Genomic DNA, 113,675 nt, shown 5'->3' on the forward strand with positions numbered 1-113,675 from the left:
TTGTGGAGCAATGGGGTCTACCCTCAGCCTCCTCCAGTCTAAACAACCTCACTTCCCTCAGCTGCTCCTCATACATCTTATCATCTAGACCCTTTGTTGTTCATCTGAATGTGTTCCAGCACCTCAATGTCCTTCTTGTAGTGAGGGGCCCAATCTGAAAACAGCCCTTGAGCAGTGGTCTCACCAGTGTCATGTACAAAGGACAATCGCTTCTAGTCCTGCTGGCCCCAATAACCCTTAAGATTCATTCCAGAAACAGAAAGCACGGAACAACATCTTGTGGAACATATCATGGATCGGAAAAACCTAAGGGAATGGCACCGGTCATATTGTTTCAAACCCCAAATCAGAAATATTACTGAAGTGTAAAGGAGTTGTTTAATGTCAAACAAGCAAACCGTGTCCGAGCAGCAACTTTCCAGGGGAATTAATCCCTGCCAGCTAAGGAGAGGCAGACTGAGAGAAATGGATTGGGAAGGGTGTCTAAATAAAAGACTGGTTTCATAAATAGATAAATAAGAATGTTTTCCTCACAAAGTAAATGAAACTATGTTGTAACATCTGGAAGCAAACATCCTCCCAATTTTAAAGGGAACTCTAATGAAATCTAGATGTCATTTACTTTGATTTACAATATTAAAAATTAAATTTCACCCATGATAACAAGGGGAGTGTAAATTATACTTGTCCTCACCGATCTGCAGCACTATGAATTCGAGGAAGGAATGTACCTCAGGGGAGAGGCTGTGATGCAATCACGTACCAAAGTGTTTCTTTTGACAAAGCAGCTGAATTGCTGGTGGGAGAGAGGCTTTACACCAGGACCTGAGCCCACAGAACTCCTGACGGGGAAACTTTCACGGGATGTGTCCCATCAGCACATTTTCTTAGTTGCTGTGCTCAGAGCGCTTTGCAGCCCATGCCCGTAAATACAGACCGCGTTACGCCTCCCACCAGAGCGCCAGCGCTGAGATTTGGGTGTCTGAGCTGCAGCCGCTCGTTGCTCACAGCAGCCAGACGTCCCTCACGGCCATGAGCCACAACCGTCGGCCTTCGGGAAGGAGCTACAAGCCTGGAATCTGCATTCACACAGCTCTTGTAATCTGAGGAGACACAGCCATTCCCTATAACCGCCTTCACCTACTCCTCTCTCCAACGGAAAGCTGCAATTAACTCAATTAACGCAATTAACGTAACGCTGCCCCGTCGGGCTAGCGCGGGGCGAAGCCCCCAGACCCCACTCCCGCCTCCCCCTCCGGTGCGCGCCAGGCGCCTCAGCGGCGACCCCCTCCTCAGGCGGCGCGAGGCTCGCTGCGCGCATGCGCCGCCCCTGACCGCGCGCCCCCTCCCCTCCAGCCGAGGCTTGGCGCCGGAGGGGGGGGGGCAGCGGGCAGCGGGAGGGGGGGGGTTGGCGCCTGCGCAGTGCGGCGTCCCCGCCCGCGAGGGGAGGGGCGGGGCGGAGGGGTCGGTGCCGTGCCCGCGCGCCCCCTGCGCGCCCCCCTCCGCCTCCCGCCGGCGGCGCGCGCGGCCCGGCCCCCCCCCCCTCCCATCCCCCCTCCCCTCTCGCTCCCCTCAGCCCGGGCCCGCGGCGCGCAGCAGCGGGGAGGAGGCGGCGGCTCCCGGTAAGCGCCGGGCCCACACGGCCCCGAGCCCGGCCGGGGGGAGGGGGGCGCTCCTGTGGCGGACAGCGGCGGGGCTTGGGGGGCGGGCTCGGGCCGCGCAGCGCCTCAGCGCCTCAGGGAGCCCCTTCCCGCCCGGCCCGGGCTCCTCCTCCCCTTCCTCCTCCTCCTCCTCCCTCAGGGCTCGCCGTGCCGCCCCCGGGCCGTGCCAGCCCCGCCGCCCCCTCCCCGTCGCCCATTTTGTGCCCGGCCCCCGGGCGCCGTGAGGTGACGGCGGGCGGCGGGGGAGGGCCGGGCGCGGGGCGGCCTCAGCGAGCCGCGGGCTGCGCCTCACGGGCCGTGTCCGCGGGGGGATAACGGGGGGATAACGGGGGGATAACGGGGGGATAACGCCGCTCCGGGGGCTGCCCCCAGCATCTCGCCGCCCTGCCGGCTGGGTCGGGGACCGAAAAGCTGCAGGTTTGGGGCAGAAATGCGCGCTGCGTGCGGCTCCTGCGGGAGAGAAGCGTCGGGAAGAGCCGGAGGTTCCGCCGGGGGATGTAGCCAGAGCCAACCCTGCTCACCCCAAAAGCAAACACAGCCCCGGTGCTTCCTGCTCGCTTAGTGGTATGGACTTTGGCTGCTGCAAGGTAGGCGAGCGGAGCCCCGTGGCTGCTTTCAGCGCGCCGTGGGTCGTAACGGAGTGCGGTGGCTCAGAAGTACGGTTCCTCCTCCTCTGCCAGTTGATCGTAATTAGGTAGTAGGTAGTAAAAAGGGAAAGAGCACTTAATTTTAAACACTCCGAGATTAAACGTGAGAAACTGAGACTGGAGTATGCTTCTGTAACAGTGCTGCTTGGTTTTCAGTTAGTGGAAAAATCAGCTGCTGGGCTGGTGGGTGGTGTGAAGTAGGAGAAAGGAAGGCTTACGTTTTTCAGATGTCTTCACGTGTCTGAAAAAGCATGTCTCTTTTTTTTGTTTATTGAGTAGAAGACATGGTTGTGGAGAACAAAATATCCGAATTGTTTAGGCTTACCCATTTTCTGTCAAATAGGGTGCCATCTGGTTAAACCCTGCAGGCTGTGTTTCTCAATCCTGTCATCCACTCGCGCCGTGCAGCAATGTGCGGATGTGAATTTTGGTTTGGGCGTTGATAAAATGTCTGCGTTCTTACTTGAGAGGTAGGAAGGCTGTTTTGTTAGAACCTGGTGGTGGTGGAGCATCACAGTGGGCAAACCTCTGCAAGGATCTGCGGTTCTCATGGACTGCACTTCGTGCTGCACTTGGCAGCGTACAGTGCGGTGCTGTTCGCCTTTCCCTTCCCTGTTCAAAGGCAGGATGATCCCTGTGGCCTTCCAGGCACGCTGCCAAAGGCAGCTTCTGCATCAGGCCTGAGGAGAGGCTTGCATGGATGTTCTCCTTAATGGCTGGTATGCCCATGGCAGCCCATCAAAGACGACTTGGCTGTTAGGCTGAGGTCTGGCATGTGATCTTTACGCTGGTAAATTGTCAGCTTGGTTACTGGCACGGCCGTGCCAGGGCTGCCAGCATCTTCCTAAGTGATGCTTGGGTGTCATGCACAGGTGGAACACAACAGGACTTCTTCACGTGGGCGTGGGACACGGTCACCCTTTCCTGGACAGGGCAGAGGGAAGGGTTTTGGCTACACGTCACAGGTCAAGCAGTGCAAGTTTTTCTTTGGAGTGGAAAATGATCTCTGGCCTCTTTTAATTGCGAGCGTAGGCATAGCCAGTGAGTTTGAGAAGTTTCGGTTGAAGTTCATGTTGGAATTGTTATTTTTATGCTGCAAAAATGTCATTGTACATCACCTTATCTATTACTCAGTACAATTAATATTTTAGATATGAATAAATAAATACTGGCAAATAACATGATGAAGGGAAATGAACATGGGCCCTTTTTGCTCTAGTGGTACCATGAGAGAGAAAAAAATGCGTTCTGGAAATTTCTTCCCCTAATGTGCTTCAGAAGTTCTTTTTTTTTTTCCTTGATCTTGCAGCCATGGAGCCTGTCTTGCCAACTAGGATCCAGTTTTAGGAACGTATAATGCTATTAATATGACGGAATCCCTATTGCTCAGTAGGAAAAACAGCGTAAGAAATGTTATGCTTGTACTTCCCGACTTTAAAAATCACCCCATTTGATCTTATTTTTAGTCTTTATACTGAAAAAGGGAAAATAAGCGGGTGTAAGAGGTTGAGTTATATGCTTAATCGTAGCCTGAAGTGACTAGTCACAAGGAACATATTACTTGTTTCTTTTGAGCTTATTCCAACTGAAACGATCAGAGAAAGGCACCATTTAGAGCACTTACCAGTTTAATGCAGCCAGCAAGTAATCCTAGGATACTATCTCTTAGCAGATAAATAATTCATTGTTAGGGTTTTCACACACATGCATGATTTTCTTGGGGAAAGAAGACTCCTTTAATGTAAGGACACTGGAACTTTTGATCTTTGTTGTTGTAAATAAATGTCTCAGGATAACTTAATTTGGCAAAGAACAGACACAAAAGGCAGAACCAGCAGCTTCCAAAATGACAAAAAGGAAGAGTAGTCCACAAACAAATGGTGAAATTGGTTAAGAAGAGACTTTTGAAAGGGACTTTAAAAAGTCTACAAAATTTCAGTGCCTTAAAATAATAAAAACAAAAATCTGAACTTAGAGCTACTTTTTTTTTTTTTTTTTTAACTTATTAAAGGGTAGTAAACTCTCTTAATCAAAATTCAAAGAGAGAAAATACTCTTTAAACTTTTACATTAAGACTGGATTTGACACTTAGGAAAGATGAGGCTTACTTTATTCTGAGCTAATTTTATTTTTGCTAATGATCAAGCTAACTGGTATATATAGAGCCATTTTTATTGAGGAAAATATACTGAACATCTACCTTCCAGCATTCAGATAGTGCTAAAAGTGAATGTATTTGATGACATCAGCCTGCAAGTATTGGTATTTTTCTGATGCTGAAAATACTTTCTGGACTTTGGCCGTTTACCCAGTGTAGGATACGTGTTGTGCACGTACACACGCAATGAATAACGATTTCCGATGGGGATGCATTTTGGGGGGACGTACAGCTTGACCAAGAGGTTGATGTTCTTATAGCACTCCCTGCAAGTTTGTGTGTGCTCAATACAACTCGCTATACGATCTTAATTAAAAGCACACATGGTGGTTTTGGCAGAGGGAGCCTTCTTGAAAGTTCGTCTGCAGAATTTCTTTGCTGTGTGAGAGCTGGTGCTGGAGAGAGTCCTGCAGCGAGCTCCTCTGCGTTGCTGAAACACTGGCAGTGTTCGTATGGACAAGCCTTTAGCTGACACAGGCACGCTTCCGAGCGATGTATTGGAGCCTGGCTTCTTCCAGTTAGCCATAGGATTTCATTTATTTATTTTCACTGAGTTGCTAAGTTGTACTGAGCTCAAAGTTTATTTTAATTAGCAAGCTAAACGATAATGAGATTTGATGATGGCTATGGATTTAAAATAGTACCTGTGGTGCAGTTAAGTTTTCTTTTCTTTGCAGACATTGGTTTTCCTTTTTTTTTGGTTTGATTTTTCCCTAAAATGTACCCAGCATTGTGAATAGTTAACGGTCAATATTTCATTTAAGTCCCTGTAGAAATAAATGTGATTGCTACCACAAAGGAATCCTATCGCTGAGGAACTCTGCTCACTTGAGCTTCTCGTTTTGCTTGTTTTTGTTTTTGTTTTTTTTTTTTTTTTTCTCCAAAAAGAGATCTTTGTCATAGTAATGACGGAGTCACGCAGGGCTCATTTTATCTGCAGTCGCTGGGGTGAAATGGACAGTTACGTGTGGATGCATTAAATAGGTGCAGTTGCTGGAAGTTGTCATGAAATTTCTTGACTGATGGTTTGTAAATGTGATAAAAATAACGATAGAGATGCCAGTGTAGACTTTTTTATTAGAAAGACTGCATTGTGCAAGAGAGAGGCCTTCAGTTACCAATGAAGGCAGCAGCAGTGTCCTTATTCCAAATTGCTTAAATAGGGATTGTCACCTTTTAGGTGGAAGGGTCTCCACTTAAGATATCCCTAGCTGATCTTGCGGTATTTAAATGCTTCAAATTATTTTGGTTAACGGGAGGGAATGGGAGAACTCTTTTGAGGCCTTCAGCCAGACGTCAGAGGTTTGCCACAGAAAGTGGAGGTGTAGGAGCTTCTCTGAACTACCGTGGAAGTATTTCACCAAGCAGAGTGCTGAAGTGCCAGGCGCTTGCCATTTGGTGGTGTTTGGCTCGCCAGCAGTCACATCAGTAAGGGATGCCCTACTCAAGGTGGCCTTTCAGTGTTTTTGCTGGCTGCAGCTGCGGTCCCTGTGCAGAGTGCCTCGCTGCTCCGCCGAGCAAACTGTCCGGGGAAGCAAGACTCCGTGAGCTGCTCAGTGCTCACCCGCTTCCAGAAGGCTTGGAACAAAAACGTGGGAGAGAAACAATATCTGATCCTCTGGGTGTGGGGGAAAAGAGTGGCTGCAGACTGGGGACTCCAACCTGTCCCAAGGACTTTTCTCCTCTGTGACTCAAATGCATGTCCCCAGGCTTCCACTCAGAGGTAGGTAAATGTCCTAGTGGTACCAGGCTCTTTAGGAAGGATTTGCATGCAGTTCTGTCTCATCCCTGTGTGGCAAGCCTGAAGGTTTCAAAATGAAATGATGAGTGTGCTGCCGTCGGGTCTCAGAGACGAGGAGGACGTGGGTCGGAGCACAGAATTCACACCTACATGCAGCTGGTTGTCGCACCCTCTGGTGGTCTCTGTTTTTTGGTGCTTCTCTTTTCTCATCTAGCTTCTCGTGTGGCTCCACAGAACAGTGAGATGTGGGATGTGGTGGTTGGGCACCAGCAAGAGGCTCGCTTCCACCAGGACTGCTGCTCTGCCCAGCAGCCTGAGTTAAATTTCAGCCTGAGACTGCATTAAAACCGGTCTGGGGCTACTGTCCTCGAAGGGACGAGTCTTCCTTGTTCCCAGTTCCACGGTCCCGCTGCTTCCTTTGCATAATGCCTAGCAATTATAAGGTGAGTCAGATCAGTCCTGATCTGATGAAAAACGAGCTCATCCAAAATGAGTTATGATCTCTAGAAACCAGGGAGAGGACTGAGGAAGGGGTGGGACTGTCTCTTTTGGTGGCAGGGTGCAATTAAATTATTTTCACGACTGGCTTAAGCAATCCCCAGAAGACACTTCCCTCCCTCAGCCTCTGCTGGGCTGGCTCCTGGGTGGGCTGTTCCCATCGGGGCTGTTCCCATTGGAGCCATTCTCTTGATCCAGCTAAAACCAGGATGGTCCTGGGCTGGGAACCCAGCTGTGAGCCCCTGGGGGCTGTGAAGGCCTTCAGGTGATGCATCTCTGCATGCTTGTCCTGCTCTATTCTTCTTGGGGCAGTGCCTTCAGGAATGTTGCCAGACCAGGGCAGTGGTGAAGGGGACGTGGCGAGCACCCGGTCACCTCCCAGTTACAGAGACACAGGCAGCAGAAAACCACCGTGATGGGGCTGCGTTGGGCAGCAGCTGGTAGGAACAGATTTATAGCCATAACCGAGCTGGAAACTGTTTTTGCACGAACTCAACACTTGGTAGAGTATTTTGGATGAACGTGGGATCTGGTCAAATTCATTCACTTCTCTTACAGGTTTTTCCTGTAAGATACTTGTGCTGGGAGCCACCGATGTAGCTCCTCAGACAGCTCATTGCACATCCCTTAGTGTATTCTGTCCCCCTTTTTCTAGCAGGAGCCACAGCACTGCCTTTTGTCCTTCTCCCGACAGCCTTTGTGCTGCTGAAGGCTTTGCTGCAGCTGTTCATGCCAGAGCTCAGCCGGTTTGAGCAGAGAGAAGGGAAGAGGCCACCACTGGTCACCTCCTGTAGCCTGCATGGCTGGGTACAGCTGTGCCAGAGACAAACTGCACCGCAATGAATGCTGCCCACTGAGCTAGTCACTTCGAAGCAAAACGAAGCTGTTAGTCGTGCACCTTTTCTTGTGCCATTCTGCCAAATGCTGGGCTCTGAAGATAGCTTCTTGCTGGTTTTGAAACTACTTCCTTGGCAGAGCAGGAAAACTTCCACGTGTGCAGGGGAACGTGATTGTTGGTTAAAGAACGTGATTTATACCGAAGGTTACGTGGCCAGAAGTGCCCCTTTGTAACCAGAGCCTCATTGATTTCTGTAATAACAGTCAACTCCAGAGCATGCCGGGAACGATAGCAGATAACTGACCAAGTATCGCTTTTCAGACCAGCTGGTTTTGTAGTTAAAGGTGGCCAGTCCTTTGGCCAGGAAGTTTGTGTTTATTTCCCCATAAAACGTACAGTGCCCAAATAAGAGTTCTACTTTCACAGATACTAACCTGAGAGTTGTACAGAGAAGGTTGGTGTTTCTGCGAGGCCTGTTTATACCTTTAGCAGCTGACACAGGTGTAAGTGCTCTCCAGGAGGTAGGTGCCTATTGCATCATCAGTTCACGCACAGCTTAAAATTGGGTTGCGAGTGTGAATTTCACAAAAAGGTTTGAAAAATGACAACATAGCCAAAACTATTGTACTGATATTCTACCTGTTATATTCCCTCTTTCTGTCCTTTATCATGTTCTGTCCACTGAAGCCTACAGCTTGCGCTGTAAGGGGGGCACAGGCCACCACCTTCAAATACAGGAATATTTTTTACCACTGGGAAGAACCAGTTGTATTTAGCTGATGAACAGTTTTTTCCCCTCAGCAGTGGCTTGAAATAACGTCTGTTTAAAGTAGGAGCTTGAAAACAAGACTTCATTATTTAATTTTGTTATGAAAAGGCTGTTTTAGAGCACGCTTCAGAAACTGGGAGTCCTTCTGTAGCTGCTCCTGTCACTTGTCTGGAATGTGAAGCGTTGCAACGGTTACACATTGCTCACAGCAGTTAAAGTCCTACAGTTTTCTCCAAACAAGGAGCAGAGGGATTGAGGTATATCACAGCCAATTCTTCCCCAAAGCTCTCTTCTTTCCTCCCTTCTGTTTAAAAGCAAAATAGCAATAGTAAATGCAGCTTGGAAACAGTGAGGGATACGTATAATGCAGCTTAAAGGTAGAATTCTTTCTTGCAGTTCCATGACTTGTAATGGAAAATTCTAGACTCTTTTGAATTTTTAAGATAGAAAGTAATAGGAAAATGTTTCCTCTCTAAATAACTACTTACAGCAGTTACTCCAAAATTGTCGCACCCATAAATCACTGACATCTTTCTGTTTTCCTTGTGGCATAAGAATGTAGCAGGAACCGCCCCAGGAGCAGGGATCCATCCCACCTGGTGCTGTGGGTGGATGCAGAAAGGAAAAACCCAAAGCCCTCTGTCCTCCCTCCTGCCCTGGCTGCTTTCCCACCAAGGCGACGTGTGAATGCCCTCCGAGCCTTCTGGGTTCTGGCTGTGTAGCATCCATTAGGGGATTTCTCTTCTTTGTGTTGTCCAGTCTCCCCTTCCACTCATGCTTGCAGCCACAGCACCCCTTCATTCTGCATGAAAATACTGCTCGTTTCTCTTAGTTTGAGCCTAGCTCTTGCTTCAGTTGCTGTTCCTAAGCTTTAGGAGTGGAGGAGATGATCAGCAGCCAGCCCCAGTCCGCCTTCTCGGTGCCGTTTGTCATGTTCGCCATGAGAGGTGTCTCATGGGAGCTGTTACTTGCCTTTGATCTTGTTTTTGTCCCTTCAGGTATGTAAGAAATCCTTTTTTTGAGGTTAGGGGACCAGAACTGCACATACCAATGAAGTGTGGGCAGACAGGCAAGGGGTGGATTTGCTGAGTGCCACATTTGCTCTGTACTACGTCCCCAATAATTCTGGGAATTGCTTTACTCTTTTGGCTTACCCCAAACGCTGTGCTGATGCTTTCATAAAGCTGTGAATCGAAGCACCAAAGTCTTGCTGAGCAGTTTTGGTCAGTTCAGAGCATATTTTTATACGAAGCTGAGGTTGCTCTTCCCCAGGAGGCAGACACCATCATCTGACTTTACTTGCTGGTTTTATTTAGTCTCGTGTCTGATTCCACGCAGTGTCCTCTTAACCTTTAGTATCCTAAGTAACCCTAGCATCAGCAAACTTACATCTCCTTGGAAATGGAGCCTCAAATCCGGCTTGAGCAGTAAAAGACACGCACTGCTTGCTCTGGGCTGGTGGAATCCAGCGGTTAAAGGAGATTGGTTTTGGAAACGTTGAGCAAGAGGCATCGCTGCGGCGTGTGTGTGTGTGCAGCTTGCAGGCTGACTTGGAGCTGGGGACCTTATGAATGCAGCAAACTCTGCCTCGTGGTGCGTAGCTTATTTCATGGTCCAGGCATTGAATTGCTGGCGATTGTGCTTTCTTGCCTGAGGAGACTTGAAGAAATTCTGAATCTGTATTTTACAGGAGGCTGAAAGGTTTATATTGCATAATCTTTTCTTCACGTTTCTGCCTTTTGGGACTGTGGAAGTGGCCTAAAAATGTCATTCCCTAATTATCTGGGCAAAAGTTGTCAGCCTAAATATATCAAAACCAAAGAATTTGTACAAATAGAGAGTGAATATACTGAGCGCACTGCTCTTGGGTTTGCAGAGACGTATTTTCCTCTATGTTTTGGATATCTGTTTTCTTAATTTTTTCCAAAAAGGCTTGTTGTCCTCAAACCTTTGGATCACTTGTCCGTAGTTTTATGCAATTCTGGAAGGAGATTCTGAGAATATTTGACTTATTATTATTTCTCAGTAAACCAGATTTTTTTAATAGATAAAACTGCTTGATGCCTTTTGATGAAGCATTTTCAGTGAGTGGCAAGAGGCTGGTGCTGCTTAATGCTCTCTCACCTTACAGGCACAGGAAACTTATTTTTCTGTTGTAATTAAGCCTTATCTTTGTGACAGCGAGATTTGCATAAATAAGCTTATTAAATAATGGATGAGGTTGAAATGATCCCAAGGAAGAAATCACCCCTGCCACCACCTCCAGCACTGGGGTTGCTGAAAACCCCGGGCGTGCGTAAGAGTAACCCCGACAGCGCGTGGCGTCGCCGGGGAGGCTGCCTCAGATCAGCTTACAGGGAAGAGCAGAGCCGTGCCATTGGGCAAAACACTTTCAAATTATTATTTATGGAGCTGTGCTGCTGTGGGTATAAAACGTAGGGCTGCTTTCCCGTGCCTCACCAGAGCGATGGGAGCATGTTCCTGAGCCAGCCCGGCTGCCGTTCGCCCTGCGATGTGTGCTGTGGAGAGAGAGACCTCCGGGAAAGGATACAGGTTAGAGGCAACGGTTACACTGCAGCTCAGGAATGCAGTCTTTCTATCTGATAGTTCGGGCTTGTTTTGGCTCTTTTCCAGCCTGATTAATTCTGTAATCGGTATTGTAATGGCAGTGTTAATCAAATGTGTCACAGAAACGCCTCGTGTCTGCTGATGGATCGGCGTTTCGCTTAGCGGTGCGGTGAGGTGCGCTCCTCCAAGTCTCAGGACTCCCGTGGAGATGCAGGTCTTAATGCTACTGCAGCTTTCTAGTCTTAAACTTCTCCTGTGTTCTTGTTTTCTGGGTGGTGGTGGTTGTGTGTTTGTTTTTTAGGGGTGGGAGGGTGTGTGTGTAATGGCAAAGGAAGTCTCTCCTCTCTCCCTAGGGCATGTTACAAGCTACGGGTCTGTATACAGTACTGGCTCTTTAAAACAACAGCAAAATAATGTTTTAGCTCTGATCTGAATTATTAGCATTGTGTAGTAATCTTCAGAAAATTTGAGTTGGCTAGTGAGCGTTTTATTTCTTATTTTAAATGTAGCGTTGGGCAGAGACAACTGCTCTGTGCTGACAGCCAAATCTGCTGCTGGTTCTTAATGCTGTGCTTTCCAAAGAATGCTTTCTTCTTTGGGAGCGTGAAGGTAGTCTTCATCTGCAATGCTGCTTAAGGCTTTTGAGAAACGGGGTGAAGTAGGGCTTACCTTCCTTTACAATCCAACAATATTGGTGTCTTCTGCTTTCAGTTATGAAACCCTGACCTTTTTTTCCTTCCTGGAGAAGGAGGGATGGGAGAAGTTTGCACCAGGAGGTCACACGTTCACTTAGAAGCCTGAGTTAGCAAATGCTTTTAGAATCTGTCATGCTAATTGATGCCTTGTCCCTGTTTTAGGATGAGGGTCTGGACTCACTTCAGTCTTTGTAATTATAGTTCAATAACTGTAAAAAAGTCATCTTTCAGTAAGAAAGTAACTATAGGGGCTCAGTTCCCTGGCAGAAACACAGGGGCAGTGGTACAGACCCTCCTTGTCCTCTAGTGTCTTCCAAGTTTGAGTTTCAACGATCACAAGAAGTCTTTTCCAGCGTCAGAATTTGGGATATTTAATGGCTATGTTAATACTGTGGTGAAACATTAGGATTACGCTTAGTTACTTTGTTCAGTTTCACATATTTAAATCACTTTGCTCTGGGTGACACCACGAGGTGCTGGGAGTGAAACCACTGGATGCCACTGACCTAGTGGGTCGCAGCCCTGCCCGTGGCAGGTCCCTACCAGCCCAGGCTGCCCTGTGACCCATCTGAGTGCCCCCCCCGCTGCGGCACTGCTCAGCCAGCTCTCAGAGCTGCCTGAAAGCGAGGGCTCTGATTTCCTGCCTCTGTGCAGGTTTTTTTCTTTGAAGTAACTTTTTTTTTTTAAGTGCAGTCAGCTTTGCAACAAACTGTGCACTGACTTTTTTTCAGTTATTTCTCAAGTGTGCTATGGGCAACTTATTATTACTTTTTTAATGTAGTCTGTAGAGCATTAAAACTATCCCCCATTGTTAGTGATGGTGCCAGTTTTACTGAGCTCGCCACCCTCTTTGGTCTTTCCAGTTCTAATTCTCAGTTGAATAAGATCAAAAGCACATGTAAGTTTTTTACTCTTAAACGTGAAAAAGGCAAGAAATGTAAGTGCAACTTCCATTTGTAATGCAACTTACCTATAAATATTAGCTTCTGCAGAAATACTTGTGTATAGCGGTGCTTTTTTTTTTTGAGTGTCTAATTTCCATTAATCTGTGTTATTTAATCTTCTGCGAAGGCGTGCTGGTTACCAGTAGCAGGATGGCAGGACTGGTGCATTTTTGACATTCTGATGATGAAATTACAGCAGCAGACAAAGTCTTCTGTGTCGGTTCATGCCAGCTTTCAGAGCTAAAAGGAGTCTGGAAGCTATAAACAAATATTTTCAGTGCCTTAAAATGAGACTTCTTGTTGCGCTAGTGGCACGTAGGGGTCTGAAGATGCAAAGCTGGAGTTTTACTGACTTTGAGAAAAGTCAGGCTTTAAATATGCTTGTGTGCAGCTGAGGTGGTGCTGGGGAGGGAGGAGTGTGTGCGGTGTAATTATCTTAGCATAATGAATTAGTCCTGATCACCGTGTTTGTGGAGCACTTCTCCTGCACTCAGTCATCAGGCTGGTTTTCATGCCTTCGAAATGCTTCACTTTTTAAGAGATGGCAAGAGCTAGATGTGTTTTGTGTTTCTAATCAGCCACAGCATATGGGGCTCAGAGAAACTGGATCACTTGCTTCCATTCAGGGTCTGTCAGACTGCAAGGGGAGTGGAAGTTTCCTCTCTTAATCTTCCATCCTCTGCCTTCTGATTGTGGGGAGATGAAGGCAGGTGCCAGCTGTCCCACTCTTGCAAGAGGGAAGAAGAGCCCGATGTGGCCAGCCCTTTAGGTAGTTTGTGCTTCAAGCTATGGCTGCCAGCTCCTCTGCCCTTCTTTCGGCTGCCTTCTGGAGCTAGCAATTCTTGGGACAACGGCCCTGTTTGTGTCTGCTGCAGCTGCTCCAAGTTTGTGTAAAGTCAGCTTTGGTTTTGGTGCTTCAGTTTATTTCGTCATGGCTGGAATGCCGGCATTGACAGTTGTCTGCTGCTGCACAGCACTTGAAGGCAAGGGGGAAAGGCACGCAAGTGTCCTGACTGCAGACTATGCTGGGTTCCTTCTGGTTTCTTCTCGGAGATAGTCCTCATAATCGTCTGAATAGTCTTGATTTCAAAATTTAATACAGATGAACTCCCATGTGTTTATTAACATGAGTTCTCATAAGAACTGATTTCAGGGAATCTGAGTTTTTCATCTTCTAATTTTTATGTTAACACCTTACTCTGCAACTGCTGGTACTCTCTCAGTACTTCAGTTATCAAGCTGCTGGTAATCTTTTCTCAGATCCAGTGTTGATGGTAGTCAGTCTGTTGCCTGAATGCTCCCACGGTATTTTCTTTCCCACAGTCAGAAATAAGAAACATTGCAGCCCTAATAAGCCTTTCTTTTGCTAGCTAACGAGTGAACTTAGTAACATGGGTCACTTATAAAATATCCTTGGTTCAGTGCCATTTGTGGAAAGAGAACTGGAAAAAAATGAAATTTCAAAAAAGATCCTTTTTTAAAAAGGCAAAAAACCCCACAGCAACAATAAATAATAATTAAAAAAAAGTTGGTCAGTCACATATATATGCTGTTTGGCTCTAGTTTGTGGCCCTTGCTGCTATTCTGAACTTAGTGTTATAAAACTATGTTGCATTTTGTATGTGTTTTATATTTAACACTTCTTTCTGTTTGCAGATTTGTTTGTAAATGCATCATAAACAGACAGCCCAGAATGAAGAAAGCAAGCAGGAGTGTTGGCTCAGTGCCCAAAGTGCCTGGAGTAAATAAAACTCAAACAACTGAAAAAAACAAACCAGAGAACGGCTCCTCACTGTCTGCAGTAACAAAACTCTCCAAAACCGGGACATCAGCTTCCCTTTTGAAGGTAACAACTAATAGAACAATCTGATAATTTGTAGTTTTGATGATAAAAAGTTAAGAGTAGAATTTTAAGGCATGTCCTTAGTGCAACTTAGGCTAGAGATTTGTTACACAGATAACTGGAGGGAATTTGGCTAGCTACACAGCACTGGGCAGGGTGATAGGATCTTGTGTGGTGTTGGTGCTGTATTTTTCACATTGCAATGTGTGATACGATGATGGAAAGCAATGTACTTTGCAGAACTTAGTAGTTCTGCAAAAGGAGCAGCGTGGAAGTTGCATCCAGATGAGTGTTATTAGTGGTGTCATGCGTTATGCTTGAATAGTGTGTCAGCAACTAATGGGATTTGGTAAGAGCTATGTACTAATTCTGAAAAAAGAACTAATGAGGTATTTAAAATGAGAAACTTCTTGACTTCGGTGATCCGTGTCAGGTCAGCGCAGCTGCATTCTTCTAGCTGTTTTGGGCTTTCTTTGTGTGAAGTATTGCTTGGGCTCAATTTGCACAAGTTGGTTCTTGCTCCTAGAACAGGTTCAAAGGTAGGGGTTTTCTCTTGTATTACCAAAACAGGGCAGTGGATTTAGGAGCATATGGATTTCAACAACCAAATAAAATAAGACATACCAAGATGTGCTTTTTTATTTTTATTTATTTATTTTTATTATTTTTTTTTAATGGGAGCACACTCTGCTGGGTTGGATGATGTTATGAGCCTGCCTGGTAGGGAAACGTGGCTGAACTCACCTCCTCCTGATGTTCTGCAGCCCAGTGCACAGAGCTGTGGCAGTTCTGCTGCCCTGGAGCAAGAGAACAGGACGAGCAGAAGGGCTGCTGTCTGCAGCTGGGGTTGGAGCCTCCGTCAGCTACAGGAAGGCAGATAGGCCATTTAAATAACTGGCAAGACCTAGAATTAAAGAAGTGGTAATAGTTGAGGTCTCTCTGTAATAGCTATGCAGAGTTACCAAAGTCAAAAGGTGTGTCCCTTTCTTACAGTCTTGCTGCTGTGTTATGGTTAATGGTGGTTAATATTGCTTCTGATGAACTTGCAAGCCAGGTTTTGGCTAGATTTTTCTCCCTGAGTCCCCCTTCTGCCCCTGCCATCCAATTTAGCTTAACTTGAATACATCTTTTGATGGTTGTTGATGCTACTCGTTTTGCATTTCTAGAAACCTCCCAGAGAATACGGAAGCAAAGATACTTTGTAGTGTACTTATCGAGTTTTTTATGTGATACCTCTCGGTGAGGTAAAGGAGGAGGATGATCTAACACTACAGAAATTTGACCCAGTATGCTTTCACAATTTCACTTCTTATATTAGTAACACTTCTGGCAATGCTTGGATGTTGGATTAGAATTTATGACTATTGTATGTTTGAGGTACAATAAAACATTTTCCCGTAATTACTAAGACTTATCTCTGCTTTGTGTTACAGCCAGGCTTACTCATACAGTTGGATGTCTTTTACTTGTCAAGCTGCTGTTGTGCCAGCTGTGTGACTTAATGACGACTTTATCTCCTTTGAGTGTTCCGTACTTACACAACAAAGTTAATTGCTTATGTTTTGGGGCTTATAGATATTGTCAAATCACATGTATAATTCCTGGCTTGAAAGAAATGTCAATAACCAGTTGTATTATTTTTAAAATAATTTTTCGCATAGTTCAATATTTGACCTTGTCAATGAAGCTTTTGGCATACTGTTTTCCTTACAGAAGCTTTTAGGATCTTCTCTTAGACATGATGAGTTAGTGTGTGTTTTATAAATTCCATTTAATATCCTGGGGAGGGGGGAAAAGCATGGCTGGTAGTAGATAATTAGTAACTTAATTCAGTCCTCAGAGTAAGTGTGCATAGAGATGCACAAAAACTGGTTATTGAATGAAAGGCAGCTGTAGCTGTTAAGAAATAGAAATAGATGGGTACAATACTATCCCAACCTTCAATTCAGTCAGTAATAATGCTGTGCAATCAAAAATGACTTTCTAATTACAGCATGTTTTTTTTTCTGTCTCCTTCATGATTCATCCGTAGGCAGGTGTTTAGCTGTGGGGGGACCTTTTAGCTTTGAGTTGTTCCACAGATTTGTCCTTTTCTGGGGAGTTTCCAGAGTATTTGGACAGTGTGTCCAGGAAGAAAGTGTGAGACCTACCCTTCTGTACAGCTGAATGCTGTTCCAGGGGTTGGTCTGTCTGCTTTGCAATGCCTGTATATGTATTAATGCCTGGTTATATATCAAGGAACTATTTCAGAAGCTTGTTGCAGTCAGTCTTGGTTTGTCTAAGACTTTGGTAGATGTTCAGCACCTCCTCATCTCCCCACACGTGCCATTACAGCAGAAGGTTAACTGCCAGCCATTTCTAGTTTTTAATCTGTTAGAAAATATTTTGGGCAAATACCAGTGTATTTTTCCTTTTAAGATCAGTATTTTTAGGCTTTTTTAGCTAATGAGCTTGTGATCATGCTAATACAACTAATTAGACAGCCGCTGTACTTCATGCAAATGAACTGCAAAATCCAGTGTCCCTGAGGAGTCAGGGTTTGGACACTAACATTTGAATATTAAAAATTAGAATGTGTTTTCAGTATTCCTCTGTCTAGGCTTCAGTATTCTATTTGAAAAATGCAGTAACTTAATTACAGATTGTTGTGAAGTTTACTGTTTGAAGCCCTCAAATACAGCGACAGTGAGCATCAAAGAAAATCCCACGTAGGAGCATTTATATACATATACATGTATATATGGGATTTGAATGAGGTGCAGTAAATAGCATATACATGTTGAGAAACTAACATCAAATGAATTAATAGAGGTGACCATTCAAGTTTCATTGTATTAAAAGAATAAAGTTGTGGGGAAACATGGTATATAAATTTTATAATTATAAGGGATTTATTTTTACGTAGAAAATCAGCATAGGTCTAGATGAGCACTTCTAATTATAGCTTCTGATTTTTTAGATTTTTAAAGAAGGGTTTTTATTGCTAAGTAGGATTGCAACGTTTTTCGTAAATGGGAGAAGTTGTTCTTCATCAAGAATAAACTATTTGATAAACATGTGACATTGATTTCCGTTCCAATAAAAATACTATAAAAATACTTCGGTTTTTAAAGTCAAGCACAGTTGCTCTTATGAGCGTACAGAAGAGAGCTGCTGGTTTGTAAGTTTTCCAGAGCTTTGCTAAAGAGTTTTCTCTGCCAAGAGTGTAGTGTTACAGGTTTGAGAAACTGTTTACTAACTGGCTGCGGAGGAGGCTGTGCCTTCCAACCTAGACTAGAAATGGGGTATGTGTAAGGCAGAATAAGAAGGGTTGTCTTAAAGCCCTTTGCTCAGCAAGGACTGGAGGTGACTAATGTCACAAAGTGTGTGTTTTATGTACTGTTTTCTTTCTTCAAGCTGAGTCACATCTTGACCTATTTGGCTTGATAACATGTACTCTAAGTGTCTAAAGCCTTAATCTAATTTCCCCACTGTTTTAACAAGGTAAAAAGTCTGACAGCTCATCACCTGAACTCTCTTGTTTGCCAACTGATGTCAGAGTCAGTAGCAAATTAGAAAAGGCACCGATCTATGTCTTTCTGTAATGCGCTGTTCCAGGTGATAGTTGCATCAGAAAATGGTTTTCTTCCTGTCCCCACGCCCAGAAAATGAAGTTTAGATTAGATACGTCTGATTGGATTACAGGTTACGGGATTGCCAGCTGGTGAGTTTGTTTGCTCCCCCCTGTTGCCCGCAGAGCTTTCCGACCTGGTAGCCCTGCCGCAGCTCCATCCTCCTGACCTCAAGCTGCCAGTCTGCAGGCTGCAAGCTCGTGGATCAGGCAGCGATTGGGCTCCTGGGAGGAGGGAGCCCTTTGGAAAGGCTTTGGCTTACACAGCACCGTGTGGCAGTGCGAGGAGAAAAGCAGAATGGCACAACAGTGGCTCTTTTGTAGCAGAAAGGCATTTTAAATGCACATCAAAATACAGTTTTGGAGTGATAGGTTTTCCTCCAGCCTTTCATGATCCACTTCAGAGGGCTGTACCGCGTCCTACATGATTTAATAAAAACACCTTTGTCCTAGCAGATTTTACCCTTACTGATACCTGCTTCTGCCTGATGATTATCTGCATTTCTAATGACTGCATGCAGAACAAATACATTATCTTCCCCAGCTCCCTTTTGTTTTGCAGCTGCTCGTTGTAAAGGGCACAGATCCCATCCATGACCTTTGCACATCGCTGTTATCAATGTTGCTAACTGTTCTCAAATCCCCAGCTGTAACTCAGCTGTAAAAAGCTATAGAATGGTAAGAGAGGCAACATTGGTTTTATCCGTGTAACTTCTTTGTTAATGTATAAAATCATGTCTGGCATATAGTCTTTAACTTCTAGCTTACATACATATTTATATTACAAGCCTGCAGAATTTGTAAGCCATTATGTAAAGCAACTGGTTAGGTCCTGAGCACTACTTTTTAGTTGGGCTCTGAGACTTCAAATGTTTTATCCAGCTGAATAATGCAGTCACTCAGGGAATACTTCTAACACAGGTGCTTTCTTTTAACTTTTTTGTCCTTATAATGAGAAGAATGTTTAGCATATTTAGATTGTTTCTCCATTTAACAAATTGCATTTTAAAGAGTGGTACAGTCTGCCAATTCATACTTAGGAACTTAGAGTTTTTAGTTTGCTTTATGGTGAAAGATGTGTTTGCTGTTTGGGAATCTGGCTCTTGAGGTCCCTTTGCTTACTCTTGTCACATTCCAGGCAGCGTTTGTGGCTAACAGTAGTTTCAGGAATGATGTTGGGAGGTCAGACAAAAAGTTCATCAGCCAAACATCCTGTCTCTAAGAGTGCCTAGTAAGGAGCATGAAAACAAGGCAAAGGATATGTGGTGAGGGCGGCCCTTCCCGTCCCCTCCCCTCTCTGGTGGTTTGTAGGTTAGCATTTTGAGCTAAAAATGGTATTTTATTCATCTTGGATTGATTTCTGTTGTTTGGTTTGTTTTTTGTTGTGAACTTGTCCACCAGAAGATGCTTGATCATATTCTCTTGAAGGATATTATGGTTACTTCCTGGTATTTGCTGGTTTAATTGTGTAAAAATAGTGTTAATTTTTATAATTAAGGAACCTTTCAGTCGAAATTCAGAAGTGTTAGGCTGCGTTATTACTGTGATTTCATTATTGTTTTTTTCACCTTGGTATTAAAACATTAATCATTCCCTCTGTCTGGGAGAGGGGAGGCAGTTTCTATGGTCAATCACATGTAAGTAGCTGAAGTTAAATTTCAGCTCCCTTCCTGTGCACTGTGCAGTGCATCTACACTTCACCATACTTGACTAGACACAGGACTAGTCAAATATGTACTTTTTAAACTTACGGAATCTTTACCAGGAGAAATGTTGGCTATGCAGACTTCTCTGCCAGCTGTCTTAAAGCCACATCTTGCCTTTCTTTCAGACTAAGAGTAACGATGACCTCTTAGCAGGGATGGCTGGTGGCGGTGGAGTGACAATGACCAATGGTGTCAAGGCAAAGAAGAGCACTTGTGTATCAACAGTGTCTTCAGCTGCAGGGACAACCATGAACAGTCTGGAAAATAAGCCTAAAACAGTTGCAGGTAAATGGATATATTGATCCTTAAAGACAGTAGTTGGGGGCATTTTTATTTTCCTGCTGTGTAGTGTGGATCCAGATTGCCTTATGAAGTAGTTGGTAAGGCTGTGGTCAAATCAAATACCTTCTCTGCTTTGGCTTTGATCCTCTTTTTTCCTGTTTTGTAATATTGTAATTGCCTCTTTGGAGGCTGCTTCTTTTAATTTTTTTAGTGCTGATTATGTAACAACTATATAATACCAGGTAATGTAATTAATCTAAAGAATTATAGTTTAATTTGTGTAAAAAAAAAAAAATAATAATCCATGGCACAAGCATTAGAATTTGAAGATATGATTGCTTGTTACAGTCAATGTTTTGAACATTCTTTATTGTATTATAAAAATAGAGATCTTTGATAAACTGTTCAGAAATGTGCAGTTATTTAGTATGTTACCAGTTACCGATGGAAATATGTCTTGCTTTCTGTTGCTGTGTTTTGAATTCAATAATGCTTGCAAAGCTATAAATCATCTGGAAATAAAGTAACAGTAATTCATCCTTGTCTGTATGAAATGTGATGAACATAAAAAAAAAATAAGTCATTTAATTTGGGGAATCACAGTACACAATTCATCTCTTAAAAGCTTGCATTCAAATTTACTGAAAACAGAAAAAATTGAACTTTCAGGAATAGCACTGCTGTATTTTTTGTACAATTTGTCAGAAACTTTTGGAAACAAAAAGCCTAGCAACTCTTAACAGTTAAACTAAGATCTGACTCATTTTCAAAATACTGGTAAAATACAGCAACTGGAAAAGCATGCATCAATTAAAAGATAACTCCATTGATTCATAAGAAAGATTATTTAAATGTTAACTGTAAATTTATTTTATGGAGTGTGTTTGCCAGCATGATTTAAAAAAACAGCCACTGTAGAGCTGGTACAAAACACACAAGTCTTATGTTACAGTGCTGCATTTTAAATAAATGTTCCTAACTTTCAAAAAATACACAGGTACAAGTTCCACAACTAAGCGTAGCACTTCATCTGGAAATAAAGAATCAAGCTCTTCTAGAGAGAGGATACGTGATCGTTCCCGTTTAAGCCAGAGTAAAAAGCTACCTTTGACTGGACAGGGGACCAATGATACGGTACTGGCAAAACGTTCCCGTAGTCGCACCAATCCAGAATCGGATATTCGAATGAGTAAGTCCAAATCAGACAATCAAATCAGTGACAAAGCTGCATTGGAAGCAAAGGTGAATGATCTTCTGACGTTAGCAAAAACTAAAGATGTGGAAATCTTGCACCTGAGGAATGAACTAAGGGACATGCGTGCCCAGCTGGGACTTAATGAAGATCAAGTTGAAGGTGATGAAAAATCTGAAGAAAAAGAGGCCATTGTTGTCCATCAGCCAACTGATGTAGAGTCTACGTTGCTACAGTTACAGGAACAAAACACTGCCATCCGAGAAGAGCTCAACCAGCTGAAGAATGAGAATCGAATGTTAAAAGACAGACTGAATGCATTAGGCTTTTCTTTGGAACAAAGGCTGGACAACTCTGAGAAGCTCTTTGGCTATCAGTCTTTGAGTCCTGAGATTACAGCTGGCAACCACAGTGATGGCGGTGGCACTCTGACGTCTTCAGTGGAAGGTTCTGCCCCTGGATCAATGGAAGACCTGTTGAGTCAGGATGAAAACACTTTGATGGACAATCAACATAGTAACTCCATGGATAATTTAGACAGTGAGTGCAGTGAAGTTTATCAGCCACTGACATCAAGCGATGATGCCTTAGATGCTCCATCATCTTCGGAGTCAGAAGGTGTACCAAGCATAGAAAGATCTAGGAAAGGAAGCAGTGGCAATGCGAGTGAAGTGTCTGTAGCTTGTCTGACAGAACGGATACATCAGATGGAAGAGAACCAACACAGTACAGCTGAAGAGCTCCAAGCCACGCTTCAAGAGCTTGCAGATTTGCAACAAATAACACAGGAGCTAAACAGTGAGAATGAAAGACTGGGAGAGGAAAAAGTAATCCTCATGGAATCTTTGTGCCAGCAAAGCGACAAGTTAGAACACTTCAGCCGTCAGATTGAGTATTTTCGGTCTCTTTTAGATGAACACCATATTTCATATGTAATCGATGAAGATATGAAAAGCGGTCGCTACATGGAGTTAGAGCAGCGTTACATGGACCTCGCAGAGAACGCGCGCTTTGAGCGAGAGCAGCTGCTAGGTGTTCAGCAGCACTTGAGCAACACGTTGAAGATGGCAGAACAAGACAACAAGGAGGCCCAAGAAATGATAGGGGCATTAAAAGAACGAAATCACCACATGGAACGGATCATTGAGTCAGAGCAGAAAAGCAAAACTGCAATAGCATCTACCTTAGAGGAGTACAAAGCCACAGTAGCCAGTGACCAGATTGAGATGAACAGGCTGAAAGCTCAGTTAGAGCATGAAAAGCAGAAAGTGGCTGAGCTGTATTCTATACACAACTCTGGAGATAAATCAGATATACAAGATTTGCTGGAGAGTGTCAGGCTGGATAAAGAAAAAGCAGAGACATTGGCCAGCAGCCTGCAAGAAGAGCTGGCACACACTCGCAATGATGCCAACCGGTTGCAAGATGCCATTGCTAAGGTAGGATTTACATCCTGTGTTTTAACATCACCCGTATATCATGACTATTAGTGTTGAACATTGTAATTCCTTCAGAAGTAAAGGATTAGTCACAAGGTTAATCAGATTATGGTATGGTTAGGATTAGTGACTTTCTTAACTTTTATTATAAAAATGCTGTAGGCTTTTTTTAAAAAACAAAACAAAACAAAAACAGGTGCACTGGTGCATTCAGACGCAGCATAACTGCTTGGTTACTTTTTAAAATACCTGTATTTAAACACCAATACTTATGTCCAGGGTCAAACTTGTACGTTATCTTAAATACTGCTTGAATTTTGTGCTTACATGTAAATCGTATGCTTTTTGCAAGAGTTTCAAGGAGTTGGTGCCAAACTGGTGAATGTCACTGAGAGGGTGCCTGGAGTAAAGCTTTGAGGTGATAACCCAGCTATTGATGACTTGTAGAGCCTTTCACCGGTGTAGAGAGAATATTTTAATGTTTCAGCTTATTCAGGTTGGTTCAATTAACTTAGAATAAACTAAGGCAGAGAAGTGTTGTCTAATGGAGAAATGACTAATTGAGGGAGAAAATTACATTTGGTGAAATACCTTAATTTACTAAATAAAGGTTTTAGTTTTAATTGGAGAAAAAAAATACATACATTTTTAACTGATCCTTAAGTATGGCAAATATATAAAGGTTTTTGATAATCATCCGTCCAGGAACAGCTTGTGTGTTAATTGTGTTCTGGATGAAAATGTTTGAGTCCTAGAGCAGCTATTTGGATTTAAATGAAACTCATTTTATCTAGCAAATGTATTGCTTATGCATTTGAAGGTATATCTTCCTGATGAGAAAGTTTGTTTAATGTCTGAGCTTTGTGTTAGTTGCAGATCAACATGTTACTCAAGATGATCAACAGCTGGTTAGAATCAACCTTAATTTGAGATTTAAAAAAATAGAATAAAATTTTAATAATTAAACTTGGGTAGTGCTATTAAAATAAATACCCAAACAGGTGATTTAAAGTAGGGCATTTTGTGGATTAAAATTGCTGCCTGTGTTGACCTGCCCAAAGGCATGACCCTAATTTTTGCTGTTGGGCATGGGAGTGAATGTTAGAGACTCTGATCTCAGCTTGTTATTTAAGTTGTAGTTTCATGAGGCAGGGTAAAACGGTCTTGCTGCTTCTGAAAAGAGGTCTACTACCTTTCCCTGTGTGTTGTTTTTTTGGTTTTTAATTAAGCAGATCAGTGGCTTCTAACACTCCTCTTGGAAGTACTTCAACTCACACATACACACAAATGTGAAACTTGCTACTAGGTTAATAAAACAAATTCTCATATCCAACAAGCACTAAAACTGATGCACAAAAGAGTGGACTTTTTTTTTTTTCCAACCATAAGTATGCTCATTACAAAATTAAGTGCGTTTTAAAATGCAATCTATTTAGTTATGACATGTGGTATTTCTTTTTCAGGTCGAAGATGAATATAGAGTGTTCCAAGAAGAAGCCAAAAAACAAATTGAGGATCTTAATGTGACTCTAGAAAAACTTCGGACAGAACTAGATGAAAAAGAGACTGAGAGAAGTGACATGAAAGAAACTATCTTTGAGTTGGAGGATGAAGTAGAGCAGCATCGTGCTGTGAAGCTTCATGACAATCTCATCATATCTGATTTAGAGAGTAAGTGTTACGAGTTCTTCTCGTGAGAGAAATGAGAATTTAAGAACCAATGAAACAGAATGCTGAAATACTGAAAATATTCTCACTTGTGTTTTGTATGTCTGAATTCAAGTCAGACAGGGCTTTACAGAGCCCTTATAATGCTAGAAAAAAAAAATAAAGTTGGCTTTGCTTCTTCAGTCCTCATAGTAGATGGTGTGGGAACAAAAATCTGTGAAATGAGAAGAAACGTGTAATCTGACAATGCTGTTTTCAAGGTATTTTTCAAAGTAGGAGAACGTGTAATTACATGTTTAATAATATGTTTAATAATAGTGTACTAGTTGTGTGTTTTGGAGACTAGATGATTGATTTACTTTCTTTAAGAATGCTCTCTTTTTCACGTGCCCAAATATCAGGATTACCAGGTAGCTTGAGAATGTTTAAAACTGATTTCTCCCACCTGAAGAAAGACCTTTTTAGTTGAGAAATGGATAAATAGAAGTCCTGAAAGTTGGACTACTGTCAAGTCAAAGCTGACTTGACAGTAGGGATGTATTATGCATCTTTTCCTGCATAGGTTTGCTCAAGTCATGAAATTGATCTGTGAGCATAAAAATTAATCTAACAAACTTCAAGCAAGTCAAAGTAAGACATTATCTGTTGACTCACTGGAGAAGAAACTGTTGGAGCCTGTAATGAAATTCATGTTTACTGTATACTTGTCTATCTGTCTGTGCCTTAGTTCCCTCTCTGATCTGAGACCTGTTCAGACATTCCTACCACAGGCTGGAATTCTGCAATTAGTCTCCATCTAAACAAGAACTTGGGCAACTGTACCCTGTGGGAGCTGTATTTGCACAATACTACTTACAGGGTTCAAATATGTGCTATGCTAAATAAGACAGTGAAAAAAACAAAGCATTATTCATTTTCACAGTGAGTGAAATATTCATAGAAAGTATTTTAAATTTGTCTGCTATCAAAGAAAAGGTGGTGTTTAAAGCAAGCTAAACTGATTATTCATCTGAAGACCAATGTCTTCAGACATGTGGCTGTCAGCTTTGTTTCCCCAAGCAATACTTCCTTATCTTGAAAGACGATCACTGTTTCTCTTTACAAAATTGATGTAGGTTTTTATTCTGCTCTTTTTGCCTCCCTTTCTTTACCAACACGAAAGCGAGGTCCTTTTTGGGAGCCGGATCAGAGGCATATGGTCAACGGCTCTGACATTGGTCCTGAAGTCATTTTATAGCAAACACTTAAAGATGGAACACTTGTGTTTATTTTTCTACTTGCTTTTTTTTTTTTTTTTTTTTTTGTCTTAACTGAAATACATTCATACAGGAAACAGCACCACAGTCAAGTAAACATTTAGGTGTTTACTCAGTAATGCCTAATTACAAGGCAGCTCTAATTTTTAGATGCTTTTGCCTTGGGGATAGGACAAATGGTTTTGACAGATGTCTTGTAGGAATGTTTCTGCAGTCTCACAAAATAGCTGTCAGATATTTCCCTTAAAAGGGTAAAAAATCTGGTGGAAGAACTTCTATTTATGCTGAATTTTTTCAGCAAAAATTGTAATAATCTGTTACTCATCTCTCTAGAAATAGTTCAGAAAAAATCAGCTGGACTGATAGCCTGGTGTGGTTGGGTTAGGGGAGAAATCGGCATAGTTATAGGCAAGAAGGAGAGTGGCATCTAGTGGCCATAGGAAAGGATGGCACCCGAAAAATAGTATTAAAATAAACTTAAACAAAAAACAAAAATGAGGAAAAAAATAGAAAAAAAAATCCACAACTTTCTTGGACAGATTGAAAACACCGTTTATTATGGGTTCTTAGTTAAGGCTTAGGCTGGAATTTCTTGGTGGTAGTCTCTTAGGCAGTGAACTTGTAAAATATGACTAAATCTTGCATTTGCCTAGGGGCAAATACGGGAGAATTTGAGAGAGTTTGTCAAATGGCAAAATCACTGGGTGAATGAAAGTGGTGGTAAGACAACTGATAAGTGACAGGTATTAAATGATAGAAAATTACCACTGAAAGAATTCCCAGAAGACAGACTTTACAATGGGGGTAAGATGCTTCATAGGTGAGCTGGCATTCAGTTTAGTGGCTAATTAACGCTAAATGGTAACGCAGGAACATGGAATGAATGCCCCAACGCTGGGACTTAGGGCATGCTTCATCGCTGGCTTTCCAAATGCTAGGAAGAAGTCCAAGGGATGTGTAAGGAAATGTTTCACAGTGATCAGAATACAGAGTTACCACGTTTCAGCTCTTACTATATGTGTGCCTGCAAAAACTGTCATCTCTCCTGTAAGGACAGCAGAATTTTGGCTGTGCTGATTGAAAGCACACAGCGTACTCCTGCTGTCAGTCCACATGCGGCAGGACCTGCAGCCAGCGCAGCTGAACTTCTTACTGGTGGGGTGAGGAGTTGTAAGCAAATGTGATTCTGTGTTGTATCTAAAAATGAAACATTAACTTGGAAAAAAAAAAACAAAAAACAAACAACAAACATTTCTTAGATTTCTTTAAAATGTTAAATTTCTTAAATAAAAAAAAAAAGACACATTAACATTAAATACAAAATATAGTGAGTGCACTGTGAAGAAGCAGCCTTTGGTGGAGATGGGTCTGGAGGTATTTGGTGGTGGTGAGGGGCTGGGAGAGGGCAGGAGAGGGAGGACGGCAACAGGAGGGGGCCGGGCACTGCACTAGGTGGCGTGGTTGCTCAAGTTTTCATGTGTGGTTTGGAAAAGTTTCAGTAGTCAGGTAGCAGAGCTGTCAGTTCATCAGCTTTGATGACTAAGGGGGTGGAAAGGAAGCCTTTTATTCTTCCAAGAAGTTAACAAATTAATTTGTGGGGAAAATTTTGTATCCTGGTTTGCAGAAAATTGATGTTTGTGGGTTAACTTATAAGTTGTCAGATGGTTCTTCCGAAGCCTGAAAACACTGCTGGCATGTTCTCTTAGAACTGTGTTAAACATAGCAGTTCTCTTTATCCATAAGGATTTAAGTCCGAACATCTTTTGGACGAGGGTAGGTGAGTGAGAAGTTTGATATGTCCAATGGTCAGTGAATAAGCAGTTCTGTTGGAGGGCTGGCAGAATTAGTTTTTAATGCTTTATATCTCATTTGAAAAGGACAGTTATGAAACTAAATTCTTACAAATGGCGTTTTGTCCTTGCCTACCATAACGTTAGAAAAGTCAATTGAATGTTGGTTTTTAATTGTTTTTTTGGCTAACATTGGACACTTGATGTGCATTTGTCTTGCTGTATAGACCTCCTGGCTGACAGGGGTCAGCTCAAAAGCCCAGCAGATAAGCAAATTGCCTGAGCCTTGGTGTGTTTGTGCCCAGTGCCTCTTGCTTTGTAAGGAAGCTGCAGTTCCTAGTAACTGCTAGGCTGATAAAGCTCTGTACAGATGTCCTAATGCTGGGATAGCCTTTTCTGTGTTAGTACAAAGCAAAACAAAGTAGCTAGTACAGAAACTCTGAAAACCCTCTGTGGATCCATCTCTGTCAGGATGAATTCACAGAATCACAGAATCACAGAATTTTCTAGGTTGGAAGAGACCTCAAGATCATCGAGTCCAACCTCTGACCTAACGCTACCAGTCCCCACTAAACCATTTCCCTAAGCTCTACATCTAAACGTCTTTTGAAGACTTCCAGGGATGGTGACTCCACCACCTCCCTGGGCAGCCTGTTCCAGTGCCTCACAACCCTTTCAGTGAAGAAGTTCTTCCTAACATCTAACCTAAAACTCCCCTGGCTCAACTTAAGCCCATTCCCCCTCGTCCTGTCACCAGGCACGTGGGAGAACAGGCCAACCCCCACCTCGCTACAGCCTCCCTTGAGGTACCCATAGAGAGCGATAAGGTCACCCCTGAGCCTCCTCTTCTCCAGGCTGAACAAGCCCAGCTCCCTCAGCCGCTCCTCGTAGGACTTGTTCTCCAGACCCCTCACCAGCTTCGTTGCCCTTCTCTGCACATTTAGCATTGCCTGTCGAGAACCATAATGTCATTTTGTGAAACTGCTGCATATTGTGAACATTTAAAAAAAACACATAGGAAACATCTTCATATTGTAACTTTTCTTCTTTCTTTTTACAAAGATTATTGGAATTAAACAATGGAATGTTCATGCTCATCCTCACCTTGTAGGGAGGGATTCTAGCTTCTAACTGTAACTAGTAAGAGGTACAGTATGCAGCGATGCTTTATGGCATCCTTATAAAAGTAGGATGGCATCCTATTCCTTCCTCCTGCCTCCAGCCCTAGTTTGCAGTTTTTAACACTTGTAGTCTGCATTTCTTGGAAGTTATTTTGCTACCTTTTAAAAAGCAAGGACTTGTCAAACTGTGATTTAAAATGCAGACAGAATTGAATCCTGCAATAAAACATAAGTAGCTTGCTGATTTGTGTATTTGATATCTTTAGTTATCCTACTTGTTTATCACAACGGCTCCCTTGTTCTTTACTTACCTCCAGACAATAGTTATTTTTCCTTTTATCTCAGTCCTCTTTCTTGTCTCCTTAAAAGGAGGACGCTGGATAATGGTGGAAGGGAAGCACCTGCCCACTGTACTGAAAACTGCAGTGCATACAGGTGTTAGGGGGTTGTGCATATTAGAGAAGAACTAGGGAGGCTGTGAAGATGCACAAAGGATGGATACCATAAAGAAGGTGTGCAGAGGCTGCTGCCTCTCTGCCTGTTCTGACTGATGGAGTTCTCGGGCTGTGACTGGTGGCACAGTGCTAAGAACAGAGCTCAGACTGGATGGGGTGAAATCACCTATCTCAGTCTTAATTTCTCACTAGGTTTCAAATTCTTGCAGTTGCTAATTGGTAGTTCTGTCCAGTCCTATTTTTTTAATCTCTGATAGATTTGGGGTGGGGGGATGACTGTTTCCAACAACTGCTGTCAAATGCTCTGTATTGTTTATAGTAACTGCAGAATATTCTGGCCATTGTGTTTTACTTCAAAGCATAAATATACTAAAACCTAATGGTGCGTTTCATATCTCACAAAAGCTCAAAACAATGGTATTATATAAGCTTTAACTCTGAATGCAGTTATAGTTTCTGGTTTGTAGCTATTTTTAGGCGAGCTACGGCTTGTTAGCACAGATTTTATTTTTAAAAACATTGAACTACCTGTAAAAAAGAAAATGTTCATGCTCTAGATTTCATTTCAAAGTGCTACTGGAAGCTCTTTAGGTTGTGTTGACTTGCTGTCACTGTTGAAAATTACCTAATTTGCAGTGTGTGTGGTTTTTTTTTGTTTGTTTGTTTTTTAACATTTGTTTAAAGGAAAAAATGCTGTGGAGGGGGAGCAACTTTTGTAAGTTTGACCTAAAGCTGGTATCTAAATGCTGACTCTAGCTCAGCCAAGTTGTATATAAATAGAGAAGCTAAAAATTGGAAAGCTCTGCTTGAATATCATGGTAGCATGAGGTTTGGTTGGCCCGCTCTTGGGCTTGTCTTCAGAACTCAAAGATCAGTTGGATGCGTCTTAAAATGGGCAGCCTTGTAAGAAGGAGATATGTAAAGACATACGTCTAATTTTAGTGTTTCAGCTTTTGCAAGCCTGAGAGGTTATCGTGTTATCAGGCCAGCTGAGCTCTGTATCGTTCTTGTAAAGAAATCAACTGTGGCGTTTAAAGCCTCTGAAGTTGGGACCATTGAGGCAAAGTTCAATTAGTTCTTCTAATGAAGAAACCAGAAGGAATTCCATCACTGGAAAGTTTAAAATGTTCTTATGAACCTTGTTGAGGTTCTTGATTGTACACATCAGCATAAATCAGTTTGTTGCATTTGATTTGAACAATTGGAAATGCTTGCTGTCTTCCCGTTAGTCTGCAGCAGCTTCATCTTTATTGTTAGGAAAAGCTCTTTGACAGAAGACAAGGAGTACTGAAGTTATGGCTTACTTGGGAAGATACTGGTATTGATGGGTGTTGGCAGAACAATGACTTTGAATAAACCCTGGATTCAGTGCTTTTCCTGAGGCCTGAGAGCCAAGTACGAATACTGGAAAGTGGTTCATCTTGGAAAATCAGACACACACCCAACCTGTGTCAATTGGTCTGTATGTGTTGGGCACGCTTCAATCTTTCTGTGAAAAGATCATTGCTAATACACAATGAAAACATTTGTTCTAAGCAGATCACGAACCTGAACTGAAACCCCCAGTTAATCAGTTGGTCCATCGTTTTTACTTTATGAAAATAATTGAACGATGCTATGGAAATGAAACACCCTAGAATCCAAGGATCAGTGAAGTGACATGCTAATTAGAAATTTATGCTGTGTTCTTCTTCATTAATTACTTAGCTATAAGAATGGAGTAATCAATCACACTGTCCTTTCGTATTGAATCAAGTAACAAATGAATAATAATTGCAGTTGCCAGTCTGTCAGACGCTGCATTAGGGTTTGGTACTGATCAAGCTGCATTTGCTTCTGTATCGCTGCTGACAGATTTAAGGGCCCATCTCTTTCATAACATGATCTCATTGATTGTTTGTCCCTTTGCTGTAAATATAGCTTGTTTCAACTTCATATAATAGCTTGACAGACAGGAATGTAAGGATTTTATCCTTGTTGAAGGCATAGCAGTGGGTGTTATGTCAGCTGCTTTGTGGCAGAGGAGTAAATTGTGAATCAAAAGGCTTAATGTATCTGCAGCTTGTGGTTGAAGAGGAAAAGCCTCTAGATATCCATAGTTTTAGGATCCTTCCATGTTAACCTACCTACCTTGTATGTACTGGTTTTGTTTGCTGTTTGCTACTGTTTTATCATTTTAATGTTTTGACATGTAGTGAAGAGACTGAGATTTGTATAAAAATCGATGTGGTTTATGCTGTTCCCCTACCTGTCATAGAGCAGTATGTACTTATTGATGACTTCTGTCAAATTGCTTCTGATCATATTTTTCTCCAGATGGCTCTGGTTATAAAATATATATATATATATATATACATGTATATATATATATATATATATATATATATATATATATTACAGATTGTTTCAGTTACTATTTCTTAAGTAAATAGATCCCTAGATAAGATCTTACATGGAATTTTACTTTCTTTTCAGATACAGTTAAAAAACTTCAGGACCAAAAGCATGACATGGAAAGAGAGATAAAGAATCTTCACAGGAGACTCCGGGTAGGTTAATACCTAAAAACTTGGAATGTCGTAAGACCTGCATGTGAAATTGTCAAAAAGTGGTATGGCTGGATGTAATACCGATACAATTACTTCTGAGGAGAAAGGCATCATAGGGGAATATATTTACTAACCTACAGAGACTAAAAACTAATTTTGAAAAATTGTCTTTTAAGTACGGTATCGGGATTAGGAGAAAATATTTGTAGTGAAGAAAACAAATATGCATTAAACTATGCATGAGAAGACGAAGGAACATTATCTCTGTTTCTAGAAAAGAAATTCATGACCTTTTGAAGTTGTTTCCAGCAAAACTTGATCAATGAAAGTTGTAAGTTATGTTACGCATAATGCCAGAGACGAGTGCCTTTATTAGACCTCTAAGTTGCTTCCTGTAACGGCAGAGGGAAAATATGAGTAATATGGATAACTTCAACTTCGCAATTCTTGCTGCAGCTTTCAATGTAAAGTTTGATTTACTTCTAGGAGGAGTCTGCAGAATGGCGTCAGTTCCAAGCCGATCTACAGACTGCAGTGGTTATAGCAAATGATATCAAGTCTGAGGCCCAGGAAGAGATAGGGGACCTAAAGCGTCGATTACATGAAGCTCAGGAAAAAAATGAGAAGCTCACTAAAGAGTTGGAGGAAATAAAGTCACGCAAGTATGCACAAAACAACAGGGATATTGTCTGTTTTGTAGGGGCGTTACAGTTTTGGAAATCCAGTATCTTAACTGTTACTGGGGCTCTGGATGTTTGTAAATTCTGTCACTGTAAAGATGTGTATTTCAACAGGCTGCTTTATGCAGGCTTTCAGGGAGTCAAAATAAGTAAGCTTAGAAGAAAAGTATTTGTTTCTTTATTTTGTATACTATTTATTTAAGAATATTTAGTTTGGCACTTTTGTAAAATCAGGTTGTGATGGAGGATTTTTCCCAGTAACATTTAGACTTGATTTAATTTTCTTCAGCATGAAAAACAAGCAGAGTTAGCTTTTCTGTACCATCATTAATACTTCCCTTTAGTAGCCAGGGCTTTTGGTGTGATGGAAAATACGACTGTAGCTTTACCTGAGAAGAAACCTTCCTCTGCATGCATCTTGTACTGTTTTCTTTCCACTGGTAATTGTTTCTGGAAATAATTAGAGGTGTTTCATATAAAAATTAACTTTTAAAATAAAACATTTCAAATTATGATGCTCGAATTAGGTCATACAATTAGTTAAAAACTGAATCCTATGTCTTTCAGGAGTGTTAGTCATCAGTAACTCCATAGAATAGCAACATCTTGGGCAGCACCATTTTAATCCTGACTTCATTGTCTCTAAATATTGAATAGCTTACAAGTACAGTAATGATGTTTGCAATGTGTATGTGTTGTTTTTTTTTTTGTTTGAGCTATTTATAGGACACATTATACTTACCTCCAATCCTACTTCCAATGTAGGCTAGGAGAAAAGTGTGGGAAAAACATGATAGGGATAGGGAGAGCAAACTGGTTACACTGAAAGTGGAAAATTATCTGAATGGATGAGTGGTGGTTGTAAGCCTTCTTATCTGAAGTAGGATCATGAAAGTGAGAAGGGTGAACACTAATACATTTTGGCAAGAACTGTAATTATTCAATTACTCCTCGAAAATGAACCTTTGAGGTTACAGTTGCACTTCTGAAGGCTTGCTGACTATAGTCATATAAGTAAGGTATATTCCTTACTTGTCTACATACACACAGCATTTGACATTTGACTCACTGTAGGCAAAGAACAAGGAGACAATTGAAATAGAAATGGAAAATGATATAATTACTGTATTGGAGGGAAGGTGGTGAGAATGTATATTACAACATCTGAAGCAAAAATCAGACAATGTTTAATTAGTTCAGGCTATAGAAAATAGGTTGCTTCAAACCTATTTTTTTGTCTTGGGAGTGACAATGAATACCATAACCATGATAAGTATTCTGTTCTAAAATTCTAAAGTTTTTGCTTCAAAACAGATTTGGATGCTGCCTAGACATTAATGCTAGAAATATATTATTCTCATCTCCTTACTCTTGATTTAAATTGTTTTCTCTTTGTGCAGGTAGGAAAAAAAATATCTCCCCTCTGAGCTGATTATTTTCATGTGGTAAAATCTTTAAACCTCAGTTTTTCCTTGTATGCATCTATATGTATGTATTTGAGAGGGGAACAGAAATTTAGCCTTAAATAGACTATTGATTTGATAGATTTCTTTGCCTGGTGCTTAAGCTGTCTGGCTGACAAATAGTAAGAACTCTTACATTGGTAATTTAGGGCGATCATCTATTCCTCAATTACAGTGGAAAGAAAAATAGGTTAATGACTGATTTTTTTTGACCATAGATTTTAATTTGACTTCAAATTTGTGTTGATTTTGTAACACTTTGTGTGTTAAGATGTTTTTAAATGCCTTAAACAGGCTGCATATTGATTTCAGGCAGGAAGAGGAACGTGGCCGAGTATACAATTACATGAATGCCGTAGAGAGAGATTTGGCAGCTCTGAGACAGGGAATGGGCCTGAGTCGCAGATCATCCACCTCCTCAGAGCCAACTCCTACTGTAAAAACACTCATCAAGTCATTCGACAGTGCCTCCCAAGGTAATTGTCTTCAACCAATGTAGTGTCTGTACTACGTTATGTTTTTTGGGTATTTTGACTTGGGCATTTCTAATGGCTTAGCCAATTCAAAGGTAAGTTGTTTTATTATACCATCATGATTTATAAGTGGTGGCTGAAACAAATCAACCTAAACTTGATTGCACAACAGCTTGTTCACTGTGGTTAAGGGCAAGCATCCTTCTTTGTTTTCTGTTTTTTCTTCACTGCTGCAGTGCCAGTGTTTCACATGCTAGATGCTTTGATTGTGCTCCCATATATTAGAAATACATAAACACGCAGTACATAATTGTAGCTGGAATCACAGCTGACTGCAACCTTCCTATTAAGTTGTGTACATGGTGTGCCAAAGTAAGCATTCTAAAAGCAATGGAATGGCTAGAGCCAAGTTTGTTTCTTTTAATAACTTGTGTTTGCATAGACAAAGTGCTAATGAAAGTTAAAAATAAGGTCCAACCAATATCACTATTAGAAGATAGGGGGTATAATTTCTGAAATGAAAGGGATCTCACTGTTGAGACAGTGGAATTCACTGTAATTTTCTGATGGTGAAAAAAAAGATACTATTGTCCTTCTCTGTAGATGAGTAGAATAAGAAAACCAAGTAATTCTTCTGAAATGGGAAACAGGTTTTAGGTTTGATTGCATGTGAGATGTTGTATGGTTTAAAACATTTTCTTCACCAAGTCTTTTGTCCTTGAATTTCACTTATGATAATGTTGCTGTGAGCTTCTGAAGTAAAAAGACCTTGCTGGAAGTAGACTATATTACCAGAGAGATTTACAGTACCTGTATTGTGCATGGCAAATCGATTTTCACACCCTTAAAGACTGAAAATGTAGTATGCTATAGAAGTATCTCTATTATTTGGTGATTCTGTAAATGATTCTATTTCCTTGCATATTTTCTTATTTCATAGGTATTAAGTTTTTGATTTTCCTAGAGTTAACTTAGAAGGTTTTCCAATCTGTTTTGGAATAAGGTTCTATCTTGCCGGAGTTTGGTAAAAGAGTAAATTCCCTCTGCCTTCTTTTTCACCTTTTATTTTAAGCTGGTATCTGTTGTCTTCAGCATTCATACCTAATCATGATGTTAAGGAAGCATATGACTGACTCAGCCAGCTCAGTGTTTATCTGTTTTCATACTTTTCTAATCATAGTATTTGTTTAATTCAAAATTTGGATACTCTTACATAACAGTAGGCCTACATTAGCTATGGACTATGTAGTAGTGATGGCATTGGATTGAAAATGAGAAAGGAGAAGCAGGTGACAGTGGATATCTTTCCTGTCTTACTGTCCCAGGAGCCTGCTACCATCTCTTTAACTATCTGGAAATCAGAGAACTAGCAATGCTATCATTTACATCTGCCAGGGTAATAGTATCCTGCACCTTAGCCGTGTCCACCCTGCAGTAAACTTAAATGTTTTTACCATGGATAATATATTCAAGACAGAAAATGAATGTAATTACAGAGGATTGAACGTGTAGGCAAACTTCTGAATGATTTTGCAGGCAGTTACTAATTGAAATTTTAAAAGATGTGATCTGGTAAAACCAGTAATGTAAAATGCAAGGAGAGTGTTTGCTATATGCAGCCAGTCTCCTTGTTCATTGCAATATGGTGCAGTGCTCACAATGGTTTCCTTTCTGTGTGTCTGCTAGTTCCAAGCCCTGCTGCTGCCACAATTCCTCGCACTCCCCTGAGTCCAAGTCCCATGAAAACGCCCCCAGCTGCTGCTGTCTCCCCTATGCAGGTAGGTGTTTTATAACTGCATTTAATCCTTCTTTGTGAAGAAGAGCACATGAAACTACAGCCACTACTATTGTTTGGCTTTGTGGGGACATAATGATAAAATGCTTCTTCAAGTAAGTAGCTACTAAAATGTTCAGTCTAACAAAAGGGTGCTTCTCCAAGGAAACCTTAGAGAAAATGACACTTAGACAGCTGCATTCGAAATGTAAGAATTCCCTGGTTTTGATACAGATGGAGCCCATGTCTGTTCCTTCCTGATCACTGCACCTAAGGTCCACATAGAAATATCTCCTTAAACTCTTATTTTCTTGTAAGAGGTTATTATAACTTAGGTATGTTTTCTTACATGTCCTGTTTGTATAACATCTGTTTAAGCACTGCAACTGAAGGAAAAGTTACAAAACACACATATACTACATTAGTTCCTTTGGAGTCCTTCATGGAGAACCATATTGTAAATAGAAGATTTGGCATAATTTGGAAATTCTTGTTAAATATTCTCAACCCTTGCTATTCCTGCAGTACTGAGAAGGCTATGAGGAAAACTTTATCTACATTCCTTAGATTTAGACTTGCTGTTTGTCAGTTGTTAGTCCTGTGCCTGGAATGGAAACAGCAGTAATCCCCTTCAGGCAGTGGTCTCAGATCTGTGCAGAATCTGTCAGCAGTCATCAGTATAAATGTATCCCATGTTGCATGGGCTTTTGATATCAGACCTGACCAGAGAAGAATGAAATCATTGTAAATTGATTATCTTTGTTAATTTTGTGCAGACTGAGAGTTTTGTCCAGTTGCTGATTGTACTGTGTATTTTGTGCTGTCCCCTTTGAAGCTTTGTCCATTTATTCATCTGCTACAGGAGTCTAGGTACACTTAAGATTGCATCATCAGTAGTGCTCAGCTTTATAGATCATTGCTGTTTTTATGATCTCACTAGCTGCATGAAGAGAGACTTCAGCAAAAGCAAACAAGCTTAAGGACAAAGATGGGACCAGATTCTCAAAAAAAAAAAAAAAAAAAAAAAAAAATTTTACTCCTTTAACGTCAGTAATTCTCCCCTTGCCTTCATGATAATGCTGGAATGACTTTTTGAGAGCTTCTGCTATTTCCTGCAGTTCAGTCACTCCTGACAACAATTTTCTAAATTATTTAAATATGACATTCTCTGACATGCTTTGTTTCTGTTGATCTGTCTCTATATTTCTGTTTATTTCTGTGCTTTTGTAGGAAGAAGTACACTTAATGTCATGTTCTAAAAGGCTGGACTTTGGCAGTACTTCTGCTTTGGCAGTCAGAGGGCTTCTTGACCAAGCCCAAGGCTTATTTAACTTTATTTAACTGAAAATACTGTAAACTTGATCAGATGTACTGATCTTGTTTTGTTGTACTGTTTGCCAAAATTACTTGAATCTTGAATTCTGGTATAGAACCAAGTCATTAATAGCTGGACACTCATTAGTGGCAAGCATTGACTGAAAGACAAAGGGGAAGGCATGTAAATGAAAATAGCTTCTATTGTCTTCTTTGATGATAGGTGGTTTTCTTGTAAGTTTTTATAATTATGCTGAAAGCAACTGGGATTTATGATCTCTGTTACATAAACTTCATTTAAAGGATGTTTTCTGATAGAGAAGGGGTTCAGGTTCAAAAACAATTTTCATCTTTTCCTTTGCTTCATTTTCATATTACTACTTTGTTTTCTACTGTTGTCTTCTATATTATTTTTTACTTTTTTTCTCTCTTGTAGTTGAAAAGTAGTATTTTTATAAGTAGTTGCAATATGAGTTGATGTAGAGGCTCTCTCATCTTACGGAACACATCTGTGGTTTAAGATCTTGAGTAAAGGTGGAAGAGATGATCTTGGTATGAGTGTTGCCATGCTTATTATCGTTAATGTCAGGTGCTTTTGAATGCAGTCACACAGGAAATATGAAGAAATATGAATACTGAGAAACTCAATTCGTTTTGATATCACGATAAGACGGATTAGCTGTCAAAAAGATTCTCCAAGCACAGCTGCATTGATATGTGGTCTCTGAATAACCTGTATCATTTCATTTTTATATTGGACTGTGACATGAATTTCCTCAATCTACAGAGGTTTTGCTTGATTTGTTTATCTTCACAGTAATGCGTGCATGGATAAGGGGAGGTGTTCTTAAATATATTTTTGCAACTGAAAACAAGCAAAACCCCTTTCTGGCTTTATGTCCAAACCCATAGTGGAGCATAGTGGTTATTTACCATAGCTTAGCAATATTGCAAAACAGTTGGGAAACGTTGTATAAGGAGATTGCTTTTCAGAATTTAAAATAACCCTTCAGAGTTTGTCCAAATGCTTAGCGAGAAAGTTTGCGTCTGGTAGTCTGCTAAGAGCGGAGATGCAAAAAGGCATCAAAGCAGATGCCTAGAAAGGAGTGTAAGGACAAGGAGGTGTAACTGCCAACTTCGCCGAGTACTTTTTTTCAGTTTCGTAGTTGGAAGATTCTTGGAACCAGACATGGTTCTGGATTCCCTGCTCATCAGTGAACGTCCAGCTTTGCTTTGAGCATACAAACATTCAGGCTCCAAGCAATTCAGTCAGACTTTCACATTGTAACTACATAATATGCAGAGAGCTGTGTTTGTTTTGGAATTGCCACGTGTAGGTACATTGGCATAAATATCTTACTGAAGTAGGTAAGTACACAGTGAGGTGCAAAGTACCCGTCAGGAATAGGTACCTGGATAGTGGTTGAAGGTCATGTTTCTTTCCACAGCCAACAGCAGATGCAACAATTAAGAGTCAGAGTTAAAATATTTGGAGTTAAAGGGATTAATCCATCCTGTCATAGTTAAAGTGTCAGATGTTTGTTCTTCTCTTTTTTTCTGACCTGTGTCCCTGTTTCTCTTCTGGGGCTGTTACTCATCTTAAAAAAGGAAAAGAAAAAATCTAATGACTAATAGCTAGCTAGCAGGAGCTAAGAATGGCTGTGGGAAAATAACTGTTGATAATCTTAATGTCTTTAATTGTAATTACATTATACAGAGACTACAACGTAAAATCATTTAATTTAACTCCAAACAATTTTCTTTATTGCATCCCATCTAAAGTACTCCTTAAAGGTTCTAACATTTCCTTTTGCCTAGACCTCAGTGTAGGATGAATGGGAACACAGATGGCAAAGCATCATTAGTAATTTCTTTCCCATTGGTAATTTCCATGAGTAGCCTCAAAAGCATATGATTCCTTTAAACTTTTGATCCTCTTTTATGTAGTGTTGAGGAATCTGGACACTGGTGTAAGGGACAAATGGTGTTTAGCAACTGAACAAGTTCGAGTGTATTTCTAGTCAAAGGAAAAAAGCTATATATCAAGAGATTGGTAGCATCCATACTTGCTTCATTACACATCAGATGTGTTTTGTAAATGAAATGAATGGCAAATCTGCAAATTCGGCAGGTCACTCAAGCAGAAATATTCTTAACACTTGTTAAATGTTTCAGGAAAAATTACTGTCCAAGAGACACTTGTGCACTACTACTGTAAAGATACCGCCAAGTGGAACTTGATATGTGAACATACTGGTTGGATCATTTTCCTTGAATTTCCTGAGTCACTACATTATTATTGGTAGCTGTAACAGTAAGATATTTAATAAGGAACTAGTAACAACGAAGTTAAGCCCAGACTGCAGTGTCAACAGGAGCAAAAAGCAGAAAAACAAACAGCTTGTGTTGTAACAAGGAGACAATACTGATACATAGCAAGTTATCAGTTGAGTACCACAGTCGTTTTCTGACGATATCCGTAAAGGATGTTTGTTTTTAAGTGATACCCGGAAGCTGAGAAAGTGATAAAGATATACGGTGATCCAGCAGCGTGCCTGCTCTGTGTACCTTCCTTTCCTGGCAGAGGCTCTATACTGCTCTGCCTTTCTAACAGCAATCCCAGAGCCAGCCGAAATGACAAGTTTTTTTTTCTTTTAACCTCATTGATTATTGTATATGTTTCATTTACTTATATATTGGAAACAAAGGCTCTCATTTTGATATAATCCTTCTTTAATAACAATGAATAAAAATACTAAGAGGGTGAAATGAAATATAAAGGTAATGAAACTTTGGAATAGCAACCCTTATGGGAAGCTGTTGTGGGGAGCACTGTGCAAGGCTCATGGTTACTGTCACTTTTATTTACACGTTTAAGGGAATAATCTGTAGAATACCTCAGGATTTTGATATATAAAGCAATAAAATTCTTCACACTGTGTTTTGTAGTTGGTTCTTGGATGTTGGTAGCTGTTTTCTCCATTTGATTACTAGCACAAAAGCATAATCCTAGTTTGGCCCAAAATGACAAATAAGTAGTCCCGTAATCTTGCCTGTGCTACAGGATGCGACAAAGTATATACTGCAAATTTCTGTTTATCACAGTTTTGGATATGTCTGTCTTGCCTACATGATTTGGCATGAGAAACATCTGAGCTTTGTTATTTTATGAAGATAAGGCTCATTTAACCTTCTCATCTAATCTTGGGCCAGATGGAGAGCTGAAAGTTTTCAGGATAAACACATTACTGGACTTATTATGATTAAATATAGGAATCTAATGTAAAAGGGTGAATAAGGATTTAATGTAACTTGCAGTAGGCTCTTTGAAATCATTTTTTCAAAAGAAAGCAAAACCAAAAAGCATGAAAAATATCTGTTGACAGTCTTAAGTCTTCAGCACTTGGATATAAGTTTCAGGAAGTGTAGGGGTAATTATTGAATTGTGCAGTTTTTATTTGTGTGGCTTTTTGTTTGTGTGATGGAAAAAATGCTATTTTCAGTGTTATCCAGTGGTTATTAAATTATGTGCAAGATGCATCTGTGATCATACACTTGCACTTCAAGCTGCCAGAAGCTATGAATTGCTAAACATTTTACGTAAAATTTGAAAAGACAGTGTTAAGATGATGACTTTTGCAGCTTTCCTAGCAATAGGTAAAGCTGAGGGGAATGATACTTCTCATTCAGAATGAGAGGGAAAGCCTTCATTAAACGGTCCCCAGGGTGAACCATGTCATGAAAAAAATTGAACGAATTTCTAGCAATGGTGTGGACAAATGAAAAATTATATTTTATTTTTTTTCCTGTATGGAAAGAATATTTAGAAATTGTATTTTGTAGAGGTTTTGTTTTGTTCTGCTTGGTTTATATGTAGCAAATTGTCTGACACAAGGATTTTTCTGTTTCAGAGACATTCCATAAGTGGACCGATCTCCACTTCAAAACCCCTTGCTACACTGACAGACAAAAGACCGAGCTATGCTGAAATCCCTGTGCAAGGTATTTATTCAAGTTCATTTAAACTTTTCAGCAATGCTAGTATTTTTTCTGTTGTATGTCATATCCAGATCATTATCATATTAGATGCTTTTTAAGCAAAATATTTTGACTTCTAAATGCAAAGTAAGTGTTTTTATTACTTTTTTCATCACACATGGTGACATATCAAAAAGATGCTTTTTTGAGTTTTCAACAAAAACACAATTATATCCTAGTAAATGGGCATTAATCTGCTTTAATGTGTGTATATAAACTGAGATCACTTGCAAAATCAAGATCTTAGGGATATATCATGCTGCTGCTTTCCAGATTTAAAAAATGCACACCTCTGGGGCTACATTATGTATTGTGGTTTGTGTGTGTGTTTCAAACTTAAACCGGGAGGATAACTGTAATTGTATTGCATGTGAATAACAAAATACAAACTTATTAAGTATTGAATCTTCAGGAGCCAGGTGAAAAATGGAATGGAATTGAGTGTTGATTTATCTGTTTTCCAATATTTCCCTGTTGTGTGAACTTTGTTTTGTCTCCCAAAATGTTCACAATGTGCTCTTCCTGTGAGAGTGAATGGCTATCATATGTTGGGTGTAGCTCTCTGATTTATGCCTGTTTTAGTTTTTTTTTTTTCTGTAGATCTTTCTTAAGATAATACCCATATGACTCCAGACTGAATATTTCCTCTCAGTTTGGTATTCCTGAAGTCTGATGTTTTATAAAGGGTGCTTTTTTTGCTTTTGGTAGCATTTCATAATAGTCCGTACGTGCCAAATTTCCTTCTTGCTTTTGTTGAATGTATATTGAGGTTTTGTTCAGTGCAGCTGGAGTTTTAATTTTAGAAACGTTGATATTTTTAGGAATATTGAAATGCCTTTCCAAGAAGATAGTTTAGGATTCTTTAATTGTTACAGAGTTCATGGGTAGACATAAGCTTAAACACAAAATGATTGACATGCTTTCTGTAATTTCTGTGTTTTCATTACGATTAGTTAAATGCAGGAGCAGGAAAGTATTCTGGTAGAGAATGTCTGACAGAATTCCTGTTTACAAGTGTGTGTGTGTGTGTGCATATATATATATATATATATATATATATATAAAAGCAATGTATGTTCCTTATGTCATGTTTTCAACTAGTGAAGTGGGTTTACCATTTTATTTTGAATACTCGTTCACCTTTTTCATATTTTTGTATTAAAATTGCTGCCTTGTAATTATATCTACAGCAACATGAGTATGTAAACTTTATGCATAAAAGTTTAAAGGTTTTATTTGAAGGAATATTAATTTTAAATGGAAACTAACAAAAACTAGGTTTGGTTAAATGCTACATAAAATTAGTTTTGCTGAAGTTTGATTTCACTCATCGTCAGAAGGCTGAACCAATCTTTCCCTAGGAAAAATGAAGGCACCTTTTTGACCCCAATTCATGGGAAAGTTAGGAAAGCACGTTTGTATTTAAAAAATAAATAAATTACCAAACAGACCAAAAAAGGGAGGGAGGATGACACAGAACCAATCTGCTTTACCACTCCAAACTGTGAATGGCATATCAGACATTTTTTCCAGTGTGCTAAATGGGGATTCCTTGCTTGGACTTTTGGTTTTACAACTCATTTTTAATAGAACAGGGCAACTGTGAGAGAGGCCTTACTGAAAAAGGAATAAAAAGGCCATGATGTGTTCATAGTGAACTTTGTTAGTAATGAGCAAATTTTAGGCCTTCTTTTGTACAGATAAAATCTATTGCTCTCACTAAAGCAACCAAACTCAGGCATTGGTAGGCAGTATTTGTGATGCGTATCTAAATGTCTTACTTGAACTGGAATCTTTGCTAATGGTGTCCTGTCTTCATTTTCTTTGTCTAGAACATTTGTTGAGAACGTCGTCTACCAGCAGACCAGCATCTTTGCCAAGAGTACCCGCTATGGAAAGTGCCAAATCTATTTCAGGTAATATCACGTTTTCTAGATGACTAATAAAATTAGGAATTCTCATTTCAATGCTGTACTTATAGATCTATTTCTCTTTTTTGAGAGACACCTTTTGTTTTCAGACTATTGAGGTCTTTTCAAAAGATTGGATATTTAGAATAGCTTACTTTTCAGTGTTTGAGTTTTCTGTTGAAGTATATGAGGAAGAAGAGTTAAGTCCAATGGTTTAATAAATAAATGCAGTTTCATTGCATCAAATGGAACAGAACAGATTTTTTTAAATTGCTTTTCTAGTGTCCTTCTTGTTGCATATAGAGATTTGTACCAAGATAGTATACTGTATGGTTGTGTGTCAATCATGCACGTAACAGCTGACTAATATGTTCCAAGAAACTCTACCTGGCTGTTAACCTACATTCAAGCAGTAAAAGTTGTATTTTAAAAAGCGAGTGAGACAGAGAAACATTCTGTCCTTCTCTGGCTGAGCTATTCCTTTTTTGTTTGTGAGAAGAATTATTTTCAATGGCTGGAGAAGGTCTCTCCTTTAAAATTGGAGGATTGTTCTTTTTAGGTAACAAATGCATATTTGTATGTTACCTAATGCATGTAAATATTTTCCCATGTTACCTAGCAAAACTTCTACCCATTCTGTAGGACAACAGTTTTGCAGTAAATCATTTTACAGTAGTCTATTTGGTGACTGGCAGAACCTACAAATATTTCCAGTTTTTACTCTTGGTGGTTTCTGCATTTTGCTGTTAACTGTTTTCTTTTTCTTTTCTTTTCTTTTTTTTTTTTTTTTTTTAAGAATTGAAAAATATAAGTTTTAAAAGGCTTCTAGAGACAAATCTTTACGATTAGTAGCATAAATAGTGGGATAATGAAAAAATGGTACTTCCTGTTAAACTAGGCAGAACTGATTTGAGAGGCATATATATGTATATATTTTAAGATCCCTATATTTGAATAAATGGTTTCAGGGGAAAAAAAGGGGTTTAGCTCATTTTGATTTGTACTGAAAACATCCACCCAAAATAATTTTTCTCAACTTCTAGTGTCTGGAATTTATGAACTAATTTACTTGCCATAAGTCATTAGAAAATAAGTCTCTGAAGTCTGTGCAGAGTTGCTATTGTTTATGTTTGCAAATCAAATGTGTAACTGTGTAGATATAAAAGGCAAACCTCATACTGTTAACTGGGATCTCTTCCATGTAGAGAAAACATGACCATTCTACAGAATGTAATGCTTGCTCTTTTTTTTTTCTTGACAAAAACGTTTTGTCTGGTGGTCTCAGGTCAATCTTTAATTTGCCTGCTGATCTTTAATTCAAGTCCAGAGCATTGCTTGGGTGTCAATTCTTGACTAAAACTAAGTGGAAACAAAGCAGCTATTAACTAAATTATTTTTTTTTTTTTAGTGACATAATTTCATGGACTAGAGAAAAAGTGTATGGTTTGATGTTAAAATTTATTTTCATTCATGGAGTCTTCCAAATGGAAGTAATGAAGTATCATTATACCATTAGATGTGTTCATCACATTTTCTTAAGTTAGAGCCTGTATGTCAAAACAAAATGGTGGTCGTGCACTTGAAATACTTGATACCTCTTTAGTGGCAAGTACCAAGAAAAATGTCAAAGCCTAGGACTGTATATGGATTTCTTTTCATGGTTTCTGAACTAACGCTTGTTAGAGAGCAGGAATAAGTTCAAAAGGTTTTATTGTTGGCAAATGATCAATATATGGACGTTTTTCACTGTATAGTCTCTCGAAGAAGTAGTGAAGAAATCAAACGGGATATCAGTGCACCTGATGGAGCATCTCCAGCATCTCTCATGGCAATGGGTACCACCTCACCACAGCTATCACTCTCATCTTCCCCTACAGCATCAGTCACCCCTACAACCAGAAGTCGAATAAGGTAAAAGCCTTTTTCTGTTATACACCAAAAAGTGTTAATTTCATAACTATCTGTCTGTGTGTATCTAGGATATAATGTTGGCATCAAGACTGCAGATTTTACTGCTACCCATGCAACAACAATCTTTGGAAACAAAGTGCTTCCTCCAGTTCAGTATACTTTTTAGAGCTTATATGGTCAATGCCATGATTTTATGCTCCACTAGAAAAGAAAGCTAAATCATGTCACTAAATAATATCATCACATCAGTTCAATATACCATGAAACCAAATCCAAGAAGTGAGCTACAGCGTGACTTGGACTTGGAGAAAACGTGATAAACTTTAAATTTAGTAGTCACAGCTGAGGACAAAAAGCAGTATGACTGGGTCTTAATTCCAGACACTACTGAATAGCCAGGACTGAATTGGCCTGTGTTATTTGTACCACACTTGAAATCATAACGTAAGTCTAAGTAAGAATGGCCAGGCACCTCTCTCTTATTAGTATGATAAAAAGATAAACCTTTACAGATAGGAAAAGGTTTAAATTTATCAATGTTATCAGCTACAAGAACCTCAGAGTATTTACACCGTATGTTATGCAAGTGAAGTATGTACACAGTCTTGCCTGTTAGATTGGGAAACTGAGAGGCAAAGGTAAAATGACTTTTTTAAGCCTATTTGACACAGAACTTCTTGAGAGTTTTTGTACAGCAGAAACATTAAATCCTTAATGTTCTGAGACATTACAATATGTAATAATTACATTATAAAATTGTGAATATTTACAGCCGTGGAGGATATTGAAAATGCATTCCTGAAATCAGTTGCAACATGTATGTGTTGTTCTTTCCACTGTGCAGAAATTAAGCTGAGTTTGGATCTGTGGTTACTTTATCAGCAGCAATGTATATTGTGTATGTTAGCACTTAAGACCAAGTATATGCAGAAATAAAAAAGACTAAAAGACCTGTATATGAGCTTTGAACTCATAGCATAAAATTGCATGGGTGGCAGTCTGCAGACTGTAGCAGATATGTGGCATTTCATATAGTAATTGTACAGTTATGATCTTGATAATAAGCTGCCTAGGCACTGCTTGAAATTCCAAGCCCTACAACAGGAGGAGCAGTGCAGACTGCAGGAGTGGGTGCGTAGCGATGAATGGGCTCTCTGGAACACTGCTCACAGTGCCGCTGCTGGACTTGAGTATGTTTTTGTGATTGAGTTTCTCTTTTTCCCCTACCTTTTTCTGAAAGTCGTGGTAAAATAAACAGTTATTGCTATAGTTCACTAAAACAAATATTTGAAGTTTACTGTTCCTGTTCTAGTTGAATCTTTATTGGCTCAGTTGATTTTGAATTAAGTTAACCTAATACACTAACTTATAAGACTTGTATGTCAAACTATTTTTCATTGTCTGCATACAACTTATGTTATTTTATTTCCTTTAGCTGGGCTTTCATAACTGAGAGAACTTGATATAAACCATGTGCATTTACTGGAATTTGAGAACAGGCTGTACAGCTCCTCCATGGCTAAACAGTATGGTTTAGCATAGAGAGGGAACTTGAAATTTGAGTTTTCATAGGTTGTCCCAAAGCTCTATGCTGAAGTTCTCGTAGTGTTTCATAATCTTTGTTGTAGATTAAATATGCAGTCCCATCATTATTTGTTTTGATGACCTTCTTTGACCTCTTCTGAGCCTGGACTTCAGTAAGGCCTTTGACGTGTCCCCTGTAGATCCTCAGGGACAAGAGGTTGATGTTTGGGCTGGGTGTGCGAACAGCGAGGTGGGTTGCCAGCTGGCTGAATGGCTGGGCCCAGATAGTGGTGGTCAGCAGCCTAGGGTGTACTTGGAGACCAGTTACTAGTGGAGTACCCTGGAGGTCAGTACTGGGTCCAGATCTGTTTGTCATCTTCATTAATGGTCTGGATGATGGAGCAGAGTACACCCTCAGCAAGTCTGACAATGACACAAAAACAGAAGTGGCTGATGTGCCAGAGGGTTGTGGTGCAATCCAGAGGACTTGGACAGGCTGGAGGAATGGGCTGAAATAATATATATTTATTTATTTTAATCTAAGTGCTCATTTCTGAAGCCTGGTTAAGAGAGGGTTGTAATATATGACTCAAGTGGAAGAAAGTGGTCTACCTGGATAAGATCGTTCTTCCCTTCCTCAGTCTTGCCTTCAAGAAGAAATGACTTGAGATAATTTGACACTGGAGGTGAAATTAATTGATAACCAATGCTTAGTTCCCAATAACAGCTTTCAAAAAAAGTGAATCATTATTGTGCCGATGTATCAAATAGCAGATCAACCTAGCAGATCTGCCCCTGCCTTTTTGAGAACTCCAGTTCTCAGGCAAATGTTCTGTTAATAACAACGTGCAGCTAATATGCAAACCTGTTGTTTCAAGGTGACATTTCTAATCAGCCATGAAATGCAGAAGAGATAGCATCAGTTTATTCTCTTTCTAAATACAAAATAAAGTCATTTGAGTTAGCTTAATGGTTCAAGCTGGAACTTGACATGTTGTGAATTGAATTTTCTAAACTCTTAAGAAAATATCATTGAGAATGGAATACCTAGAAAAAAGTTTAGTGTGTGTGTGTGTGGGGGGGAATATTTGATAATGAAAGAATTCCTCAAAAATAATTTTCAAGTCTACAGGTATTTCTGTGTATTCCGTTTTTCACTCAGTAATGCTGCACCTTGCTACTTTCACTATGACAATAATTTGTGTTTTTTTTTGAACTTCGCAGTATGTATTTCTGTTGTCTAAGATATATTACTAGCTATAAATTGTGCTTCTCCCTCATTACTAGGGAAGAAAGGAAAGATCCCTTGTCTGCCCTAGCAAGAGAATATGGAGGATCCAAGAGAAATGCCTTGCTGAAGTGGTGCCAGAAAAAAACAGAAGGCTATCAGGTAACTGCAGGGTTGTTTAACATAGCATACTTGAGGCTGCAACAAATTAGAAGCTGCCAATAGCATAAGCCAGCTTGTTCCACAGTTGACTGCATAGATTGCAATGGCACTGGTATGTACTGTACTCTTCTTGGAACACATGCTACAAGTCCTAACCTAACATTAATAGCTCCTTAGTCACTTTGCTCCACGTTGTTAATGATTTTTTTCTTAAGGGGGTAGCTTGCCTCTTATTGAGGCACTTCACAGCAGCCTTTTACAGATTGCACTTTGGAAACTAACTTTCAGCTACAGTTGGAACTTCAGCAATTTAAATGTTAATAGTCTCCCAAATGCAGGTATAGTAATGTTTCTTGGATTTTGGAGAGATTTTTTGATAGGTGGTTAGTCTGGTTGTATTTGGATCTGTCAGTGTGCTCCCATTTAGTCTCTATTTAGGGACAGTTTGTTTTGCAAAGGTTGCATTGTCTTGCGTTTTGTACTTGGCTTTCTAGTGCAGTTCCAGATTTTTTTCAATTGGTCCAAATGTTATCAGAACCCGAAAGAAGTAACAAGATAACTATCCAGAGTTCTCCTGATTACATTATTTTTTCAAAAGAATAGTGGCTTCAGCAAACTAAACCAGGATGTTAACAGTCTGACCGTGATGTATTTGTTTGGTTAACTTGTATTGAAAGTGGTTGGAATTCCCAACACAATCCTCAGTTTAAGAACTTTACTCTTTCCATGACTTGAGACTCACAATGCAGGAGGAAGTTCAGAGCCGCATAACAGGATGATCGCCCATCCATAGGAAAAGTCGTCTTTCAGTACAATGGAGACGCTTGTGGTATAATCCCTCCCCCCTCTTCCTCTGGCACGTCTAGTGCTAAACTGTGCTATTTCTGAGGATAAGCTTCTTTGTGGAAAGAGCCTTTCTCCTTCCCCGCATTTCAAAAAAGGCAGGATGTTATATTTCTGTATAAATCCTGTAAAACAGAATGCAAAAATATTTTCCCATAGTGTCTTGAAATGAAATAATAATTTGACAGCTTCCTTACCTGATTAGGAAAAGTAATAGGAAAAAAAAAATCCAATTTTTTCATTCTATAGCTGTGTGCACGTACAAGAGGTTTTTTTTGTGTAGATTGCTGTTTAAAACTACTCTTCTTGAACTTTATAGATGCTAGTAGAAGAATAGCTTTTGACACTTATTGTACTTGCTTCAACAACTGTAATATTGTTCACTGATTGTCGCTACTGGAAACCATAGCATGTAACATCTGTAGAACTAATGTATGCCTTCTTTTGAAGGAGCAGGATAATACAAGGAGGTTACATGACGTTAGTTTTTGGAGAAGAATGTCTTCCACTTTAAGCATACTCATTTTTCGTCTTTGTTGTAAAGAATTTAGCTTTTTTTCAGCATCACCTGAATTTCAGTTCTGATTGAAATCATGTAAGTGGTGTTCTAATGTTAAAAATACATCTAACATTGTATTCTTTCTGAATAGTGATTATCTAGCTTTTTGACATCTCAGAAACATTATCAATACCAGATCTATTTTTGGAAATAGAAGCTTTGCTGGGTTTTAATTTTGTGTTAAAAGTGTGGATTCAAAAGGGACAGGCAGTAAACAGGCATCAGAATAATGACCATGTCTCTTCCTCCTTCCCTCTCCCCCAGATATCACCAGGGCACCTTTTCACACCTCCAGCTCCTCCTAGTGTCCTATACTCTGTGACAATCCCTTTTACACCCAGCATTTCCCATCGGTACCACCTCTGCCTTCCTCCTATGTCACCGGTTGCTTGTGTTTGGATTGCCGTCTGGGCAGGAGCCAGCACGTGCTTGTCAGGGCTACCTGCACGCTGGCTACCAGCCGGCACCTGGCTCTGAGCTGCCACGTGAGCCAGAGGGCACAGAGAAGTCCTCAATGTCCCTGCTTCTGTTCTCTAGGAATGGCTGTAGGTCCAGATTCCAGCTAGCTATAAAAACGTTAGACTCAGCTTGCACCTATTTTTCATTTAACAAGTTCTAAAATGAACTGGAAGAGTTTAACCCTGATTTTGAGGGGGAGGATGGAGATGCGGAAGGTGGGAGTAAAAGGGAGTTCTGAAAGGCTTTTGTTTCTGCATGCTATTAGTGGGACAAAATTGACAACAGAATTATTTCAATGGGTTTAATACATATTAGTAGTCTTACTAGATTGATAAGCAAAACTCAGCTTTGTAAGCCAATATTTGAGTATGTCTTTGCACCTGTGGAAAGATGTGTTTGTGTTTTCAGTAGTTACCAACTACAAACACTTCAGTTTTGTTTTCTCAGTCTCATCTGGAGACTGTCTCACGGGTGTAATTTTCTATGCATACATTTATTTAAAATTGTATTACGCATCGTATTGTGCACTGGATATTGGAAATCAGTTGAATAGGCTAACAAATAGTAATCAAATAGCCAGATATAAATATTAATTAAAATTAAAAAACAAACAAACAAAAAAGCTTAAAGTATACAGAGTTATGGGTGCGCTGCCAGTTGCTTAAAATTTTAAAAACAAGATGTGGTGTTGTTGGCTTACCCTTATTAATGAGCAGCAGCATATGATTAAGCGTTATTCTCTTTGAAGACGAGCTGTAGTTTTTGAGCTGCTTTTTATTCCATTTGTTGAAAATCCTAACGGGGGGGGGGAGGGGGGAGGGGGGGGGGGGAAACATCCCAGGTCTGTACTGTTTCACAGACAGAAGGTTTCCTGTATCCATAAGGTACTTTTGGAGAATACAGTATTTGGAGTTGCTTGCAGCAACCAGTATTTTTTTGTCTGCTCAAATAAAAAGAAAGAATTACTTCTGCTCTCCTATCCCTCCAGAAAATTATTTTAAGCATTTAATCAGAAGTCTTAAGTATCTCTGTTTTAGAAGCCTGAAATTTTGTGAACGCTAAATAATTCAAAGACAATAGCATTGTGGAGCTCTTATTTCAGCCCATTATAGTGGGAGGATTTTTTTTAAACTCTTCATACACGTTCACAGACTTTTATGCCAAACTTTACTTTGCAATTCTGACAAATACATAGTTCCACATAAGATTTTTTTAAAGCAATTGTAATGCGTTCACGGAGGTGAGAAACTTAAGATTTTAAAAAAGAAAAAAAAAAAAACAACACAAAACTAGTTCTTAACTCTGTTTAAAAATGATAATAAATTACTAAATTGTGCAGTTTTCTTGATATACTCAAGGAAATTTGGAAGGAAATTGATATTAATAGAAAGTCTGTAGTCATGAAACAATATTTAACTGTATTTCCAAACGTAGCATTCTTTTGAGGAGTACCTCAATAAAATAAAAAAAAGGTTAAAACAGCCAATGAGAATAAGAAATTCTTCCTGATGAAAGAAACTGTATGACTTTCTCTGGTATTGTTGTTTTTAATACCCATGCAGTCTGAATGCTGGTTGCAAGCAAGAATGCTCCTTGATGCTTTGCTTTGAGACTGGCAGTCTGCAGAAGGTCACTGCAGAGCTAACAGCAGGCAGGTTCCCTATCAACTTTTATCTAGAGGCTGTTCAGTCCAGGCAGCATTGCACTCACTAAGATAGTGTGAGTTTAATTCAGGACTCAACAGATCCCCAAGCCATGAAAGAGCGGAGTTGGTCTCTTAAGATAAGGTGTGTGTGTGTGTGTTGTGTTTTTTTTAGCACATAGATAAAGGAGCACCGAATCTCCCATTAGTTTTCAGACAAAGAGGGCACAGGATACTTGAAATGTGATCGTGTGTTAGCTTTACTCAGGGCCTGACATACTGATTCAGAGTTCAGTGCCAAGTGCTGCATTTTCCAGAGAGAAGAGAATCCTCCTGGCTCCTCTAAAATATGTGCAGTGTCATAAAACTGTCATAAATTCCAGATATCTTTAAAGCACAACACAATCCCATCCAGCTGTTACAGAGCATTTACCCTAGCTGAAACACAGCTACTTTCATTTTGGGTACATAACTAATAAAAATCCAAAAAAGGATGTGAGCATGCATGTTTCATGTTAAGAATGGGGCCAATAAACAGGATACACACATCCTTTACCCATTCTTATCTACAGCAATATTTCAATTTATTTTCCATTTTTGTCAGCATTCTGAGAGAGGATTCACTTCCAGAAGTCTAACACAAAAGAACAATTGTCACAAGGTTGCTGCAAGAATAGAAAAAATTGCTTTCTTTAAGTTTTCCGTGCCTTCTAATGACAGATGCACTGAAAGATATCCATAAGGTAGCCTTGAATTACCTGACCTTTAATTATTGGAACGATGCCTTTTCTGGGAAGACCTCCTAGCTTTTGGTACCTTTACAGATCAAATCATGTCTTTAAAAAAAAAAAAAAAAAAAGCCACACTTTTTATCCACATGGCAGCAATAAAAAAAAAAAAAAAGCTGTTTTGTATTTTAAATACTCTGGTGACATACAGAATTCGGTGACAATACTGTACTTGGTCACAGTAGGATAATTACCTGTTGAAATGATTGTGTGCACTGAGTACATCTGATTTGAGCCCTTATTAAAAAATGGTTGTTTGATCTGGAGGGTATCAAATTATTTATAGACTAACAGTATTAAAGACTCCATTATGTTTAGTCAACATGTTAGGATTCGTGCATTTCTTGGTCACTTTTAAAATGAATCTGGCTGTGTAGGAGGGTATGAGTTTGACTTTCCAGAGGCAGTTGCTGTGGGACCAAATTAAGGTAGTTTGGGTCAATTATGTTAGAAATGGGGCTTTAACTCAGTTAACTCAGTGTTCTTGGGCTTTATTGCTGTAGCAGACTATGTAACATGAAATTGCTGATATGTATCTGTAGTTGTAAATTATTTTATTTTATTTTTTGAAATGGAAACTTCATTTTTAAAATCAAGTTTCTTCCCTGCCCATGGGGGGGGGCGGGGGGGGGGGGGTTGGAACTATATAATCTTTAAGGTCCCCTCTAACACAAACCATTCTCTGATTCTATGAAAATAAGTCCAATATTTGCTTTGGAAAGAGCAATGTCTCTGTAAACCTGGAGAAGTATCTGATATGGGGGGTGGAAGATTTCTTGACAACTGAATGGTACCTGGGAAAGAAAAAGGTGATGAGTATATCAAGAGATCATCTATTCAGTGTGCATCAATCAAAATAATTATTTTCTTATATGCACATGCCTTGTTTTCTTTTTCTTCACCTCAGTTTCACAGAAGAAAGCAAAAGTTTAGGATTCTACCAAAGGCTAAGATTTGGCAGGTTATTTTTGGAGTTAGTGTTTTGCTTCCATTGAGGATAGGTTGCAAATGGGCTGGTCAGAACAAGCATGCAGGCGATCTTCAGGTGGCTGTGTGGCTTGTTGTTCAGTTACAGTACCAGCTATTCTTGCTGATGAATATCCCAAAGAGGCCAGAACAAAACAAAAATGGATTATCGTAGGATGTACTTAGGATTTCATCCACGTAAAAATACTAGAGTTCAATAAGTAATCCAGAACAGGAGTTAATTTTGTCATTCAAACATGATAATAATGCAAACATCATATTCTGTGTATTTTGAATATTTGTAGTGACTGAATGGACCTTTCAGTTAAGAAACGCTTTAATTTCTTTTCAAATTGTAAATGTAAAGTAACAAAGTTAAAGGTAGAAGTTGTTTCAGGTTGCCTTTTTAAAAATCAAAAATTTTTCTTTTATACGCGTCTTTGTAAACACTGGTATTATATTCTACTTAAACTATTCTGTTGACTTTAAAGAAGCACAGAAAGTAGACAAGATGCTGTGCACATGAAAGCCTGTGCTGAAATAATGATTCCAGGGTGTGCATGCATTCCCTGGTGCTGTCTGGTTGATTCATCAAAGCAGTCAGGCTGCCAAAACACTTCTCTCCTTGGTTTAAGCTGTGATGCTTTAGCCAAAAATTATTGAATTAAGGAAGTATATACTTCCTTTTTCTGTTTGGTTTGGATTCTGATACAAGAGAAATGTCAGCTTGTTAGACTTAATTATGACAAAATTTAGAGCAAATTATGGAGCTGTCTTTATCTCTGTTAATGCTTCAAATGTTAATGTCTGAAGCTATTATTGGTTTTTTTTTTGAGGACGACTGCTCCTTTTATGGTCTTTGTGCCAAAATTGAAAAATAACATGTCTTGGTTGAAGCATTGGAAGCATGGAAAGAAGCATTAACAGTTGATATTTAAGGCTCTTGATAGCTTATTTTTGCCGTTTACTGCCTTCTCAGAACTGGAAATGAAGAGTCAGTGGTTGGGACTGCTCTTGAGTCTATTCCAGAAATACTTTCACAATGTCACCTACTGCCAGAAGTACTGACAGCCTCAGCTCTAATCCAGGGTTTGGGAATCAGTACAGCAATCAGTTTCACTGATTGCAAGACAGTCAAATTTGTCTAACGTGGTGCGGGGTCCAGCAAGCAAAACCAGGCAGTTAGCACTAGTTTGCACATCTTGGGTCTTTTCCTCGGCACTTGCAATCAGACTTTTGCTGTTTGTAACCTCAAGCCTGGTGACAGTCTGAATCCAGTGCTAGTATCAGAAACAGTCCCTGCTTTGAGTAACACCAAGTAAGAAGGGAAGGGGAAGTCTTCAAGACTTGGTTTCCAGAGGGTGGATTCTGTGGTGTGCCGTGCTGTACGGTCTGCAGAAGGTACAGCTGAAGGACAGTAGGAGTGGGATGCACTGCTGGTCACGCTGCCACGTGGCACCAAAGTTACCTTTCCTCCAACGTGAGCTGATCTCCCTGCTTTAGAGGAAGCCATCTGGTAGGGATGGATCCAGCTGTTCCCAGCATAAGAGCCCTGCCTGCATAACCCCAGTGCTGACTATGGGCTGAGCCTCCTACCGAGAGACAGGCTGATCTCTGCTCAGGGGAGAAGTCTGGTTGCAGCCCTCGCTTTCCATTGGCACGTGCAGTCACAAAGACTTTTCCAAGGTGAGCTTTGGCATGGATTGGGTGGGAATAGACACGCCTGTCCTCAGTGGGAAAGCCAACCCTACCTGAGAGGAAGATGGATAAAACTCAGAGAGTGAGCACAGCTCAGACGATTCTGTCACGGCTTCCCTACAGTCTGCAGAGTGCCTGGCATGAGGTGCAGGGCGCTGCTGCAAACCTGTAAGCACAGGTGTGTGGTGCTGTGGTGTTGGGAAGGGTCAGCAACTGGTAGGAGATGGATTGTGGACATTTCCAGTAGCGAGTTTTGTAACTTGGAGGCATTACCAGATGCTGTTCCACTGCACCTGCTAAAGGAAGGGTGATGCTGACTGATACCACGAAAAGGCTGCAGGGAAAATACACTCTAGGAAGTCTTCTGAAAGCTTAACGGGAAGACTTATTTAGTAGTTTACCTCTATTTTTTTTATGGATGCTCTTTTCTTTTTTTGTATGTCTTTAAAAGCTTTTAAAAGCTTTTTAATAGTAATTTTCTGCCACAGTAAAAAGCCTGCCAAGGTCTGTAAAATTAAACCTCAAATCTCGTTTTAATGGTTTAATATGTTATAGTACAGAATCATATTAATGCTTTTGCTTTCTCAGCCCACTTATTTCATTAACTAATACAACAGAGACATAGACACATGGTTTTATTTTCTTTATGTCCTAACTCATTTGTGAGCCAGCCTGAGTTAGGATGTGGGAACATCCTTTACTGTGTGGAGCAGGGGCTGGTGAAATAGTTGCTATGTGGTATGCTTCTCTGCCTAAATTGTAATATTTGTAGTTCAGGGAGATTGAAGACAGATGTGGGTATGTCCGCTGAAGAGATAATTAAGGAAACTTTGTCCTTAGTTTGTAACTGTAAGTTAGAAACCATGGTTTCTGTAGCTTTTTTAGCAGCATTGTTTTCTGGGGGTGAAAAAAAGTTGCATCAGAATTATAGATGATATTTGTATCTTGCATTAAAAAAATACTTTCTCTGATTGTAAAAGAGCCTGTATTCTTAATTTAGGGGAAAAAATGAAACAATAACACAATTTTAAAATTACTATTACACTGGTTAAAAAACATTCTAGAAAAGTCATAGGTTGGAAGAGCCCTTCGACTGATGTACAGAACCCTGTTGAGCAGTCCTGAATGTTTCTAGGGAGGGAGATTTCTCCATTCTCTGGACACCCTATTCTGAAACTTAATTGTTTTATGGTGAACACCTTTTTCTTACAGCCAGAGAGAATTTCGTTGGAAGCAAACTGTGCCTATCACCTCTTGTCCTGTCACCGTGCAGCCATGGGAAGATGGTAGCTCCATCTTCTCTGTAATACCTTGGAAGACTGATCACTTCTCTTCTTCATGCTGAATAAACCTGCTTCTTTCAGCCTTTCTTCATTGGTCAAGTTCCTCAACCTTGTAATCATCTTGGTAACCCTCTGCTGGACATTCTTTAATTTCTTAATGACTGTTTTGAGCTGAGGGGACAAAACTCTGTCCAGCACTCCAGGTATACCCTGACAAGGGCCCAGTAGAGTGTAATAATCACATCCCTCAGCCTTAATGATGCAAAAACAAAGTTTGCCTTCATTGCTGCGCACTGCTGACTCATCTTCAAATTCAGTTCATTTACAGTTAAACCGCTATCATATTTCAGCCTAAGTTGATGGACCACATTGTTCCTATTACATTTTCAACCTTATTTCAGGAAGAAATTTCTTACCGTTTTTTTTTTTGTTCTTTGTGAGCACAAGGGAATTTTATTTCATTTATTTCATTTATGTTGACTTCTGTTACTGTGCTCTTTGCGTCTTAACAGGATCTTGAGTCATGCTTGAAATGTTTTTGGTTGTGGGTCCACCAGCGTGTTCCTTTGCCATTGATTGTTCTCCCACTTGGTCAGAGCTGTAGGGTGGGCTATAGCATTTGGTCTGTTTGATTACTTGAAATGTTATATTCTTGCTTATACTTTGTCTCTAGAAAAAAAATCAGTCTTCTAACTCAATTTGCAATTCCTGGTTGGCACGTCTTCCACGGATCTTATCACAACAGGTTGTTGCTTAACTCTATTAGAAATGCTTTTTGTGAAAAATCTCTCCATAATACTAGAAGTGATTTCACTCCCACGCTAAGTGTTAAAAGTTAATGGACAAGGACTGATAACTCCTCCTGGTTCGCCTCTCTCCAGCAAGGCTTATTCCTCATTTGACAATTTATCTGAAAGTATGTCCTTCGATTGCTTTAATATTTTGTGGTCTGAAATGGCTTGAAGAAAAAATCCGGACTAGATTCCAGCAGAATTCTCTTAATAGGGCCAATTACTTAATAAAAGCAGTAACAAAGAAGAAATTATGTCAGAGATCTTAGGCTGATGTTCTGTTTACCGTCAAGTCTTTGAGAAATAAGAGCTTAATGCAAGATTGATTTCATTATACTGACCAAGCTTTTTCAAAAAACCACAAGTAGTTAAAAGCATTTGGGAAATAAAATTATGCTGTATTTAAAAGTGCCATTTATGTGCTTAAAGCCCTATGTAAAAGATTAAACTTTAAGTTTGTCCAGTTTCTAGATTTGTGCCTGACCAATATAACAATTTTTCAGTCTAAGAGGTAATAATCATTCCTAATGCTTGGAGCAATTGGAAACAGAAACCAGTCCCTTTTAATTGTTTCCTTCCGTTGTATTTAATTCAGCTTCTCTGGATACATTAAGATTCTTGGATGATGGATTTGTTTTCTGCTTGTTGTCTTAATAATAAAAGCTGGACCCTTCAGGAAGATTTAGGAAAACGGGGTTTTCCAAGTTCCTCTTGAGTATCAACCAAACTTTAATGTGAACTTTTTAAAATAGTCTCTTTTTTTTTCCATTGTTTATTTTCAGAATTTCACATTCTGTGGATGTTAATAGTATTTGAAGTGATATTTTGCTTATACAGCTATAATGTTTAAGGAAAAATGAATTTCTTAGTTTCATTTGCTATTTTCAGCACTTTGTCCCGTTTTCACTCGTGGGGGTGAGTGAGTAAACTTACAGAGCTCTTTAAAAAAAAAAAAAAAAAAAAAGTCTTGAGTTTGGAGCTCAGCTCTCCTCCTGTTTGTTTTATTTTTAATTGTGTGAGGAATTCTGTCTTCAGCACCATTGTTCTATAGTTCTATTCTGTACTGTCTGCAGACTATTTTGATACCTGGCAATTTCTTTCTTTCTTATAGTCTGAGCACTAATCTTTCTTCTTCATCCACAGGGTTAAACCTCAGGTGTAGGTTCTGTTCTCATACACATCACGGAGGCATCATATTTTCTGGTTTTGACGAATGCATTCCTGCTTTTTGATGCCCATCCTGAATCTTGCTGCAGAGATCGCTGTTCTAGCTCGCTGCTTTAACAGCACTGTATTTTTTGCTTTTTCGTTCTCTGTACTCCTGAATTTCCAATCTTAGTGATTATTTTCGCTTTGAAGGCTGTGTATTCTTCCATCTCTCAGTACTGGGATCTCCTCTGCTTCCGTGACGCTGGTGTTCCAGCTCAAACTCTTGCATTTTCAAATAAATATTGCTGTGCCTCTGAAATGTGTGGAGTAGCCTGGGAGAGTTTCTCCCTGTAGCCAGCCACAAAACCTTCTTCAGAATCTTCATTGCAATGCTCCTTTGCTGTGCTGTATAAGCTGTAAACAACATCAGGTGATGAGCTGTAGCTACTATTTATCATGCTAGTAGTTGCTCAGTTATCTTTGTGCATAGCCAATCAATCTAAAATAAACAAACAAAGTAATAGTAAGCTTTGAGAGGCAAGGTACTATCAAACTTTATTTTGATTATACAGTGACAGGCTTTATGAATTCCCAATCTACAGTACATATAGTGTGTTCTTCCGTAGTAGCAATTCATTAGGTACTCATTGAAACTAAGCAGCATTAAGTCACAAGACTGGAAACTGGTATATTGGAAACTGAAAATCAGATTCAGCAATGCTTCAGCATCCCTCCTTTCTTATATTTTTCCCTTTTCCCCCAGTCTCGTGCCGTGCCTTGCATTTGTTTGCCTAATTTAAGTAACATCAAAAAAAGTTTTAAACATGCATTGATTTAAATCCAATTTCCTGTCTCTTGAGGAGAAAGGAGGGAGAGCTTCTTTTTTTTTTTTTTCTCCTTTATTATTATTATTATTTTCCCATCCCTGTGGCTTCAGGAAGCTGTGTGAAGAACACGTTCCCACAGACTGGGGGTCTCCAACAATGACATTTCCGTTCGCAAGCAGGCGGCTGGGCGGCAGGCAGGGCTCAGACCACTGCCCTGGGCATTGTGAGTGCGAGCACGTACGTGTACGTCACCGTCATCTGAACCTGCCTTTTGCAGACTTTGTATTAAAAGTGCTAAAGCTGAGCAGGAAATGGAGATTTCCCTCACATTCTTCTAGAAATTGCATTTAGTTTTGTTTTTTCCCTCAGTTGCGGGGGGGGATTGCAGTTGTCTTCCATTTGTAATCCAGATCATCGGTTTCACAAGAAATGTGACTGCCTTAGTTGTCAGCATGTTTGGTGCCTCTAAAATGGATCCCATGTGGGTCCTTCTGCTAGAGGGACGGAAAGTTTGGTGTCCTGTCAAAGGCTGCGATGCCTGCTAAGTTTGTGTCAGCTGAAAAGGTGACTTGTGCAATCATTTCTGTGATTCTGTGATGGAAGGTTATAAATAATTCCTGTTGTATTAAAGCTTTAAAAACTAGGTAGGGGAGCTGGTTAGCTTCTGCTAAAACCCAGATAAGAGAGTTAGGTATTAAAGCATAGTCACTTTTCTTCAAAGAGGTCTTTAAAAAAAAAAAAAAAAAAAAAAAAGGGGGGGGGGCAAAAGACTGAGTTGTTGTCACTGGTTGTTTGTTAATTAAAGTTTAAACTGACTGCTACCCACTTAGCCTCTGTAGCATTGTTTGACTGCCAACAGCCAAGTGTACAGTAATTTAAAAGGTCACTGAGGCATCTTGTTCATAACTCGTTTGGACAAGGCTGCCTCTTTTTACAGTAACCTTGTATGCAGTCTCAGGAGGCTGATTTACCAGTACCACTGAGTTTCCTACTGGAACCAAAGGATCAGGAGTGCAAGACTGCATATTTCATTTTTGGTTTCAATCCCCCAAACTTGATTCCTTACTGCTGTTGCTGTTAAATCTGTTGAAGATCTTTATTTGCAATGACAACTTATTTTCTGTTTGCAATGTTGTCCACATAAGTTTCTGTATAGAAATGGTTTGTTTAGAAAAAAAGATACTTTTCCACAAATTTTACCTGGTTATTAATGCAGCTGAAGCACAGAAGTAAAACCTTGTCCTAACAGAAATACTAGCATGTGATTCATTTCAGGGATTTTAGAAAGAGTCCTGGCACGTGTCTGTTACACGTTTGCTTTTATATCTTGCAGCGTATGATTATACCAAATCTATTCTTTTAAAACTTTTTCTGGCATATCTTTGTACATCTTTTAACAGTGTTTGCACATTTTTGATGTTTAATGTTACCTACTTTGTGTAAGTAATATATAAGTTAACTGACATTTTTACCATGACTTTTTTATTTGCCATAGTAGTGTGTTTTGGGTTATTACCACAGAACTTTGATGTTAGGCTGCTTGCTTTGTGTGCTGACTTCTTCAAAGGATTAATTAAAAAAAATAATAAGTGTTGGTAGAACTGACATTTGTTAGATTATGTTAATTTTATTTCGTTTGTATTTTTCTCTTCAAGAATATCGACATAACGAACTTCAGCAGCAGCTGGAATGATGGCTTGGCTTTCTGTGCCGTCCTCCACACATATCTCCCAGCCCATATTCCCTATCAAGAACTAAACAGCCAGGACAAGGTATGACATTAAAAAGTTCTATTCCTGGGACTGAGGCTAAATAATTAATATGGGCTAGTAAAAATGAAACAAGTTCAGTTTCTAAAAATAAATAAATAAATAAAAAATACAAAAGCAGTCTTACTAAGAATCATATTTGAAACACTTCAGACTACCTTACTGCTATCTGCTATTTTCCTTATGCCCTTTCAATATTACAAGATCTTTGAAAAAAGGAAGATTATAAATTTAAGTCTGAGTTTGTTGTTTTTTTTTGTTTGTTTGTTTGTTTTTTTTACCTTAACCCTTGGGAAATGTTTTCAGTTAAGGTTTTAGCAGCAAGGAGCACTTAAACTTAAAGTTTAGAAACCCATCAAACTTTTATCTTTCAATATTTCTTCTATCTCTTTCAATATCACAAGGATGTTCTTTTATCCGACTTTATCATACTGTTAAGTAACTGTGCTTTTAAGTTGTATGCAAACTGAAGATAAACTTGAAGATGTTAAGACTGTAGAGTACTCTGTGTGTATCCTAGCGTGCTGTTATGGATACCTACTGGTATGCGATCTGGAGATGTATTATTGGTAATTCCAAAAACATGCAACAGTACTTCATGAACGTTGCAGAGATTTTCATATTTATTATCTTTTCAAGAGTAAACCACTTAATTAGCATTTAAAAAGTCAGTATTCTTCATTATGTGTTTTTTTTTTTTTTCAGCATTATTTTATGAATAAGGAATAAATAAATTTAAAAGATCTCTTAAGATTTTAGATATTAGGACATGTTCATTCCTATGGCTCTTTTTAAACCAACAATGTCAAATTATAGACTCCATTTGAAGTAAAAGTAGCAGCTTTACTATAAACATTCTTAACAACACTTTATTATGTTTGAAGTAGTATTTCCTTAGATTCTAATATGTTTTTATATCTCATGCAGAGAAGAAATTTCACTTTGGCTTTTCAGGCAGCTGAAAGTGTTGGCATCAAATCTACTCTGGTAAGTTTTAAATACATACTGAATGAATTATGTCCCATTTGTAAAAATCAAATGATTCTATTTTGTGCTTTTGAAAGATTTTGATGCTTAATATTTAAAAATAATAGCAGATGAGCTCAGCTAGATGTTTTAGTCCCTGTATCAGACTTGACTGAAAAAAACGATACGCTCATACATAAATGAATTTGTTTAATCTCTGTCAGTCTAATATAAACCCAGTGTGGTCAACAACTTAATACTGTTTTTTGCACTAAAACAGTGACTGAGATAAAGATCTGCACTCAAGCTGCTGCAGCAAAAGCAACAGCATAATAGCCAATGACAGATGGGGAATGGCATGAAGCTGCATTAGGGGAGGTTCGGGTTGGATGTTAGGAAAAGGCTCTTAATTGTGAGGATGGCTGGGCACTGGAACAGGCTCCTCAGGAACATGGTCGCACCACCAAGCCTGCTTGAGCTGAAGTGTTTGGACAGTGCTCTCAGACAAGTTTTTAGATAGTCCTGTGTGGAGCCAAGAGTTGGACTCCATGGTCCTTGCAGGTCCCTTTTGATTCAGGATATCCAGTGGTTCTGTGAGATAAACTCTCATATATATTATAAATATATAAAAGGAAGATTAAAAAAAAATCTCATCTTTCAATATGAAATAAGAAACCATAAAAAGGCAATGTACTTTTTGAGATTAATTGGAAAAATAGTTAAGTGATACTGTCTTCAAGAATAAGTTAATTCTCTCCCATATCTGACCTGATTTCTAATCATTTGCCTCTGTTGGACTTCCAGAATTATAAATCAAGTTGTTCTTTTGCTCAGTGTAATGTATAGTTAAAATCTTGACAGTTATGTTTAGATTTAATTTGTTGGGATTGTAAGTTATTGATTTATTTTTTTAATTATTGTTTATTATAAGCTTTTTTTACACAAATTTCAGTGTAAAGGAATTAGTTTTTTATCTGATAGTATTTACTGGAAGACTCCTGAAGGTAGTGAATTGAACGTATCCAAGCCCTTTGTGAGTAATTGCAGAAATTCTGATCCTGGGTACAATTGCCAGGATCAGAACGATACTCAAGTGATACTTTTGTAACCTAGATTGTAACAAAGCTGCCATAGTTAGCAACTAAGAATAGAACAAAGTCAGACATTTTTAAAAATACCACTTTACTTGATCCTTATCAGAGCCTTTACTCCACCATTGTATTTGCTCACAATGGCAATGCAGCTCTTGGGCATTACTACTTCAGCTTTGTCAGAGATCTGAAATCTGGAAGTTTCTTACAAGTGCTGATGTAAGAAGTAGATTGTGGAAAATAACCTCGGTAATTCTTACATAATTTAGCTTTAGACTAGTTGATTGCTGTTTGTCCTTTTGATTTTTGCCATGTACTTAATTACAGGCATCCTGAAAAAGCAAATTAAAAGGAATTAAATCCCCTGTGCAAATTGTGTCCATCTTAAGGATTTAGTATTTATTTACATACCTACATACCCAGCGTGCATGGTGTTTTGTTTTGTTTTCCTCCTTGACCATGGGTGGAGGGTGAACAAGGGTTTGAAAACTACTGTATGCAAATAGTAGTGGTAACATAAGGGGAAGTTATTTGTTCCCAGAATAGGAAAGCGTTCAGCTACTTTCATGTGCAGAATTAAAAACAAACTAACAAACACTTTCTCTTTCTTAAATTCTGGAGATTCTTGTAAGCAAAGCTTACAAAACACTTCCTTACAGTAAATAAAAACACTTAGGAACTACATTGCTGTTTTCCTTTGTACGTGTGCTGAAAAGGGTAAGTGAGGCTGTGTTTGCCTGGCTTATTCCCAGACAGACTGGCATAGTGTTGTTAAGAAATGCCTGAACTGGCCTATCAGTTAAACACGCACTGATGCTTTGAATTTTGCACGTACCCAAACTGGCGGTAAAGCCAACTTTCCTCTTCCTTGCTTCTTTACTCAAAAATGCCTATCAAAGTAATTTCAGGTTCAGAGGTCTACTGTAAAGTGAGATCGTCATTTATTGACTCTTATCCTGGTACAAATTTTGACCTTTAGGTTCAGTTAATATCTGTGCTTTAGTTCTGTGCCTCTCAGTTCCTGGGTAGATTGCATTGACTTCTGAGGCTGATGTAAGGGGTTGGTGAACAGTAAAGTCATGATGGCTAATTGTACTAAAAGGGGCACAGGTCAGTATTCGCTGTTAGCTATTTTTCTGACTTGAGATTGAAATGTCTACCTGCAGGTATCCTGTTTATAGCTGTTTACATTCTGAAGGTAATAAACTTGTATGGAGGAATTTTCTTCCAGATGTATGAGAATTTTCTTCATCAGTACTTTAGATTGTGGAGCCTTTCAGATTTGCCATTACCATGAATTTGTAAAAATATTACCGCGTTCCTCACGAGGCTGTTATTCCTGATTTTGACCAATCTGTTTTCTGTGACAGGACATCAATGAAATGGTGCGAACTGAACGTCCAGACTGGCAGAATGTCATGCTGTATGTTACAGCAATTTACAAATACTTTGAAACCTGAAACCCTAATAATTGAAAAGATTCATGGGATAGAACCAACATTAGCTACCAGATGGAAATCTTACTGAAATGCTAATCCCCATTTCACTGAAAACTGGCAACATTTGAGTCCCTTCAAACTTGAGTGACACTGTTCTGGATTGCTTCAGATTGCTTCAGCTACTAAGCTTGGAAACAACTGTTCGAAAGCAAGAACTTGTTGCCACGCTGCTTGGAATAACCCAAGTTATTAAGCTATTCAGATTAATTATGTAGCCTAAAGAGCCTGGACTACTGACGTACTGCCTTTCCAGCCAGACTTCCTGAAGCTTTCTTTCCTAAGAGAGTGAGGTGAATAGATTCTCTAGCATATAGGAGACTGAATGTGCAGCTAATGCTTTGAGAAGGAAATGGATAACATGGCATCATATTACTGAACTTTCTGTAGTGTCCTGATACCACAGAGTGTGAATCTTCCACCCATGGCCTATGGCACCCTAAGACAGTAGAGTTCTTAATGAGGATTTAGTTACTGCCTTTACTGCTATTTCCCTCCTTCAAAATGTGCACAATATTCTAGGAAAACAAGCTTTTGTTCTATAACAACAACTTGAGTGGAAAAGTGGTCTTGATACCTCGAATAATTTGGCACAGAAGAACTCTTCATTCTAAAGCTTCGTTATAAGCCTACCTCTGTCACAGCGATGTGGCTTCCAACTCGATCTTACGGATTGTAAAGACTAGCACGTGCAGCTCCTGGTTTTCAGGGTACGCTGTACTTAAAGGAATCTGTCAACCTCTCTGTGCTTCCATGATAACAGAAATGAATCAGTAATCAACCCTTGTTTGGCTTGTTCTTTCCCCTCTTCCTTCTTTGCCTGTATAGCATGCACAGCTACCCCAGGCTTTACTTCACAGCAATACAAGCAAACGTCATGGATATCTGTGGTAGAATTTTGGAACTGGGATAGCATTTCCTCTGCAGAGAAAATACTTTCAATAAGATGTAATAATGAAGTAGTTTGTCTCAAAATCCAGCTTTGCCATGTTTCCTGTGTGTTTTTTCGTTGATGTCACACATCTTCATCTGACTGGCAGAAGGTGAGATGTTCTCTGACAAGAACTGTGGAGGAACTAATGAAACGTGTGAAGACCCAGCAGTCTTGAATATTGCGTGGAAAAGACTCACTGTCACAAGGAAGGAATTGAGAAACTTTAGTTTTGATCAGCTTTTATTTTCCTAAAATGTACCTGAATTCATGTAACAGCTCTCGGGCAAAAGAGTTCAAGTAAGTGCCTTAGCTATCATTGAATTGATACATCCTGGCACTTCAGGGCTTTGTGCAGAATGCTAATGTCTCAGAATGATTTCATCTATCCATTTGTCATAAGCTGTTAAAATGTTTGTTGTAACCTTGTTTGTCAAATTAAGGGAAAACTTCACTCTGCCATTGCTTCTGCCTCCTGTTTTTCTGAATACTTAGCAGCAGTTAAGCCACAGTTGAACATGTCTTATTAATATTAAGCAGAAGCCTACTTTAGAAGTGAGTTCTGTACCAACTGCTATTTATAAGCACATGCTCTTTCAACACAGTAACCCTGTTATTAAGAAAATTAATCTGCCATTCCTATGGTGCTCTTATGACTGTTAAGGACAGTTTGAATGTCATGGATGTTAACCCAGTGAATGCAACTCCGCTTGGTATCTGTGAAACTTCATCATGGTATAAAAGCACAGATTTAACTCAGAATTGTTGCCAAATCTCAAAAGCTATCATTTGAAGAATGTAGCCCACGTGAAGAATAATAATTCAGCAGTTAGCATTAGATAAAGTTCCTTCTTACAGTGCTTGCACTGACAGGTCCGTAACACAGTAAAAATGTGCCTGTGAGAATTATGAAAAGTTGCTAAATAACTACTTAATCCACATTGAGGGTCTACAGAGAAGTTTTCAGAGCAACAGTGTCTCATACATCCTTACAATTCTTTAGACCGAATGTCCCTAGAAGTAGCTAGATACCCTCACATTATCAGTTGGTGCATTTGAAGAGCCAACACTATCTAAAGACAATTGTTGCAAGAGGGGCTTCAAATGAAGAATCTTCATTAACAGATTTTAATAAAAGTCTGAAATACAATTTCCTCTCCCGTATATTTCTTCCAATATTTTTATTTTACTTCTTCAATTAAGTCTCAAAAAGAATATTCCTATAGGAAATACCCACTCTTGCTGTTTCACATTGCATCTCTTACTAAATTCCAGTTTATGCACATTTGTGCTTAAAAATTTCTGCTCTTCCCTTGAACCAGACAGCCTTGTCTGTGATTCTTATTCATTGCCATATATTTTAAGAAAATATTTTTCTAATGAAAAGGACAACATTTCTTTCTCTAAATCCACTAATGAGCAGCTGAATTTTTAAGCTGATCTTTTTCTATCTAATTGTCAACTTCATTTACCCAAAATACTGTACTAGTCCTTAACCAAAATAACACTTAATGGTATAGCCATTTGTAGAAGGGGAAATCGCATTTTTCAGATAACCTTCATTTGAAAGATGAGCTGCTAGTCTTCAAAAAGAGAGAGAAGTTACGAGTAATTATAGAAAAGATCTTATTTTGAACTTCATAGCTCTGCAAACTTCTTCTTGGTGTTGTCTGTTTGATTAAGCCTCTATCTGTAAAGGAATACTGGGCTCCATAAATAGATTTTTTTTTTTTTTATAAAGATATATCTGAGCCTTTACGAATAAAATGCCATACAGCTGTCCAAGTGACCATAATGAAGCAATGAAAGATATCAAACAAACATAATACCCTGCTGCATTCTTCTACATGTTTTTCTCTAAAGGTTCAAACAGCATTTAATTTTTCAAATAGAAGGATAGCTGTAGCCCTTCTGGATGTGGGTGATACTGTTCTACTTGGTTCCTACTTACACTTAATCCTGAAACAGCCTGTTTTTTGGTTTTGTTTTGTTTTGTTTTTTTACATATGAAACAAGGTTTTTGCTGATTTACTTTCCTCTGCTTTTCAGTCCAGAAAATATTTCAGAATGTACTAAAAAAAAAAAAAAAAGACAAATATTTTATCATCCATTTATATTACTGCATTTTAATATGTGCCTTGCAAATGCCTGTGCTGTAGTATATCAGGGTTACTCATTGCCAGCTGCAGGGGTGGGGGCCAAATTGATTTGTCAAGCATATTGTTGTAGATACAGCTATGTAATCTTCTGGATCCTGTTTACTGAAACACTTTCACAGACTACAGAGATGTCAGGTTAGAGCCAGATGTGCATTGGGGTTGGCTAGATGGTGCAAGATCTTAAACAATGAACTGAGCAAACACTTGTGGGGTTTTCTTCATCGAAAAGAAGGGATGGAAAGAAAAGTTTAATGTTGGTAATTGAGGAAAATTCCTATCAGTGAATGAAGTTTTGGTACAGAGTATCTAACAATAATGGAATTGCAGTGACTTCAGAATGATTTACACTTGACTTGGTTTTCAGTTCATTTGGTTTGATTCAGTTTGATGTGGTTGTCTTGTATATTTAAATGGAAACACTAATTCAGTATCTCTGTTGTGAATCTTGGTGACCATCACAAAAACCTTTCCTTCTTATGCCTGAAAAATTGTGCACAAAATTTTCCCTTTTAAAATTGTGTTTGTGGATAGATCATCCAGAATATAGTATTTATTTACTACATATTCTGATTTAAAAGTAGGTTTTCGTCTCTTTTACGGAAAACGTGTTTCTCAAGTTACATTTATCATTTATTAGATAATTACTGATGATTTGTCTCCAGTTTTGTAAAATATTCCCTCTCTTTGTAAAATATTCCCACTGTTTTTGTGTTTATGGGAAATCTGTTGTCATGCTTTTGTTCATTCTTTTATTTGCCAGAGCAAAACAAACTCAGCTTTGATGCGTTGGCTATTAATGCAGCAGTTGCTGTTAATGCTGCTGGCTGCAGGCAGACTCTGGTCGTACCTGCTCAAGGAGAAATAAACACTTGCTCTGATGATGCACACTGTGCAGCAGTTTAAACTGCTGAGGATTTGCCTTAAGCAATTTGTAGCTGTGACAGTTCTCCTTGGTATCTCCCTTCTGTTAATGATCTCAGTGTTAAATTCTTTGGTTTTTCAGTTTCCTGATTTAACGCTTTAGACAGTTAAAAACTGACCATTTGGATTCTGTTGCATCTTTTGCAAAACATCACTTTTACTCAAATCTATCAATTTCTATACAGTTTTGACCTGAGTACAAATTTTATTTTAGCATAGTTCCAAACAAGATTATTTGGGAAGTTGGAGATATGGAAAACTTCTGGGTGTGCAAACTTTGTTCTGCTTGTGACCAGCTTGGGAACGCTGTCTGGTTTTAGCTGATATGTGACAGTCTCTTCTAAAGCTGCCCCTTCTGGCTGGCTGGCTGGCAAGAAGTTATGCACAGGCTAAAGTTAAGCCTTTAAAACTGTGTTTATATGACTCATGTGGTGACTTTACCTCTTATTTGCCTATTACAACTAACACAGTCACAGTTGAGCTGCAGGCTGCCTTGAGCAGGAGCTATTAGAGGGCACAATTCTTCTGGGAAGGAAGCCAGTTGTATACCTGACACCAGTTTTTGCCTATTATGCGAAATACTCCTGCTGAGGTGGCCTAAGAAATGGAATTTTAAAATAGCGTTTGTGTACAGGTTGATTTAACTATGTAGTTTGTTTGTGGTCCTTCCCTTGACTTGGCAAATATTTATTTCTGTGTTATTTTTATGTTCTGCCAAGCTCAATTTCTGCAATCCCTTTCTTAAGCTAGCATGAGTGTATGAAGACTTAATAAAATTAACCAGTTTGAGAAATGATTTGGTGGGACATGCTGTTAAAGCAGAGTAGTCGTCCATGGGTTTTAGATGTGGTGCTGTGCTTTCCAGGTTAGTGTGTGTTGATTGTAATTCTCTGTAAACGCCAGTGATAGAACACCAGTGCTAGGACCCACGGGAACCGTGTTAAGCTGAGGCAGGGGAACCTTAGGCTGGACATCAGGAAGAGGTTCTTCACCGAGAGGGTGGTTGCACACTGCAGCAGGCTCCCCAGGGACGTAGTCACTGCACCAAGCCTGTGAATTTCAAAAGCGTTTGGGCTGTGCACTCAGTCACATGGTCTAAACTTTTGGGTAGACCTGTGTGGTGCCAGGAGTTGGACTTGATGATCCTCACGGGTCCCTTCCAACTCGGGATATTCTATGATTCTCTGATTGGCAAAATACACTAAAACTGCTCAACTCTTTTCTGACTTCCTTACCTCCCATATGGGCTGCATCATCCCAGGGGATCCATCAGGTGTTCCTGCTCCAAATTTACCAACACCCCGGATGTGTTGCGGGTTCATAGGCATCTTTCAGAACGTTTAATTGTCCCCATTTAGAAAGGTATCTCTAAGAGTGTTTCTGCCTTCAAAGGAGAGTGGCTAGCTGGGTTTTGGATTACTCTTTGGCTTGCTGAGCTTGTCCAGTCCTTTGTTCAGCTAAGTTTTTTTTCTGTATGTTCCCTATGATTTCAGCATCAATGTTGAAGTATGCTTGGTAATTGTCAAATCAATTATGTTGAGCATCTGGAATATGTAGCAAGTACACTTCTTGATAACTAATACTAAATAACTAAGGATCAAGTTTTGTACACTTCTGATTTCTGTTAATGTTGACAAGAAAATGTCTTTTTTTCCTTATGTGCTTGCCAGTTTTTGGGCTACAACACCCCTGAACTCAGTTTGACGAGGCCCCTATCCTGGGCTCCATAAATGAATTCATTCTGTGTGAATAGACATGTTCCTTCACACTGAAACTTCAGTAACACCTACAAATACTAGATGACTTCCTTCCCACTGACATTCATCTTTTACTTGGAATATTCTATTCCTTACTCTTAGGCCGCTGTCTGCCAGAGTTACAGAAAAAGTTGCCATCAGTTTCAGCAGGACTTGTGGATTTCAAAATGGTAGGGGAAACTTCTTGCAGCATATTGTGGCAGCCTGATGTTAATAAGCTTGTTTCATTTTAATTCCCAATTTTTAGGGGGTTTCAGTTTAGTCGACATCACTTACTCAAAGCTGAAACGTGGCACATTTATTCTCCACTGGGAAGTATGCTTCTGTTTAATAATATTTTTATGAGATTGTATTTATGGAAACTAAAAAATGTTGTGAAGCTAGTTTTATTGCACTTTTCTAAGGCTTTTGTATTTCGCATAGTGTTCTAGAATATGAACAAGTTGTTTGGGGAAGTTAAGGTTTGAAACTTACTCTGCCCCTGCTTAGCAATGTATTCTGTGCATTTTCATTCTAGTGACGTATGTATTATTTCATTTGCATGTGACGTGGGTATTTATATGGTAGTTCCGAAGCCCAGTGGACATTTCCTGCTGCAGAGGAGCCATTGGCAGTCCTGGTTCCACAGTTCATGAACTGACCTGTTTTGACAGTAGACTGCATTTGCAATAATGGGATAGCTGATTTTTATTTTCATGAGCTCTTTCAATAAATGGGGAAAAAGAGGCTCTTCTTTTTGTTCCATTGTTGAAGTTTCTCTGGAGGCTTTTACTGGTTTCCAATGATTACATATGTTCAGCTAGGATGATTACTTGGGAATCAGCTCAGTAAAGAGGGCACGAGTACACGTAACATACTCAAGTAATTAATCCTCATAACTTGCAACATTTCAGTTTGTTAGAAAATTGTTTTTACATGTATAGTAGGATCATTTTTACTATTTTTAAGTAGCACTTTTATACTTATCTGAAGGGTTTTTTGAACAGAAATGTCTTCTGTATGTTATCTAATGGAAAGAAAGTATAACACTATGAAACAAAACATAGAATAGCTAGCTTCCAGACCGTCAGTTCACTTTAGGTCAGTAATGATCAAGAGTTGTTCAATGTCTACGAAATATATCAGTGATCCCATTTAATATTGGGCAACTCTCCAGATCAAAGTCAGAAGGGCATTAATTGGTACCCTCTAACTCATGGATGTGAGGGTACTTTCAGTTCAGGTGTGAGGCAGAATTGACAGAACAGTGTGATGAATTTTGGACTTCATGAAAAAACAAAATTTTATCAATGTCTCAGTCTAACTTCACAGCGCTATATTGGATAAGGACTAACCTTGTTTGAATAGACACCACAGCCAGTACTAATATCTCCTAAATAACTAATTTAAAGCTCGTTTTCCATGGCCTTTAAAGATGACGTTAAAAAACAGTAGGTCTTAAAAGCTCTTCTCTTCCATCCTGCTTTCCTGATTTGTGTTGGTTTTGTACTCATTTGAAACACATCTGTTAGACTGACCCAACAGCACGTCTATGGGTTTAATAATTCTCATTCTGAACAAGCACTTTTCTCTATTCCAAAACCCTTGCAAATGGTTTACTTGCACATTCACATACATTGATGTTTTACATAAATGTGTCTTTATATGTACATATAAATACATACACGCAAATGTTTGTGTGTGTATATGTACATATGCAGACTTTTATTAAAACTGAACATCTTTCAAGAAGTGCTTGAGTCTTTAATATTTAGGGTGGGGTAATAGCTTCTGCATTTAAAAGATAAGGAGGAAAAATATTTTGTTTCTGGTTAGATCTGAGAAATATAGTTTTGAGGAAAATTTGGAAGTGTTCAAATTGTATGTCACTCTGTTTCTGGTTTGAAAGGCACAAGCTGTTAGGTATTGGAACTTAAAAGGTCAGCAAGCGTATTTTAAGCTAAACCTTTTGGAGGACCAATATGCTTTTAGTTTGCAAGGACCACTAAAGATCTGGGCATTTACTTTCTACATAATGTATTCTGTATGAGTATTTAGTATGTATGCCTTCAATTTGCCAATGTTGCCATGTTTTCTTCTTAATTATTCATGAAATAAAGATTGCAAATAGCAAAATGTGTCTTTGTTTTCTTGAGTGAGACTGCCACAAAAAGGGATATTTTAACAGCATTTCTGACACTGATTTTTCAGGAGTAAGCATGACAGGAAGTAGTGTTTGGAGGTTTATGTGCCGTGGATGAGAAGTACAGACCAATGATTTGCATGCCTATAACTGCACGATTTTCTGGAAGTCATCACTGTTTTGGTATACCGGCATACTTTGATATCTACCCCCAAAGAATTTTAAATGATAACATGGTGAATACTCTATATGAGGTATGTATTTAAGGCATCTGCCTAGTCTGGATTAAATATGAGCAACAGAGAAGGGAATTCTAGCAAATATTTTCAATTTAGGCAACTTCTTTAATATAGAATACATAATGCAGGATTAAAGCTGTTTAAATGTTATTTAGTCCAACCAAGTAAGGCAATGTGTTCTGTCTCACAGGAAATCAGGGGGGCTGGAGGGGAGCTGGGGATTTTATCGCTTGAACACATCAGTATATTTAAAACAGATGCCTAAAAGTAAGATTTCCAGGTGAAAATAAAGATTAGAACACCTTAAATGTAATTTGTTCTCATTCATCCTGGATGGTAACTGTTTTTAAATTCAGTTTTATCTGAAATGGTGTAAAAATAGTTACAGAGCTTTAGTCTTGAGCGCTCTGAAATAAATTTGTTCCAGAGGTTTGGGTTGGGATCCTCTTTATTTTGAACTTTGTGCTTAAGTTCACTGGTTAGTGGATGTGTTTCAATTCTATCTGTTCCTTAAAGGTGTTCTTTTTTTTTAAGGTTTGGTATGTTCTCTGTTCAGAAATGCCTTTGACTCAGTAATGTTATTCTGCAAGAAAATGTCTTGCTTTTTTTTTTCTGAGGTGAAATATGCTCACTGAATTTGAGTGATTTGAGAACTCTTCTTAGTTCTCAATTTATATCCTGTTTTTAAGTATGGGTCTTCAGTTTCCATACTTAAGAGTAAATGTTTTAGCGTGTAGTAAAATCTTGTGTCAGAAAGTAGATGTTTTTCTTCTCTGTAGCAAGTGTGTGACAGTATTGTAGAAGTGACTTGTACACCTGCACTCCGCAATGTGAAGGTCAAGACAGAAGCAGCGGGCAGGATGTAGGCCAGGCCTGAGGTATGTTGAAACGATAATGTCTACATGATCTGTGGAGCTGCAACTTTTCTTACCCATGGTCAAATAAATAGCATTCCCTAACCAGAATTTTGTGTTTTATTTTTTTTTAACCAATTTTCTTACAAGCAGTCACTAGATAATTTGGTCAAAAATGTAGAACTAGTGCCATAAGTGTGTTTAAGTTGAATGTAATAAAATCAGTTAAATAATTTGGAAGGTTGTACTGTAATGAACCGCAGCTATCTGGAGTAGTAAAATAAAAACCTCAGAAGCAACAGCGTTATAATATTCCATTGTATTATATCAGAAAAGCTTAGACTGGAGTCATGGTTGCTCGTCACTTCAGTTCTGTACAGGAAGTAGGTTAGTATTACAGAACTTGCAGCTCAAATTCTTATCAAAAGAGTTTTATGGTGACTTTGATCATAGACAGAGACTTGGGTTATGTTGTGTGTTACGAAGTCCCAGTGCTTGGACTCACCCCTCTCCTGTTTGTGGTTCCACAGAGCACTTACTCAAGACGGGCTCGTGAGGATGTCAATTTTTCCCAAATACAATTCTTTTCAAAACACAGATACTAATTTAGCACAAAATGCTTACTCCCTTCTCCAGATGGGAAGTTATTAATAGCCAGCAGCTACTGCTAAGACAGAAAAATAATAATCCTGAATTCTCTGCACTTCTTTGCAGTGCCTTTCCCATTGTTCACCCTTTCTTAGCTTCCCTCACTTAGTGTTTTGCCCAGCTTTCATAAAAGCTAGTATCAACAGTATCTTCTTTTGGGGCCCTGCATTTGTGTTTTGGTATCTTAAATTGGTATGTTTTCTTTTTCATTTACAGTCCTAATGGTTGAGTAAGGTATAGTATTCATTAAAATTGCTCAAAAAGTAGTGAGTATATGGTTGAAAGCTCCAGTACCTTCCATATAAATTAGTGCTTGATGCTGCAGCCCAGCACTATGAAAAGAGAAGTTAGCTAATTAGCCTCTCTATTCCTGGCAGCTCAAGATTAAAGGAACATTTATTTATCTAATTAAATTGTTTTTATTATACTCTTTTCTCATAGAAAAGTTGCTCTGAAACTTCTCCTGTGCAAGTCTTTGTTTAGAAAAAATCTATGATTTAAAAAAACAAAGTAAATAAATGACTGATGCCATCAGTCCTATTCTATGTTAAGGTTTTTATTAGTCTTCATCTGTCATTGCCCTCTATATCACCATGGTTTTGTTGAACGCTGTTTATAGAAGTAAAATTTTGTATAAGAAATTCCCTGTTTGAAAAATAAGATCTCAACTTCTTTTAGATGTTCTTTGCTCTTTAGGATATTCAGTTCTTTGGAGCCTTCTTACCCTTATTGTGAACATAGGGTTGAATGCAGTAGAGTGACTTATTTTTACAAGTAGACTTTTGCATTGATTATATAGTGTGAGGAAATACTTGTACTTCTTTCCAATGCTGTGCACAGCTCGCTCCCTTGTTTATGCTTCCTTTTCTTAAACCGTTTTAGACTCTTCACGCCAGAAGCCTCAAAGTTAAGCTCTTAAAAATGAAAGAAACTTGAGAAGGAGACATAACAGTCTGGAGACAAATTCACTGAGCTGTTGACAATATCATATTTTTCAAAAATAAATAGCCCACAGAGTACTGAAATGCCAGTATGTTAACACTGTGAGTCTCTGGGCTGGGCAAATTCAGATTCCATAGACTGCAATGGAGTTAGCCTAGGGTAAAGCCTGCAGTGCATGTAACCAGTCCTATTGCTTTAAAAATAAAATCGCAATGTTGGAAGGTTTGAGTGTGAGGGGTGCTGAGCATCTGTAGTTTTGCACTTCAGGAGCTGTTAAAGTGTTCAGTCCTTTCAAAAAAATCTTTCCTGAAGATGGGTGGTTTAAGAATAATGTAGCAGGAATGCTGGTCCAGCAGAGAAGTAACTTAAAGGGAAGGCATGCAGCAATTTTGTTTATGGCCAGAGGTACAAACATTATAAAAGCATTGGAACAAGTGCTAAAGCACTAACTGAACTTTATAAAGGTACCAAGTTCTATCATTTTGCACAAACACTTCAAGCAGGTCAGAGTCGCTGTGAGCCTGAGGAGGGAGTGGTGTGCAACAGGGTCAGTAGCTGCTTTCTGTATCTTCTGTGTTGTAACAGGAGCTTGGATGTACACAATGTGGATTTTGTCAAGTTAAATAAAGGTTGCCCTCTCATTGCTCCTTAGAAAAAAAAAATGAGAATAGTGTTAAGTGAAGAGGAATCATCTGACTGCTTCTTGCTGGGGCTTGAGCTCCAACAGTGTGTTGTATAAAGGTAACTTCTATATATTATTATAGAAAATAAATAGCTGTTGCTCTACAGCTCCCACGTGATGATTCATGCTACCAGTTTTCCTCTATTAATAGTCTACAAAGAATGCTTAAATTTAGATTGAACTCCATCTCGTTCTCTGTCACGCTGAATAGCTTTTGAAGAAATGAAGCCAGTCTCTTTGGGGAGTGCCTTTTATGGAGACTAGTCCAATTCCTGACTTGAAACTACTGAAGATCCTTCACTGGTTCCTGATGTAAGTGCAAATGGCAGAATTTAAACAGGGCTGTGGATATGGTTTTACATTTCCTTGTGAGCACAAATCTTACCTTAACTGTGGCTCGTTTTCCTTAAGCTAATCTGTATGCTGGAATTAAACCATTTGTGAGAAGGCTTTTGGTCCTTTGATTTTTTTAAAGGACTCCCTCCTCAGATTTTTTTTTTCTTATGTTTATTTTAAAATTGCTAACAAATTTCATGTTGAGCAAGGTGAGAGAAATAATTACATATATATATATATATGTAATAGTTTTTTAATATTTAAGGATTTGCTAGTGTTTCCAAAGGACCTCGAATAACCCTGCCTCAGTCTCTTCTCTTAGACTAAGCCAAGTGCCTTTCACTGCTTTTGGGGAGTTTCAGGCAGTATTTGTAGGTATGGGATTACATACAAGTCCAAACATGTCATTTTAAGTGTCTTCTATACCAACATTGCTTATGTTTGCTAATGCTCAGTTTGATGCATTTTTACAAAATAGGCATCTCTTAAATGCAGTTTTGCATATGGTTGTGTCTGGTTAGGAGGAGAAGTTCACAGTCAAGCATCCAGCTCCAAAACTGGTAAAGAATAATCTCTGTATGGATGTGAAAGGCTGGCAATAAGAGTTTGTTGCTGATTGGTGTACACAGCATACAGGATTCATGCTGTAAAAGTAAAGCATTGACTATCATCTTATCTCCAATGCAGCACTGATATACAACTTTGCTGTTGCCACTTATCCATTAACCCTGAAGTGGCATCCAGTCAGTGCTTTATGTTGGTCTGCCACGATTCAGGTACTGGCCCATTCGAAATTGTCACGTCTAGCAAAAGTGTATGGATAACTCATAGCTAATGGTTTAATGAGCAGAGGTGTCTGTTTGAGGACAATTTCTAGAAGCTAAAGGATGTGATATGCAAAAGTACTTCACTTTATCCTCCATATATATATGTATGTATATATGACATCTTTTTTTTCTATTTACATAAGCACTTTAATTCTTCCAGATTCTATTCAAGACAAACTGATGATCATTTTCTGTAAGGCAGTTTTCCATACAGCAACCTCAGTACATGTGTATGACTTTTGTGTTATCTTGCTACATACAACGGTGGGGGGCTGGTTTTGGTTACAGTCATTATATCAGTCTGTTTTGTGTTTACAGTGGCCTCACTGATGTGCCCAAGCAGGCTGTCGCTAATGCAGTATCAGCAAAGTGAATGGTGAGCTTCATGATAGGTCTAAAGTGGGAAGTCTTTATTTACTTTGCTGTCATCTTTTGAGGGAAGCTTTCCAAGGTTTATTCTATGGTGTGTTTCTAGGTTTTATTGCTTTAGCTCAGTTACTAAGTCTGAGGAGGGCAAATAGTCTTATCGCTGCTTTTCAGCTGCCCAAAATTCAGAATTTTGGCTTGTTCAGTTAGGAGATGGTGTCCTGTATGTTATTGCAACTCTGCTTTTTAGGAATGCAAAAGCTTTCTTGGCTGCATTTGGGAGAACTGGAAATTTTCCTTTCTTTCCATGCAGTCCTGGACTTCTTTCAGCTCAAGCCAGCAGCCTGCTCTAGACGAGTGGCAGTACCTTCAGTGTAGCTGCTGAGGCTGCTGGAAGCTCTCACGTGTCCAGGTAGTTTCAGCCTTCCTCTTCATGTAGTCCCTTCTCAGACTGTGCCTGGCTATAGCAGTCATAGCAATGCTGTCTTTTTGCCTTCAAATGTTGCAAAGAAGGGAAAGAAAATTAGTGCTCTATTGTACTGCCCCCCACTTCAGAGATGATTAATATAGCCTTTTATAGTTAGTACAAACGCTGATTGTATTCCTAAACCTTCAATTTCTTGCCATTGTTAACCACTGATAAAGGAGGACATAAGCAGAAAATCTACAGGAAGGACAACACAGAGAATATACACAAGAAATATGATCTGAAGAATGGTGCAGTTCTGTTACTTGACAGAAGCAATAGCATTAATAATAAGCAATTCATAATTCAAAAAGAAGGGAACATTTATTTAAATATTACTGTAGTAATGTAAGATAAGCTATCCAGCTGCTAAATGGGATATAAAACAGCAGCTGCTAATTGTAAATACTTTGTGTGCAGAAGTAAGAAATGAGCAAGTAAAAGCAAGAGTAATAGAACTGGCTGAGGAGCTCCAGGAGCTGTTAATATTGATTTTAACAAATCTTGAAACACTGCAGATTTTCCAGCTGCACAGAGAAAATCAGTGCGTGATAATGGGAACCTGATATTCCATCCAAATATAGTTGGTAGTGGTAGACTGAATAATGCCCATCAGCATGACTTTATGGAAAAGAAGTAATTTCTAAAGCTAGAAGCTTGTCACGGTACCATTATCATCCAGCCCTGTGAAATCACTCAGATATTTGCTTTACATCTTTTATGACTTGCTGATTTAAAAGAAAATCGGCGTAATCTTAAAAATAATTAACTGCAAAAATCAAAGAAGAGTTGCAACTGGGAGAAGAGACTTCCAATGAAGCATTTTGGGTCTTTCAGAGATAGATTGATCAACATCGGTGACTCGGGAAACTTGTAAAATGCATTGAACATGGGACTGCTGGAAGAAACCAACCCAATGGCTTAGTAAAGTGAGCTGACTGCAACAACTTCATTTTTAATGTACTCAGGGGCAAAATCATATTTAAAAACTGTAGCCTTGCTCCCTGTATTTTGATTTTCATCTTTCATTAATTTCAATAGAAGAAAGTCATTTGGATGGTTTTGAGGATCTGGGCCAAAGACTGGAGGCCACCTCTACAACACTGAAATCATTCCCCAGAAAGGAGCAATGCTTAACAGGCACAGCAGATCCCGGCAGGCAGCTAACTGCTACAGCATGGCGCTTGCACCCCTACTTCAAATACAGTTGCACAGCATAAATCTCTGTGGAAAACACTACCTCTTGTGCAGGGCAAGAGGGAGGCCGTTATGGGAACAGTACCTGTTTCTAGTGTCTGCATTTTCCAAAAAGCTCTGGCAAGCTTCATGTAGGCAGGCAGCATTTCTAAATTTATCAATATTGCAGTATGTTTTGATGAGGCTCCTAAATTTCTCATAATCTCCCCCGTTGTTTTTTTTTTTTCTTGAACTGGTTTGTCAGTATATATGGTTCTTAAAATCACTTTGTTATTTCATGGTGCTCCAGCCTTTTCCTGTTATTTCTGTAATTCACAGCTGTATGGCTGAGGCAGCCCGTGTGCCAGCCTGCCTTTCTGTCCAGGAGGAGAGTGGAGAAGATAGCATGGGTGCCTGATCCTGCTGCCAGCAATAAATCTTTGATGCTTCGAGGCTCACGGGTTTTGAGGTTGGTGCTGAAGTGGCTTGTACCAGGTTTGCTGTTTTTTCTACTGTGTTGATGCACCAAAAAAAGCTTGGTGCAAGCATCTAGCTGTAGCTGTCCCCTGCTCAGAGAAGTCTGGGCTGGCCGTTGTGGAAATGAACCTGGTTTGCAAAGGCTGGGGTCTGCTGTGGTGTCTGTGGAGTCACGCTAGTGGGTTTTCCTGTTTGTAAAGTCAAACCGACAGGGACAATGTGGATAAATTGCTCACTAGGATGCAAAATTAAAAAACAGAAATAAAAGGAAACTTAGAAGATGCCTGCAAAGAGCAGTGGGTGCAAATTCTTGAGAGGTTCTCTCCAAGCTTCAGAGTGGCTGAGAGCTGAGCAACGGCTGGCTGGGGCAGAGCAGGGGTGCTGGGGGAGACATGCGGCCCGACAGGCACTGCTGTGGCCTGCGCTGCAGCCTGCCCAGTGGGAAATGTGAAACTTCTGTGAAATATTTAATATCTTTATTGTGAGTTTTTAAACACTTCCAGAGTAGTTAGTGTGTGGGGATCCCCTTTCCCTTCTGCTGGTGGTGATGAGGGGAAGCAGAGACTGGAGGGAGCTGGGAGTTTGTGTGTAACCCTGGGAGCACTGTGTGGTGCCGCCTGGTCCGGCGGTAGGTTTCAGCAGGAGTTCAGCCTAGAAAGACCTGGCTGCTTACAGGGAAAGCCCTCCTCTCCCTGCCCGTCATTACACTCGGCTGTAAGGCTCTAAAAGCCCCTTTTTCTGTCACTCGCAGGTCCCTCAAGCCAAGCCCTGGATCTCCGCAGCCGCTTCGCGGTGCTGCCCCTCCGCCAGGTAACGCCGGGGGCTCTGAGAGGGCTCCGGGGGGGCCCGGCCCGGCTCGGCTCCGCTCCGCCCCGCTCCACCCGCGCCGCCCTCCAGGGGGAGCCGCCGGCTCCCTGCCGCCGGGCTGCCCGCGTCCTGAGGCGGAGGGCGCCGCGGGGCGGGAGCGGGGCAGCGGCCGTGAGGTGCGGAGCGGCGCGGAGCCGGAGCCGGAGCCCCGGGGGCAGGTGGGTGAGGCGGGCCCGGCCCCGCGCTGAGGGGCGGCGGGGGGCGGCTGCCGGGCCCCGGCCGTTGCCGGGAGAGGTTCAACTTCCCCCGCGGCGCCTGAGCGGAGCTCTCCTGCCTCCGCTGCCCACGGGACCGGCGAGATTTGGCTGTAAGTTGCCCCGGCCCGCGTGGGTTTCTTCGGCTCTTCGCGCCTTGCTCGCTCCCAGCTGTCAGTCCCCGCCACACCCCCGCGCCCGGAGCTGTTTGCCCCGCGGCTCTGCCTCCAGACAGCGGGCGCTGGACTTTGTTCGCCTGCACCCAGACCTCCTCCTCCTCCTGCCGGCTCTTCGGCTGCTGTTCGTGCTCGAAAGCAATCAGCTGTGAAACAGCGATTCCCGAGGAGCACCCTGCATCCTGTAAGCTGCTCCGTAGCGTTTATCAAGGGAGATTTCCACGCACTTTGCAATCAGGCGAAAGGGAAAAAGGGCAGGGACTTAGTAGACGGCACTAAACCCGCACGCAGTTTATCCCGCTCCTCGCTTCGCAAGCCCTGACCCTGACTCATCTGTGCCAAGTGACCCAAACAGGTTGGGGGCAGCGGCCCTGCCACCCTGACCGGGTGCTCCCTCAGCGTGGGTGCATGGCGGGGATGTCGGTGGAGCCGCGAGGCCCCGAGGGGCCCGGTGGTGCTGCACTATGGGGAGAGGGCTGCTGAAGGAAAGGGGCATCGGGCTGTGCGGGGCCAGCTGCTGCCAGAACTGCTGGAGGGATGTGCGAGAAGGCTTTCTGCCCCGCGGGACGGGGCTCCTGGGCCCTGCCGGGGTGACCTGTCCTGGCGGAGGTGCCGCAGCTCATCGTGGAGGAGAGCGTCGAGCAGCAGGTGCGCTCCCGGCGTGCGGTGCCTTTGTGGGGACGTTCCTGGGAGGAGACCTTTCTGCGCGTTGTGGTGTGGTGTAAGTGTCGTCCAGAAGCTCCCCGGTTACTTTAATGCTCTTTTATGTCCTGGTGCGGTGTGAGCTTGGGGTAGATCTTGAGTGCAGACGTACTGCTGACTTTGTTGCTAGCTTAAAAATAGTAAAGGTGGCCAAGTACCTTCTCCCAAACTGTTCTGGGCAGAGGGGCCACAGAGGAGAAAGGAAGGGTTAACTTAAGCAACGTGACTCATTTGGCAAATACTAGTTAATAGAATTGCCTTAACTACTTAAAATTATTTTCCTAAGCAGATGGTCAACTATTAGATAACTCTATCTTTGGATGTATTTGTTTTCAGGTTTCTTATCTGACTGGTAAGTCTCAGACCTGTGTAACACAAGAACTGTAGTAATTGATAAATCCATTCTTCTGCATGAGGGAAAGCATGGCCAGCTCCTGCCGTTACAGAGGGACACCCCCCCCAGGCATATTGCCAAAAAGATTAGATAACAACCAACAGGCATATGAGAAATATTTAAATTGAATTAGACCTGTGGAAAAAATACCGTGTTTTGAATTTCCATTTTAAAAAATCAATATAAATGTAATTGTAATCATAAATAGTATGGAAACGAAATCCTGTCTAATGTGGCAAATGGATTAAATTCTAGGAAAGCTATGAACCTCTGAATTTGTAGGGGAAACACATGGGTACAGACTGCAAACATGTATGTGTATATATAAAATAAAAATGACCTATTTCAGGGTACACAAAAAAAAGGCAAGCAGACTCCTTTTTAACGCTGTTCCTGGGACAAGTCTGCAATTTACAGGTGTACATAATCTGTCTCTCTTTCCGTACATATTTTTATATCTAAAAAATGGAATCAGCATGATTCTGTGCCAGATCAGGGGATGTCAGCCCAGTAATGACGTTCTTAGCCTCTGTCCTTCTGACAGTGGGTTCAAAAGCCTCCTACCAGGTCTCCTGTATTTGCATTTCTATTTCTGCTGATATTTTAATAGGATGTCTCCATAAGGGTTGCTGGCACTATTGCTTTTGAATGTAATCAACTTTTGAAAGCTATTCATCTTTTTGTTTAATCTTCAATAGTGGATTTTATGCTGAGCCATGTGGTTAAGCCCTCTTAAGAACCACTGGGAAAAGCTCAGTCCAGCAGGAGGCTTGGAGGGTCAGTTGTAAATCTTCACTCTTCCTTTCAGTTACGTTTCTCTGAAGGGTCTGGGCTGGCTGGCCATGCATGTCCCCTCCGGTCTTGAGCCTGGCATCTTTTCCATCTGGCGTGGATGGAAAACCCCCTACCTTCACCACTTCCTTTCTGCGTGGTAGCTGTAGATTGTGTGATCTCGTCTATACAGGAGGCTTAAGGTTTCACAGATGTTTCGACCAAAACGTTTTCACTGAGCTTCAGCTCTTCGCTTTGGTGTGATGTTTCCACCCACATTTATGCATGTGAAATGGAACGAAGCATGTTGTGGCTAAGCTCTGCCTGAGAGTTCTGCGCAGCTGCGAGAGTGAGGTATTTTTTTCATCCGAAGGCTGGCATTGGCATCTGTCTCTTACTGCACTGCAAAGTTTGTCCTTCGCTTTGAACAGCTCTTGAATTCTCTTCATCCTCTGTGGATGGTAAATAACTCTCTAGGTCCTTCCTTGTGGTATGCTTTCCATCTGAAAATAAAGATGGGCTATTGAAGCTCTTTCTTTTTTCTTCTTCTTTTGTTGTTAGACTGTTAGCTAAAAAACAAGATCTTGATCTGTGATTGAAGGAATCGGGGAGGGTTCTCACGTATCAGTGTAGAGCCAGGCAGCCCCTTTCATCAGGGGTCTGTTACTTAGGACCAGAAAGCTTGGTTTCATCATGGATCACCTTCAGGTTTGACATCTGGAAATAGCATCTGAACAGCCTTGGCAAACTACCTGAATGCAACAGCACTGATTCCTTGCCTCTCTTTTCATTTTAAAAAGGAAGAGAAAGTTGCTTAATGTGATGCTCATGCAGCTGGATTGTGGTTTGGTCCATTAGGAGTAAAGAACCGGCAGCATTTTGCCTCTGGAGGGTAAGTGGATCTGGGCAGATGCACTGAAGGTGGTTTAATCTCTGAAGGCTTCCGTTTCTTCTGTAGAATCAGAAGATGCCTTTCCCCTCACTAAGGTTGCATCTGAGTCAGGAAGAATTATTGGTTGTATTGCACTTTTTTTTTCTAAAGTAAACCTCTGTAGATCGGAATGGCCAGATGGCGCATACAACTCTCAATTATGGAAAATATCCTCAGGAGGTACTTTGAGGTCATCTAATCCATGCCTCTGCCCAAAGGCAGGATCAGCTGTGCTTGTGCCTTTCCTGTGACAGCTCTTTCTCCATCCTGCTCCTTAAGACCTGCGGTGGAGTCTCCACGCTTTCCTGCAATGCAGGACACATCCTGATGTCCAGCTTCAATTTCCTTTGCTGTAACTCATTTGCCCATGGTGGGCAACCCACAGAGGAATCAACAAAGAGAACGTAGAACTCCTTCAGCAAATGCAGGGAGTAGTTAAGTGGCAGTTCGTAAGAGTGTGATCTCTTTCCCTCTTCCACCTGAGTTCTGTAAGGAGCAAACCATACGAAACGTGGCTAGTTTGTGCCTGTATGGCTTGAGGTAGGCAGCAGCGTGGGAGGGATGGGGCAAGTAGGCTGTGCTACATCTCCGGATGGTGGTGTGACTGCAAAGTGAGGATAAAGTTGCTGGGATAAACACACAACGATGAGGTTATGAAAAGAACTGATGAGCCACTGAAGGAATGCTTTGGAAAGTTCAGAGAAGAGCCAAGCACATCAAGATGGCTTCTGTAAAACATCTGTGTTCAGGGTGATCGCTGGTGTTAGGCAAAAGTGTTAACAAAGCTTTGGCACGTGTTTGAGCACAAGCGTTGTCCCTTCCTGTTCAGGACACCCGGGGTTTAATTCAGTGCTTTAAGCAGACATCAGTGCTGTGTGTGGCATCCCAGTGGGGCTGGCAGAGAATAGGATAGTACCTGAGGGAGACACGTGCCTTTCTGAAGTGATGGCAGAGGCTCTGGTGATGGTTTGGAGCACTTTAGATGTCCCTATCCACTTACATTTAAGCAACCAGCTCAAACCCCATCACTTTATTTTGACTTGCTTTGGAGAACGGTTGCTTTTCTGTCATTGGGCCTATTAGTTGACTAAATAAGAAGAGAAAAAAAAAGAATAAAATACAACAAATCGTACAGAAATTATATCCAAATGCCATCACAAAAGATATACAAGAGCAGGAGTGCTGGAACCTCCCTGCTCTCAAAGCAGCAGTAAATCCAGTGCCAGGAAGGCCAGGCTTGAAACTTTGTTTTGAGGCTATTGCTAGTGTTATTTTTAATTTTACTTATCTCTATATGTTTTGAAAAGTTACACATTTCAAGTCCAAATAAAATAAGTAATTTGCTACAACTACAGCAGTGGAAGGCAGGATTTGAAAAGAAATGACAGCTACAAGATGGATCGTGTTTATCTTCGATGATAGGTCAGAGGTTGCATGCAGCAGGCTTATCACTGTCTGACAGGTAACAAGATAAAGGCCAGGTGTTACATGGGGATGTGGAAAGACCTAAAAACAGGAATACTGAATACTTTCCACTGCATTTTTAGGGAACATTTGCAAACAATGCATCTGAGACAATGGAGGAGTTAGCGGGGGGTGAAACTTCTTGCAGAGATGGTTTGAGCCAGGGACAGGGGGAGGGAAAGGCTCTCTTGTACAGAGGATGAGGGAATCTTCCTGTCCCTTGCTGCTTCAAGGAGAGGAAAGGGGGGTTTTCCTGCAGCTTTGGAGACGTGACGAATGACATGCTGGGCTTCTGTCTGTACGTCGATTAGCATTTGTGATTACACTCAGATCCAGGGTGGAAGGCACTCAGCCGTTCTCAGGAGGCCTCCGGTGCTTGCAGATTGGGGCTCTTTTATCTGCCAGCCAGCCGAGATAGAGCGCTCCCTGCCTCCTGTCACAGGGACACGTGTGGATCCTTCTTCAGCAGCTCCTCAAGGAGGGCAGGAGAGGGATCTGATCGTTCGCTCAGCTGAGCCCGAGCCAGCGCCAGCTGGGGGTCATGTCTGCATACCTCTCTGCACCAGAGTCCTTGTGCATCTGAGTGAGTAATGTTGTTGAACACAGGGAAGTGTAATTTGGTGTCATTTTGCTGTTTTAATGCATCTTTTTGTGGGTGTGAAGTTTGCACTGTTTTTCCTGTTAGAAGTAGTTTCTTTCCTTGTTTAGTATTCAGATCTCAATGTCTCTGCCATTCTTCTCCTGCTCTTGCTTCTTTGAGGTTATTTTGGCTCGGTTTTACAAAGCCTCCTCTCGCTTCTTATCTCCTTTTCATTTTCTTACGAGGGGAGCCGAAGTGTTTCTGTTCTCCTCGTCTGTTCTGTTGTGTGCCCAGTTATCCACATCTCCCTTCTCACACCAACAAAGTCCTCTACACACCGACCTGACGTTTTGGTTGCTGAGGTTCCCCCAGAATAGGATTGCCAGATCCTGGTATGAATCAGTTGTTAAGGTTAAGGAGTTAAGGGAAGTAGGCTGTTAAGTATCGTATTTCGTGTTGATAACAGCTTTGGTTTCAGTATTAGATCCATATACCTGGGCACAGGCTGGCATTTTCCATAGGAAACATTTCCCAGGATAAAAGACAGCTAAGTGTGTGGTTGTTTAATACGATCTTCAGAAGAAAGACACGTGGTTGAAATTGATTTGAATAATTACAGTTTCCACATACGTCCAATCCACAGGTCAGTGCCCAGGTTCAATGGGATGATGGAAAATAACATCAGACTGTCTTGGGCAGGCACCAGCACCATTACAGTTCCTGGAGCATGTGCAGGGAAGCACACTGACTTTTTTAAAGTTAGTTAAGTCTTCTACAGCTTTGGTTTTGGGGAGAAATGACCTGTGCTAAGGGCTGCCTGGTCGGGGGTTCTTTAAAATACCCCGATGCCAAAAAGTGCTTTTCTCTCAGAAATCCGGCCTCTTTAGCTGGATCTGTTAAGAGTTGAGATACCTGACTTTGTCAGCTTGCTTAAATGCTGATCCAAACTGTGCTGGAGCATTATGATGCATAAGGGTTGTAACATGGGTAGACCTAGAAGATTGAGGGGGATTCTTTTTTCTGGAACATCTGCATGGTGCCCGCTCTTCAGGATACAAGAAGGTAAGAAGCTGTTTGTGGGCTGAAGACTGGAAGAGGACTCCTTGATGGTTTTTGTTGTTTTGCCTGCCCCTCTCTTGAAGGGAGATCTTCCTTTTACTCTGTGTAGCCACCATACAGCTGCGCTGTGTGATTTCAGCAAGCAAGAGCTGGACACAGTCCTCTTGAGAGACTAAAAGTCTGGGGGCGCCTGCTCTGGGTGCCTCCCTGGCTTCCATCTTGGCTTGACTCACATCTTCTGCATTTGAAGTCAAACGCTGCTGTTCCTTTTCTGGTCTGTCCTGGTTCAGCTATTGTGATGGTGGTTATTGGTTCCTTTACAGCTGGTGCTTTTTATTGTCTCTTATTATGCAGAAACTGTAAAATCTCTTCTCAGGGGAGAGAGGGACCACTTCTCAAGTGCGGTAGAGCTGTTTGTATTGTAATAGGCTACTTGCTGCTGGTCGTCTTTCAGCTTCCTGTAGACAAGCGTGCTTGCTCATAAACAAGCTACCAAGCTGCTCAGCCCAGTAAAATGTTTTATAAAGTGATTTATGAATAGCTACTGGTTCTCCAGTGCGCTGGTTTGATGTAGACAGAAAGAAATTGTAGAAATGTCATTTTGCACAGCAGTGCATGCTCTCTCCACCAGAACTGGGTGTCTCTGGCCCAAGCAGTTGGAGAAGGAAGCAAGCAGAAGCAGCAGGCTGTTACTTGCCAGCGGATGTGCTTTTACCACAGCACAAGGACTTAGGAAATGAAGGAAGGGCTTTGTCAGGGTTCTCAGAGCATCAGCTAAACGCTGAGACTTTAGGATCAATAAGCAGCAACACTGGAGAGTTCTTCCTAAATTGAATTATAATCAAGGATTTCGGGGGGGGGGGGGGGGGGGGGGAAACAGCTCGCTTTGAGGAGTACCTCTAGAAGGGCCTGTTGTATTGCTGGGGCTGACTGATAGTGAAAATGCAAGTCATTTTGCAGGAGTGACAGAAGTGTGGTGCAAGTCACAGCAAACAGAAGAGGGAGGGACAAGGAGAGCACGTGGCCTTGAGACCTCGTCAGAGCATCAACTCCTCCTTACCCACAGAGGTTGGCAGAGTCCTAAAAGGTCTTGAATAGCTTTGTGACCGTGAGGCAGAAACACTAAGGGGTTGGGGAGGTGTGACACAGAGCAAACAGGGATTAGCAAGGCAGGGTAAGTACATTAAAAAGGAAGGGGGGGGGAAAGAAGAGTAGCTGGAACCAAACTAAGTAGGCAGAAAATTTGTCATTTGTCTGGATTTGGGGATGAACACACAACACCAGCATCATCAGTTTAAATGTTTTTTTCAGTGGTAGCTGGTTGATGAGCTGAGGTGAAGCAAGCAGGCTGAAGCGTGCTGGTGCACAGCCTGCGTGTGCGAGGGTCCAGGGCACACCCCAGGGCACGGGAGGGAGCAGGGAGCCTGTATCAGCCAAAACCCAGCCGATACGGGGTTGCAGGGCACGAGGAGTGCACGTGTGATCCCTCTGATGGAGCCAGCAGCGAGCAGCCCTCCTAGCAGAAGTGGAGGTCAGTGGGGCTGGGGGAGCTCTGGGGGTGCTGGGGCACGCACCACGGCCGTTTCTGTGGGGCACGGGCTGAGTGCTGCCGCTGTGTCACGGCTCAAAACGATAAGAGAAGGGAGCGAGCCGGGAGGAAGGATGTGATGGGCTGTGTGAGCAACCCAACGGAGGCTGGGCTGCTTTTTGTGCTCTGGGTAGATGAGTCAAACCACCTGGGTGGGAACGGAGCTTCCTGGTGGGTCCTCAGCTATAACCCTTGCTCCGAGGGGTCAGTGAATGAGCCACAGATGAGAGAGCTTTGCTTTGGCTCGGAGGTAGGTAGGGTTTGCTCATCTCCGTTCGTAGCGTGCGGTGCCTTTATTAGGATCGGAAAGGACAGCTGGGGAGTCGTTTTCAGCCACATAAAGGGGAGATGGAAAGAGCTTTATTCCTTCTAGGGTGGAAGGCAGGATGTTGGCTGACGTGGTACGGCAGCAGTCCCTGCGCTGTGGTGGGGTTGTTTTAGGGGGCAGAGCCTGGGCAAACGCCACTTGCAACCTGCACAGGGGCAGAGCCCACAGGGAGCAAGGGGGGCTCGCGAGGCCTGGCGGGGAGCAAGCCTGTCGTTAGGGAAGGCAAATAGGACTCGGGAGCTGGATAAAAATACAGCAAAATCAACAGATGTACCTAATTCGGAACTGCCTGTCTGGAAACTTCATACAAAAATGAGAGATGAAGTCACATCTGGAGAGAAGTCTACTGAATTATTTTAAAGTATACCAGAATGGATGCATTAGCAATATGACAAATATTTTCGGAGCAAATTCCTCCCTGGCCTCTATTCCTCAGTGGGTCACCTCTTCTTGAAATCCTGTTTCCTCATTTCTCTTATTTTGTTCTTGAAGGAAATGCTCTGTATGTGTGAACACAGCTGGTTTTGGTGGGGCTGTGGGGAGGCAAAATTTGCTTTTGAGTTCTTTCCTCACACAGGAAAAGAAAAATGGATCCTCAGAGACATTGTGGGTGATATTGGCAGTAGTAACTTGTTTCTGGCCAAGGTTGGTTGTTTTAATTATGCTTTTTTACATGTCTGTTTTATGAAAGTTTACTTGAGTGCTTTATTTATTTATTTATTTTGGAAATGCCACTGTAGGTAAATTAGCATCACCAATCCTGGATGCAAGTGGAAAAAAAAAATCCACCATGTTTCTGTGCCTTTTGGGGGGATGTCATGGTGCCTGCTGCCCAGTAAGGCTTTATTCTAGTGGACACAGGAGAGTCTTTTGCCTTTGTTTGTTTGTTTGATCTGGCTTATTTAACTGCTGGTCATTCAGCCTTACTTAGTTTTGCCCTCCCTGGCTTTTTGTGACCATTAGAATGGGAATAATTAATGTGAGTTTTTTTTTTCCCTGCTTGCTTTTAAACATTTATAACATCCACTTAGGAAAAAGTAATGGTCAAATGTGTTCTGCTCCAGTCTTCCCTTCCGCTACTGCAATAAAAATTAATCCACTCCTAGCACTTGGAGGGCAGGAGGCGAAGCTGAAGCACTGGTTTCAGATTAGCCATTTTTGTTAGCCAGCTCATCAGCATTATGACCTTTGCTCATTGTTCAGTGGGGTTTTCTTCCTGGGCTATTTTGTTTTGTGATTTTATATTGGTAATAAACAGGTAGAGGAGAGACACACGACAGGCTTGAAGGGTATGATTGCTTACAGGTTTTGTAGCTGTCACAGGTGCAGTAGCATGGGTGTATCCAGTAATCCTCTCGTCAATAAAAACTTTGCACCCAAATTCACTGTGCTTGTTGGTGCGAGTTCAGGCTCCCTTTTGGGCCTGAACTGTAACAGAGGGGGAACCAGAAGAAGAAATGTTGTCTCTCTTCCCCATCTGGGGCAGTATAGATCTGAAAAAACATTTCTTTTGTCTTTCACAAGTATGTGAAGTGCAACTTCTAAGTCTTGGAGGGCTGCTGTTTTCCTGTAAGATGGGATTAGACTGAGTTCAGCAAAGCTGAAGCCTCCATTTTGTTCAGTATTTCTGCAGAATTTGCAAAGCTGTTCCGTTGCCCTGTTGTAGGGTTTACATCGGAGGAAGACTTCACTCCCCAAAGGAAGACAAGCTCTGCACTTCCAAAGGTACTTGGCCCTGCATTTTTCCTCAGTCAGAGCATCAGTAACTTATAATATTTTGGGTGAAGTCTGAAATTATGCTCAGCAAGCGTAAGACTAAGGGATAGAACAAGGAATTTTGGTCATTGCTGTGATCTGCCCTTGTGTGGGCGTCCCTCAGGCAGGTGTGCCAGGACACTGGGTGGCTCTAACTCCAGGGAAGCCTGAGGGAAACTGCAAGTGCTCCAGGTATCTGAAAACCAAGAGCATGGAGTGATGATAATTTTGCCTGCTTTGTTTCACTTGTATTCTTTGTTAACAAAGAACAGTCTAGAGGGAAATAGTCTATTATTAATATTTAATTTCCTCCTATTACTGAAAGCAGATGACCTAAAGGTCATGTAGCCAGCAGCCAATAATCAAGCGAATAGGGAAACCAGAAAAATTGTGTCATGGTTAGAAGGGTGATGCCTCCATCCTGCCCCCTTTCCTGCCTCACGCCGTCACGTCCCTCCATCCTTCAGTAGGGCAGGGAGGCAGAAAGGCTGCTCTCCAACAGCTCCCAGCACACCGGGCTCATGCGACCAGTTAGGGTTATGGGGAAGCTTCTCTGAACTATAAAATACCAAACTTCAGAAAGCAAACCAGGAGGCAATGCTGGAAAGCGTCGTTGCTGCCATTCATGTTGTTCTCCCCTGAAGGACAGCTGTTTTCACTGTTTGCAGTGAGCTTTTTGTGTAGTGCCTATGTGCACATTGACTTGTTTATTGTGACTCGATCCTCTGAAGAAATGGGGAGAGGCAAGGTTTCTTGGAAACCTGGATTGAAAAGATAGTGAGATCCTCTTTGAGCTGAAGGGCTTTGAGAGCATAAAAGCTGACAAGCATCTCCCCCTCCAGGCTTTGGAAAGTAGGAAACGATGTAGCAGCACTACTTCTCTGCTTGCAGCCACGTGTGAATGCAAGGATTTTCCCTAAGGGAGCTAGGTAATCTGTACGTGGCTGGTACCTGGGAAGGGTCATGTTGTCAGGAGATGTAGATTGTGATCTGTGGAATGGGGCTTGGTGAAGACTCCCCCGTGGCCTCCCGAGCTGCCTGCTGTGCTGCTGCCTTGCTCGCCCCATCCTGAAGCAGACGAGGAGAAACCAATCCTTTCTGGAGGCTGGGGACACTGCCGCCTGCCACCTGCATGCCCATAGATGTCTTGAGTGCCTTGCGGACTGTTGTACCCCAGGAGATTTTGCTAATATGTAAGAATAGCTGTCAAACTGTGTCACAGACGTGTCATGTGTCTGGCACGTGGTGTGGAGGGTGCGTCGTCTTCCCAGCATGAAGCCAAAGCTGAGGTGCCTGAGCTCAGCCTGAAGAGGCCAAGTGCTGGGAAGGAGTTTGTTCGAGGTGGGTGGTTGGGAGCAAGCAGTGGCCAAAGGCTCACCTTGATCTTTTGGTGCTCAGGAGAGTGAAGGGGCAACACCTTTGTCCAAAGCCAACTGGAGATGCCAAACAAAAGCTTGCTTGGTCTCCAGTGCTGAATTGCTCCATGGGAACACGCTGTTCAGATGCTTTATTGAATTTTCAAGGAGCAGTTTTTCACTGAGGCTGAAATATGGGAGAGAACAGAGTGTTCCAAGTCACTAAAAATGAACAGAGCAACAGCTTTACAGGTTCGTGAGTGGCAAGAAAGGCTTATTTAATAATGGGGAGAAAGCCGGAACATAGCCCAAGGTATCAAGGAAGAATTAATCCAATTAACAAAACAAAACATGAGCTTGAGAAGAAATACTAATTGTAGCTGTCCAGCATGTTGTGTGATACAGGTTATTCTTCTGAAGTTTCAGGAGGCTTGCCATATTGATCCCTGAAGGGCCTGAGCTGTTAAATATACACTTCCCCAGTGAGTAAAACAAGTTGTTAATTAATTTTGTATTGTCAGACCTGGTTGCTGAGCCTTTGGGTCGTGCATGAAGTAGATGATTCTACAATAAATTCTGTATTGCCTCTGGGTATGTCTTCTTTTCTAGGTGGTCTGCATTTCATTTTGTCTCTGTGCAGTAAATTTCTAGTCATACACACAGAAAGAGTGGACCTGTACTTGTTTAAAAGCAAGTGGCAAATGTGTCTGCAATTTGAGTCTCATCACGTTGGGTAAAGGCTGCAGCAGGCTGACATAGCGAGAGGTGAATAAAACGAGAGGGAAGCTTGGGCCAAATATGGGAACCTCGTGGGTGGTGACACCTTCTGTAAGCAGCGAGTGAGGCCCCTGATGTGCTGCGTTGGGTGGCTGATAATAATAATTCCTGCTTCTAACAGCAGTTGCTTCTGCAGAAGCTCTGGCGCTGAAGTGAAGCGGACACAAAATGTTGTTCGGTCGTGGCTGGGACACCTGCTCAGCTCTGGTCATTTCTCTTCTGAGATGTGCTGGCTCTGCAGAACTCTTAAGTGTTTTCCAGCCCATCTGGGAGCAGAGTGGGGTGGAAGGACATGTTGTCCTCTTCTGGGCATAACATCTCACAGCTTGCCTCGGGATAAATGGCCAGAGCTGGGGCTCAACTGTCAGGCCACTGTTTGTGAAGGGGGATGGGAAATGGGACCAAACAAATTCAAAGCTGTATTAAAAAGTTAAAATCAGGCCATGAAGCACACAGTTGAAGGAGAAGGTTAAAAACTGCAGTGCTAGAGAACAGTTTGTGATGTGGTCATCAAATTTCATATTCCAGCATTGTGCTTTTTCAGGTTATGTGGAGAGCTGTCAGTAATTCAGCTTCCTCTTTGTGCTGAATGATTGCCATGAGGGGGACCTCTGCTGTGTAGGTTTGCTGCTTCACTCCATGTCCTGTTGGAAAACATGTTTGAGATGAGCCAGTGAAAGAGTCAGGTTAAACAAAATGGGAGCCCGAACCAGTTAGAGCCTTCATCTGACGGATGTGCACAGTGTTTCTCTTACGGACTTGTTTTTCCCCACTGCTTCCCTTGTTTGTTTTTTTGTCTCCTGCCACCTTTTTCCTGCCTTCTCCCCCACCAGCCCCTTTCTTGCTCTTGCACACGAAGCGTTGTAGTTTAGCTTTCATCTTGCCCTTTGTTTTCTTTCCCTCACAATTTTCGTTGTCTCTATCTGATATTAACTCAAATCTCCTTCTCTGGAAGTCGGGCTGGGGAGTTTTCATTATTGCTGCCTTGAAACAAACCTATTGGGATTTGAAATGGACAATCAGATGCTACAGAAGTGATGTAGGAGCACATCGCTGACATCCCTGGAATTTCAGAAGGTAGAAACAAGGAAACAATCTATGGGAGGTCAGTGACAAACAGGGTTTTTGCTAAAAAGATAATGTAGAGACTTGTTTTTTTTTTGTTGTTGTTCTTTAGAAAAGATTAAATGGATGATCATTATCTCCCTCTTAATAGCTATATCACAAACTAATCTGTTCTGTTCATTTCTTCCACACAAACCAAACAAAACACATACAGAAGATTGCTGAAGGTGGAGAGAAGCTAGGTTTTTGAAACACATCCAAACCACCAAGAGCCATTCACTTTCCTTTCAAATGCAGCATTAGCAATAGAGCTCTAAATCAATGAAAGGTCTAAAATTAGATTATATGCCTGAGATCAGATGTGAATCACGAGTTAATCATATTTTCATTTATTATCGCTGTCTTTACCCTTTTATTTTGTCCTGTGAAATTAGGTTTCTGAATTCAAAACAGTCAACTGTGAAGGCATGAAACTCCACTGGGTTAGACCACAGCAGGTCAGCTATGGATGAGGTACCAAAAAGCTTTCGGTTTGGAGGCGCATGCTGCTTCTGAAACTGAGTTAGTCATTTTTCAGTTAGTGCAATGTCTCTCTCTCCCAACCCTGGTGTTTCAGGTTGCTGTTCTCTTAAATTAGTGAGAAAATATTTCTACTAAAGTCTGCTAAACGAGGTTTAAAACCCGCTCTGGAATGACAGGATAAGACAGCAAACAACTCTCTTGACTGTGCAACAAAGCTCAGGGCACTGTATTCTCTTGCTATATTTTTACCTGAGACTGGGGTGAAACACACCTGAAAGCAGAGACGCGAGGTGACCCACAAGATCAGTGTGCAAATGAGGCACATGCACATGGAGACGATGTGTATCTGTTCTTGTGAAATGGCAGCTGGAGGGATTGGATTTCCCTGCAGACGGCACCACGTTGAGTCCAGGTTTGTGTGTATGATGCAGGAACATGAACGTGTGCTCCAGGAGATGCTGGTGGCGTTGTGCCTGTGTGTGTCTTTCTGGGAGGGGTACGTCTTGGGTGTGTTTCTGGCTGGTTGTAGTCAAAGAATCAAGCCGACCTTATCTATAAAGTGTATCAGAATGTGAGGATGCAAAAAAATGTTATGTATAATAGAGGCATAGCAAATAAAATGGCTTGCCTGTAGGGTAAATGTTTATGTGAGCAAAAAGATGGTGTTGCAGGAGAGGAACCTAAAGAGACGCTTGTAAAGGGTGTCTGTTCTCAGCAGGAGAGTACTGATAAGTACTCTCTGGGGTGCCTTGAACTATTTATTTTCCCTGCTGCTGATTGTGTTTCAGTATCTGTGGACTTGGAGGAAAAAGCAGGTACAAGAACAGGGTGAACACATGCCAGCAGCATCATCTCCTTGTAAATGAATAAATGTTCGTGTCATCGCAGAGCAGCATATTTGTGCAGCATGCCTCTGTGGCAAAGTACGTGAGGGTGGGCAGCACGTGATGGCCCAGTGCTGGGTTTGGGACCAGAGGGAGACAGGTGTATGTGAAAAGGCTCCTCCACCTTGCTTCCCTGCAGCCACAGCGCTTGCCAGGGCGTAATTAATGGGGCTCTCATGTTTCAGGGCAGACTAGTGAGCAGCTGCTGAAGTGCCAGCTCAGTTGGTAGCCTCGAAAACAAAACGTCCCTTGTTTCTCATCACCGCTGTGAAACACTGCCTTCCTGAACCTTGGGCCTGGCCCTGCAGCTTTCAGGATAGACAAAATGTGAGACTTTTGCCAATGATGTATTCTTCTAGGTCTGTTTAATATCCGTTATCAATTTAATGTGCCACTTTAATGAGATTTTGCTTTTTCCATCTCCGCCGTGGAGCTGATTACTTAGCGTATGTGGTTTTTGTTTGTTTATTGTTATTATTTTTTTTTTAAGGAAACTACAGAAGAAGTTGAATGTTTGCTTCAGCTGAAGAGAATATTTCCCAAGTCCTGGGCAGAAAAAGGGAAAAAGAGAACCAGAGGATGGTGTGTATGACAGGAAGCCATGACTAGCAGCGTGATTGTCAACAGGAAACAAAAATTCACAGCCGATGTGACGCTGCCATCCAGCACACTTGCTGTGTCGTGTTGCCTGCCGGACTTTGGGGCCTGGGAAGCAGTGTTTGGCTGCGTGAGGTATTCTCCTGTCCATTCATCTGCCGGAGTCTGAATTACTCTACATCTGGTTAATCCACTTGGCTGGAGTTGGCAGGCCCTGTTTTCTTCTCTTTACGCCTGCTCCTGCCAAGATCTTCGGCAGCCATGTGGAGAAAGGTGTGAGGGTGAGCGGCTGGCAGCTGAGCGCTCTTCAGACCCCGGACAGCTTTGAGGTGTCTTGGCTGTTCAGTGCTCTGCAGATATGAACGCTGAGCTTTTCTGGCACGTTCTCACGTTGGCCTGGTCGCTCTCACCATGCTAGTACATGGGAAGGAAGACTTCCTCTCAGACGTAGCTTACATCATCCTGGAACTGGTCATTGCGGTGCTGGCCATCCTGGGCAACATCCTGGTCTGCTGGGCAGTTTATTTGAACAGCAACCTGCAGAACGTCACCAACTACTTCGTGGTGTCCCTGGCAGCTGCTGACATTGCGGTGGGAGTGCTGGCAATCCCCTTTGCCATCACCATCAGCACTGGCTTCTGTGCCTTCTTCTATGGCTGCCTCTTCATTGCCTGCTTCGTCCTGGTCTTGACTCAGAGCTCCATCTTCAGCCTCCTTGCTATCGCCATCGACAGAATCATTGCGATCCGCATACCCCTCAGGTAAGCACGGGATGGGCTGGGAGGCAGAGGGGGGCTCTGTGGCGAGGAACGAGCATCAGTAAAAGCAGCAGATCTGAAGGTGGGCTGAGGAGGGGAAAGTTAAATGAGCAGCATTGCTTTGTCCCTTGTAATTTGGCGGGGGCAGCAAAGCCCATGTTTCTAGGGGCCTACCTTGGTTGCTGGATTTTCTGGTTGTTTCTTTTTCCTGTTATTCCCTGATCTCACGTAGCCCGTGTCCACGGCTTTGCAACGGTGCTGCCTAGGAGCTGCCGTTCCATATTTAGACAGGATTGTGCTATAACCTCAATAACCTGCGCTCTGAGCCACGGCCAACAGCACCGGAAGGATCGCAGTGGGAAAGTGGAGCTAGAACAATACGTGGTGGGGACAGAAAGGGGATTGAGGTCAGCTTGTCTTCTTCCTACTGGGGAGAACAGGGGACTCTGCCTGCAGCTGGTGGAGCAGGCTTGTAGGAGGGTATGGATGGGGATTTTCCCTTTGGGTCCATTAAATGTGAAGGGAGGAGAGGCAGCATGCCATGAAGAAGCTAGCAAGACTTGGACTAACTCCAGCTGCATCTGCACGCAAAGTGTGTGTTAGGCCCAGGCAGGAGCTTGTCCCCACTCCAGCCCTGAAGGTGGTTATTCTGTGCTCTCCACCCTGGAGTTTAAAGGAAGAGAAGCACATTTAAACACTAGAGCTGGAAAGCTGAATAAGACTGGCTGTGACTTGGTGTGCAACCAGGGAGGCTGATGTGGGACAAGGGAAGTTTTGCCGCATGCACAGGGGCTGCTACTCAGCTCAGCCTCCCTAAAGCACTTTGTTGTGATGGGGTATGTCTGCCTGTGGGTGCAGAGCAGCACTACGTGTTGTGGGCTGGGTTTGAATTAAAGGCTTTGTGACAGCACTTGCAAGTTGTTCAGCAAGCTCGAAAGATGCAGAGAGAGCCCCAAGAGAGGCCAGAGCTGGCAGAGCATACAGGAGTCTCCTTCCTTCCTCTCTCGTCCTTAGGAGGATGCAGTGTGCTCTTACAAATGGAGAGACTTGCTTCCTATCCTGCTGAAAAAGAAACATGGCTGCAGAAACAGAACAAATTTCCAATTATTATGCTCTCAGGTTTGAGGTTTTGGATCTCCTCTCTCCTGTCAAGTTTAAATCATGTGTGTCAAGCTGTCCAGTTTGGTTTTGTCTCTTGTGAGTACTTTGGTCATCCAGCACTTAGGCTGATGAACACAGACATCTCATTCAAAAATAGAAAGCATTCTTTTCCCTAGGGCTGCGGAGATTACCTTTCCATGTGGACCAGTGCAGCAAAGACTTTCCTGAAGGCTTGTCCCAGCATGCTCGTGCTGCTCTAACATTACCGTTAATTGTTGGCTTCCAAGCTTAGAGTTTTAAGTGTTACAGCCTCTGCTTTAGGGCAGTTGTAAGGAATAACAATTCCATTCCATTGCAGAGGAAAGCTCTATCAATATACCTATAAATCGGACTGTCTCCACTTTTTTGCATTTCTACATATAGATAGATGTTTTCAGGTCATACCCCAATGTACCGATAAATAGTACAAAGAAGCATGTGTAGAGAAGCCTTTGGTAGCTTGCCTCTGAAATGATTTTGAAAAGGTCTGATGTCTTCAATTCATCTCTCATAAGTTAACTCTGAAAACTTGTGCTGACAGTTTAAGCATTCATACTGTTAAGAGGATATCTTGCCAGGAAAAGGATTTTAGAAATCTGGATTTCTGCCCGTTTTTGGTACTATTCTAATTATATTGTCTTTGCAGTTTAATTTCCTGGAATAGCCACAGTAGAGTCTTTTAGTAAAATCTGACTGCACCAGTGCTGGGCAGTGTACCTGTTTCACTATTCTGTTGTTGAAAAAACAGAACACACCCTTTTCCACCCCAGAAACCATGGAGCTTATTGGATGTAGAAACCGACAGGTAGATTCATGGGTTCTTCCCCCTCCTTGTCCCGTACTGGTTTGTCCTTTTACAGTAGGAATGAAGAAGTTGTCAATTCTCTTTTCCTCAGAAGAATTTATGGATGAACGAACGTTAGATTTATAGGTTCTGACACACTGAGAAAGTGAAAGCTGATTAGCTGAAAAGGGAAATGTAATATGATTCAGACTGCTCACATCCTCTTCTCTTTTTTTTTTTTTCTTTTTCTAACACCTGATTGTCTCAAAAGTGCGTCAAATGATTGGAAGGAAAGTTCTGCCACTAAGGATACAATGCTTTTGCCCCATCCTTTAATGTCTGGGAATACTTCTCTCCTTTCAGAGGACAGAAAAGGTAAAAAGAGGCATTCCCAATACTCATTTGATAAATTCTCTTAAAAATAAATAGACTTCCTTTGTGTATTCTAGAGAAATGAAAAAGGGCCAAACCTATTTTTTCTTCTTTAACCGTTTCATATCTAATTTGTCCTAAGAAAGATAACCACATGTCTCAATGGATACCCGTTCCCACACAAATAAACTGTATTAAGGAAACAAGAGTGGGATTTCTGATTCTTAGTGTAGAACACCTCAGTAAATAACTGGTGTTATGTATAGAGTGATTTTTCTGTGGATAAAAGAACCTTTCCCCAAGAAATGCAGTGAGGAAAGGTACGCATAGCTAAAAACATAAACATACAAAAAAAAAACAACAACCCTATTTAGAGAATGTCTTATGGGTTCAGCCTTTCAAATAATTAAAACATTGTGCAGAATTTGAAAAACTTTCCGGCAGTTCCCAAATGCTTTGCAGAATGCTGCCAGGATTAGTACAAGTGTAGCACTCTGAAAGTAGCAATAAAGCGCTCCCAAGGAAGTGAGTCCGAGCCATTGTTCGGTGTAGCATTAAATACACAGTGTCTCCCTAACATGGCAGGTACCTGAAAACCTGCGGTCGCTGATATAAAACCCCTGGGTGTTCTGAACAAAACTGGCTGTGAGTCGGAGCTCCAGGATGAAGTCACGGGCCGAGAACAATTGCCACTTTCCAGGCTCTTTGGTGCCAGGAAACACTGTGAGGGCACTGTGCCCAGCCACGTGCTCTCGTGCATGCACTTGTGGTGCAGACGTTCCCGTGGTGAAGGACAGGTAGCTCTGATGCAAAGAGAGGAGTTCTTTCTTCCTGCAGCCAAATGGAAAAGTTTTCTTAGGTTGCTGCTTGCTCTGTGTGCTGGCTTCAGGTGCTCACCTGAGGCATAAATCTGTGTGCTTGCCATTTGGTGCCAGCTACAGGAACTTGGAGAGCTTTTCCTCTGAGGGAAGGTACTTCGGAGCTGACTCTGGGATGCTTCGCTGGGAAAGCCTTGCTGAGGTGCAACTCCCTGACACTTGGAGCATCGGGCCACGTTTATCCCGTGTAGTGGGGGAACTGAAATTGCAGCTCTGGCTTGGCAGTGGGGTGACAGGTTGCTTTTCTGCCAGGGGCTAAGGGAGCTGGGCATGAAGCATTGCCTTCTCTAAGTCAGGGTGGGAAGAACTGGAGAGATGGATAAAAGCCCTGAATAAAGTCTAGGACTCGGAAGGGACCTTTGTACTGAGAACAGTCTGTTTCAGCAGTTCCTTTAATTCTCAAGGGTTGTTTCCTCAAACAGGCATATCTGAGCATCTGATTCAGTGAATCGGTGACTTAATGTTTCGTTGCTGCTTTGAGTGCCACTGGCCTTCTGTCTTTCCCTGCTCGCTGGAAGTCTTTTGACCTTACACCAAGCATTTCCTACATGGGCCCATATCTTGGCCAGTATGGCCAGATCCAGCCTAATACGAAAGAATAATTCCCTTCTTCCTTTGAACAGCCATGGGCATGGCTTTGAAAGCAGTGCTATTTGTTTGTGGCTTCAAGTGGAACTTGCTGCTGCCAAGGTTTTAGTCTGGGAGCTGGTTGTGCTGTGAGCAGCCTGCCTGCTGCCACTGGGAGCCCCGTGCCCATCTGTGGGACCCCCCCATCCTGTCCCCACAGCGTAGTCACACACCAGTATCAGTTACACCTGATAACGGGAGGAAGTTTCTTGACTGAGAGTCGTGGGAAAGAGTTGTTTAGGTGGTGCATGAGAAGGTCTGGGTTTGGTTTCTTGCTCATGACTTCCTAGGTGAGCTGGGGCTGTCAGCATCTCGTTTCCAGATGCATGCAGTAGGGACAGAATATCCTCCTCCTGTTTGCCCCCTGTGACTGCAGCAGCATGAGGCACCGGGGGGATGTGCCGAGTGAACAGCGTTTGTAGTGATTTGTTAAAAAAAAAACCATGAAGCACAAGAAGTGCTCGTGCACAGACAGTCCAGTGCTGCCTGGACACCTCAGACATGCCACAAAGCCGCTCGCCAGTTGTGCAGCACACGGGCTGTCGGTGTGAGCAGCTCCTTTCGGCAGGCTGCAGCTCCTCCATAGGGGTGCCAGCAGCTCGTGCTGTACGTGATGTTTCCTGAAAGCCCCACACTTACCACTTACCCAGAGCACTGGGGGGGCAGACAGCAGCTTTGGCCTGGCTGCTGTGAGCCTGGGAAGACACCTAGCCACGTACACAAACTCCTCAGTGCCAGCCTGGGGAGCTCCCTGAGTGGACAGCCAGGAGAATCCATCTGGCAGTAACCCAACCTCAGCCAGGTCAGCTGGCGGCGTCTCATATGGGTCCTAGCAATGAAGCTCTCCCAAGTCCCTCCTCAGTGGGTTCCTGGCCAGCATAGTGCCACACTGTCACTCGATGCTGTGAGCTCTCACTCTTAGCTTCTGCAGATACTGAGCGAGGCGTTATGGAAATGCACTGACGGGCTGAGAGTTCCTGCTGCCAGCGCGACACACCGCAGCTGGGAAGCAGCAGGCTGCTTGGGTTAAGTGCTGTTCCTAAGCCTGTAAAGTTTGTTGCATGGGAATCCCCAGAGGGTAAGAGGGAGGGAGAAGCTGGGGGGGGGGGGTTGTTTGCCTGGAGCAGTAATGAATGTATTTTTAGTGGAAGGGAAGGGACATCTCTAGTCGTGGGATAACAGCTGCACAATTTCAAAATTCCTCGGACAAGATGTAGCCAATTCCAGGGCTGCATGGTTTTGTGATTTTTTTTTTCCAGGCTTCAAGTGCCTTCAGCCAACCTCTTGCTCCCCAAGTGTTCTTTTCAAAGCACAGATGCTGTTTTGTTGTGTTGATTAGCTCTGAATGTAAGCAGCTTCTCTGCTGCCATCCCTATGCATTGATCAGGACCCGCCACTTGCTGGAGAAACCTTCTCGTTTCCAGGGATCAGCTGAATCCCTCCCCGATTTCTGGAAGGTGGATTTAAATGTATTTTGGGTGCTGGGAATTGTGTGGTTGACTCCCTCATCCGCTCCTCCTTTTCCAATTTGGAAATGCAGTTGTGGAAAGGAGGCTCAGGCCTGCCAGGTCATGTGTGGAGCCAAGCTGTTCCCAAGCTCCTTCAGCAGGGATTTCAAGTGTGTGGGATCTCCCTTCTGTGCTGTGCCCAGAGCAAGCAGCACCTCCCCGCCTTTGTTTTGAACTGGCATTGGGATAGGAGCATGAACCTGTGGGATTAGCTATTTCATTAAGAGATGGAAAGATTTTGATGGCTTGTTGGAGGGAAAAAAATGTTTATTTGCTGAGAGGATTCTGGGGACGGAGGGAGAAGGAGCACTGGGTAAACACTGGGAGCCCGGAGCTGCTGTGGTCTGCCTGCAGACGCATGGGGTCAAACACAGTGTGGGACCCACGCTGGACAATGTGGGAACCCAGCTATCCGCTTTCTACACTGAGCATTACCAAGTAAAGGAAATTGCACTGAAATGTCAAACTGTTGCCCTGATTTCGGTTTTTAGAGGAAGAACTGGTGGAGAAAGCTCAGGGCTCACAGTAACCTGTGAGGCCTTGGGACCTGGCTGATGTTCCCAACAAACTGAGAGCCCTGGTTGCACTGTCAGGTTTGTACCATGTTGCTTCCTGGCTCTGTCAGCAGATCGTGGAGGATTTGGAGGATTTATTGCTAGGAGCACAGGCTCGAGCCAGGTGTCAATATCCTCACCACTGAGGTTGCCTTTGGTGTGTGCAGTGCAGTAGTCAGAGCACTGTCCTTAGCAAGATTCCTCCTTTATGAGGCACTGACATGGCGTCAACTTTCTGGGCTGCTGAGGGAAACTGCTGGCCTTGTCTCCATTTTTTAAGGAACTTTAGTGATGTCTTCTTGGACTCCTTGAAGGTGCTGTTGTGTGGCAGAGGTGCTGTGCAAGGGAATGCCAGCCTGGCCTCTGCAGTTCACTCAGCAGCAGACTTCCCCAGAGCTTATCTGAGCGTGGATGTGGGGCCAGCAGCACTGTGCTTCTGAGTTCTTTGGTGCCATTTGGCTCACAGATCACCTGGGAGACAGGCCAAGCAATTCTGTGCTAGAATTCTGTGCTAGAAGCCTGTTCCCTTGGCAGAATGGAGGAGCTACCTCATCCTTCGGTGAAGGAGCCAGAGTGGTTTTTACCACCAAGAGTCAGAGCAGTGCTGCCAGTTATCCAGGCTGTGAGATCCCTGTGCATGAGTTGGAGGTACACAGATGAAAACTATAATAATTTCCCTGCTTTTCTGTAGCCTAGTCACTGCCTAAAGGAAAGAGGGGGGAAGTAGACGGCATGCAGTGGTACCGTGGAGTCCATGCTGTGCTGGGTGGGTTCTGCACAGCACTTCAAAGACCCATCTGAAGAAGCAGGTGCCGTTCTTGCTGTCTCCTGGGGCACTGGGCTGTTGTTTGGGTGTCAGGGGCTTGTCAAATGATACTGGTGTAATTCCCATTTTTTCCTCTGCTTTCTAGGTACAATGGCTTGGTGACTGGCTCTCGAGCCAAAGGTATCATTGCCATCTGCTGGGTGTTATCTTTCATCATTGGCTTGACACCAATGCTAGGGTGGCACAAGCGCTCCCAGATTGAAGAGCTGGGTACTAATAAATCCTCTCCCATCAACTGCAGCAACAGTATGGTGGTGTGCCTATTTGAGGCAGTGGTCACCATGGAGTACATGGTCTACTACAACTTCTTTGCCTGTGTGTTGTTGCCCCTCCTCCTCATGTTTGGTATCTACTTGAAAATCTTCATGGCAGCCCGGCGACAGCTCAAGCAGATGGAGAACAAGATGGTACACGGGGAGCGCTCACGCTCCACGTTGCAGAAGGAAGTCCACGCGGCCAAGTCCTTAGCCATCATTGTTGGATTGTTTGCAGTCTGTTGGCTTCCACTACATATTATTAACTGTTTTACCCTTTTTTGCCCTAATTGTGCCCATGCTCCCCTCTGGCTGATGTATCTGGCCATTATCCTGTCTCATGCCAACTCGGTGGTAAATCCTCTAATTTATGCCTACCGGATCAGGGAGTTCCGATACACCTTCCGCAAAATCATCAGCCAGCATATCCTGGGCAGGAAGGAGCAGTTCAAGGCAGGAACAGCCAGCATTAGGACTTCCACCCATGGTGGGGACGGCGAGAACGCCAGCATACGAATCAGTGAGTATGCGTTGGAGGTGTACACCAATGGAGAGATTCACAGGGATCCTGAAAAGCAGGACTTGAACAAATGCAAAGCTGTTTTGGAATGGCACCAGAACGGGAATGCTCTGGACATGGAGACAAATGGGCATCTCCCGCATTCCTGCAGAAATGGAATTCTCTCAGATGCGTGCATGAACAGGGAGCTTCACAGCGAAGAGCTAATTGATGCCCAGGTGTCTTACTCGAATCTAGAAAGCACAGCCTTCGCAGCAGCTGATGTTTCCTGATGAGCCCTTTGAAGTCTTCCTGGTAGAATTATTTTATTTTCCATGGGTGGCCTCTGCCTTGGCAGAAAGGGAGTCTGGGGGGCGGGGGGGAGAGGAGTGTATTCAGATTGCTGTGGAGAAAGGGGTCCGCACCCAGGACTCTTGGGAGGACCCTAAATACCAGACTGGAGAAAAGCCAAGAGACCATCGAAGTGGACTAAGAAAGGAGGGGGACATGCTACCCAACGCTGGCCTGTCACCAAGAGCAGTGCCGAGGTCAAAGATGGCATTCCAAGGTCAGCACTGGGAGACTCTCACGATGCAGAGCATATTATGACATTATGCTGTACTGTGTGTCTGTGGTTGTACGTCAGTTTTGCTGTCTTTACCAACAGAAATTAAACCATGGCTGGAAGTATTCACTTAATTGCAAGGAGCAACAGGGAGGGGCCTCCAATTATTTGGCCCTGAAAAAATGGAAGGAGGATAGCAACATCTATTGGTCAGGAAGGATGCCAGCAGCTGTTTGGAGGAGGAATTTACCTGAGGGGAACTTTGGATACCTTCAACCATGACATTTTGTCTTTCAGTTTGTGTTTTTAAAGATTATACTGCAACAGGTTGTTTGGACATTTTTATCTTGTCTTGTTTAGATTCCATTATGTTAAGTTATAAAGACGGGCAAGAACTCATATTCATTCCCTGAGCGCTCAGTGTTCCAGATGCACAAGACAAATATAACCTCATAGCTCTCCACTCTGTCAAACAAATAATGAAAACCCAGACTGTAATATGGAGTTCCCTTAGCAAAAGGGCTGTTAGCAGGACGTGGTGCTCGACCTTGCAGTGGGCTGTGATACCAGGGCTGGGCGTGCCCCGAGGAGCTGTGGGGAGCTATCAGGTGGGAGGTGTCCACAGGCCGGTGGGCACTGTCTGGCTACTGCTTTTTCCCTCTGTGTCTATGTTTGTCTTGGGATCCCAGAATGCAAATGATCTCCGTGGTCCTAAGTTTTCATCCTCACTCAAAATGCTGTGGGAAGGGATTTTTCTCTTTTTTTTGAGGGTGGGGGGTGGAAGGGAAAGGGGGAGGAAGGCGACGTGGGACAGGATGTACCTATTACTTCTGGAATCCCCATGAGCTCTATTTAAACACCTTTCTCCTGTGATTTCAGTTGTTTTGTGATGTGCTTTACTGTGAAGCCTGATGTGTCCCTGCAGTGCAGAGGCCAGGGTCTGTCTGATTAGAAGATGTTCCTATTCTGAGGAGCTGGCAGCAATCAGTAGTAGTGGAAATCTGCTTATAAACTGCAGTAGCCTGTGTAAGAGAGGCAAATCTTCCGCAGCAAAGGTATGCACTGGTATGGTTTGTTGTAGAGCAGTTTCATGGCGGTTTGGTAACTTCCTGTATCACTTGTTAGCTCTATCAGTTATCACTTGTGGTAGCTCAAGGATGGCAGACTGCCATGCTAGCTTGTATTCTACCTAAATCTTGTCCAGCCTTTGTTTTAAGGACAAATATCCCATGCCTAATGCCACTAGCCTTCTGGAGAGACAGGCAAGTCCTACTAGACATGGTCCTACAAGAAAGCTAGAAGTCTGGTAATTCCAGGGATCTGGACTTTTTCCATAGCTGAAAACATAAGAGGTATCAGCCCACAACCCTGGGTCTTCCTCATGTCCCTCCACTAATGTTTCAGAACTCAACCTAATTTTCGGGAAGGAAAGGGGAACTGAATTTTGACGTTTGGGGAAGAGCACATTAGGTTTGTGTTCTCATTCCATGTTTATTTTAAATACTGTGAAGTATTAGAATGAAAGTCAATTTTATTTGAAGAAACTTTTCTTTTTTTTACCAGTCTGTCTTCATGAAGGTGGGGAGTGGTTTAGCATGTTGAATGTGCTCAAGTATGTAAGTGCTCTAGGCTAGCACAAAGCTTACTGAGAGATGGAGAAAAAGATGTGGTTGCCACCCCCATCCTTAGCAGGAAGACAGGCAAGTATGAAGAACAATAGACTCTGCAGTTCAGCTGAATCGCTGCTTTCTTGGCACGGCTCTTCCACGTAGTCTTAACGTCAGAGGAGTGGATTATCACTGCAGCACCACTAACAAACACTAAGCTATTTCTCTGTGACTGACGTTGCAGGTAGTTCCTTTGTAGGGTGTTTTGGGATCTTGTTACTCTGTCTTGTTGGAATATTTCTGTAGGTTGTGTGCGGGATGACTCCTCTGGCCTCCTGAAACAGCAGCAGAGGAATTCAGTCAGAAAAATGGGGGTCTGAACTCTTTGGGCCTCAGCTGGGAGCTGAAATGTTTCTAAGAATAACACAAGATTACATCCGGTATTCATGTCAATAACAATTAGGTCCACAAAGAAGCAGAGCAGGGAAGGAAGTGTGGGAAAATACCAGCATTGCTCATGTGCTGGAACACACGCGAGTGCAGAAGTGTCTCCTGTTGAGCTTTAGTTGCCATTGTAAAGGGATATTTTATGCCACGTTGCATCAGACTTTCAACAGCTGATGTAGGTTGGTTGCTTTCTATTGTTTCCTGGGCTTCTTCACACTCCATTATGGGAGTTGCTTGCTTGCCACAAGAATAGGACTGATCTATGCTGATGTGACACACTTAAGATTGCCTCTCTGGAAAACTTTCCTGCCCAACCAGATCGCCATGCAAGTTGACTTTGCGTTTCCAGATGTCTTGAAATCAGTTTTTGTCTCACCAAGCGATGTGCCCCCAAAGTGTGTCCAGTCCCTTTCAATAGCAGTGATCTAGATGTGAAATGAAAAGGATATGTGAAGGGGCCAGGGGATGTGTGTAGGAGGAAGTGCAGTGGGTGTAAGGAGGCAGCGTGTTTTATATAGCACTGGAAGTCTAGTCACAGAAAGGAAGAATGGCCAACTGCACCACATGCTGCGTGCCTTCTGGCAAACATATGTCTGAGATGGACCTTCAGAAGATGTTTCCAAAGCAGTTCTTGGAGGGGGAGCATGAACCTTTTGAACAGAATTTTGGAATTCTTATTTGTTTCCCTGGGATCGTGATTTCAAGGCTTCCATCCCTATTTTTTTAAACAACAACAAAAAAAAAGTTTTAAGGTTCTATGAATGAAGCCTGCTCTTTTCTCCTTCTGCCAGTGCCTTCCAGTCTCAAGAAAAGTACCTCTGCCAAACTACACAGGGCGAGGATCATTTTAGAAAATTAAATGATTTTTTCCTAACTTCCCCACTTGTATCCCCATTTTCTTCCCAGCTGAAGATGTAGCTAATGAAATAGCTGTTCTCGATAGGCAAAGATGGTACCAAGATGAAAGGAAGAATGAGGTGACCATCAGGAGAGGCTAGAGAAGATCTCCTTTGGAATCCAAGGTGCAGTGTGTCCAAAAAGTAAGAGCTGGGGTAAGAAGAGGCTAATTTCATTGAATTGGAACATGTTGCTAAAAATGGCTCACAACCCATAGAGCGATGTGGTGCCTCTTTGGTGTGAGGGCATTCCATGAATTTCAGCATTCCCTTGGGACTCTCAGGCTCCAGGGTTTATTTGCTTTATAGGGTTTTGGAGAAAGTAAAATTCTGATCAGTTGCCAGGAGTAATTTTATCAAGAGTTCTTCTTAGGTCTGCCTTTTCTATAGGGCACTGCTTTTTGTGTGTGCAAATGCACTTACAACTTTGTCCTGCAATTTCGTTTTGGATCAGCAGTATCTCGAAGCTCTATGCAAGCTCGAACTGCAGCTCTCAAACAGAGCTGAGCAAGAGAAGAAAGAGGCTGATGCTGGTTTGACAGAGGGCAAGAGCAAAGGGGCATGGTAGGACAGCTGAGGTTGCTGTAGACAAAAAGGACTTGCCACTGGTTCCATCTGGTGCTTGTGAGCATATTGTGCAGATGAGCTTGGGAGTTACATGGAGTACTCTGAATCTTCGATCATTCTTTGAAAAGAAGCTCCAGAGGATGCTGGAGGATGTAGGAAAGTCTCTTAAGGTGTGAGAGCAGACTGGAGTGTCAGGGTTAGACGGGGAATCTTGGTGGGGAAGGAGGATTTGTAGGGTATGTGTTTGGGAGGATTTCAGGGGAGTGGGAATGTGATGGGAGGTGCTGGGGATTGCACAGATGGTCTCGGGGGAGTGGGGCTGGCACAAGCCCAGGGCATGACTTGCTGAGAAAGGACTCTGGAAGGGATGTGTGGTCTCATGGCTCCTTGGGGTCGCGGCAGAGAGGGAGGCAGCCTTGCCCCAATATCTGCAGAGGGTTGACTTTTTCTGGTCTATATATGATTGAGGTGGAGAGATTTTTCCTTGATTATCTTATTTTCAGATGCATTGTCTCATTTCGTGAGTGCGTTCAGGTGTAACAAAAGCCCTTCTGCTTCATGAACATGAGCAGTAACGCCCCTCTCTCCCCCTCATCAATTCAGCTGTTTTGTGGGAAGGGCAAGCATGCTGTAACTGCTGTGATGCATTAAATCTGCATAATACTCTAGTGGTGTTTGGTAGGTTTAGCTGCCTAATAGTCATTTCTCTCCTGATCTGTTCTAGGCATCAGACTGCTCTGAGACCAAGGAGCTTTGTCTTTCTAGCCCTGAGCTTTTGGCCTTCTTTACAGTAAAGCACATCACGAGTAACTAAAATCACCCCAGTTCCTTGTTTGCATGAGAGGTGACTGAACCTAACAGATTGAGAATCCCCAAAAGGGGACAGTGTTCTGTGTAACTCCTTGTCTTATTCGTCTGCTGGGGCTCTTAACACAAGCATGCGTTGAATTCAAGACTGGAACCTGTTGATCTGAGAACATCCTTTGCTTCCCTGGTTCTGTCCCAGGAGCTGGTATTCCTGCCCCCGTCCTGTGGAGCAGTTGTCTCTCTGGTCAGTGAGCCAAGACACTATGAACACCCTGCTGCACACGCTGTCACTAGGAAACACTTACTCTTTTAATTTAAATGTTTTATGAATATAGTTGTTGTTTTCCCTCTGTTTGTCAGTTACCAGTGGGAGGGGAGGGAAAGGGGTGGGAGAATCTGTGCATGCATATATATTTAAAGTGCATTGACCAAAGTTGTTTTTTTTTTTATTTGTTTGTTTTGAATCTGTGAAATTTTCATATCTGTGAAGTCATCAGACTGCTGGGCAGTGAGGAGCCACTGGTGCTGCTGAGTCTGTCTTGGTTACATTTCTTAATAAGCATTAAAATAATAAAATATATTTGTAAAAGAGAGTGTGAGTGTCTTTGTCCAAGGAAGATCCTGCTGGCTGACCCTGTTTTGTAAATATTTTTTTATTATTTTATTAGCTTTTTTCCATAGATCTGTCCCTGGCACTACCTGTTCTTTTGCTGAAGATGTTAACATCGACTCAGGTAACTGGAAGCCCCGCAACATCCCTGACATCCTGGCATCTGTCATCTTGGCAATAACAGTTTACAGCTGCGTACGGAACACAAGGTAGAGCACTGTATTTGCCCAGCACACTGCAGCAGCAGAAACAAAGTGTTACATAGTGGGACCTGGAGGAGATACCTGGAGCACACCACCTTGCCAGCTATGACTGGAGCATCTCAGCCCTTTGGCTCTCCTTCCACACATCAGACATCACTATTACACCACTGCTACTTCAGCCCTCCGTCCTGTCTGCCAATACTGCTCAGACTGAGCTAGCCCCAGCCTGATAGCCAGATTAGTCTGGAAGTGGAGGCAGTGAATTTAAATGCTACTGTGGTGCCTCTCAGGCCAATGTTGACAGGAAGCAGCAGGAACAATTTCCAGCTTTTCACAGCTGGCAGCTACTAAACGTGTGTGGGGAGGTTAGTGAAAGTCTGTGTGATCCAGGAGCATTTGGAATGGGGAAGCGTTGAAAGTTCACCAGATAACCATCAGCTACTGGTCATTCCCTCTTTTGGTTCTCTTTGCAGCTGGGCTGGAGGCCCTGGTTCGTGGAGAGGTGCTGGTGCCCTGGTGCTCTGCAGCCAGCTGTGCCTGAGCTGTTCAACCAACTGTGTAATTGAAAAGCTTTTTCTTTTTTTTTTCCCCCTCCTTTCACCAACACTGTGCGTTTTGTTCTGCAGCATCAAAGGCCAGGAGCTGGGAGGAACAATGGGTGTCTGCAGGAGCTGCAGGGGAACAATGGCCATACCTGGCCCAGGGAAGAAAGCGAGCACTTGGAAGAACAGAAAGAGCTCCTAGTTTAACTACACAATTGGCCTCATCTGGAAATCTAAGTTCAGAGATCTACACCTTGGCTTGGTCACCCAGAGAAACTTTGCAGGGCTTTTGTGGTAGCCTGAGCTGAGGGACAATGCAGCTTGCTAGTGCAATATTTACTGCGGGAATGGGGAATTGATGATGCTTCTGAATGCTGAAGTAGGATGGAATAGTGGAGGATGGTGATTTTCCTGCAAATGGGTGGATAATCTTTTTTGGCTAAAAGGCTTTTTTCAGCATTTAAAGCAGCAGGATCTTCCTTGTCACTTCTGCCCCCAAACAGGAAGCCGTTGCTGCTAAGAATAGCACATACAAGTGCCTGCTGTGCTCGTAGTCATGTATTTCAAGGAGAAATTTTGATGAGTTAAAAGCTCTGAGGATCTTTTCTGTGGCCCTGTGGACCTCACAATTTACTTTCATAGGAGAGATTCCCAGTGTCTTGCATTTGACTGAAGTGACTGAGTGAGATTCTTCATGTATTCATTCAGGTCAGGGAGAGAGACTTCTGCCAGCTTGGATCCTGGGAGGAATCCCCCTCTGATCCCTGAAGTTAGATGAAGCGACTCACTGCAGGTTGGAGTCTCGCTGAATAGTAAGTGGAGCTGCATTCTTCCTACCTCCCTGTCCCTTCTTCAGTGCTGTTCTGAGGAAAAAAAATAAATAAAATGGGATGGTGCTTGAATAACAGAGGTTCCCTCAGATATGACCCAGGGGATGGGACTGTTAGGTTTTGGGCTGAAAGGTGCACCACTCTTGTAAGCAGCATCATTGCTCTGCTGTGAGGCTGCAGCAGTCATCAGTGAGATTCTGCTGGGTGACAGTAAAATGCTACCCACATCTCAGAAAACCAGAGGTTCGTTTTGAAAAGTGGCATCCTTGAAGTGCATCAAACCAAATGACCTAAGCCAAGTCTGGGGCTGAGAGTAGCAGGGTGATTTCTCAGCAAGTGAAAGGCAAGGAGTTGGAAAAGAGGATTCAGTCTGCAGGTTCAGAGTAAACTGTGTAAAGATGAGGTTATTTGGAGTGCAAATCCATACTGTGTGGTCTGAGTTCAACACATCAAACTCCAAACCTGGGACTGTGTTCCTGGGGAGTGTCCAGCTGCACTCCAGAGAGGTGACTGTAAATTCTGCAGAGCCCTGGGCAGTCTTTAAACCTGCTGGTGTGGACACTGACAGCCCTGGAGCTGCAATTGCTCAGGCTTTGTTTACCAAAGATTTACCTGGAGCCCTAGGCAGCTCAGAATTTTTGTCTTACCTATTGCAAGGAGATTAGATAACAGCTCAGAATGAGAGTGAAGAAAGTCCATGTGCACAGCGTATCTTGCTGCCTCAGCTGTTGGTGAAGTCATGGGGTCTTTGGGGTTGGTATTAGTCTGGGATATTATTCTAAATGGGGGGTTAAGCATACCTTGGTTGGATGCTTCATGTTGCTGGCACACTTGCAGCTGCATCATTTGGGCGTTTGGCATCATCTAGGCTGTGACAGTCTCAGGGCCTGTGCTTTGGGGTTTCAAGGGGTTCAAGATTCTTGTGCAGTGTGGGGATCAAGTCTAGAAGGGAGAGGGGGGAAAAGGCCTAATAAAGAGAGAACTGAGCAGCCTGGATCAGTTCTATGAAGAATGCAAAACAAGCCTGGGCTATCTCAGGGTAAGCTGCACTCGTGGTGCCTCTTGAACCCATGTCCTGTTATTGTTGGTGTGGAACACGAGGGTCTGGGCCAATGAAAACAAGGAAGGCGGCTTGACAGACACAGATTTTATCTTTTGAGATTCGTCATGACCTTTCTAGTGTATAATAAATAAAGTTGACTCAGGAATTGGCAAGTGCCCTATAACATGCAGTCCTGGTGTCGGGACTCGGCAGAATGTTCTGCTTAGCAATGCACTCTGTTAGCTTTGTTTGCCAAGCTCCTATTTTGGAGGTGTGCTGAAGGGCTGAACAGTGGCAGATGCTGAAGCCTTCTGCAGGCAGGTGCGCTGGACCCAGCATCTCTGGCCATGCTGATCCAGGCTGGATGAAGGTCGTTTTGAATCCGTGCTGATACAACCTTTTGCTGCTGGGCCACAGAAGGAAAAGAAACGTCTTGCGAAGTAAGAACTCTGCTTGCAGTGGGGTGAATCCTGAGGCAAGGAGGACTTCCATCATTCCACATTACTTTGTAACCCTTCAAGCATTTCAGTCGGCATTGAGAAGGATTGCTTCCTGTGGTAATGTCTTTAGAGCAGCCCTGCCATGCACACTGGGTCCTGTGATATTAAACATCTCCATCATTCAGAGGATGTGGCCAATTCTGCAGGTTGATGGGAATGGTAGGTCTGAGACTTGCCTGCTGCCCCGTGAATCCCTGCTGGGCCATCTCTGAACTGTGGCTGTGAGCAATCAGTCAGGTTTTGTGAGCTAGCCCTGGTGGCAGGGGCTGATACACAGTGCTCCTCTGAAGACAACTGGGATTCATTTGCTGCTGAACTGAAGCTGTTCTGTGATAGCGACATATCAGACTGTGAAGTTACTCTGCAGAGCCAAAATGCACTGGGAAGAAAGGGATGAATGTGTGTGATGTGTGTGTTCCCAGCTCCAGAGAGACCACGGGGGGAGAGCTGCAGTTAAATCACGAAGATTATGGCTGTGTCAAATGCAGAGCCTCAGGAGGGGAGCACTCAGCACTGGCACCGAGGTGCTGGGTGGGCTGCATGAGCACTCAGCACCTTAAAGTAAGGGACAACTGGTTGCTTCATTTCTGAGGTGCCTGCCATTTGGGAGCAGTCCAGTATTCCAAGTGTTTCCTGCCTTTCTTTATATTCATGCCAAAAGCACTAAGAGAAATAGGGTGGAGACAAAAAATCTCAGACCCTCCTCAAGATCATCCTCTAATTCCAGAAGGATCAAAATGCTAAAGGTTGCATTAGAAAAACAGAAATAGTCTTTTCTCCCACCATTGGTAACTCAATGCCACAACTAAAGCTGAGAGTCAGCTGCTTGTTCTACAGCTGTGTCCTTTCTGAATTCATGAGAAATAGCATTTTGATTTCCTTCCAGAGGAAATATACAGTAATATCCCGAACTTGCACTGAGGCCTTCCAGTCTGCAGAACTAACCCATGTAACGTTCATCTGCAACGGAATTAAACCCAAGATCCTCTTTTCCTTATGGATTGAAACATGCTTGGGAATCAAGGCTTTTTGTAACAAATCTTTGCATCTCATTTTCTCTGAGCACTTGCTTCCCATGCCAGTTCCCTCCTGTCTTAAGTTCTCCATTTGCAGACAATCCTCCCTTTGCAGCATGCAAGACCCAGGCAGCACAAAAAGTTTAAGGTGTTGGGGCCGTCTGTCCCTTTCCCATGGTTCAGCACTACCTGGACTTTCAAAATAATAATACAAAAGTGTAGCATCAATGTTCCTGTAGATTTTCACTTTATGTGAAAAATAAAGGCTGGGGGTGCTCTCTGCAGGCTACCAGCCGTCTCTGATTCCTTTGCAGGGGGATCTTTAGTTCAGCATTTGATCTGGAAGCACCATGTGGGACATGATCCTCCCAGGAAGAGTTCAATGCTTTCCTTCCCATCACAAATATGAGGCTGCGTTCTGGGGGTCAGGATGTCAGTGACATGGATGACACCGAACGCTGAAGCCTGCATGTGAATTAGGTCTTGGAAGAGGCTGCACTCTGTCTGCTGCACGGACACGTTCGCACTCTCTGAAGGGAGGTCCTCGTGCACGTAGCCATGTGTTTGGTGTTTTCCAGGTGGCTGTGTTCTCTCTACGCCGGATGTGTGCCAGTGCTGTAAAACGCGTGTCCCTCTTCTGCTTCCTCGAGAGATGCATCTGCTGGTGTCAGCTTCCAGGTAGGACCCACAGGAACCT

General features: G+C 41.9%; 2 protein-coding genes across 5 annotated transcripts; both read left to right on the plus strand.

Annotated features, from left to right (window-relative positions):
- The first annotated feature begins 1,557 nt into the window (after positions 1-1,557).
- SPECC1L (sperm antigen with calponin homology and coiled-coil domains 1 like) lies at positions 1,558-69,235 on the plus strand. 3 transcript variants are annotated; one of them, XM_032199028.1, is made up of 16 exons: positions 1,558-1,622; positions 14,176-14,365; positions 19,804-19,963; positions 20,958-22,591; positions 24,055-24,262; positions 31,357-31,430; positions 31,917-32,092; positions 33,886-34,049; positions 35,733-35,824; positions 41,046-41,136; positions 43,005-43,088; positions 44,837-44,993; positions 47,805-47,907; positions 60,568-60,684; positions 61,609-61,668; positions 64,109-69,235. In XM_032199028.1, the coding sequence occupies exons 2-16, from the start codon at positions 14,213-14,215 to the stop codon at positions 64,196-64,198; spliced, it is 3,363 nt and encodes a 1,120-aa protein (XP_032054919.1). In that variant the 5' UTR covers positions 1,558-1,622; positions 14,176-14,212; the 3' UTR covers positions 64,199-69,235. The 3 variants fall into 3 exon arrangements, with proteins under 3 accessions (XP_032054919.1, XP_032054916.1, XP_032054917.1); XM_032199025.1 differs by lacking the exon at positions 1,558-1,622 and adding an exon at positions 2,023-2,248; XM_032199026.1 differs by lacking the exon at positions 1,558-1,622 and having other exon boundaries at positions 14,313-14,365; positions 19,832-19,963.
- A 10,870-nt stretch (positions 69,236-80,105) lies between these two features.
- On the plus strand, positions 80,106-108,525 carry ADORA2A (adenosine A2a receptor). 2 transcript variants are annotated; one of them, XM_032199269.1, is made up of 3 exons: positions 80,106-80,162; positions 95,040-95,907; positions 102,679-108,525. In XM_032199269.1, the coding sequence occupies exons 2-3, from the start codon at positions 95,558-95,560 to the stop codon at positions 103,637-103,639; spliced, it is 1,311 nt and encodes a 436-aa protein (XP_032055160.1). In that variant the 5' UTR covers positions 80,106-80,162; positions 95,040-95,557; the 3' UTR covers positions 103,640-108,525. The 2 variants fall into 2 exon arrangements, with proteins under 2 accessions (XP_032055160.1, XP_032055159.1); XM_032199268.1 differs by lacking the exon at positions 80,106-80,162 and adding an exon at positions 81,016-81,095.
- Positions 108,526-113,675: the final 5,150 nt, after the last annotated feature.

This window comes from Aythya fuligula, chromosome 17 (genome assembly GCF_009819795.1).
Source record: "Aythya fuligula isolate bAytFul2 chromosome 17, bAytFul2.pri, whole genome shotgun sequence".
NCBI classification, from domain to species: domain Eukaryota; kingdom Metazoa; phylum Chordata; class Aves; order Anseriformes; family Anatidae; genus Aythya; species Aythya fuligula.

What these genes read in the sequence shown, in the direction of transcription:
- SPECC1L (XM_032199028.1), top strand. Translation starts at nt 14,213, where the DNA reads ATGAAGAAAGCAAGCAGGAGTGTTGGCTCAGTGCCCAAAGTGCCTGGA. An exon ending in TGCAAGATGCCATTGCTAAG is followed by an intron (nt 22,592 to 24,054) that starts GTAGGATTTACA and finishes TTTCTTTTTCAG; the next exon opens with GTCGAAGATGAATATAGAGT. An exon ending in ACAACCAGAAGTCGAATAAG is followed by an intron (nt 44,994 to 47,804) that starts GTAAAAGCCTTT and finishes CCTCATTACTAG; the next exon opens with GGAAGAAAGGAAAGATCCCT.
- ADORA2A (XM_032199269.1), top strand. Translation starts at nt 95,558, where the DNA reads ATGCTAGTACATGGGAAGGAAGACTTCCTCTCAGACGTAGCTTACATC. An exon ending in GCGATCCGCATACCCCTCAG is followed by an intron (nt 95,908 to 102,678) that starts GTAAGCACGGGA and finishes TCTGCTTTCTAG; the next exon opens with GTACAATGGCTTGGTGACTG.